The sequence below is a fragment of the Pelophylax lessonae genome, assembly GCF_965119305.1.
Source record: "Pelophylax lessonae genome assembly, chromosome: 13".
In the NCBI taxonomy this organism is placed as follows: domain Eukaryota; kingdom Metazoa; phylum Chordata; class Amphibia; order Anura; family Ranidae; genus Pelophylax; species Pelophylax lessonae.
The window spans coordinates 48,249,247-48,393,425 of record NC_138780.1 but is presented as its reverse complement, the minus strand read 5'-3'; the positions used below and the strand labels follow the sequence as shown (position 1 = coordinate 48,393,425).

General features: G+C 43.3%; 1 protein-coding gene and 1 pseudogene across 2 annotated transcripts; one reads left to right on the top strand and one right to left on the bottom strand.

Annotated features, from left to right (window-relative positions):
* Positions 1–37,159: 37,159 nt before the first annotated feature.
* Positions 37,160–95,054, top strand: LOC309569834 (annotated as a pseudogene). The gene is made up of 4 exons: positions 37,160–37,300; positions 81,118–81,195; positions 87,755–88,386; positions 95,035–95,054. The product of its transcript is annotated as an uncharacterized misc_RNA (transcript).
* A 21,581-nt stretch (positions 95,055–116,635) lies between these two features.
* Positions 116,636–135,334, bottom strand: LOC309569715 (cholinesterase-like; the record flags this gene model as incomplete). The annotated part of the gene is made up of 3 exons (XM_082275677.1): positions 116,636–116,753; positions 125,718–125,881; positions 133,818–135,334. 3 exons carry the CDS (start codon positions 135,332–135,334, stop codon positions 116,647–116,649), a joined length of 1,788 nt encoding a protein of 595 aa, XP_082131803.1. The 3' UTR covers positions 116,636–116,646.
* Positions 135,335–144,179: the final 8,845 nt, after the last annotated feature.

The following is a 144,179-nucleotide window of genomic DNA, read 5'->3' as shown; positions in this document are numbered from 1 at the left end:
CAATTAGATCACCCCTCCTTTAGGAGAAGCAAGATGGCGATTGAACATGGAGACAACACCCAAAATAAGACCTCTTGATGTCCTGGAAGAAAGACATAGACACATAGATACTCCAATCATCCAATCACCACCTTATACGTATTATATATGACTATTTCCTGTTTATGACTTTCCTCAGTCTTTATAGGAACGAAAGAGGAACTAATAAAATCAGAATGAACTATTTTGACGATTGTCAGAGTTTGGTCATTTCAGTGTGCGCACATTAATCTCACCAATTGGGAAGGCAGTAGATATATCTGAGGACTGTTCTGGTCCGAATCCAACACAGTATGTACCGTAGCTTCGGCTACATACAGTATACCGCGCTGAGCCAATCACGGTGAGCGATGTATTCTATTATTGAATGCAAACCCTGCTCAGATTGGCAGAGTCAGAGAGGCGGGCTGATGTTACTATGCCAATCCGAGCAGGCTTTGCATTCAATAATAGAATACATTACTCACCGTGATTGGCTCAGCGCAATATACTGTATGTAGTCGAAGCTATGGTATACTGGTACGGGATTCCAACACAGCTAGCACCTTGAGATTACATCTACCGGTAATACTTATACTTAGGGTACCTTGGAGATATTATACTCGGCATATAAGATGACCCCCCCATTTTTGGGGGATTTTGTTGAGGTTCAAAAGTCATCTTATATGCCGGAAAATACAGTATACACACACACACACATTGTTTATTTCATGGTCAAACATGGTGACCTAGCCCTATTATTTCTCTCTCATTCTGTCAGTATCACTTTATCCAATCGTGTCCTGTTGCCTTGGAATTTTCGCTACCAAATTTTGGGGCAATGGAGTGCCATTGGTGTGTAAATTAAAGTCTCCTCCAGGACCCTGGGGTACTGGAAGTTATATATGCACACCTAAATATGTATTTCACAACCAACTCTGTGGCAGAGTGACTTAATATAAAACATTGTTCAGAATTAAAAAAGAGAAGTTAGCTAAGATACATGGTTTCTTTCAAGTACTAACACATACACAAGAACAATATGAGAAAGTGGAGGCAAAACTTGCCTGTGACACGCTGAAAACCTTCTGTCTGTACAAAGCAAAAGACACACTGAAATGCTGTAAACTTAAATTTTTCAAATATGAAAGCAAATGCAGGTAAATCTTAGCTAATGAAAATATAATACAAATTTCAGTCCTTGTATATACCATCGAGTGGAGGGATATTGACACAATCAAAAGGAGATTTCCAATACATTTTCGGGCAGGTCTAACCAGTCATTTAGGTGCTGTCCTCTTTTTCTGTATCATATAAATTGGGACAGCGGTTCAGTAAGTGAGGTCATCCCCCAGAGACAGTTGGGGAGGAGAGAACCCCAGAGAGATCGATAAAGTTCCAGTGCAGTTGTGGGTTGCGAGACTTGTAGGGGATGGAGGCGGATGATGAGACCCATGGGAGTAGGAGAAGGTCGCTCACTATGGCCTGCATGTAGAGATCTTTAACTTGGGTTTTTCTTTTATATGGCCAATTACCCACAGTAAGCCTTCATAAAGGAAACTTTTGATTTTTCAAGTTCCTATAGACTTTAAAGGAGTTTGTGGCTCGGGTCTGAAGTTTTTACATATTCAAGAGTTCTGGTGCAAAACTGAACCGAGGGGTGTTCCGCCCATCTCCACTTATAGGGAGATTGCAGGCTTACCTCAACACAATGCTATCTAAGGATAGAACAGCAATATACGCTTGTTTGATAGTATCCTTCAGGATCTCTCTCGCTCCATTAATATTAAAAAACGAATGCTGTGCTTCTCCATTCCACCAGGGGTCAGCACAAGGAACAGTGCTGAAGCTGTATGTAGTCAGGCCGATCCTCTCTGTCTGCTGTCCCCAGGACAGTATCACCGCTCTATCACAGAAGTAGAACGTTTCCCACAGGAGGCAGCCTGGCTGTAACAATTGTTTTCTGTGTGTCCTTGCAGTGACAGTTGTTTTACAATGCAGTAATACGCCTGTCACTGCACTCTTCTCAAATCAATCGATATATCAAACCATACCTGGAAATTACTTATAAACAATCTCGATCACTTAGAGTTTCTTTTGTGAGCAGTCATCATTAGTGATGGACCGAATACCCCCTGGTTCGGTTCGCACCAGAACATCTCAAACAGGGGAAAAGTTCTAGCGAACATTCAAACCCTATTAAAGTCTATGGGACACGAGCATGAAAAACCAAAAGTCCTCATTTTAAAGGCGTATAAGCAAGTTATTGCCATAAAAAGTGTATGGTTCAGAAAAAATGGATGTTGGGCACTTCTAACCAAACAAGAGGAGGGGGAATCCACCGCAGTAGGGGTGACGCAGGGGATGTCTCCAGGTTCTGGGCGTGAACTGTCCAGGATGGCCGGGTACAAGGCAGCACTGGCGGGAAAAACTCAGAGAATTCCGCTGGCAGAAGTAAGAAGAGAAACAGGCGCCACTGTAATAAGCCAAAGGTTTTTATTGCACAAATTTACATAGTAACTTACACAGAAGTTAGCACCAGTCCATGTAGCAGCACCCCCAACCGCACGATCCGGCCACCCACCGGCCCGGAAGTGACGTCACAGGAAGCTGGTCAGAGGAGCTGGTTTCCCCGGAAGCCGCAATGGAACGCAGGCACCGGAAATGACGCAACGCGTTTCGGAGCATGCGCACTCGGCTCCTTCCTCAAGCGTCTAGGGGGTGCTGCTACATGGACTGGTTCTAACTTCTGTGTAAGTTACTATGTAAATTTGTGCAATAAAAACCTTTGGCTTATTACAGTGGCGCCTGTTTCTCTTCTTATAAAAAGTGTATGGGGACTTGGGTACTGCCCTGGGGGACATGTATCAATGCAAAAAAATATTTTTAAAACTACAGTTTTTAAAGGAGCAGTGATTTTAATGATACCTAAAGTGAAACAATAAAAATGTAAAATTGCTTTAAATATCATGCCTGGGGGATCCCCCTAATGTGCCTGTAAAGTGGTGCATCTGTACGAGGTATGTAGCCAGTAGCAGCAATACTGACATTTCTAAAGGAAAAAATGGCATAAAAAAATTGCAAAATTGTAATGTATTGTCGGCTCCCAGCAATACAGATAAAAAAAAAATGGCCCTCAGGTCAGTACCCGGACCCCCATACACATTTTTTGGGCAATAACTTGCATTTAAGCCTTTAAAATGAGGACTTTTGATTTTTAAAGTTTGAGTCCCATGGAGTTCGATTGTTTGAACAAACTTTTCCCTCATTCACGGTGTTCTGGTGCGAACCGAACCGGGGGTGTTCGGCTCATCACTAGTGATATGAAGAGAAGCCAGGACAGGAATGTGAAGGAGGAGGGGGGTGTTATAAAGGGGGACCGAGGACAGGCATGTGAAGGGGGGGAGGGGTCATATGAAGGGGGGGTATGTGCAAGGGGGGACTGAGAAAAGTGATCTATTTATGGGATTGTAATGTGAAGGATTAAGGAACTGGGGTTAGGTTTACATCATTGCAAGTTGCGTTGTTCATGTAGGCAACCTATTCATTCCAAGGAGCTGCCTTACATGCAGAAACACAGAAAAAATAAGTCCCTGACCCTATTTTAAATTGCGTCACGCTGAGCCACATGGTGCTGCAGCAACATGCAGTTTGGCACTCACAAAAACAGGATGTGTTTGCCGATGCACGGAGGTGCTATTAGTAATCAAACATGGTGTTCGGACCTCTGCCGGAATAACATTTTACTGACTGGACCTCAATACCCCTGATCTAGAACATTTTTCAATGTCCCAGAAAACAGGAGGAGGCACCAGAGAACTCCTAGAATGAGTCATCCAGCCCTGAACTCTTTAAACCCTGATCCAATTAAAAGAGTTTTAAAGTCAGAAGTTTTTTTTATCCTAATGCAATCTATGCATTAGGATAAAAAACCTTCTGTGTGTGTGTAGAATCCTCCCCAGCACTCCCTGATACTTACATGAACCTGATCTCTGTCTAACGATGTCCAGGACTCTCCCTCCTGATTGGCAGAGACACAGCAGCAGTACCATTGGCTCCTGTGGCTGTCAAACAAAGTCAGTCAGCCAATAGGAAGAGAGAGGGGGTGGGGCCGAACAGCAGCTTTGTGTCTGAATGGACAGACATAGCTGCAGCTCAGCTCGGGTGCCCCCATAGTAAGCTGCTTCCTGTGGGGTCACTCGACTGAAGGGAGGAGCCAGGATCTGCAAAGAAGGGCCCGAGAAGGTGAGGATCTGGGCTGCTCTGTGCAAATCCACTGCAACGGAACAGGTAAGTATAACATGGTTGTTATTTTTTTAAAAGAAAAAAACGAGACTTTACAATCACTTTAAGACTCACAGGTTTAAAGCACGAGTCACACCTAGTTTTAACATCAGTCTCTTATTTTAATAACTAATTTTATCTTAATGATTTTAACAAATATCAAATCATTCTACATTTTACAGTCAGTACATTACTTGCAAAGTAATGTTCTTTGGAAAAAAGAAAATATCTGCAAATTACTGTAGATGGAAAGAAAGTAGGAAAGGTAGATATGTTTCGCATTGGCTACCATGTCATCCTTACTATATTACATGACATAGAACACACTGAAAGTACATAAACTCAGCCAGAGAATTTTGATCCTAAACCAACTGCAAAACACAGGAAGCTTTTACAAGCCATTAAATCAAGATGGTATCTGCACACTTAATTTTCACTGCATCTGTTGAATTCATTGCACTGTTGATTTCCACCCCAGGAAACATATTCATCCTTACGGTGATTATTCTGGATGTAGCCAGTTCGAAAAGGATTCACATAAGTTACCAGCTTATTTGTGGCATCACGATATTCAACATTTCTCAGCAATTATTACGTTTCTGTGAGGACATCATTGCCTTAAAACAAAACAGCTTCTTTTCTGATACTATGGGTGGTAAACTACTTTTAGCTTTTGACAAAGTTGCGTATTTATGCATCTCCTACTTTTCCTCCTGGCTTTGTCTGCATTATTGTCTAAAAATTGTAAATTTAAACCAAAAATTCTACATTTTTCTGCAAAAAACATTTCCCAGAACCTATAAATGGATCCTTATTTCAACTGTTGTTGGTTCAATTATTTTCAGTTTCTTTTCTTTTTGGAGCAAGTCTAATGGCTCTAGATTCAATAACACTTTGTCTGAAAATAAGCCTATTATAGCCATTTATGGAATCTCTATTGTATTGTCCTTCATCATCATGTTTTTTTCAGCTTCGACAGTTATAATTTCTCTAGTTAAACATATGAACAATTTGACAAACAATTCTCACAGCTTAAGATCCCCAAGTGTAGAGGCCCATGTTAAAGCTACACAAACTATTATGTCTTGCCTGATAATTCATTTGATTTATTTTGGAGCTAGCCTTTCCCATTTAACTTTTACATTTCACTTCATTTATCAATATATGGCAAGTGCAACTTCAGCCATCTGTTTTATCCTCACCCCAATAATCCTTATAAAGGGGAACAGTAAGCTTGAAAAGACATTTTACAAACAGTTTATTGTGAAGCTAACCCAAAGGTAATTTTTCAGTTTTGGGTCAATACTGGTGGGTTGAAACATCTTCAAGCCTCTTACAGTTCGTGGCCAGTGCACTTTGCTTCGAGCTTCTCCCCTCCCACTGTCTTCATTGCAAAGCAGAGTTGGAAATTTAGAAGTAGAGCTCTTACTATTAGCTAACCATAGCCTTTGATAGATATGAATCACTCAGTGGGTTATTAAACTGCTGGCAACTACCCAAAACCTAAAGCTGGACTCACAGTAGACATAAAAGACAGCAGTTCTGTATTGCTAATACATCATGGAATTTATTTTTTGAATGGAATGAGTTTGTCCAGCCTCAGGCAACCTACTCAATGCAATTTAAAGGTGAATTATACTTACCTCCACTCCAACAATTAGATGTCCACGAGCCACCTGCTGACATTTTTGGTCGGTCTTATACCGGGTTCGTAGTGAAAACATTCTTCTGCATTCAAAATCCTGTATGTTCACAAATATTTATCTATTAGGTAAAGTTCCACTTTAAGAAACAAAGAGGATATCAGCTAAGTTGATCTGCTAACTCAGTTAAAGCAGGGAAAAGAGATTTGTCACATTGACATTTAAAAATCCTAATAACTAACTTACCTTATTTGCTCCTTTTTTAATCAGAAGCCTTTTGTATATTATGTGAAAAATAGCTGTTAATCTTGACATGTTTAAAGTGTATTTCCACTTTTGCAGCCAAATTGGGATAACATGTTTGTTAAAATTTCCCATTCACATTGCCTAATTTAAAAGAAATACAATATATTGAAAAATGACTGCTTGGAATTTGAAATACTTTTCAATTTTTTTAAGCTGGCTTTCTACTTTCCCCTGGGGGGTGGGGGGAGCTTACAGGCTGGGGGAACTGTACACAATGAAAGAGGGGGAGAGTAACAATAATTAGTGCTGGGATTAGAAGTTTGTGCAGGAGGGGGGTTGGGGGCTATTTGTGCTGTGAAGGGTAATGGGGCTGATGGGGGGGGGGGGGGGGTTGTGCTAGGAGAAGGAGTGGGGGGATATGTGCTAGGAGGGAGGTTTGTGCTAGGAGAGGGGATTGGAGGGGATTTGTGTGAGGAGGGAGGATTTGTGCTAGGAGAGGAGATTGGGGGGATTTGTGTGAGGAGGGAGGATTTGTGCTAGGAGAGGAGATTGGGGGGATTTGTGCTAGGAGGGGGGATTTGTGTTAGGAGAGGGAATTGGGGAATTTGTGCGAGGAGGGGGTATATTTAGCAAATAGAGAGGATTGGGGGGATTTGTGCGAGAAGAGGGTATTTGTGCTAGGAGAGGGTATTTGTGCTAGGATTGGGGATATGTACTAGGAGGGAGGATTTGTGCTAGGAGAGGAGATTGGAGGTGATTTGTGCGAGGAGGGAGGATTTGTGCTAGGAGAGGAGATTGGGGAATGTGTGCTAGGAGGGGGGATTTGTGCTAGGAGAAGGAATTGGGGAGATCTGTGCTAGGAGGGGGGATTTGTGCTAGTTGAGGGGATTGGGGGATTTGTCCGAGGAGGGGGGATTTATGCAAATAAAGGGGATTGGGGGGATTTGTGCGAGCAGGGGGATTTGTGCTTGGAGAGGGGATTGGGGGATTTGTGTGAGGAGGGGGGAATGGGAGGATTTGTGCCAGGAGGGGGGATTTGTGCTAGGAGAGGGGATTTAGGAGATTTGTGCAAAGAGGGGGAATTAGTGCTAAGGAGGGGAATTCATGCTAGGAGCAGGACCAGGACAACATGGTGTCCCCCCCCCCTTCCCCAGGGGGGACTATGTTTTACCGCACCAGGTCACAGCAACTCTAGTGATGCCACTGTGCGGTGAACCTTATTCAGTGTAACAAGTGCAACCAGCAATGTTCGTGAAACTTGATCTACATAGACACACCATAAATAAACACAAGGAAGATAAATACTGCAGACCTGTGGGAAGACATGTTTTGGTTCTTAAAGTATATTTCCATTTTTGCAATCAAATTGGGATAACACTTACTCTGCATTTGCTGCATGTTCCTATCCACGTAGCATAATTAAAAAAAAAAAAAAAAAAACAATGAAATCTTCTTACCTTTTTAAAAGCTCTTTTCTGAAACTCCAAGACTGAAAAATCCTATTTAGCGTTCCTTTCCCTTTAATGTTTATGTGGAGGATTGGACATGAATGTTTACCATAATTACCCCATCTGTACTGTATTGGAAGACCTCATTATTAGCTGTAAACTAGATTTTAACACTTTTCCTAAAAAAGAGTTTTAATATTTAAAGCTGGTCTTGCTTTTATCTGTGCTATCTGCCTGTGTTATCTTAAAGAGATTATTCAGCCCTCTCTGTTCTTATCTTGGACTACAAGTCCCTATACTGTGAATAGAAGCTATAAATCAAACAACCACTCGATCACCCCCCCCCCCCCCCCCCCCCCCCGTCAACATAGAAAGTGTTGATAAAGGAATCCCTTCCGCTGAGCCAACGTGTTCTCCCAGCAGGGAGGCTGTCCCCTCCAGGAGAACACAGTGATCGATCAACTTGGGAACATTCAGCCTACACATACATGGTTCGAATCTCGACCAAAATTCAAACCGTCTATGGCCAGCTTAAGCCTTGCTGCTTTGTATGAAGCCTGGAGAACGTGGTGAACTAAAAACACAAATGTAGTCACTCAAGATGCACTGGCACAGTACCAGTGTGGTCTTTGTACCATTATGTTTAGCAACCAACTATGCATCATGGCTCAGACTGGGAGAGGGAGAAATAGCACAAGGATCCATCCAGTTGTGTTCAAGTACTCTATGGAGAATGCAACGCCAACTTGGACTGCCCAATATGTTATTGGAAAAAAAAAAAGTTTAATATAAAATTATATGAAAAACGATCCACTGATGAAAAAGCCACTCCCATACCAACGTAGAAAAACACCATGTGAATCACCACCTACATAAGTCATCCTCCTCCAATAAATGTAAACAATAATAATCTGCCTCAGTAAATACTAAACAAATCAATATGCATATACTGTATACTTCAATAATCATTATAAGCATTAGTATGATGCTATACTGTCTATTTGCCTTTAGTTAATCGACCCCTCAGTCTCACCAAAGCTTCACCCCCACCCACCTTGGGCAGTGTCTCCTCTTTGGCCATGCTGTTAACCCTTTGTTCTACATCTGGGCTCTCTGCAGCGGTGGTGAACAGAATGGCTTCCTGCAGACCACTGGCAACCGCCAGGGCACTCTTAACTGTAACCTGCCCACAGATTACTCTTTTTTCTTTTTTTTTTTAAGAGCCAGTGGGCTGATGGAAAAAAAAAAAGATTTTTTCATCCACACAGTCGAGGTGGATAGAGCAATCCTCCTTACTAGGACATTGGGGTTGATGTACTAAAGACAAATAGACTGTCCACTTTGCAAGTGCAGTTGCACCCAATTAAAAAAAAAAAAAAAAATATATATATATATATATATATATATACAGCATTTTTGCTTGCACATGATTGGATGATGGAAACCAGCAGAGCTTTACCACATTCACTAAGTTCTGGGGATAATTAGTGCAACTGCACTTGCACAGTCTAGTTGCCTTTAGTAAATCAACCCCAATGTAGTCTGACAGCAGGGACTCTCTGCTGTCAGAATATGACAATCAGCAGCTGGGGAACATTGACTGTAGCCTCTGATCAAGAACAATTTTCCAACATTCCAGTCTGAAATAAATTGTTCATTAGATCAATTTCTATTGAACGGGAATGGCCACAGATGGATAGAAATTCGGCTGATCCCTGCTGAACTGATCTAATTTAGATCCATCTATGGCCAGCTTAAGTCTTCTGTTACTCATTTCACTGTCCAATCAAAGGCTGGGGACGGGAAACAGACTTACAAGCGCTAGTGACCTGCGGCAGAGAAAAACTAGGTTTCCCACTTTGTTGAATAGCATGGGGCAAAGTTGTGTAATTCTCAGAAGTGGATGGACAGAAATACTAATCCTTGACTGGTAAAACAGCTCACATACACATTCCAGATGTAAATACTACCTTTTCTGTGTTTTTACAATTAAGATGATTGCTATTGCACTAGAAAAGTGGATATTTGATACTAACATTGCTACAATCACAATTTTATAGTTAGACGTATAAGAGTGGTATAGTACAGCGCATGCACATAGTAACTAGATGTGTGAAATATATATGTATATAAAAAAAATATTTTATCATAAGCATACATTAGTTAAACAATATTTTTTGGTGTTTACTTTATTTAGTATTTAATCTGCTAAGAATTGTGTTCAGTGAATTGGTGGTCTTGTGGTGACGTATCTGTAACTAATTCATTCATAAGTTTAGGTAAATAAAAGTTTAATAATATTCTTTACAGCTGTTTCAGTGTTCATTTGATAATTAATCTTGACCTGGTGGCTACCTCAAGCATAGTGCTGGGTGAAGTTTTTGAATAAAACACAATATCGACAAACCTAATGCTATGAACTAAGTATGGTATGACTATAGTTGGGAGCATCCCACCTATGTAGGCCACTGCTGAAAGTCCAAACTAAAGAAACAGTTCCCCTGATGACTGGAACAGAGGACTCCCTCCTATGGAAATAAAATAAATATATGACATAATGTATGTGTGAGGACAATGAAAAAATAAATTGTTATGGCAGACAAATCCAGGGTAGACAAATATAGTAAATACCCAATAAATTAACATAAACTAATACATATGATACAGTATAGAAAATATAATATACAACGTAACTGATAAAATCTATACCTTCAATACAGGCATAAAACAATAAGCAGTATTTCTCAGAAACTTTAGCTTTAGTGGACACCCTCTTGTGGCCTTGGCCAAAGTCCAAAAAACACAAGGGTCTATTACTTTCTACAGCCCAGCAGGGCATGGTTGGCTCAACTTTGAATAATTAGATAATTAAAAGAGATATGGGGGGGGGTAAGTACAGCTGTAGTTTTTTTTTTTTTTTCTGACACACACATACCATATTTTCTGGCGTATAAGACGACTGGGCGTATAAGACGACCCCCCTAATTTTCAAGTTAAAACATAGGTTTTGGGCTATACTCGCCGTATAAGACTACCCCACTTCCGAAGCAAGGTACCAAAAACATCAGATTTCTCAGATCTCTCATATATCTCCAAGGTACTGTAAGAGAGTATTACATGTAATTTCTCAAAGCGCTGGCTGTCTGTGCCCTATTAATCTCCAATGTAAGTGCTGTAAATGTAATCTCTCTTAATATCTCCAAGGTACCCTAAGTATAAGTATTACCGGTAGATGTAATCTCAAGGCTCTGGCTGTGCGGGAATCCTGTACTGGTATACCGTGTGTACCGTAGCTTCGGCTACATACAGTATACCGCGCTGAGCCAATCACGGTGAGCGATGTATTCTATTAATGAATGCAAAGCCTGCTCGGATTGGCAGAGTCAGAGAGGCGGGCTGATGTTACTCTCCCAATCCGAGCAGGCTTTGCATTCAATAATAGAATACATCACTCACCGTGATTGGCTCAGCGCAATATACTGTATGTAGTCGAAGCTATGGTACATACGGTATACTGGTACGGGATTCCCACACAGCTAGCACCTTGAGATTACATCTACCGGTAATACTTATACTTAGGGTACCTTGGAGATATTATACTCGGCGTATAAGACGACCCCCCCCCCCCTAGATGCTAGAGGCATCATCCCGGTACCGTTGTTTGAAGCCGACGGTCGGCTTTCCGTTGGTAACGACCGATGCGGCTCGGGAGCCGCTCGATCGTTACCCGGGGGCGGGAGGGGACGTCCCCCCCCCTCCCGCCGCCTTCCGTGGCTTTGCTCGGGGCTCCCGTCCCACCGGGAGCCCCGAGCACCCAGCCGGCACGTCCGCCGGCTGGATGGAGTCCCGATGAATGCCGGAAACGGCATCGATCGGGTCTCCGATGACGTAACCCGGAGGCGGCGTCCATGACGTCACTTCCGGGTTACTGTGCTGCAAAAGGCGGCAGATTTGAAAAACGGCTGTATGCAAAAATGCCATTTTCGGCGTTTTGCATACAGGGAAGTGTAGTGGAGGGGTCTAGGGTCTTTTAGACCCTCGATCCCTCCATAAAGTATACCTGTCACTACATATTGGTGTCACGAGGGATGTTTACATTGCTTGTGACAGCAATAAAAGTGATCAGATTTTTTTTTTTAAAAAAACCTGTAATAAAGTTAAAAAAAAAGAAAAAATAAATAGGAAAAAAAAAAATGTAGCCGCCCCCGTCACCGTTAGCTCGCGCACAAAAAAAAATGTATACGCAAGTCGAGCCGCGAATGAAATCGCTGTTCAAACCACACATGTGAGGTATCGCCGTGATCGCCAGAGCGTGGGCAATGATTTAAAAAAAAGAGCTACACTCCAACTCTAAACTGGTAACCGTTAAATAAATTTAAAGCGTCGCAGATTGAGATCTCTATTGACCGTAGTTTGTCGCCATCCCACGGGGGGGCGCAATTTTAAACCGTAACATGTTGGGTATCTATTTACTTGGCGTGACATCATCTTTCACAATATACAAAAAAAATGGGCTAACTTTACTGTTTAGTATTTTTTAAATGCAGTGAAATGTGATTTTTCAATTTTTTTCCAAAAAAACGGCGTTTTAAAGACCGCTGCGCAAATACCGTGTGACAAAAAATATTTCAATGACCGACATTTTATTCTCCAGAGTCTTTGCTAAAAAAATATATATAATGTTTGGGGGTTTTAAGTAGTTTTCTAGCAAAAAATACAGATTTAAACTTGTGAACAAAAAGTGTCAAAAATAGGCTTAGTGGTAAAGTGGTTAACCTCAACTATTATGTAACTATGTAACCTGGTGGCACCACCCCCATGTGATGTCACCGATCCCCCCCCCTTTCCTGACCTGTGGGGTTGTATTCTCAGATAAGGGTCTGGTACGGTTTTTGGGGAGACCCCCACGTCATCTTTTTTTTTTTTACATTTTTTTATTGCCGGCAATGGTATTGAATTGCTGGCAATTTAAATGTCATTTTTTTTCTTTATAAATGTCAGTTTTGATGCAGCAGGTCCTATACACGGTGCAGATGTGACACTTTACAGGCAGATTAATAGGAGCCCCCAGGCACTATATTTAAAGGAATTTCTCATTTTTATTGTTTTACTTTAAGCATCATTAAAATCACTGCTCCTAAAAAAACGATCTTTAAAAAAAAAAAATGTTTGCATTAATACAAAAAAATGTTTACATTGATAAACATGAAAAATGTTTGTATTGTTACAGCACCCAGGTCTCTATACCCTATACCACCTACCAGTGTCACCTATCAGCGCTCACCAGTGCCACCTACCAGTGCCCCATCATGTGTCCCCTACCAGTGCCTATCATTGTCCATGAGTGCCACCTATTAGTGCCCTTTAGCGCCACCTACCAGTGCCATTCAGTGCCGCCCATCATTGCCCATAAGTGCCACCCATCAGTGCCACCTATCAGTGCTGCCTTATCAGTACCGCCTTATCAGTGCCCATCAGTGCCACCTTATTAGTGCCCATAGGTGTCGCCTATCAGTGCCCATCAGTGCAGCCTCTCAGTGCCCATCAGTTCAGCCTATCAGTGCCCAACAGTGCAGCCTACCAGTGCATATCAGGGCCCATCAGTGCCGCCTCATCAGCACACATCAATGAAGGAGAAAAATTACCTGTTTGCAAAATTGTATAACAAACTCTAAAAACAGTTTTTTGTTTTTTTCTAAATTTTCTGTTTTTTTTTGTTTCTCCAGCAGAAAATTAAAACCCCAGCAGTTATTATATACCACCAAAAGAAAGCTCTGTTTGTTTGAAAACAATTATAAAAATGTAATTTGGGTACGGTGTTGCATGACCGTGCAATTATCATTAAAAGTGTGAAAGCGCTGAAAGCTGAAAATTGGCCTGGGCAGGAAGGGGATTTAAGCTTGTGGCTCTGGTCTGAAGTTTTACTTATTTGAGTTTTCTGGTGCAAAACTGAACCGAGAGGTGTTCGGCCCATCTCTACTTATAGGGAGATTGCAGGCTTGCCACAACACAATGCTGTCTAAGGATAGAACAGCAATATACGCTTGTTTGATAGTATCCTTCAGGATCTCTCTCGCTCCATTAATATTAAAAAATTAATGCTGTGCATCTCCTTTCCACCAGGGGTCAGCACAAGGAATGTGTATGTAGTCAGGCCCATCCTCTCCGTCTGCTGTCCCCAGGACAGGATCTCCGCTCTATCACAAAAATAGAAAGTTTCCCACAGGAGGCAGCCTGGTTGTAACAATTGTTTTCTGTCTGTTCTTGCAGTGACAGTTGTTTTACAATGCAGTAATACGCCTGTCACTGCACTCTCCTCAGATCAAAAAATCAATCGATATATCAAACCATACCTGGAAATTATGTATAAACAATCTCGATCACTTAGAGCTCTTTAGTGACCAGTCATCATTAGTGATGGACCGAACACCCCCTGGTTCGGTTCGCACCAGAACATCTCGAACAGGGGACATGCATCAATGCAAAAAAATATTTTTAAAACTATCGTTTTTAAAGGAGCAGTGATTATAATGATACCTAAAGTGAAACAATAAAAATTAAAAATTGCTTTAAATATCATGCCTGGGGGGTCCCCTTAATGTGCCTGTAAAGTGATGCATCTGTACGACGTATGTAGCCTGTTGCAGCAATACTGACATTTCTAAAGGAAAAAACTTAATCAAAATTGCAGTTTTCAGACACTGGGAGGTTAACTTTCTCTGGACGTGTTTCTGAGGCATCGTTCAGCCAAAGGAAGAGGGGTAAAGAAGGCGGCTGGCTGACCGATGCCTTTAAACAATTATTTAGTCCTCAGCGCCCAGGGCTGTCAGGTTTAAGCAACCACCGGCAGCGTCTCCATATGGTGCAGGATTATCTAGGGGCAAGAGCAGACTTGGAAAACTTTCTGACTGAACATCCACTGGGTTACTGGGTCTTGAGGATGGATCACTGGATAGAACTTGCTCAATATGCAATTGAGCTACTGCCCTGTCCTGCTTCCAGCGTGCTTTCTGAATGGACATTCAGTGCTGCTGGAGGTTTTGTGACCGATAAAAAGTGCGTCTGTCCACAGACTCTGTTGACCAGCTGACAGTTATCAAAATGAATCAGCCCTGGATCAACAGCAGCTATCAAGCCCCTGATGCTGATGTAACTGATTGAATCTGCTCGGGGTCTGGCAACCCTTTAAGACTGCCTATGCTGCCTATCCTATTCCTGAATCTTGATTATGCTAGCTTCCAACAATGTTTTTGGTTTAGGGCACCACTAACAACCAATGCCCAATTTTTCTGCACCTGTATGACAAGTACATGCGATTTGAATTTTGTATCGATTTTTTAAGAGCAGAGCTCGTTCCTGCACCCAGAAAGAGTAACTGCGAGTAGTTGTGGTGTTCAGGCACCACCAACAACCAAGGCCCAATTTTTCTGCACCTGTATGACAAGTACATGCGATTTGAATTTTGTATCAATTTTTTTACAGCAGGGCTGTACCCTGCGTGTTTTTTTAAATAATTTTGGCATACCAGATCCAAATTCCTACCAGACCCGGAGGGACTGGGGGGGACCTTACACCATTATTTATTTTTTTTATTTGTATTGCCGGGAGCCGACAATACATTACAGCCGCGTGCAAGTTTATATTACATTTTTTCCTTTTGAAATGTCGGTATTGCTTCAGCAGGCTACATACATCGTACAAATGCACCACTTTACAGGCACATTAAGGGGACCCCCCAAGCACGATATTGAAAGGAATTTTTCATTTTTATTGTTTCACTTTAAGCATCATTAAAATCACTGCTCCTGTAAAAACGATCGTTCTAAAAAAAAATGTTTGCTTCGGTACTCTTGTGGAAATTATATTAATATTTGTGGACATTTTTAAGGAAGTTTTTTATTTACATTGCCAGTATGTCTCCCAGTGTCAGTTTACCGGTATGCACAGCGAATATGGCTTTAACTGGCTTTGAGGAAAGACTGTTAGTTTTGGAAACTTTCCATTAAATGGAGACTGCATACAACTCGCCTGATCTCCCGAAGGGCGGGTGCTCTGAATGGCTACTGCTGGAGAGAACGCTGGTCTGGATCTATGGCAGTGCGATGTGAACTCCACCGCGCAAATGTATATCAGCCAGCTGGTGCCCCGGTATTCACTGGTGGAAATATGTTTGTGATGTGGAATTATTATCGTTTTGATAATATCTGCCCTTTAGCTGGAATAATGGCTGGTAGCATTCTATTATGCTTGATCCACATGATTGAAATACTGCTGCTATTTTCCTTTGCAGATATCGTTCCATTTACTGGAAAAATAGCATAATCACTATCAAATATGGTTTTTATGGACTATATTATATAGGATTCACTCTGACAGGTTATGACAGGAGTGCATACTTATGAATTAGCGTGGCTGATACCATGAGAATCCACAATAGTGTTTGGCAGCCATTTTAGCAATAGTGCTTTGTTTCGCTTTTACTGGACAGTTGGAATCTCACGTACATGGTCGGGTTCATCCATATACATACACTCCCCTTTCCTATTGTACTTTTGAAAGTATACATGTCTGTGATTGGTTGTGTTGATGCCACCTCCCCTGTAAACCCCTTTTGTTCTCTGGCTATAAAATAAACAAGAGCGCTGCCTTGGGCAGGACTGCTTCTATGGACATCGACCGTGACACAGCTTATTGCCTGTTTTCTCTCTTTGTCGCCGAGCGTGCTTGGATTTATTTATACAAAAGAGCTGTACATTGTACTTTTTAGTAGAAGGGATTAAGGGCGCTTGGCTTCCAAAACAGTAAAGGGGAGCCAGGAAGTTCCAACCGAAGGTTTCTAACTTCACAGCCGAAAAAAACAGGGGAGTGAGTCGGCTCTGGTGCAACAAACACTTAATTTCAGTTTTTGAAAATTTGTTGCTTTAGACCAATACTTTCTTTTATTTGTCCGCTGTGGAAGTTAGAAACACAGCTTAGAAAACAACCTTTTCATTTGCAGCTTTCGCTCTTTTGTATAATAATTGGGTGTTTTGTATTAATATTTGTTCCTGGGGATAGGTCTAGTAATTGGGGAAGAAACCTGTATATCAGTCAGTCCTCCACAAGGTTCCCAGTTAATACAACCTAATATGGGGTGGTGATATATGTGTTAAACTTTTCCTTTTAGCATCTCTGTTGTAATATCTTTCGTTCGATAGGATAGCAATAGATTATCAGTTGTTTTTGGCGGCAGATACCGCATTTTAGTATACCAATCGGTTTGTGTATGTGCTGGAGTTGGTTTTTGGCGGCAACTCGTTTTTTAGTGAAACTGGTGGTTGTTTTAGATGCTGAAGTTTGAGTTGAGCATAGACATCCCAGTTTTGTACTGAGTTTCTGTTTTAAGTGGTAGATTGTGTTGCGCCTCTGAAAATCAGCGTTCTGTGAGGATAGTTATTGTCTATACTATATTTTGAATAAGGTTGATCCTAAATCCTGTTTTTTTTTCTGTTTTTAGTATCATCTTTTTTTTTTATTCCAAGAAACACGTGTTTGCTTGACTATTTTGTTTTTTTATATACTTCTATTGTGGCTGGTGGTTCTCAGTGCCACCATTCTGTGTCTCAGCTTTTACCCAAAGAAAATAGGCAGCAAGCCCATTGGTGGAGCACTTTATGAGAGCTGAGCTCAGGCTTTGCTCTCCCAAAAGAAATAGATTCCCTCAATTGGAACTGGTAATAGTCCTCAATTGTGCTCCTACAGAGGCTTATTCGTTATGGGACTTCACCTTAAAAATGGCTTTTCTAATAGCCATATCCTCAGAGGAAGAGTATCAGAACTTCAAGCACTGGGGGCTACTGAACCTTCTACCATGTTCTTCCCAGACAGGGCTGTGCTGAGGCCATTGGATTACTTTGTCCCAAAAGTGGCTTCAAAATTTCACCTCTCCAGCGAATGGATGCTTCCAGCCTTCCCAGGAGAACCAGAGGCTGACCTGCATGAACTGGACATTCCAAAAGTCCTCAAATCCTATCTGCAGGCTATGTCTGTATTCAGACACTCTGACTGACATTCCATCCTACTTACTGGAAAATTTAAAGGGAAAGAGGCTTTAGCAAGAACCATCTCGGCATGCATAGTAAAAACTTATAGCATATAGAGCGGCCGGAAGGGATCCTCTGGAGGTGGTTGGAGCTCACTCAACCAGGGCGATGTCTTCCTTCTGGGCAGCACGTACAACTCTGTAGATAGTATGCAGAGCAGCTAGCTGGTCATCACATCATACCTTCTTAAGATACTACAGGGTGGATCCAGCAGCTCTTACTACAGTAGAGTTTGGGAGGAAAACTATTCAAGCTTCTATGTCTATTTTCAAATAAAGTTTAAGTTTGCAGCATTAAACCCTCCCTCTCAAAAGCTCATTATTTATCAAATCATTTGTATGCTGCCATGTTGGCGTCAGGAAAATGGAAAAGTGTGTCAAATACTTACCGTAATTTTCATTTCCTGATGCCAATGCATGGCAGATTACGAACCCACCTTCTGATTTTTGTGCTTCATATGGAGAATGGGGGAGAATGGAGATATAGGGGCGGAGCTATAGGATATGTATGCTGCCATGCATTGGTGTCAGGAAAGGAAATTTATGGTATTTGATGCAATTTTCCATTTTCTTTCCTACTCTTTCCAAAACATAAAGAAAAAATGTTTTAGCTAGGCATACATCTTAAAAAAGCCAAATTAGATCTTTAAAAAAGAAAAAATTAGACCTCTTTTGACACCTGTTTTTAACTGTTGGCATATGTAGAACACCCCTCGTAGGAGCTCCAGAAGTTAGGATTCCCCACTGCTACACGGCCAGGCACACAGCATTTCCTTCATGCATCCAAACGCAGAAAACAGTCCTTTGTTTGTTTTTGATGTTTTATTAGATGTTGATAACTTGGATACGGAAGGTTATGTTATGGGATGCCCAATTTGGAAAAATATCCGGAACTATTTACAAGGGGACAACTTCACTATTTACACTGAAAAATCCTCTTCTTCCTTCCTCCTGCACAAACTTGGTTCACAGTCACAGGACCTACTGCTCACTCCAGGGGAACTAACAGTCTTTAATGTTAATTAGCCAATTACAGGATAGGAACATCCCATACCTTTGTGGATGCAGGTAGCATATAATGGAGTGATTAGCATCACCTTCTGCCTTCCTGTAGATCTTGAGCCCAGTTCTACCTCTGCAGAAGATACCAGCCCACCTGGCTGCTTGCTTCCCCAGTCTTCCTGACTGGCACACTTCCCCAGTCCTCCTGACTGGCACACTACCATGGAGAGTCCCCAGGGCAAGGATAAAGACTTAAGGCCCGTACACACGTACCGATCATCGGCATACAAACGTCGGTGGACGAAGGATCTGCCGATTGTACGCGTGTTAGTATGGTGCCTCCGACAGATGTCTGCGCACAATCCGCGGACAAAAGTCTTTCTTGCAAACATGAAAATATTTGTATGCCGACACCAGAACGGACGATTGTTCGCCTGTCAGTACACAATTCGGCCGACAGACCGCAGATTTGCAAGACTGGGCATGCTCAGAAAATAGAAAACACAGGGAAAGTTAACCATTACATGACATCACTTCTGCAGTCGGCGGACAAAATTCTTGTGCTGTCCTTGTGCTGTCTTTGCACTTTTCAGCAGACACCGACATCCCGGGGAGAAAAGAGGAACATTTGTAAGCCGACCATCGGTACGTGTGTACGGGGCTTTAAGCTTGCTGTCTTCAGAGAGCACTATGACAGCTAACAGTCTCTCCCCTGTTTTGTTTCTGCGCGTGCTGAGCTTTAATCTCTGCCGTTGCTTGCTCTCTCCCGCTGCCTCTCCTGAAGGTTCTCCAACTACCTCCTGTGGTGGGATCCTTCCAGGCCAGCTTTCCCGAGCCTTGAGCCTGAGGAAACCCCCTCTGGTACGGGGTCCCTTAAGGGCCAATGACAGCTTCTCCTCAACACTGCTTCTCCATCTTCCACCCAACTTCCCTGCTGGCATGGCAAATGTTTTTTTTTTTAGGTTTTCTCAGTCCCCTGCCAGCCCACTTCTGGGCATTGGCTCAGGTCCCATAAATAATATTATCAGCCCCCTCCTAGCCACCACCCACTAGATCTAGATTCGGGATCACAAAATGGCAGACCGCCGGTCCTGATGTTTAGGTGCCGGCTCTCCCCCTCAGCCGTCACCACCGCTGATGACCTCACAGGCAAGACAGTTCTGGGCAAGGAAGGAGCTGCCAAGTTTACTTTTCAAGTTAAGGAGCGGGTGATTGGTTGCTAGGCATTCTTAGCAACCAATCACAAGCTGATTAATAGGAAAAATTGTACAGCTCCTCTGCTAAATTCACAACTGTCCTGCCTCCTGACGTCAGCTCTAGACCTGCTGTGTCTCCCCCCTCAGCCCTGTGTAAGATAAGACAGGGGGCAGATCTATGCCACTGCTGTGCAGGATGGGGAGGAAAGGGGGTGCCGATGACAGGAGTCTGAAGGAGGAGGTGGGTGTTATAAAAGGGAGGTAAGGGGACAGGAATGCAAAGGAGTGGAAGGTGATATGAAGGGGGAACTGAGTACAGAATTGTGAAGGGGGGTGATATGGTATAAAAGAGGGCTGAGGACTGGAATGTAAAAGGAATACAGGGGTGATATGTAGGGATGAGCTTCAAGTTCGAGTCGAAGCTAAGTTTGACTCGAACATCGGGTGTCCGTTTGTTCGTAGAACAACGAACAAACAGGGCAGTAGGCGGGAAATTCGCCCACCATAATGCAATGCTTGTGATTGACCAAAGCATGCACCTTGACCTGCATGCTTTGGCCAATCATAGCACAATATCTGTAATTGGCCAAAGGCAGGGTGCCTTTAGCCAATCATGGCTCAGGGGCTAAGTCCACGCCCCACACTATATAAAGGCTGCTTAAACGGCAGCCGCCTGTAGTGTGTTAGGAGTGGAGATTAGGCAGGGTAGTTAGTGGAGTGTACAGTTTATATATTAATAATTAATTAGTTAATGATTAATCAGCCAGTGTAGTAGATATTTTTATTTATCAGCTATTTCAGGAGATAGTGGAGTATATATTTATATCAGTTTTTGCAGGATATATATATCAGATAGTTCAGTATTTATATTTATAAGTTTTTACAGGATATACAGTATATATATTAGATAGTTTAGTATATATACTTATCAGTTATTGTAGGCTATATATCCAGCAGTGCAGTATATATATCAGCCAAGTCCAGTGTATATATGCGCCAGAGCAGTATATATATATCAGCCATTGCAGTGTATATATCAGCCATTGCAGTGTATATATCAGCCATTGCAGTGTAGTATAGGGCTGATTCTTATGTTACACAGTGTACTGCAGTCAGTTTAGTGCTGTGCTGTGATTATAGTGGGGCCACTGAAGTGTATTGTATACAACACGTCTGTGTCACCCCACTGATCCCTTTTTTTTTCCATTGATATATAGATATTTTTTATCTTTTCAGCACCAATAATATTAAGGGCATAATTGCTGCTCCCCTTGTGCATCTCAGGCACTATTCCTTCAGCTCCAGACGTGGGTGTTTTTTTTGGTGATGAACCAGCACCAATAATATTAGGGCCATAATTGCTGTACCCCCTTGTGCATCTCAGGCGCTATTCCTTCTGCCTCAGCAGGGGTTTTCTATTTTTTTTGCTTTAATAATTTTTTTCTTGATTAATAAAAAAATATAATAAAACGGTTTATAGTGCACCAAGCACAAAGTATTGCACCCAAGCACCATATTCCCTTTCCACACTCTATACTAAAAAGTTATAAAAATCCCTCCCAAAAAAATAAAACACAATAATAAAACAGTTTATAGTACACCAAGCACAAAATTATTGCACCCAAGCATCATATTTCCATCCCACATTCTATAATAAACAGTTATAAAAACCCCCCCAAAATCCACATCATGTCCTAAAGGCCAACAAGGAGAGGCAGATGCCCACAGGCCACTAAAAGAGGGCAAGCAGCCTCTGTATGAGTTGGGGGACTCCGCGCCTCAGGCCTATTTGGATATAATATGTGGTTAAGACTGCTGCCTCCCTATAATATAGTCCGAAGACTATATGGTGTATGAAAAGAAAGAGGTAGGGGATGGCGCTGTCTGGTATTTCAAAAGAGGGTGTTACTAGTGCTGTGACTAGTCACATATAACAGGTATAAACCCAATATGTAAATATTCAATGAGGTAGCTTTGGTATCAAAGTGACAAGTGTATGTAATTCACCGTATAGGTGACAAATGCTGTATGCATAGGAAATGTATGTCGATGACAAGTGTGTGCCAAGTGAAATATTGCACAAACGTGGTATAATCAATAAATAATCACAAACAATTATAGGTGCAACCGTGCATAATGTGATATACCTATATAAAGTGACAAGTGCTAAAGTGAATACTGTCTATAATGATCCAGTAAAGGTATATGAAACTTAATAAAACATAATACATATAAATATATGTGCAATTGTGCTTAGAAAGTGACTCAAATAGTCCCCAATGATTAAAGTGACCTGTGCAAATTAATACGCGGTGATAAAAAACACGACACAATAGGTGGCGTATCTGGTAAATTGGGGGAAATAAATAATTTAAATAGTGATGGTAAAGTGACAGGTGCTAAAAACACCCAACATGTATATCCAATGTCCAAAAAATAGGTAAGTCTCTATCAAGCGAAACAGTGGTGGGTGATGGGTGCTCGTATTAAAAGAAGCGTTAACAGATTTCTTCGTGTGTCCCGTACACACTAATGGATAACCCCGTGGTGGGTGGTGAGGGGGAACCGTGACCCCTATGATAGGTAGCACACTCACCAGAGATACCCACCCCACACAGGGGTATAAGGTGGGTATATAAGATGGGTAGATCCTCCCTCCTACTCCAGGTCCTGGGGGGGACAGCTGGAAAGGTCCCTGGTGATCCAAGGGTTAAAGGATATCGGCTGTATACCGTATGGGTCTGGTGGGGTTTCAGGGGTATCCACTCCGGGGGTCCGCGGTGTATATACTGTAAGGGATCAAACAATAGAGAGGCACATAGTGTAAAACTGTAGGTACAGTGTTTTATTTGAATAGGCAGGGTAAAAGTTACTCACAAACATAGGTGATGTATAGGCAGGAAAGTCGAGCGTCCGGAGCGCTATGCGATCCAAGCCTCGATGTGGGAACCGGACACATACTGTGCCTCTCTATTGTTTGATCCCTTACTGTATATACACCGCAGACCCCCGGAGTGGATACCCCTGAAACCCCACCAGACCCATACGGTATACAGCCGATATCCTTTAACCCTTGGATCACCAGGGACCTTTCCAGCTGTCCCCCCCAGGACCTGGAGTAGGAGGGAGGATCTACCCATCTTATATACCCACCTTATACCCCTGTGTGGGGTGGGTATCTCTGGTGAATGCGCTACCTATCATAGGGGTCACGGTTCACCTCACCACCCACCACGAGGTTATCCATTAAGTGTGTACGGGACACACGAAGAAATCTGTTAAAGCTTCTTTTAATACGATCACCCATCACCCACCCCTGTTTCGCTTGATAGAGACTTACCTATTTTTTTGGACATTGGATATACACATTGGGTGTTTTTAGCACCTGTCACTTTACCATCACCATTTAAATTATTTATTTCCCCCAATTTACCAGATACGCCACCTATTGTGTTGTGTTTTTTATCACCGCGTATTAATTTGCACAGGTCACTTTAATCATTGGGGACTATTTGAGTCATTTTCTAAGCACGATTGCACATATATTTATATGTATTATGTCTTATTAAGTTTCATATACCTTTACTGGATCATTATAGACAGTATTCACTTTAGCACTTGTCACTTTATATAGGTATATCACATTATGCACGGTTGCACCTATAATTGTTTGTGATTATTTATTGATTATACCACGTTTATGCAATATTTCACTTGGCACACACTTGTCATCGACATCCATTTCCTATGCATACAGCATTTGTCACCTATACGATGAATTACATACACTTGTCACTTTGATATCAAAGCTAACTCATTGAATATTTACATATTGGGTTTATACCTGTTATATGTGACTAGTCACAGCACTAGTAACACCCTCTTTTGAAATACCAGACAGCGCCATCCCCTACCTCTTTCTTTTCAAGCAGCCTCTGTGTCCACATTGAAAAGTGGTGGTCATGGACATGGTGCATTCTCTGCAGATGGGGCATGTTTGTCCTTTTTTTCCGGTGCTGGCTGGGTTATTGAGCCACAACATGCAGAAGAGTTGGTGGAGTGGATAACTAAGCCGTCCTCATCCTCCTCGTCATCTGTCACACAGGCTCATACTAGATTGTGTGCAAGTATCTGTGAAGGAATCCTGACACTCCTTCTTGGTATCTCCGCCAAGAAGCTGCTTCCTAAGCTCTGGAACACGGGATCCGTGAATCTGGCTATAGTTACCCCAAGAACTCGACAGTACAAGTTTTGGAGTCAACCAGAATCAAACTGTTTATTCAAACACATGCACAAAGAGATATACACTCTGGGACAACACCTCCCCCTTAGCAGCCAATCCACATACACATATACATCCCATAATAAGTTTATCTTAAGGCAGACAAAAACAATAGAAGAATAATAGAATGCAGTTACTTAACAATAACAAACCCCACCCCACTAGCAAGGGTCTATAAGACACTTGTGCACTATTCTAGCAATCTGTTAAGTCAAACCGTTTATCTTTATATATTTCCTGAGGGATATTGTCCATAAATATTATTGTCCCAAGTGAAAGAGCCCCTAACTCTTTCAACACAAACCACACATATAGAACCCAGGATAACTGGGGTAACACCAAATGCTGAGTCCGGTGTGGTTGTACAGCGAGTCTGATTAGTGCAGATCCGACTGGGGTTCTTGGTCACCCTGTGACTTACACATAAGAGGGGCTGGGGAAGCTGGACAAGGAGTCTCCCAACTTCCCTAAAGCAATCTGGGTTCCACAAGCCCCCCAGCCAAAGTGACTCACTTCACAGTATCTGTGGCATTCAGTGCTATACCATCATCCCTCTCAGTGCAGGTTTTTGAGAAGACATGAGGTATAGTAGGTGTAGAGATCCCAGATGAGGAGCAAGGTGAAGTATGCTTTTCTTTATGATTTTGTTCTTTCAGGTGCTGTTGCCAACTGACTTAAATGCAGGTCGTCATATGTCTTGTCAAGCATGTGGTGCTCAAGTGGCTGGTGTTCTGGCCACACTTAATCCGCTTCAGACAGAGATTGCAAAAAGCAATGCTGTGGTCTACTGCACATGTGTTGAAAAAAGCACACACCAATAAACTTTTGGAAGTCAGTGGGGAGTTAGCAGTGCCCTGCGCTCTGTGGCGTGATGCAATAGGGTGGCTGCCCTTAAGGCGGCCCCTGGAGCACTTCCTGCTTCGTTGGATTTGTGCCACCTCCTCCTCCTCCTCCTCACTTTCCTCCTCTATTCTCTCAGGCACCCAAGTACAGTCAGCAACCTCATCATCCCCTCCCTCCTCACCACTAGAGCAAACTTGGCAGTATACTGCAGTTGTGGGAACATGACTGCTAGTTTCTTGTCCGTCATTGTCACCCCCTCTCTCTAGGCTCATGTTATTCTTTTCCTCAACCTGGGAACCAACATGGGAGCATTTAAATTACTGCGCATCCTCCAGCATCATGTAACCGACAATATGATCAAATAATTCAGGTGACTCCTCTGTGCATGATGGTGAGGCTACAAAATGGGTAGCTGTAGACAAGGAGCCTGTGGAACAGGCCATAAAAGTCTGTGGTCATTTCCAGCAGTCGTACAATGCCAGTGCTCAGCTATCTAACATTCAACAGGAATTCAACCTGCCAGTCTTCAAGGGATAGTAGTCATTCCCCAGAAACCCCAGGAATTGTGTGTGGCTGGGAAGAGGTTGCTCCTGACAATGTCATCCTTAGTGGCCCAGGGGACTCAGAATCTCATGCCTCCTCAAACTTACGCTGCATGGGCTCCCTGATTCTGCAAAGCCTGCAAAAGGACCAGAGGATTTGTGGTATCAAGGAGAGGGATTATTACTGGTTGGCAACCCTTCTTTATCCACGTTACAAGGGTAAAGTTGCATAGCTCATCCTGCCTTCACAGAGAGAGCAGAGGATGAAATATCTTGGGGATGCCTTGAAGAAAGATTTGTGTAACACCTTTCCAGACACTGGGAGGTTAACGTTCTCTGGACGTGTTTCTGAGGCATCGTTCAGCCAAAGGAGTAGGGTTGGAGAAGGTGGCCGGCTGACCGATGCCTTTAACCAATTCTTTAGTCCTCAGCACCCTGGGCTGTTAGGTTTAAGCAACCACCGGCAGTGTCTCCATCATATGGTGCAGGATTATTTAGGGGCAAGAGCAGAGTTGGAAACCTTTCCAACTGAGAATCCACTGGGTTACTGGGTCACGAGGATGGACCACTGGCCAGAACTTGCTCAATATGCAATGGAGCTACTGGCCTGTCCTACTTTCAGCGTGCTTTCTGAGCGGACATTCAGTGCTCGGGGAGGTTTTGTGATGGAGAAAAGAGTGTGTTTGTCAACAGACTCCGTTGACCAGCTGACTTTTATTAAAATGAATCAGTCCTGGATCAACAGCAGCTATCAAGCCCCTGATGCTGATGTAACTGATTGAATTTGCTAGGGGTCTAACATCCCTTGAAGACTGCATATGCTGCCTATCCTATTCCTCAATATTCATAATGCTAGCTTCCGACAATGTTTTTGGTTTAGGGCACCACCAACACCCAAGGCCTAATTTGACTGCACTTGTATGAAAGGTGCATGCAATTTCAATTTCATATCTAATTTTTAACAGCAGGGCCATTCCTGCACCCAGCAAGAGTAACTGCGAAGGGTTGCGTTGTTCAGGCACCACCAACAACCAAGGCTCAATTTTTCTGCACCTGTATGACAAGTACTGTAAATGCGATTTCAAATTCGTATGGAATTTTTAACAGCAGGACCCGTTCCTGCGCCCAGCAAGAGTAACTGCAAGGGGTTACGGTGTTCAGGCACCACCAACAACCAAGGCCCAATTTTTCTGCTCCTGTATGACAAATACATGCGATTTTGAAATTGTGTGGAATTTATTTTTTATAATTTTGGCGTAGCAGATCCAAATCCAAACCAGACCCGAAGGGACTGGGGGGGGGGGACCCTACACCATTTTGTTCTTTTTTTTTATCTTGCAGGGAGCCAACAATACATTACAGCCGTGAGCAAGTTTAAATGACATTTTTTCCTTTAGAAATGTTAGTATTGCTGTAGCAAGATCTATACATCGCATCACAAATGTGCCACTTTGCAGGCACATTAAGGGGACCCCCATGGCAAGATATTTAAAGGAATTTTTCATTTTTATTGTTTCACTTTAAGCATCAAATAAAATCACTGCTCCTTTAACCTTTTTAAGACCGGAAGGATTTGCCCCCTTCCTGACCAGGCCCTATTTTGTAATTCGGCACTGCATTAATTTAATGGACAATTGTGCGGTCGTGCAACACTGTACCCAAATAAAATTGATGTACTTTTTTCCCACAAATAGAGCTTTCTTTTTGTGGCATTTGATCACCTGTGCGATTTTTATTTTTTGCGCTATAAACAAAAAAGAGCAACAATTTTGAAAAAAAAAACCAAAACAATATTTTTCACATTCTGCTATATGACATTCTCCAAAAAAAAAAAATTAAAAATCAAAATTTTTTATTATTTTCAGCCAATTTGTTTTCTGCTACATATTTTTGGTAAAAAAAAAAAATAGCAATAAGCGTATTTTGATTGGTTTGCGCAAAAGTTATCACATCCACTAACTACAGGAAAGATTTATGCGATTTTTATTGTTTTTTTTACTAGTAATGGCAGCGATCTGCGATTTTTTGCACGACTGCGACATTGCGGCGAACAGATCGGACCCCTAAATGACATTTTTTACACTTTTGGGGGTACCAGTGACATTGCTACAGTAATTAGTGCTAAAAATATGCACTGTTACTGTAATAATGACACTGGCAGGGAAGGGGTTAACCCTGTGGGTGATCAATGGGTTAAATGTGAGCCTAGGGGAGTGATTCTAACTGTGGGGGGGGCATGGCTTGTGAAATGACCATAGAGACGTGATCATATATAGAAGGATCACATGATCTCTGTGATCATTTCAGGGAGAAGAACGGTCAGCTGTGTTTACAACAGCCGACCGTCCTTCTCTCTCAGCGGGGAGCCTGACCCGTTCATCGGCTTCCCCGCTGCCGAGTGGGGGCAGGAGCACCCTGGAGGCCCCCTAGCTTGCAGGTCTATGTCGGTTTGCGCCAGAGAGCTACCCTGCCGCAGTAAAAAAGCGGGGGGTGGTCGGGAAGTGGTTAAAAACAATTGTTTTAAAAAAAATGTTGGCATTGGTACATGTCCCCCAGGTCAGTACCCGGACCCCCATACACTTTTTTTGGGCAATAACTTGCATTTAAGCCTTTAAAATGAGGACTTTTGATTTTTGAAGTTTGAGTCCCATAGACTTCTCTAGAGTTCGATTGTTTGAACAAACCTTTCCCCCGTTCGCGGTGTTCTGGTGCGAACTGTACCGGGGGGTGTTCGGCTCATCACTAGTGATATGAAGAGAAGCCAGGGCAGGAATGTGAAGGAGGAGGGGGGGTGTGTTATAAAGGGGGACTGAGGACATGCATGTGAGGGGGGGGGGTCATATGAAGGGGGGATATGTGCAAGGGGGGACTGAGAAAAGTGATCTATATATGGGATTGTAATGTGAAGGATGAAGGAACTGGGGTTAGGTTTACATCATTGCAGGTTGCATTGTGCATGTAGGCAACCTATTCATTTCAATGAGTTGCCTTACATACAGTAACGCAGAAAAAAGAAGTCCCTGACTCTATTTTAAATTGCATCACGCTGTGCCACATGGTGCTGCAGCAACATGCAGTTTGGCACTCACAAAAACAGGATGTGTTTGCACGGAGGTGCTATTAGCAATCAAACATGATGTTTGGACCTCTGCCGGAATAACATTTTACTGACTGGACCTCAATACCCCTGATCTAGAACATTTTCCAATGTCCCAGAAAACAGGAGGAGGCACCAGAGAACTGCTACAATGAGTCATCCAGCCCTGAACTCTTTAAACCCTGATCAATTTAAAGGAGTTTTAAAGTCAGAAGGTTTTTTTAACTTAATGCATTCTATGCATTAGGATAAAAAGCCTTCTGTGTGTGTAGAATCCTCCCCGCACTCCCTGATACTCACCTGAACCTAATCTCTGTCCAGCAATGTCCACGAGTCCCTCGCTTGTCCAGGACTCTCCCTCCTGATTGGACGAGACACAGCAGCAGTGTCATTGGCTCCTGTGGCTGTCAAACAAAGTCAGTCAGCCAATAGGAAGAGAGAGGAGGCGGGGCCCAACAGCAACTTTGTGTCTGAATGGACAGACATAGCTGCAGCTCGGCTCGGGTGCCCCCATAGTAAGCTGCTTGTTGTGGGGGCACTCGACTGAAGGGAGGAGCCAGGATCTGCAAAGAAGGGCCCGAGAAGGTGAGGATCTGGGCTGCTCTGTGCAAATCCACTGCAATGGAGCAGGTAAGTATAACATGTTTGTTATTTTTTGAAAAAAAAAAACGAGACTTTACAATCATTTTAAGACCCACAGGTTTAAAGCACGAGTCACACCTAGTTTTAACATCAGTCTCTTATTTTAATAACTAATCTTATCTTAATGATTTTAAAAAAATATCAAATCAGTCTTCATTTTACAGTCAGTACATTTTTTGCAAAGTAATGTTCTTTGGAAAAAAGCAAATATCTGCAAATTACTGTAGATGGAAAAAAGATAGGAAAGGTAGATATGTTTTGCATTGGCTACCATGCCATCCTTACTATATTACATGACATAGAACACACTGAAAGTACATAAACTCAGCCAGAGAATTTTGATACTAAACCAACTGGAAAACACTGGAAGCTCTTACAAGCCATTAAATCAAGATGGTATCGACACAATTAATTTTCACTGCATCTGTTGAATTCATTGCACTGTTGATTTCCACCCCAGGAAACATATTCATCCTTACGGTGATTATTCTGGATGTAGCCAGTTCGAAAAAGACTCCCATAAGTTACCAATTTCCTGCAAAGAGCATTAAAAAAGGGGACTTTTAATTCTTCAAGTTCGGGGTCCTATAGACTTTAAAGGAGTTTGTGGCTCAGGTCTGAAGTTTTTACATATTCGAGAGTTCTGGTGCAAAACTGAACCGAGGGGTGTTCGGCCCATCTCAACTTATAGGGAGACTGCAGGCTTGTAAAACTAGAAAATTAAAACCCGCGCTTAGAAAGTGTATAAATCGTTAGTATAACACAAAAAACATTTTTCACTTTTTTCTCCAATTTTTTTCTCCTCTTTCCCCGTTCCTCTTTTCTCCCTTTTTTTTCTCGTTTTTGTCTGTCAAGTGTGACATGCCTGCCTTCTGGGGTCACCAACCTTAGCCAGGAGTACCCGTACGGATGCCCGAGGCATGTGGTTTGCTCACAGGTGAGGTGTACTCTTCTGGTGGTGTCACCCCTACGGGGGTTGACCAGCCTTGACGCCCTTGCCTTTGTGAGGCAGCTGCATGCTGCCCTGAGGGGGGCATTTCTTTGGGCAGAGCTAGGGCCTGATCTGATCCGATGCATCATTGTCCATGATGTGCAGGGGGCGGATATTGGCACTAGGGGGTAGGGCCGGTCGATGACGGGCATTTTCCCCTTCCCGTGTACCCCTCCTTGGATGCCTCTCTGTCATGGGTGTACGTGCTATTGCGGAGGACATTTCCGGGTCACATGGCTAGCATATTACGCATGCATGGCCCCCTGTATTACTGTCCGCATCCCTTAATGATTTATACACGTTGGCGGGGTGGGGAGGAGTATTAATAGACCCTCCTGGGGGAGGGCACATTGCAGGAGTCCTGGGGAGCTGGATGGTCCATACACTGCAGGCAGGTTTTATGTGAATTCTTCCTGAATGTTTTGGTCATCTTTTTCACTTTAAAATCAACTTCCAGAGTTCAAAACCTCAAACGTCTTGCTTAGAGAGCTGGAGAGCAAGTCCTTAGGTCTTAAGTGAGACTTTGAACTCTTCTTCACTCTTGAAATGCGTTCAAACAGATCTTGGAGCATTTTAGTGATTTGAGTGCTGTATTATAACTAAAATTACTGTTTTATCCAAAAATATTGTATCTAGTGCAGGCAATACCTATTCACATCCATTTCTACTATTCTTAAAAGCCCCCCCCCCCCACCCTCCACCCAGTAATGACCAATTATCGAACACAACATAATGCATAGAGTACAGGGGCCAAGAGAAAGTAACAAACAAAACAACATATGGAGTGCAGCAGTCAGGATGAGTGTCACGTTTATATCATTATACCAAAGTCCCCAGCATACATCAGAGTTCCCCCTTACATCAGTGTCCCCAGAATGCCACCACCTTACATCAGAGTTTTCAGAGTCCCTCCTTACATCAGAGTCCAGAAAATGCCCCCTTACATCAGAGTTCCACCTTACAGCATAGTGTCCCCTGATATCAGAATCCAGCAGAGTGCCCCCTTATATCAGAATACAGCAGAGTGGCCCCTTATTTTAAAATCCAACAGAGTGCCCCTTTACATCAAAATCCAGTGGAGTGCCCCTTTACATCAGAATCTGGCTGGAGTGCCCCTCTACATAGGAGCCTGGCATTCTGCCCCCTTACATCAGAGCTTGGCGGAGGACCCCCTTACATCAGAACCTAGGAGGTGTACCCTTACATCAGAGCCTGGTGGAGGGCACTGTTACATCAGAATCTGGTGGAGTGGCCCCTTACATCAGAATTTGGTGGAGTGCGCCCTTACATCAGAGCCTGGTGGAGAATGCCCTTATATTAGAACCTGGTAGAGTGTGCCCTTACATAAGAGCATGGTGGAGGGCACCGTTACATCAGAATCTGGTGGAGTGCGCCCTTACATCAGAGCCTGGTACAGAACGACCTTATATCAGAACCTGGTAGAGTGTGCCCTTACATCAGAGCCTGGTGGAGTGCGCCTTTACATCAGAGCCTGGTGGAGTGCGCCCTTATATCAGAACCTGGTAGTGTGCGCCCTTACATCAGAGCCTGGTGGAGTGCATCCTTACATCAGAGCCTGGTGGAGTGTGTCCTTACATCGGAGCCTGGTGGAGTGCGCCCTTACATCAGAGACTGGTGGAGCGTGCCCTATCATCAGAGCCTGGTGGAGTGCGCCCTTCCATCGTAGCCCGGTGGAGTGCGCCCTTACATCAAAGCCTGGCGGAGTTCCTCCTTACATCAGAGTTTGACGGAGTGCCTCCTTACACCAGAGAGTTCAGTTGTCGCTAAGTGCTAGATGGGGGAGGGAAGGGAGGGAGATGGGGAGAGTCCAATGGTAGTGCAGAGCTCACTCAACCCAGGCTGGTTTCTGCAGCTCAGACAGTGGCAATCAAACAGCCAGATGGATCTGCTGCCCACAGGGCTTCCCATTTCCCGCCTACACCCCTTTCTCAGGCACAGCACTGTCAGGTGATTGGAGTGTGGGTGGGGCAGACACAGAGGAGAGGAGAGCGAGGAGGTGAGGGAAAGCAATATCTCTCTTCTTTCCTGTCCGGTCTGTGCAGGTGGGGGGGGGAGGGGGAAGTGTGATAGCTGGGCTTCGGGTGAAATTGACATTCAGCTTCACAGGTGTAGCCAGCTCACCCCGACAGCTTCTTCTGACTGATGTTTTGGCAACCCTTCCCAGGCACAATATTCATTCTGGTAGGTGTTGCCACGGGGGGGGGGAGGGGGTCAGCTCATGGCCTAGATCTGGCCATGACCTGTCCCCACTGCTCCAAAGCGGGGACAGTTTGGAAGTATGTACAACTGATCCCAGAGGGAGAAAGCCAGCAGCGTTGCAGGGGGATCCACTGCCTTATCTGTCGCCCCTGGTGTTACCCTTTGGCGTGTGTCACCTGGGTGCGGTCCGTACCCCTTGCACCACCATAGTGATGCCACTACTGAGTGTGCTGATGTATTCACACTGTCTTCTTTTCTCCCAGCTGCTCCTTAGGCAAGATTCCTTCCTGCTGTCGGGAATCTCCAAAGCCAGTCTGAGCTCCAGTCTAAGGCAGAGCCCCACCCCCCCAAGATAAAAGGCTTCCCTCCAAGGCCACCGGAAGTCTCCTCAGTACTCTGTCTTCCATCCTACTCCTCTGTTGGCATGACCTATCCATATTTAGGGGTTGGCTCAGTCGCCCTGCCAGGCCCAATGCCTGGGGATTGGCCAAGCTCTCCTAAGTAAGCTTGATCAACCCTCCTGGCCTCCGTCCTCCGCCCTCTAGCTTCTAGAAGTTTCTCAAAACTCCCAGAACCAGGGGGAGGCACCAGAGACCTGCCTTTGTGAGTTAACCAGCCTTACCTGCAGTAAATCCTGACCCAGATTTCAGACTCACATTTACCATGAGTCATGAAATAAATTGACCTGTGCTAACCTACTAGCACACTAGAGGGTGCTACATGTGCTTACTGTGAAGTGCTTTCACCAAGGAATGTGCTGGATTTTATACCCTGCTTTTCCTGCTGACAGGGCAGAGCTCTGTAATGTTTACATGAATAGAGCTCTGTCCTGTCTTCCTCCTCGCCAATCAGCGGGTGCTGCCGGTCATCCATTGTCCGGCACCCACTGATCGGCTTGTGCTGTGACTCATCACGGTACAACCAGCGCACCCCAAAATACGGAAAGGTTTTCTTCACCGTAAGAGCTGTGAAAATGTGGAATAGACTCCCTCCAGAGGTGGTTCTGGCTAGCTCACTAGATTGCTTTAAAAAAGGCCTGGATTCTTTCCTGGGTGTACTTAATATAAGTGGCTACTAATATTTATAGGTAAAATTGATCCAGGGGATATACGATTGCCTCTCAGGGGATCAGGAAGGAATTTGTTTCCTCTGCTGTAGCAAATTGGATCATGTTTTGCTGGGGTTTTTTTCGCCTTCCTCTGGATCAACTGCAGGTATAGGATTGTGTATATGGGAATGTATGGTTGGGTTTTCATTGCTGTTTTTTTTTTTTTTTTACTGGTTGAGCTAGATGGACTTGTGTCTTTTTTCAACCTGACTAACTATGTAACTACCTGGAAGTTCTGGATCATGTACTAGGTACGTGATGCAGCACCGGAGAGCCACTTTGCCGCCACATAACAGCGTTATGGGGTCGGCAAGTGTTTAAAATGCACCAATGGAAACGTTACCCTAATAAAGAACTAAAAGTAAGGTGTCTGCATTTGTTCATAAACAAAATAGTCAAAAGCATAGGTAAAGTGCACAGGTGAGTGATATTTATATTATCTATAGGTGCCATATACAGGTAGCCTGATTACCAACAAACAAATAGACCCTTGCATAAACTTCACTATTAAAAGCATGTTGGCCCTAATTTTGGCCTATCTGGCAGTAAAAAGAGTGGTACATTCTCCATTCATTTGTCTATTTTGGTTTAGCTTAGGGTCCTTTCACACTGTCCGCTCTGTCGGCAGAGTCCGTTCTGTTCAGCGGGGGATCGATCTACTGATCCCCGCTGAGCAGGCGGGTGACAGCTCCTTCTCCGCTCTGTGTGGAGCTGTCCGGAGCTGTCAGGTCCCCATTGTCCTCTATGTGGGGAATTGGATGAGAACGGACTTCCTGTCCTTTCTCATCTGATCCCATCCGTTGACATCCTTTACCCCATAGGGATGCATGGAGCATCCAATCAGGTCCACCTGAAAAACTGACAGGCAGATCTGATCGGATTGTTCGTGTGAAAGGGACCTTAAAAGACAACAGCATCCAATGTTGTCAATCAGTTTTTAGGCAAAAAATTGTTTGCACTTCAGCCAACCTGTATTGAGTGGGCATGTCAAAATTTGCACCCTAAAGCTAACCATCCCACGAATAAGCTTGTGTCAAAGAGTAAAGCTCTTTATTCTTGTAGAAAAGTAATTTTTCTGCACTCTGCCCCGCACCTTTGTTTACCTAAGCAGTGGGGACATGGAATGTCATTCAGCATAAAAGAATTGATGGGATCTGGTGAATGTACATCGTGGGACCTTTTTTTTTTTTTTTAAATAATGGACTTGTAAAATAGAATGTTTAAGTGTGCATATTTGTAGGGTACATTCTTTTTTGTATTATGTACCCATCATTCAGTCACATGGTGGGGTCTTTAGGCCTCATTATTATTAAATGGGGCTTCCAGATTCTGATCCGCAGACCCCCACAACTACTAGACCAGGGTTGTGGGGAGGAGGGCCTTGTTCTGGTCACCATGAGGACAAGGTGCTTTGGCAAGACACCCCCCCCCCCCCACACATATTGAGGACATGTATTCAGGAATGGGGGGATTCCTCCCCCTCTTTTCTTTGCCACCTAGGCTGCATTATCGGATAAGGATCTGGTATGGCATTTAAGAGGGACCGTGCTGGTTTTTTTTGCTTTTTTTTTCATGGGTCAAGGGTCTTTCCAAGGGTCTTCTATGAATTTTTCTCCTCCGCTGTTTGTTTACATTAACCTGCCAGTCGACAATCCTTGGCTCACAGCACAACACCAGTGGTTGACGGCTACCAAACAACCAGGAGGAAGCTGTCATATTTAGCAGTGGTAATAATACCACATTTGTTTACCTGTTCGCACTAGATTCCCTATAGACGGCAGACATTGCTGAGGCCTCCCTCATATTACGTGCCCTGCTGGTCAAATTTTTTTAGCCTATTACCTCTCATGGTCCTTTGTTCTTAAAGTGATTGTAAAGTCTCGTTTTTTTCCCTATAAAAATAACAAACATGTTATACTTACCTGCTCTGTGCAGTTGGTTTTGCACAGAGCAGCCCGAATCCTCATGTTCTCGGGTCCCTCTTTGCTTCCCCTGGCCCCTGGAGAATTTTGGGCGGCTGAGACACTTGTGGACATTGCTCAACAGAGAGGGAACTCAGGTACGTATTAGAGGGGATGAGGGGGGCTGCTGCACACAGAAGGCTTTTATCTTAATGCATAGAATGCATTAGGAGAAAAAAACCTTTTGCCTTTACAACTTTAAGCTATTTTCCGCTTAGGATTAAATGTTAGGATTTGTTGTATTAACCCGTGAAAGGCATCAAGGAAACTATTACACAGATATTACAAACATTATGGCAAATTTTAATAAAAAATCCTTTCTGACACTTTGTGGAACTTCAGGGACACTAAGTTTATGTCACTGATGATTCAAATTTACTTTTTTTTTTTTAAATTATATTGAATGCTTTCTACTATCCTGTTGATTTTTTTAGGTACTACAAATATAAAACCTTACAATTAGTGTTATCTTTAAGTTTTGTCATCCCTCTCTGTACAAAAAAAGGATCTTTCTAAAACGCCTTTATCTCTCCATACTATGTAGGTAGCAGACAAACTATGCTACTCCACTCAAGGCACCTTACCCATTGCTCCCCCGGCCGATTGGTGCTGGCTTCAAGTGGTCTGTGACCCAGTCCACAATCAAGGCATTCCAACAAAGAACTAGGAGTGAAGTGTAGGCAGATGCAGTCTACTTTCTCCACTGCACGTGGAGTTCAACCCCAGCAGCATTGCAGAGGACCCTGGTTCATCTATGGTTTCCTGGGTCACAGGGGGCAGCTTGCCGATTGGATGCTGGCACCCCATGTGACTCTGGTGGCCATCTTGGATCAGGCAGAGTCTATTTAAGACCCTGGCTCTTGGGCTTGGCACGTATTTCACGTATGGCTAGAATAGGGACAGTGCCGCTTAATGCGACAGAAGATCCCATACTTGGGGCATATCCTGGAGGCTGGGGGGTCTCTCCAGACCCAGCCAAAGTCAGGCCGTACAGGATTGGCACCCCCAAAGACTTCACCGAGTTGCACTCTTTTCCTGAGGGTGACCTTACCACCCAAAAGAAAGGAAAGAACCATCACCATCCATCCAGTCCCAATAGCAAGAACCCCAACAACAGGTCTTTAAAGCTCTCAAACAGAAACTGACATTTACACCTATACTGGCCTATGCCTCCTGAATGTATACGGATGGGAGCTTACAGAACTTGGGAGCTGTTCTGGCTCAAGAGCAGGAAAGGCCCACTGAGAGGAATACCCATATCTATAGTTCCTTCAAACTGGAGTTGCTGGCCCTAGTGTGGGCCATCACTGAGAAGTGTGCGGAGTACCTCAATGGGGCAGAAATAGAGGTTTTCATGGGCAACAAAACCCTTGCCTACTTAGAAATAGCTTAACTGGGGGCTTTGGAGCAAAGGTGGGTCATACTACAATCTGTGGTACCCCAATTGCACATTCTTCAAATCTGTCAAGTGCTGCATGCTGCGAGTGGGCACTTTGGGGTCCATCGAACTGAGGCCTTGGTTCAGGAGGTAGTTATTTTGCCTGCAACTGGCAGAATGGGTTCAGAAGACTTGCCAGGAGTGTCAATCCTGCATGAAGCCCCTCCTGAAAGGACAACTCCCATAGCCATTACCACCTCGGAGGCCTTTGAACTGGTCACCATGGACTTCCTGACAATCTCAAGTTCCCCCCTCATGGTATTGCTATGCCCTGGTTTTTGTTGACTACTTCACCAAGTTCGCAGTAGTAGTCCCCACCTAGGACAAGATGGCCCCGACCTTGGATAAACCGTTTTGGGAACACGTGGTCCAACCATATGGCTGCCCCAAATGTATACTCTTGGTTCAAGGCCCGAACATTGAGCCACTAATTATGTCCAAGCTGTGTGGCTTCAGTGGTATCCGGAAGTCACATACCATCCCTCACCACCCACAGTGCAATGGAGCTTGTGAACGGTTCAAATGTACCCTGTGGGGCACGCTACAGACTCTTAAACAAGGTCACCGAGATAGATTGCACCAACATGGGGAGGCTGTGGTGTGAGCCTACAACATCACAGTGCATCGGGCCACAGTTTTCATGCCATTTTTTCTGATGTTCAGATGCTAAAGCTGGTAACTGGTAGATATCTTACTGGGTTCCCCAGAGAGTTTGATGCCCCAAACACCCAGCACCTGTCTATTTAAGACCCTAGCACCCAGGCTTGGTATGCAAGTGGCTAGTGTAAGGATAGGTCACCCATATGTCAGGGAAAGTGCCTAGCATCAAGGGGAGGTTCCAGAGAAGTAGGGAATGTGCAGGGATGCACCATCCTATCTTGAAGCCTCCCCATTTGAGTACACACTGGCCAGTCCCCATTCTGCTCCTCAAGAATGTTGCTATCGGCACACCTGAGACATGTTATGTATTCAACTACAAAATATTTGTGTTTCTCTGCACCTGGACTCTAAGTATTTTCTGCCGCTGCACCACACTGCACCTACCTACACGCTCTCGGTCATATAAGCCAGTATGAATGTTTACTGGTATTTTCTGGAACAAAGCCTGTTCCACCAGCTGCTCTGGCAGTAATGCATAGAATGCATTAAGGTAAAAAAAAATTGTATATCTTTAGAAGCAGGATAAAGTATGATCATCTGCTGGTACCCAAAATGAGAACAGGGATGCCTGGCAATTGTTAAGAAAAACAGACCTGGGCCATAGTTGAGCAAGGCAATTTGACATCAATCCTGCACAAGAGGGAGGTGCTGCTGGAGAAGTGCTGTTTTTAGACTTGGAGTCTGTGTGTAGGACTTAAAGGCTGCCATCACTATAGTGTTGCAATGTGCCTGAAGGTGAAACTAGAGCTGTAAGCCTATATGTAAGGAGATCCCGATCTGCTGCTGGACTTCTGTCTACTGCAGGGAGACGTAAGTACTGAGCAATGCATTGCTGTGACCTGTTCTAAGATGGCTCTTGACACTGCTGCTACTGTGAATTGTCCTAAGATGTTGGATGACTACTGCTGGAAGCCTGGGGAGAAAGCTGGGAAGGACTATGTGCTGCTACCGCTGTGCAGAGGTTTTCCTGAAGGAGAGGACTTGAGACTTTCTGATGCAGGGACAATGTGCTGTTTGGCTACCTAATTATGAACTCAAGGCAACCACAGGAGAAAAACTACAGAGAACCCTTTGCTGCTGGGACATGTGGTTACTGTGCCAAGGTTGGGGTAGAGTAAGGGTGTTGGTTAATTCCCCAAGGCCACTACAGTGTACTGTTGACTGTTCCTGATTTCATAAGAGACTGTGGCTGTTTCCTAATCCTTTGAGTTTGGAGATGCTGTGGGTTGGGGGGGGGGGGGGCTGAGGAAAAAGATGGGACCTTTTGATAGCCATTGCTAAACCATCAGGGCTCAAGGACTGTGATAGGAGGATACTGCCCACTTATTCTGTTTGTTTGCTGGGGATTCAGATTTACAAAAATACTCAGGAAGAAGGGGTCAGCCCTCCATCAGAGTATAGGCCCCAACACCAGCAGGAATGAGTTAACATTGCCCTGGCCAGTTTACTGCACAAAAACACACTTGGAAATATTATGGTCTATCTCTCCGCAAAGGCCCTAACTGCAAATTAAGCCTTTTCTGCAAAGATAGGCCATCTTATTGCCATTAGTGAGTTTTCATGCAGAAGCTGTTTGATTTTACTTTGTTTCCATAACCCTTTTTTTTCAGAGCTTTTATTGCTCTAAATAAAGCCCCTTTAAATGTTTCAAGAAGTGTCAGTGGTCACTCAGGTCTAGCTATAGGGTGTATCCTCACTGGAGAAGGGCAGGAGGTTCCAAACAATTTATTGGCTTTGCGCTACATATCTTTTACTTCTCTTCAGTCATTTGCATCTTTCTATAATTATATTGGAGTCTCATATTCCATGATATTATTTGAATAGTGTGCACAGCGGATGTTACAACTCAGTGACTACACAACTTCTAAACCTCTGTAAGCAAAATGCTGCCAAGATGGGATACTGTATTAGTGATCACAGACTTGTTTACTAGAGATGAGTCGAATGTAACTGGATTCGGTTTAAGGTGGGTTTGGGAAACTTTACTGAAATTTGAAATTTAGGTAAAGAATCTGAACCCTATTGAAGTCAATGGGACCCAAATGGTAAAAACAAGTATTTAACATTTTCTAGGCTAAAAGGCAATGTATACAATCTACTGGAGCAAAGCTAACATTTACAAAAACAAGATACTAAGTGCCGGTTCACACTAATACGACTTGTCAGGCGACTTGGTCAGCCTGACAACTCGTGCTCCGTTGCGGTCCATTTTGTAGTACAGGAATGGTTCGACTTAGAAAAAGTGTCCTGTACTACTTCGGGGCGACCTGGAGCGACTTGCATAGACATTCCTTTTATGAAGTCCGTGCAAGTCGCGCCGAAGTCACGGTGCACGCGACTTCACAGGTCGCCCCCGAAGTCGTGCCGCTTCAGTGTGAACCGGCACTTAAGGTGCCAATAAATTACAGCTTCTGGCTGCTTTGATCCATTTGTAAACAAAGCAGCTAGGGACTCCATTCATCTATACTAGACCCTCCTAGATGCTGGTATGATATACAGTGGATATTATAGGGGACCGCATAAAATCATGTGGTTCCCCCTAAAAGACAGATGTCAAATGAGACCCGATGCAAAAAAAAAAAAAAAAAGGCATGGGGTCCAGCTTACAACTATATTCTGGTATGAATTTTAATGGGAAGCACAATCCAAAAAAACAATAAAAAAGTGAAGTATAAAGTATATATGAGAACATTATCCATTATTCCATACAGTCTGGCTGACCAGGAGAGGCGAGGGTGAGTGTGCGCTCCCCAACGGACCATACCAGGCTATGTGCCCTCAACATGGAAACATGGCGGAACCTCCCTGGTAAAGCACCTTATTGACAAGGGCCTGTTCCCCAAAATTGTGGCTCAGTGGTTGTGGAGTATTTAGGCATGGCTTATCTAAATTTAGAAGCCCCTTTAAAAATTAGGCGGATAGAAACTGCCCCCCACATGAATAAGTATGTGTAAGGGGTACATTGTACTTCTACTCATTCACATAACAAAAGTGAAACACGTACATTAAGACACACATTTCAACAAGTTCTTAATTAAGAAAAAAAAAGTCTTATGATGTAAATCCACTGTCAATCAAGCCTTCTAATAATGCTGATCCTCTGAAATCATGAAGAAAACCACCTGCCAACCACCAAAAGAAAAAATCTCACCGGCGGACATCTCCCAGTCCCTGAGACAAAAGAAATTGGTGGTTTCGGGGAAGCACAATGTCTGAGTCAAACGTGTCCATCTACGCTTATTGTCTGTGCTTGGTGGCAGTCATTGTACAGTTTTAACCACTTGCCGACCAGTCACTTTGACTGTACTGCGGCAAAGTGGCTCGTTCCCGTCCAACGACGTAGACCTACGTCGCTGGACTCCTCCCCTTGTGGGCGGCGTGCGCGCCGCCGGCGGTTCGCTCCCGCTGTATTCAGTCACAGTGGGAGTCGGGCCAGGGGAGGAGGGTGATCACCGCCGCTCTTCCCCGATCGGCGGGGAATTGAGTCTGGAGACCCGCCCGCTTGTGTAAACGAAGTGACAGACAGGGTCAGATTGCAGGGTTCAGCATAGCTGAACATGCGATCTGTCCCTGTGTCACTCAGTCACCTCCCACCACACACGTTAGTAAGCACCAGGCATACATTAACCCCTCCCTCTCCAATAAAATTAACCCCTTCCCTGCCAGTGTCATTTTTACAGTAACAGTGCATATGTATAGCACTGATTACTGTAGTAATGTCACTGGTACCCCCAAAAGTGTCAAAAATGTCAGTCAAGGGTCCGATCTGTCCGCCGCAATGTTGCAGTCCCGCAAAAAAAATCGCAGATCGCCGCCATTACTCGTTAAAAAAAAAACACCAAAAATGACAGAAATCTTTCCCTTAGTTAGTAAACGCAATAACTTTTGCGCAAACCAATCAAAATACGCTTATTGTGATTTTTTTTTTTACCAAACATAGGTAGCAGAAAACAAATTGGCCAAAAATTTAAAAAAATTTAGATTTTTACATTTTTTGGGGGGGAATTTCATAAAAAAAATGTGAAAAATATTGTTATTTTTTCAAAATTTACGCTTTTTTTTGTTTATAGCGCAAAAAGTAAAAATCGCACAGGTGATAAAATACCACCAAAAGAAAGCTCTGTTTCTGAGAAAAAAAGGACGTAAATTTTGTTTGGGTACGGCGTTGCATGACCGCGCAATTGTCAGGTAAAGTCACACAGTGCCGAATCGCAAAAAGGGGCCTGGACGTAAGACAGCAAAATCCTCCGGTGGTAAAGTGGTTAATAAATATTGTTGGACCGGTATGTAGCCGAATTTGTTTTGCCTCTACTACTATGAATGCGCGCCAGGGCTAGCAACCAATCCACTTAGTCCTTTTGGATTTTACATTCTCCTGGAGTAGCGTAGTGCCTTCTCTTTTCCTTATCTCCCAGTCCCATCCACTAAATGTAAACAAAGTGTGGGGTTCTCCTGGGTGATTGCCTATATTTGGTCAGTGATGTCAATGCTATGCCTGACTTTTTGTTTAAATGGTCAGGGATTCCTGAACGGTGAATGTATTGAGTTGGGTGATGCCACTGATCATAGACACTTGCTACTTCCTTAACCACTTCTGAACCGGAAGGATTTGGCCCCTTAATGACCAGGCCATTTTTTGGGATTCAGCACTGTGTTATTTTAATGGACAATTGCGCGGTTGCGCAACGCTGTTCCTAAATAAAATTGATGTCCTTTTTTCCCACAAACAGAGCTTTCTTTTGGTGGTATTTGATCACCTGTGCGATTTTTACATTTTTTAGCGCTATAAACAAAAAAATGCAAAATTCCCCAAAAAAAAATAAAATAAATAAAAATAAAATAAATAAAAATAAAATGTTTTCATCCTTTTTAGGCCAATTTGGATTCTGCTACATATTTTTGGTAAAAAAAAATTAGCATTAAGCGTATTTTGATTGGTTTGTGGAAAAGTTATCGCATCTACAAACTAGGGGAAAAATGTATGTAATTTTTATATATAAATATATATTTTTTTACTAGTAATGGCAGCGATTTGCAATTTTTAGCGGGACTGCAACATTGCAGCGGACAGATTGGACCACTTACTGACATTTCTGACACTTTTGGGGGGACCAGTGACATTACTACAATAATCAGTGCTACAAATATGCACTGTTACTGTGATAATGACACTGGCAGGGAAGGGCTTAACTCAGGGGCGATCAAATGGTTAGGTGTGTGCCTAGGGAGTATTTTCTAACTGTGGGGGGATGGGCTTGTAATATCAACACAGAAACCTGTGTTCCTAAATAGCAGGCACGCAGGGGCTCTGTGTTGATAGGAGAGAGAACAACGGTCTGCTGTGTTTACAACAGCAGACCGCTGTTCTTTTCTTCACGGGGAGCGATTGCGGGAATCGCGGCCCCCATGCCTCGGCTTCCCCTCTAGCGAGTGGGCGTAGGCGCGGGCCCCCAGGATTGCTCCCGCAAACCACCGTACAGGTATGGCGGTTTGCGGGAACCTGCGACCTGTCGCCGTATAACTGCGGTGGATGGTCGGCAAGTGATTAAAGAGCCTTCGGGTCTAAATTATAAGTTGTGCAATGCCTTCACATAGCAGTCAAGATGGGGCTTATGTATACAATTTATATAAAATCCAGACTTATAAATATTGTCTGACCTTACACATTATTAAAACAGTGCAATAACAGAGCCCTGTAATTCCCTACATACCGTAAATATAATGTGTTATTAGAAGGATTATCCGAAAAGGATTGCAAAAAAGGAAATCTATGCAGCCACTAAATCTAAGGGCTGATTTTGTTTTTTAGGTTTGAATATGCTCTAACACACCAATATTGCAGATCCAGTTTTCAGTAACTAAATGATCTATTCTATCTAACTAGTTATCACTTTTAGGCCTCATGCACACGGGGCATTCGAAAAAACTAGCTGTAAAGCCACCACCAATGCCAGGAAAAAGCAGCTGTAAAAACGCGCTTTTAGTAGCTTTTTGCATTAGTGCTAAAGCACATTTAGCCGTGTTAGCTTTTAGCAGCGTCTCTCTGCCTCTATTCAAAATCAATGGTTCCCCATGAGAGCCGTTTTGATCCGACTTTCAGCTCATTGATTTGAATAGAAGTCGCATCCAAGTCGGATCATGCTAATCCGACTCGTGGTGCCACTTGTGCTCTGAGAATCTTGAAGGAGAACCCCCAAGTTCCATACCAGGCCCTTTGAGTCTGGTATGGATCTTGAAAGGAAACCCCATGCCAAAATGAAGAAAAAAAAATGTTTTGGGATCCTCGCAGACCATACCAGGCCTTTTGATCTGGTAAGGATTTTAAGGGGAACCCCCACACCAAAAAATAAAAAAAATGGCTTGGGGTCCCCTCCCCCCAAAATCTATACCAGACCCTTATTTAAGAATGCAGCTTGGCAGGTCAGGAAAGGGTAGGGGACGAGGGAGCGCCCCCTCCTGGACTATACCAGACCACACGCCCTCAATATGGGGGAATGGGTGCTTTGGGGCAGGGGGGTGAGAAGATCGGAGGAAGAAGACCTAAGGGAAAAGATCGGAGGAAGATTTTTATTAAAGGACTTCTCAAAACAGTCTCTTGTCTTTATTTACACTACACTGTCTTTTTTGGGGTGAATGGGTAGGGGTACAATGTACACCATACTCATTCACATATGAGGGGACGGGATCTTGGGCCCCCTTGTTAAAAGGGGATTCCAGATTTCGATAAGCCCCCTGCCCACAGACCCCCCCCCGCCCCAAAAACACCCACCCCCCCATGTGTTGAGGGTGTGTGGCCTGGTATGGTCCAGTGCGGTGGGGGGGGGGTGCACTCACTTGTCCCCTCCCTTTTCCTGACCTGCCAGGCTGCATGCTCAGATAAGGGTCTGGTATTGATACTGGGGGGGACCCCACACTGTTTTTTTTTTGTTTGTTTTTTTTGACGTGGGGTTTCCTCCTTAAAATCCCTACCTAACCCTTTAGTCTGATATGGTCTTGGGGGGGACCCCACACAGTTTTTTTATTTTGGCGTGGGGTTCCCCTTCAAGATCTTCAGAGCACAAGTCGTACCACAAGTCGGATCATCATAATTCCACTTGGATGCGATTTTCATTTAAATCAATGGGCTCTCATAGGGAATAAAAAAAATGTAAAAAAAAAAATGTAAAAAGAAAAATGCTTGAAGGGGCTTAATGCTGGATACAGCAGCCTTTAGCAATGTCAGACATTTTTACAGCTGTAACGCCGGTCCTCAGAATGCGCTGGCCCTGAGTTGTTTTGCAGTTTGAAAACACGTATGCCACTTACAGCTCCTAAAAGCCTGAGTGTGCATGAGGCCATAGAGTAACATAGAGAGGCGTTTTTAAGCTGCAAATAAAAACGTCTGACGCTGGTAAAAGCAGCTGTAAAAATGCCCTGTGTGCAAGAGGCCATGGGGTCCCCCCCTTCCGCCGCCGCCTTTACCGGGCTCTCCTGTGCGATCCAGGATACATCCAGTGGCAGATGTTGTTCCTCCCACTGTGTGACATCCGAAACCGAGAGGGATTTAGTCACTTCTGGTTTCTGTCTGTTGTTTACCGGCCATTGCCGGCTTTGGATCAAACCAATCCAAGTGTGATCTGAAGCTTTGAAGGGCAGAGGAGACATCTGAGGTCTAATAGACCCAAGATCACTCAGTAAGAGGACCTGTCACTGCTTATTGGTATCACAAGAGATGGTTACATTAGTAATAAAATAATGTTTGTAAAATAAAAAAATTGTAATAAAATAGAGAATAAAATGGATAAAAAAAACAAAAACATTTTAAAGTGCCCCCGTCTGCCCGTGCTCCCACACACGCCGATCCCGCACGCAGTGGTGGGATCCAGCCGGTTCGCACCGGTTCTAGAGAACCTGTTACTAAAAATTGACAAGTTCGCAGAACCGCTGACTCAGATTTGTAGTCAGACTTACTGTTCAGTGACCCGTTGCACCATCTGGAATGGATCATCCGCATCCGATCCGACTCCGCTGGCTCTGGCTGTGGCTGCTCTCTCTCTCTGCTGGGGGAGGCGGGCGGGAGCCCACACACAACAGTGGTTGCTAGAGCCACTTGGCGTCTAGCAACCAGTGACGTCACATCTTCCTCCTCCACAGAAGCAGTAGAGACGCCGGAGGCTGCTGGTTCGGTCTTTTTTAATCCAGCCCTCCTGCTGCATAGCATACAGTAGTAAACTAGCTGGCAGGGCTGTGACTCCAGGGATGTTATGGGGGAAGGACCTAAGACGATTTCTGCTACCCATTGGCTGAGGAGGCAGCAGGAAACGGGCTGCTCCACCTCCCACTGCCTCCCTAGCCAATGGGTACACAGGGTGCACTGTCCATCACTACAGAGCCTCGGGCTTCCTGTGTTGGTGGAATGGAATACCTCTGCAAAGAAACTGCTGCAGAGATCGAGGTGAGATAGATTATAAGTTTCCCTGAAGCTGTTGTGGAGTTCATAGTCTGTGCCCCCATCCTCCCCCATAGCCTGTGCCCCCCGTCCTCCCCATATTAATAAGTCACTGTAATGCCAACCTTATTGCTGTCCTTTTAGCAGGTGGTGAAAGTAATTTTTCACATGTGTAACATAGGTGTCAGCTTTTGTCACCATGTACAAAAAGGTCAGCAGTATGGGTAGCATTAGTGACTGTCATAAGTCCAGGTTCACTAAATTACCCAATGCTCTGAAAAGCAATCCATGTGGATTGCTTTCCAGGTCCCGTTGATGTGAACGGTTCGATCGGGTCTTCCTGTCTGTTTTCAGGCAGATCTGATCGGACCCTCCATTCTCTATAGAGCGGCAGATGTAAACAGAATTGTGTTCGTTTACACCCGCCTACCTCCTATCCGATCTGGCAGAAAATGGGCATCTGCTCCCCTCCATCTGACCAGATCGGGGGGAAGTTGGGTGTAAACGGACAGCATGAGTGGACACGGAACTGTCAGTCATGTGCTCCACTCAGCTCAGCAGGGAATCCGCGGAAAGATCCCCTGCTGAGAAAAACTGGATCGGGCCCGTGTGAAGATTGCAGCTAAAGTGTAAATAAGGCCTGTGTTCTATCAGAATGCCGCTACCCATCAGATTGTGCAACCAAAAAACATTTACTGCGCATGCACAATGCGTTCCACGGCCCTATGCCTTCCAAACACTTAATGATTTAACAAGTAGTGGTAATCTGAAAGAACACCCATGCGGACATCTTACCACACCCAGTTATGTCTTGAATTTCTGAGTATTTTTAGCAATAAAGTGAGGGTATATAAATAAATATAGTATATTCATATCTGTGATGCTGTTTTGATGTTATATTTTGACTTTTGCGATTTTTAGCGGGACTGCAACATTGCGGTGGACAGATCGGACCCCTAACTGACATTAGATATATAAAAAAATAAAAAAAATTATACCATGCTTGAAAGTTGGAACTGGTTACTAAAATTTTTGAATCCCACCACTGCCCGCACGCATATGTATATGGCAATTGCACCACACATATGAGGTATCGTTGCAAATGTCAGAGCGAGACTAATAATTCTAGACCTCCTGTGTAAGCCTAAACTGGTAACCTGTAAAGACTTTTAAAGTGTTAGTTTTTAGGTATCCTAGCTTAGCGCAGTTACATAGTTACATAGTAGATGAGGTTGAATAAAGACAATAGTCCATCCAGTTCAACCTGTGTAGGTGTGCGTAGCCGTAATCATCTCTCATACCCCTGAATGTTCGGATCCTTGAGATGTAAGTCTAAGAGTCTTTTGAAAGCCACCATATTTCCCGCAGAAACCACCTCTTGTGGTAGAGAATTCCACAATCTTGTAGCCCTAACAGTAAAGAACCCCCCATGTTGCCTGAGGTTAAAAACGCTTCTCCTCTAATCGCATTGTATGCCCTCGAGTCCTCATGCAATCCCTTCGACTGAATAGCTTTTTTTCTAAGCTGAGATCCCCATTGAGATATTTATAAATTGCTATCATGTCCCCCCTAAGGCTTCTCTTCTCCAGGGAGAATAAATCAAGCGATTGCAGACGCTCTTCATAATTAAGGTCCTCCAATCCCCTTATTAGTTTAGTTGCCCTTCTCTGGACTCTCTCCAGCTCCAACACATCCCTCCTGAGGACTGGCGACCAGAACTGGACAGAATACTCCAGATGAGGTCGGACCAGAGTTTTATAAAGTGGAAGGATTATAGTCTTATCTCTGGAATACATCCCTTTCTTTATGCATGCTAATATTCTGCTGGCTTTGGCAGCTGCCGCTTGACATTGCATGCTATTGCCTAATCTATCCTCAACCAAGACTCCCACGGCCCCTCCACGGGCAGACACAGTATTTTCTCTGCATAACATCATTTTTTATGTTTTACCATATTAATATTATATTGTGTTTTTTGTGCATTAAAATTCATTAAAGCTGCGCAAATACCATGTGACATAAAAATATGCAACCATTTTATTCTCTAGGGCCTCTGCTTAAAATAATATATAATGTTTTGGTGGTTCTAAAAAGTTTTCTAGCAAAAAAAATATGTTTTATACATGTAGGAGAGGAATGTCAGAATTGCCCTGGGCTGTAAGTGGTTAAAAACAGATTTATAATTCCTAACCATTAAGGCCTCATGCACACTGGGCGTTTTTCCAACTGCTGTTTTTGGTGTCAGACATTTTTTTTCTACAGCCAGTAAACTCCCCAGCATGGTATCCTATGTGTCCATGCACACATAGGCTGATATCAGCAGTTTTTGTCAGGGGCGTTCTCTGGCTGGGGAAAAAACCCCAGAACTAGTGGGTTTTAAGAGGTCTTTTTCAGCTGTAAAAATGCTCTAACTCTGATAAAAGCTTAAAAACGCTGAAAAACTACAAAAAAAAGCCAGAAAACGTGGCCATTCCACATTTATCAAAGTTTTTGAGACATAAGCTTTTGTGGGAATATAGCTGAAAAACGCCTTCTTACAGCTACAGCTTTCTACTGACATTTTGATAAGGTCCAGTTGCACATGTACTGGAATTCACACCCTGCACATATCACATCGATCCAGGATAACAACTATGCACAGTAAGCCAAGGGGTCCCAGAAATAATCCTTCAAGCCCTAATTGCATGCAAAGGGTAGCTGGTATAATTCATGGCCAGCCAGGTACCCAAGGAAGTGATAAAACCATCTTACAGAAAAGGTGCCTTGTAACCCCAAGAGGGGGGTCACCTTAGTGCTGGGTACATAGTCAGTGAAAAGCCCCCCCCCTCCCAGGCCCCTCCAAGAACCCAAGTCACGGTGATTTCCGGGACAATGACAAATCCTTGGCAAACCAGTAGGGGATCCTCTGTGACATTATAGATCATATATTTGCTTTTAACCAGGGCTTTTTTTCTCAGAAAACAGGTACAGGAATTCAACCACGAATGCCCAACCCCCCCCCCCCACACACACCTTCCAAACCGCACCAAATAGCGGGTGTGGTCAAATTTCATTAACAGTGGCAGGGTCTTAAAGGGGCATTGAATACAAGGAGTGTATTACGTATTGACAGAGATGTATAGTAACTAAGTAGAACTACTTCACTACTGTACTTAAGTACAGAAAAGCGGTATCTGGACTTTACTAGAGTAGAATTTTTTTCTCCTACTTCCACTTTTACTTCACTACATTTTTTCAATGATTTCAATACTTCTACTCCGATATTTTTTTTTGTGCTGCATAGTTACTAGTTACAATTATAAAAATTACCACTGCCAGAACAGTAGATGGCAGGTTTCATGAAGCTCAAAACATGTGTATTATCAGCGCATACGAAAATAAATGCTACTGTATGTATAAATAAAAGCTGCATTTGAAATAATAAAAAACAATATGATGTTCAAACTTTTGACTTCTTTCTTTAATAACTACATAACACAGTACTTGTACTTTTACTTTCAGTACTTGAGTAGCAATTTTTTTTCAAAACTACTGGTACTTTTACTTTCAGTACTTGAGTAGCAAAATTTAAAAAAAAATACTTGCAGTACTTAAGTACAAAAAATGTTGAATACTTTAGTACTTCTACTCAAGTCACTTTTTGATCGAGCACTTCCACTTCTACTCAAGTCACTTTTTGATCGAGCACTTGTACTTTTACTCAAGTATGGGTTTCGAGTACTTTATACAACTCTGCGTATTGAGTGCACAGTTTGAGGGTGGTTTTACACAGAGTGCAGAGTTCGGGAGTGCACTACGTACATAGTGCAGGGCTCAGGGGTGCACTCCATATAGAGTGCAGAGTTAAGGAGCACACACACAATACAGAGTTCAGCCTTCTTCCACAGCTGCCTATCTCTGCATTTCCATCCACATCTCATTTTCACCCCCTTCAGCTATGACCTCTGCATGCAACCCCCTCTCCACTGCCCCATCTTCTCCTCACCACTTTAAAAGCTCCACTATCTTCCACATGTCTTACTTTTGTTGCTGTATTAAGCTGAAGCACCACGTCGGCTCTAATACCTCCCCATACACTGTATTTGGCTCCGCCTCTCTCACACTCGGAGAGATCATCCAGTGAGGCATCTACACTGCATCCTGGGCACCTGCATCTCCCCTGTCCCCACCATGCATTCAGTGGGAGCCACTCAGAATATCAGATCTGGGGGAGCCATTGGGAGACAAGCTGTTACTTGTAAACACTGAAGCCGGACTTTTGTGTTTACAAGAGATAGTAGTGAGCAGGGAACAGATGGCCTGAGCCAGAGCCCTGAAAAAGAGCCCTGCTTTCAACCATATTTTGGCAAGTGACATCACCCAGGATCCCAGGCTGGTTTAACCACTTGCCTACTGGACACTTTTACCCCCTTCCTGCCCAGGCCAATTTTTAGCTTTCAGCGCTCTCACGCTTTGAATGACAATTGCGCGGTCATGCTACACTGTACCCATATGACATTTTTATCATTTTTTTCACACAAATAGAGCTTTCTTTTGGTGGTATTTAATAACCTCTGGGTTTTTTATTTCTTACCAAAAAAAAAAAAGAAAAAAGAGAAAATTTTGAAAAAAAAAAAGTTTTTCTTATTTTCTGTGAGTAAATTTTGAAAATAAATGCATTTTTCTCCTTCACTGATGTGCGCTGATGAGGCGGCACTGATGGGCACTGATAGGCTGCACTGATGGGCACTGATGAGGTGGCACTTATGGGCACTGATGAGGTGGCACTTGTGGGCACTGATGAGGAGGTACTAATATGCCGCACTGATGAGCACTGATAGGTGGCACTGATTGGCGGCACTGATGAGCACTGATAGGCGGCACTGATGAGCACTGATAGGTGGCACTACTGGGCACTGAGAGGTGGCACTGCTGGGCACTAAGAGGTGGCCCTGCTGGGCACTGAGAGGCAGCACTGACGGGCGGCACTGATGGGCACTGAGAGGCGGTACTGATGGGCACGAGAGGCGGCACTGATGGGTGGCACTGATGGACACTGACGGGTGGCACTGATGGGCGGCACTGATGAGCACTGATGGGCAGCACCATCAGTGCACACACTCAGTGCCCATAGTGCTGCTAGTCAGTGCCCATCAGTGCCTAGATGAGCAGGCACTAATGGGCACTGACTGGCAGCACTATGGGCACTGATTGTGGGCACTGATGGGGGGCACTGATGGCGGGCACTGTGGGCAGTTATGGCATTTTTTTTCCCCTCTTGTGTAATGAGGGCACTGGTGATCAGTGCCCTGATTACATTCCTCTGTGTCCCCTTACCGCTGATCGGTTCTCCTCTTCCTCACACTGCAATCTCTGTGTGAGGAAGGAGAGCTGGCGATGATAGATGATCTCATATGTTTACATATGAGATCATCTCTCATTGCATGGTCCGATCACGTGGTAAATGGCCGCTGTGATTGGCCATTCACCACGATCTGTGATTGGCTGTGTCCAAGGGACACGGCCGACACAGATTTTCCCCGATGTGCGCTCGCGGGAGCGAGCGGGGAGCCTGCTACCGGAAATTAGAGCCCGCGCTGTAGCTGTAGCCGTCTTATGGCTATAGCGCGGGCGGTAGGAGGTTAATTCCAAACAGAAGCCAGACTCGGATCTGTCATTTTTGGAGTAGTAGTGCTACCACTGTTAAATGACTGACTCCTGGTTGTCTTGTTACAAACAGCTCCCGGAGATTTGCACATGTGAACAAAATTTGACCAGTTTGTTCGATGTTTACCCAAACTGCAAGCAACTAGGTTTAGGTTAGACTCGTGTTCAATCTGAACCCGAAGCTCATCCCTAGTTTTAACATCAGTCTTCCATGGTACTTATTCTAATGATTTATGTACAAATTAATCTACACTGCCAGCACGTTATTTGCAACAGAAAGGAACATTCTTGGAATAAGGCAAATATCTGCAAATTAATGTAGATGGAAAAAAGTAGGAAAGGTAGATATATTTTGCATGTGCTTTGATATCAGTCTTACTATATTACATGACATTGAACAAACTGTCTTTGAAAGCCACCATACTTCCCGCAGAACCACCTCTTGGTAGCACACAAACACAGTGAGAAAATTTTTATCCTAAACTTATCTGGAAGCCTTTACAGACCATTCAAACAAGATGGTATCAAAATCTTTCATTTTTACTGCATCCGTTGATCTTCTCACTCTGTTGATTTCCACCCCAGGGAATATATTCATCCTCACGAAGATTATTCTGGATGTAGCCAAATCAAAAAAGTTTAATGTAAGTTACCAGCTTATTTGTGGCATCACGATATTCAACATTTTGGGGCAATTTCCACATATCTGTGAGGACATCCTTGTCTTATTGCAAAATCACTTCTTTTCTGTTGCTACTGCCAGTAAACTAATGTTAGCTTTTGACATGGCCAGTTATTTATGCATTTCCTACTTCTCCACTTGGCTCTGTATGCATTTCTGTCTGAAAATTGTGAATATAAACCATAAAGTCTACATTTTTTTACAGAAAGTATTCCCCAGAACCCTTAAATGGCTCTTTATTTCAACTGTTGTTGGTTCATTTACTTTGAGTTTTGTTTCTTTTTGGAGCACGTCAAAGGCCTCTATATTCCATAACACTTCAACTGAAGATAAGCCTACTGTAACCACGTATTACAAACATTTCTTTTTTCATGACTTTTCTGGCATCCCTATTTTGTTGTCACTCCTTATCTTGTCTTTTTCAGCATTGACCGTTGTAATTTCTCTCTTTAAACATATGAAACATGTGAAAAAAAATGCCCAAGGCTTAAGATCCCCAAGTGTAGAAGCCCATGTTAAAGCTACACAAACCATTATGTTTTTTCTGGCCATTAATCTGATTTATTTTGGAGCTAGCCTATATTATTTTTTTCTTAAATTTCGAGACATTTATCAATATGTTTCATGCACAAGTACAGCCCTCTATTTTGTGTTTACCCCAATAATCCTTATAAACGGGAACAGTAAACTTAAAAAGACGTTTTACAAACTGTTTAATGCAAAGTCAACCCAAACGTGATATTATAATTTCTGGTGGATTGAATCATCCTCAAGCGTCCTATAACTTTTGACTTGTGCACTTTGAGTTATGAGTCAGTTACTGGGAGATCTGAACCTCTGCCAGCTTACCCAACACCTAAAACTGAATTCCAGGCAAAGACAATAAAGCAGTTCCGTATTCAATAATACATCATGAAATATCTCTTTAAAAGTAGTGTACGTGCGCCTGAATTTGAAGTTGGATCAGTCTTTTGCAACCCACTCAAAACAAATTATGAAGAGGATATCGGCTAAGTTGATCTGTACACTTTTTCATGGCTGAGAACAGATGTTTTTTTCCCCAGGAACACTGTAACTTCAGTGATCACAGACTAAGAAGATATTTAAAATGTATATAAACCCTAACAATGAACTTCTCATAGTTTGTGCTTTCTAGGTCTGAATACAGCATTTAACCACTTGCCGCCCGCCCACCATCAAATGACGGCAGAGCGGTGCAGCTCTCTTTCTGTGAGCGGTGCAGCTCTCTTCGGGGGGCACGCAGTGCGACGATTGTGGCCGCGCCGTGTTGCTAGGACACAGCGCAACCCTGATTTTGGTAAAGGGCCAATGAAATGGCTCTTTACCCATGTGATCGGCTGTGTCACATGTAAATGAAGAAGTGCCGTTTATCGGCTCTCTTCACCTCACACTGTTAGAGTGTGTGGTGAGGAGAGCCGATCAGTAGCTCCTTCTCAAAGGGGAGCCTAGGACAGGTAATCAGGGCACTGATCATTCATGCCCTGATTACTGTAAAGTAAAATAAACTTGCCCATAAGTCCCGCTTACCAATTCCAATTGGTGCCCACCAGCAGTGCCCACAGTTCCCACCATCAGTGCCCATAGTGCTGCCAGCCAGTGCCCATCAGTTCCTGCTCATCTGTGCTGCCCATCAGTGTCCATCAGTGCCGCCCGTAAGTGCCCATCAGTGCCACCCGTCAGTGCTCATCAGTGCACATCAGTGCCACCCGTGAGTGCCCATTAGTGCCGCCCATCAGTGCTGCCTATCAGTGCCCATCAGTGACACCTCTCAGTGCCCATAAGTGCTGCCTTTCAGTGCCCATCAGTGCCACCTATCAGTGCTCATCAGTGCTGCCTATCAGTGCCACCTATCAGTGCCCAACAGTGCGGCATATTAGTACCTCCTCATCAGTGCCCATAAGTGCCACCTCATCAGTGCCCATAAGTGCCACCTCATCAGTGCCCATCAGTGCAGTCTATCAGTGCCCATCAGTGCCGCCTCATCAGCGCACATCAGTGAAGGAGAAAAATTACTTGTTTTCAAAATTTACTGTCTTTTTTTTTTTTTGTAAGAAATAAAAAACCCAGTGGTGATTAAATACCACCAAAACAAAGCTCTATTTGTGTGAAAAAATCATAAAAACATAAAAGCACAATACACTTTAGGGGGGGAACCTTTGGGGGAATCAAAAATGGAGAAAGATCTGGGAGTCTTGGTAGAGGATAGACTAGGCAATAGCATGCAATGTCAAGCAGCAGCTGCCAAAGCCAGCAGAATATAAGCATGCATAAAGAAAGGGATGCATTCCAGAGATAAGACTATAATCCTTCCACTTTATAAAACTCTGGTCTGACCGCATCTGGAGTATTCTGTCCAGTTCTGGTCGCCTGTCCTCAGGAGGGATGTGTTGGAGCTGGAGAGAATCCAGAGAAGGGCAACTAAACTAATTAGGAGAATGGAGGACCTTAATTATGAAGAGCGTCTGCAATCACTTGATTTATTCACCCTGGAGAAGAGATGCCTGAGAGGGGAAATGATAGCAATTTATAAATATCTCAATGGTGATCTCAGCATAGAAAAAAAGCTATTCAGTCGAAAGGATTGCATGAGGACTCGAGGCCATACAATGCGATTGGAGGAGAAGCGTTTTAACCTTAGGCAACGTGGGGGGTTCTTTACTGTTAGGGCTACAAGATTGTGGAATTCTCTACCACAAGAGGTGGTTTCTGCGGGAAGTATGGTGGCTTTCAAAAGACTCTTAGACGTACATCTCAAGGAGAAAAACATTCAGGGGTATGAGAGATGATGGAGTATGAGAGAGGCCACACACACCTACACAGGTTGAACTGGATGGCCTATGGTCTTTATTCAACCTCACCTACTATGTAACTATATGGGTACAGTGTAGCATTAACGTGCAATTGTCATTTTAAAGTGTGACAGTGCTGAAAGCTAAACATTGGCCTGGGCAGGAAGGGGGTGAAAGGGCCCTGTATTGAAGTGGTTAAAGGAATTCATTTAAATCATTTAAATAATCTCAAAAATACTATTAAGCCCCTTAGTCCATAAACTGTGAATGAGAAGATAATGTGAGTAGTTTAGTAGTTTAGCAAAGTACAATGGGCAGGGCTGACACCACTCTGTCCACAAAAATTCTATATGTTGTATGTAGGAAATTAAGAGCTGAGTGCATTTCTGGCAGATCAACAAATATTGGGTCTTTATATGGATAAAACATGGGCAAATGTGTATGTATTGCATAGATACGAATGCCACTATAAAACCTAAACTGTTAAAAAGACAAAAATGACAGAGAGATGAGCTCCTTAGTCTCCTGTTACTCCATTTACTGTCCAGTTACAATTTTGGGGAGGAGACCTATAAGGTTTGCTGAACTGAGAACAGAGAAAAATGAGGTCTCCTATACTGTTGGATAGCACTGTATTGTGAGGCAGAGTTTGTAAACTTCAGAAATGTGTGGACAGAAATACAAATCCTTGACTGGTAACAAAATTGCCACCATTTGTATTTTATATATGTATAGAAACTCAGTTTTGATATTTCATCATATTCATATTTTTAGTCTTATAAGAGTGATATAATACAGTTGCATGCATTTGCTCCCAACGGGCATCAATGAGCCTTGGTGACCCACGACCCTATTGCCGGTTCAACGGTTTTCCTTCCTTTGACCACTTCTGGTAGGTCCTGACTACTACTGACAAGGAACACCCCACAAGAGCTGTAGTTTTGAAGTTGCTCTGACCCAGTCGTCTAGCCATTACAATTTGGCCCTTTTCAAAGTCATTCAAATCCTTATGCTTGCCCATTTTATTACTTTCAAAATATCAACTTCAGGAACAACATGTTTACTTGCTGCCTAATATATCCCACCTATGTTCAAATGCCATTGTAATGAGATAAGCAATGTTATTCACTTTACTTGCCAGTGGTTATAATGTTTTGGTTGATCGGTGTATAGTAGATAGACATGTGTAAAAAAAAAAAAAAAAGCTTCACTCCCAATTTGTAAGTTTCCCACTTGGAAAAATTCAGCCAATCCAATGCACTTTACATTATGTTTTCAGTTTACTTTATTTAGCATTAAATCTGCTTATTTAGTTATTTAGTATTAAATCTGCTAAGAATTCTCTTTACTTACTTAGTGATCTTGTGGTGAGCATGTAACTTATTAAATTTAATCATCAGTTTATGTAATTAATAAAACCATAACATTATGCTTTACATCTGTTTCAGTCTTCACTTTATTTATTTTCTTGAGGTTTTGAGATATTATGACCCACATCAGTGGCGGCTGGTGCTCAAAATTTTTTTTTTTGGGGGGGGGGGGGGGGGCGCAAACAGAAAAATGTAATAGGCATTGTTTTGCGGCAAAAAACACTGTAAAAAATTGCGTGACTTTGAGGTCGCAAAAGTGTGAAAGGGGCCTTCAGTAATTAAGCTATAGTGTGCCCCCTTTCAATGCAGAGAGACCAGCGTGCCCCCTTTCAATGCAGAGAAACCTGCGTGCCCCCTTTCAATGCAGAGAGACCAGCGTGCCCCCTTTCAATGCAGAGAGACCAGCATGCCCCCTTTCAATGCACAGTGACCAGCGTGCCCCCTTTCAATGCACAGTGACCAGCGTGCCCCCTTTCAATGCAGTGACCAGTGTACATGCCCCCTTCAATGCAGTGACCAGCGTACATGCCCCCTTCAATGTAGTGACCAGCGTACATGCCCCCTTCAATGCAGAGATCAGCGTACATGCCCCCAATGCAGAGACCAGCATACATGCCCCCTTCAATGCAGTGACCAGCATACCATTCCCCCCAATGCAGAGATCAGCGTACATGCCCCCAATGCAGTGACCAGTGTACATACCCCCAATGCAGTGACCAGCATACATGACCCCAATGCAGTGACCAGCGTACATACCCCCAATGCAGTGACCAGCGTGCATGCCCCCAATGTAGTGACCAGCGTACATGCCCCCAATGCAGTGACCAACATACATGCCCCCAATGCAGTGACCAGCGTACATGCCCCCAATGCAGTGACCAGCGTACATGCCCCAATGTAGTGACCAGCGTACATGCCCCCAATGTAGTGACCGACATACATGCCCCCAATGCAGTGACCAGCGTACATGCCCCCAATGCAGTGACCAGCATACATGCCCCCAATGCAGTGACCAGTGTACATGCCCCCAATGCAGTGACCAGCATACATGCCCCCAATGCAGTGACCAGCGTACATGCCCCCAATGCAGTGACCAGCGTACATGCCCCCAATGTAGTGACCAGCGTACATGCCCCCAATGTAGTGACCAGCGTACATGCCCCCAATGTAGTGACCAGCATACATGCCCCCAATGTAGTGATCAGCATACATGCCCCCAATGTAGTGACCAGCATACATGCCCCCAATGTAGTGACCAGCATACATGCCCCCAATGTAGTGACCAGCGTACATGCCCCCAATGCAGTGACCAGTGTACATGCCCCCAATGCAGTGACCAGCATAAATGCCCCCAATGTATTGACCAGCATAAATGCCCCCAATGCAGTGACCAGCGTACATGCCCCCAATGTAGTGACCAGCATACATTCCCCCAATGTAGTGACCAGCATACATGCCCCCAATGTAGTGACCAGCCTACATGCCCCCAATGCAGAGATCAGCGTGCATGCCCCCAATGTAGTGACCAGCATACATTCCCCTAATGCAGAGATCAGCGTGCGTGCCCCCTTACTTACCTGGAGCAGCAGCGGCGGCGATCGGCTTCTCCTCAGTCCCTCGAACGGCGGCTTCTCCTCGGTCCCGGCGGCGCGTCTCCTCCAGTCCTTCTGCTCCCACCTCCTGCTCGGCCAATGGCATGGGGTTTGCTTGCGGCCAATCAGGAAGCGCGTATCGGACGCACTTCCTGATTGGCCAGGAGGAGGATCGGTGTGACAATAGCGAATTTTCATTCGCTATTGTCACACAATGGGTGGGCTCGGGACGCACTGCTCTGCGCCCCGGGTCCACCCTTTGCATCGCCCTATTAGAGACTCTGGCTCTAATCAGGTGATGCAAAAAAAAAAATCCCCATTGAACTCCATGCGTCCGGCGTCCCTGCATGCAGATTAATAGGTATAAAAGGAATAGTTGACGCTGTTCACAAACTAAAATCTGCCCACATCATGTTATTGCCAAAAATTAATAAAGATATGATTTCAAATACATATTTGTATGATGATTTAAAACAGTCTATTGATATAATTTTTTTATTTTTACTCTGTATTCCAAAGGCTGTTTTTTTATTTTGAACATGTTACCAGCAAGCAGAGGACTAGAAGCTCCTCCTGCTTATGTTTCCCTACAGACAGGCTAGGAAAGGTCAGGACAGCTGTATATCAATTAGGAGAATGGTACTTGGATGTTTTTTTTTTTGTTTGTTTTATTGAAGAAGTTACAATGTAAATTAAACTGTGTATTTAGTATTTAGGTATAGTGATGCAACAATGGAAGGATCACCAGACTAAATGATGAGTCCAAATTAATTTACTGGTTTACACAAAAAAAACCAAACACATTTTTTGTGGCCAGAAAAGATGCTTCAGTTAAAATAAGTACCTTGAATGGACTCACAATAGGGTTTTTCTATGTGAATCTGTTTAGGGAGGCTAAGTGCTTGACTGGGAAAGTTATTGGCCAGCAGCATTTGCCTAAATCAGGTACAACGATGGGCACAGTTTTTCAATAAGAAAAAAAAAAAACTGACAAACCTTAACGTAATATCAACTTATTCTATAAACATAGCATGCTATCACTATAGTTGGGAATGGGGATGATCTTCGAGTTCGAGTTAAACATAAGTTCGACTTGAACATTGGCTGTTCGCTCATTTGTCGAATGATGAGTAAATTGGCTTCTTCGCGGGAACTTCGAGTTCCTGCATTATCAAGGACTCTGACCTTAATAAATCATCTGCTGGCTGGGGGATTTGAACCCCACAGCCAACTCATTGCAAGCCTGCTAACCTACCATCTACACCACCGTTAAGCCTGCTAAAGCTACATGCACTCACCCTAACTTCTATCTCATCCACTGTGTGTAGAGTGAGATAGGAGTTAGTTAGTTAGGCAGGGAAAGTGTGCTCAGCCTAAGTGTGCTCAGCCTAAGTGTGCTCAGCCTAAGTGTGCTCAGCCTAAGTGTGCTCAGCCTAAGTGTGCTCAGCCTAAGTGTGCTCAGCCTAAGTGTGCTCAGCCTAAGTGTGCTTGACAGTGGTATAGCTGGAAGAACACCAGCCTTGCTAATTGTGGGGTTGTGGGATCGACTCCCTTGGCCAGTGGTTTATTTCACGTGGAATTCTATAGTTAATAAATACATTGCTGGCAGGGAGAGGGATTTTTGCTTTTTACAGTTTGTTGAGATCAGATAGTGCAGTGTATAACACAAAGTTAATTATATATATATATATATATATACTATATATATATATATATATATATATATATATATATATACTATATATATATATATATATATATATATATATATATATATATATATACTGTATATATAGGCACTTACGTTCATATCAGTTTATGTCAGTATTGCTGAAAAAAAGGAGTGCCCCCCCCCCCAGACCAGACCATACCAGGCCCCTTGGGTCTAGTATAGATTTTAAGGAGAACCCCGCGCCAAAATTGAAAAAGAAAATGGCGTGGTGTTCCCCCTAGAATCCATACCAGACCCTTATCCGAGCACACAGCCTGGCTGGCCAGGATGGGGGTGGGGGCGAGCGAGTGCCCCCCCTCCTGAACCATATCAGGCCACATGCCCTCAACATTGGGTGCTTTGGGGCAGGGGGGGTCTTCCCCCTCCACCCCAAAGCACCTTGCCCCCATGTTGATGGGGACAGGGGTCTTTTCCTGACAAACGTGGGCTGTGGTTGTGGGGGGTCTGAGGGGGAAAATGCTTATCAGAATCTGGAAGCCCCCTTTAACAAGGGGGCCCCCAGATCCCGGCCCCCCTATGTGAATGGATATTGGGTACATTGTACCCCTACCCATTTACCAAAAAAGTGTAAAAATAAATGAAGACAAAAGACAGTCTTGGAAAAGTCCTTTATTAAAAAATAAAAAAATAGTGTCCCCCGATGATCATGATGATCAGTCGCCCGTCCGCCCGAAAAATATAAAAAAAAAAAGAAGAAGAAGCTCCTGCTTCTCCGGACGCTTCCCGTGTTCTGTGCTGCTTTTATTGTGACAGCTCTTTTAGAGGGATCTGATGTCATAAGCCGCCCCACAATACACTGCTCAGGTGCAGTGAATAAATTACTGACGTTACACTTTTTTTGGGTCAATAACTTGCATTTAAGCCTTTAAAATTAGGACTTTTGATTTTTCATGTTCGTTTCCCATAGATTTTAATGGAGTTCGAATGTTCGCTAGAACATTTCCCTTGTTCGAGATGTTCTGTGCAAACCGAACAGGGGGGTGTTCGGCTCATCACTAGTTGGGAACATGACACCTATGCAGTCCTCTGATGGCTGTCGAAGCTGCAGGAACAGAAGACTCATTCCAATGGAAATAAAAACGTTATTTGACAGAGGTGTAAGAACAATTAATACAGAAATTGTTCTGCCAAACAAGCTCAGGATAGAGACAAACAGCATTATACATGCTCAGTTAATCAACCAAATTAGACAAATATGTATCATAAATGTTCAATGCTGGACATATAATATACAAAGTAATCTATAATAATTCAATAGAGACATTTTTAGCATTAGTGGAACCCTTTTGTGGCCTTGACCAAAGTCCAGAACAACATAAACGTTCATTGCTTTTTACTGTCCTTGACACACTGTAGAACAGGTTATGGTTGTCACAAGTTTGAAAAATTAGATAACATAAAGTCACATAGACGTTGATTCACTAAAACTGGAGAGCGCAAAATCTGGTGCAGTTGTGCATGGTAGCCACACAGCTTCTAACTTCATGCTTTGACCAAAAACCTGGAAGCTGATTGGCTACCATGCAAAGCTGCACCAAATTTTTCACTCTCCAGTTTTAGCAAATCAAACCCATAGAGGAAACGTTTTTTTAACGTACATCCTTAATACAAAGCCATATGGCCACTTGAGGCAACCACAAATACAGTTTCCCCATAAGAATGAATGGGCCCGTGGCGCACATGCACAGTATGAAGCTGCCATTTTTTGATAAAAGCCGGAGCAGCCTGGAGTGAGGTTGCACAGTGAATATTGTTTATTGGGGATGAAGGTAAGTATAAGACCACGTGGACAACACTCAGGTAGGGGGAGGGAATTCAGTCAGGCTCCGTTCACACCTGAGCGTATCGTTTTCAGGCGTTTTTTCGGGCGATTTTCAGGCGTGTTTTCAGGCCAACAAAAACGCCTGTAATCTGCCAAAAAAGGCAGCTTATATACTTTTTTGAGCTTTAGGAATTTTGCTTCAGGCAACAAAACACTCAGATGTGAACAGGGGCCATTGAAATGAATGGGATTTTGCTTGTTGGGTGTTTTGAGACTTCAGAGATGATCGTTTTACGAGCTGAAAAATGCGTAGGTTTGAACAGGCCAATAAGTAAAATTCAAACTACAGTAGTCCATTAAGCAGAATTAAGCAAAGTGAATATATATACATATATAAATACCCCACCAATATAAATATATGTGCCATACCTTAATGCCAGGTATGGGTGTCCAATCCATTCTACATATCTTAAATAGCAGGTATGTTTATTACCGAAGAAAATAACTAAAAATAAAAGACTGTTTGGACTTTCAAGCTTTTGATGTCACGCTCTTCTCCCTGATGTACAGTACACATTTAACTATACTCAGGGCTCCGCTCCGATTACCTCCAGGCCATTTGAGTTGTCTATCCTATGCTAAAATATTCCATTCAAGAGACCAAAATTTTACCACACGTCCAGAAACTAAGGTCCAGCATTCTCCACTTATTCCCCCCTTGCAACATGCAACACCTGAAAACAAAAAAGCATCAGCATGTTAAAGTGAACAAAATGAAACAGTCTCTTGATATTTAACCACTTTAACCACTTCAATACAGGGCACTTTCACCCCCTTCGTGACGCAGGGGGGTGGAACCGGCGCGAGATAAAAAAAATAAATAAAACAAATGACATGATACAGTGTAATCTGAACTCTGCCTCACTACTGACCCTGAACTCTGGTTCAATTACTACTTATCCCTGAACTCTGCCTCACTACTGACCCCTGAACTTTTGTTCACTTACTACTGACCTCTGAACCCTGCCTCATTACTGATCCCTGAACTCTGCCTCACTTACTACTAACCTCTGAACCCTGCCTCATTACTGATCCCTGAACTCTGCCTCACTTACTACTGATCCCTGCCTCACTTACTACTAACCTCTGAACTCTGCCTCACCCACTACTGGCCTCTGACTTCTGCATCACTTACTACTGACCCCTGAACTCTGGTTCACTTACTATTAATCCTTGAACTCTAGTTCACTTACTACTGACCCCTGAACTCCACCTCACTTACTACTGACCCCTGAACTCCACCTCAATTACTGCTGACCCCTGAACTTCACCTCACTTGCTACTGACCCCTCAACCCATCTCAATTACTACTTACTACTGACCCCTGAGCTCTGGTTCACTTACTACTAATCCTTGAACTCTGGTCCACTTACTACTGACCCCTGAACTCCACCTCACTTACTACTGACCCCTGAACTCCACCTCAATTACTAATGACCCCCGAACTTCACCTCACTTGCTACTGACCCCTCAATCCACCTCAATTACCACTTACTACTGACCCCTGAGCTCTGGTTCACTTACTACTAATCCTTGAACTCTGGTTCACTTACTACTGATCCCTGAACTCTGGTTCACCTACTACTGACCCCTGAACTCTGGTTCACTTACTACTAATCCTTGAACTCTGGTCCACTTACTACTGATCCCTGAACTCTGGTTCACCTACTACTGACCCCTGAACTCTGGTTCACTTACTACTGACCCCTGAATTCTGGTTCACTTACTACTGATCCCTGAACTCTGGTTCACCTACTACTGATCCCTGAACTCTGATTCACTTACTACTGACCCCTGAACTCCACCTCACTTACTGTTGACCCCTCAACCCGCCTCAATTACTACTGACACCTGAACTTCACCTCACTTGCTAGTGACCCCTCAACCCACCTCAATTACTACTGACCCCTGAACTTCGCCTCACTTGCTACTGACCTCTGAACTCCACATCACCTACTACTAACCTCTGAGTCACTTACTAAAGAGTTCAGGGGTCAATAGTGACACAGAGTGCAGTAGTAAGTAACCCTCTGTCTCTCATTTCTGCACTGCTTACCTGTGTTCTCCTTCTCCCTGGACTTTTCACAGTACTCATGATATTGCAGCTCTGGCTCTTCCCTCCCTTCTCCTATTCACTGGTCCTGTAGGTAGAGCGAAATTACAGCTGCTCATAGCCCCGATTAATGGACATGGTAATAGGATAAGGGTGGGGGTATGGAGAACTGAGGTTGCAGTATTCTGAGTAATGTGAAAAGCCCAGGGAGAAGAAAGAAGCCAATCTATTTTCTGTGTCACCCATACAGATGCACTTTTCACAGGCAGCTACGGGGGAAATGTTGTTTGTTTATGTCAGGGAGGGGGTACTATAGAACGCCATGGAAAGCAGGGGGCTATGACTGACTATGATTGGCTTATTATGCTGTGTCAGCTTTAGCACCCACCACCTTCCTGGTATTAATCCAATCACAATAATAAGCAGCCCGCCTGTTAATTTTGATTATTATGGCTTACAGCTAGTAAAAACCCAAAATTCAGTATCTAAGAAAATTTGAATATTACATAAGATCAATAAAACAAAGGATTTTTAATACAGAAATGTTGGCTTACTGAAAAGTATGTCCATGCACAGTATAGTATGCACTCAATACTTGGTTGGGACTCCTTTTGCATGAACTCCATCATTTACTCCATCAATGCGGCATGGCATAGAGGCGATCAGCCTGTGGCTTTAATGAGGGTTAATGGAAGCCCAGGTTACTTTGATAGCAGCTTTTAGCCAGTAGTGAGTGAGATAGCATTCAGATGTCAGTAGTAAGTGAGGCAGAGTTCAGAGGTCAGTAGTAAGAGAACCAAAGGTCTGGTGTCTCTAATCTTCCTTTTGACAATACCCCACAGATTATCTGTGGGGTTTAGGTCAGGCGAGTTTGCTGGCCAATCAAGCACAGTGATACTATGATCATTAAGCCAGGGATTGGTACTTTTGGCAGTGTGGGCAGGTGCCAAGTCCTGCTGGAAAATGAATTTAGCATCTTTATGAAGCTGGTCAGCAGAGGGAAGCATGAAGTACTCTAGAATTTCCTGATGGAGGGCTGCGCTGACTTTGGACTTGATAAAACACAGTGGGCCAACACCATCAGATGACATGGCTTCCTAAATCATCACTGACTGTGGAAAATGTATTTCTTTGGAAATCAAGCTCTCAGAGTTTGAAGGAAGAGTAGAGAGGCACAGGATCCAAGTTGCACGAGGTCCAGTGTGAAGTATCCACAGTCCGTAATGATTTGGGGAGCCATGTCTTCTGCTGGTGTTGGTCCACTGTGTTTTATCAAGTCCAAAGTCAGCGCAGCCCTCTACCAGGAAATTCTAGAGCAATGCATGCTTCCCTCTGCTGACCAGCTTTACGGAGATGAAGATTTCATTCTCCAGCAGGACTTGGCACCTGCCCACACTGCCAAAAGTACCAATACCTGGTTTAATGATCATGGTTTCACTGTGCTTGATTGGCTAGCAAACTCGTCTGACCTAATCCTCATAGAGAATCTGTGGGGTATTGTCAAGAGGAAGATGAGAGACACCAGACCCAACAATGCAGATGAGCTTAAAGCCGCTATCAAAGCAACTTGGGCTTCCATAACACCTCAGCAGTACCACAGGCTGATTGCCTCCATGCCACGCCGCATTGATGCAGTAATTCTTCATGCAAAAGAAGCCCCAACCAAGTATTGAGTGCATACTATACTGTACATGGACATACTTTTGAGTAAGCCAACATATCTGTATTAAAATTCCTTTGGTTTTATTGGTTTAATTTTCTGAGATACTGAATTTTGGGTTTTCACAAGCTGTAAGCCATAATCATCAAAATTAAAACAAAGAAATGCTTGAAATATATCACTCTGTATGTAACACATCTATAAAAAATATATGAGTTTCACTTTTTGAATTGAATTAGAGCCCATTCAGACAGGGGCGACACGACTTGCTGGGGCGACCTCGGCGCGACATGCACAGACTTCATATAATTGAAGTCAATGCAAGTCGCCTCCAGGTCGCCCCAAAGTAGTACAGAACCCTTTTTCTAAGTCTGAGAGACTTCTGTCGCTCCTATTAGAACGGGTCCTGTGCCTATAAACTTTTTGATTATATTCTAATTTTATGAGATGCAACCAGTATATAATTGCTATGCAAACAATCTATATGCCAAGTTCCACTACCATAATTCTCCTACACCAATTACCACCACTGTAGACAGAATCAAATTCCATGTAGCAAAGAATAAAAACACAATCTGAGACTAGTAAAGTTGTCCTAACGTGTAAAACAATGTAATTTCAGGTTATCATGGTATCAGACATTAAGTTTACACTGTATTTTCTATTCCAAAAAGATGTCAAAATAAAGTACTGCAATACAAAACCCTGAATGTCAGAAAGTGGGGCACCCTTTCTTCATATACGACCTAGGCATATAAAAGCCCAAGAACCTGCACCCAGTGCAACCTCAAAAAAGATGGAAAAAAAAGACAGAAAGAAGAAAATGAGAAAAGGCGAGGAAGGAGAAGGAAAGAAAAAAGCATATTCTCTAGGCCCAGCCAACCCACCCCTATTACACCACAAGTCACATGCGAGAATGAAGATATCTAATCCAGGGGTTCCAGACTTTTTTGAAAATAGTTTGTTTATCGCGTAGAATACTTGCCAATTTTTCGTAAAGCATAATCCAAGACATTTAGGGTTTGGTCAGTGCAAGGTTGACAGTTGGAGATTTCCACACTTGCACCATTGTGATTTTAGCATCCAAGAAAATGAAAAAGGCGAGTGTTCTAAGATGTCTGGGGATTTCGTCCAAGAGGTCACTTTGCATGTATTTTAACCTTCCACTGTGTGGGATAAACAAAATATTAGAATCAGAATTTCCATATAGTTTCCATATAGTCATGAGTCACCACTTGCTTTACAGCTGTGACAGAACCCATATCACTTAGTTTGTAACCCTCAGATTAAATATCTATACTTTAGTACATGTTTGCTGTTAAAGCAGTATTAAAGTATAAGTTTGGCTTTAATTTGTTAGTTAAACCAAAAAAGGATACAGCGCTAGTACAACCATATTAACATAAATTAAAAAGTATTATAAAAATCAACTCAAAGTCCATAAACAAACGTGATAAATTCCACACCATGTGACGTAATCTTCTATACTCTCGTGAATAGTCTTCCAATGAGACAACAAATGCCACTATACGTGCAACATACACTGTATATAGAATGAAAAATAAAAAATACATTTTCTAAAAAGTTTGAAACCCTTGCGGGTTTTTCCCAAACAATAATCAATGTATTCTGACAGCAGGGAAGGCTCCCCAGCATAATACAATGACACAGCAGGAAGAATTGGAGAATCCAAGTGTATAAATTGGGGAATTGAGTCAAGAAAAAAATGAATAATGTATGGCCAGCTTTAAAGTGGTTGTAAAGGCAGAAGGTTTATTATCTTAATGCATTTTATACATTAAGACAAAAACCTTCTGTGTGCAGCAGCCCTCCTAATATTTACCTGAGCCCATCTCAATCCAGAGATGTTGCAGGAGTGTCTTGGCTGACTGGGGCTCTCTCTCTTCATTGATTGAGATGGGAGTGCAGCGCCATTGGCTCCTGCTGCTGTAAATCAAAGTCAGTGAGCCAACGAGGAGAGAGAGGGGGTGGGGTTGAACCGCAGCTCTGTGTCTGAAGCGACAGAGGGAGCTGTGGCTTGGCTCGGGTGCCCCCATAGCAATCTGCTTGCTGTGGGGGCACTCAGCAGAAGGGAGGGGCCAGGAAAAGTAGGATTCGGGCTGCTCAGTGAAAAAACATAACACAGAGCAGATAAGTATAACATGTTTGTTATTTTTAAAGAAAAACAGGACTGAGATTTTAGTTTCACTTTAATACTCCTTATTTATGAGGGGGCTGGGGACTTGTTTGCTGTTGATACACTGTCTGTATTGTGCTGGAAGATTTTATTTGCATTAAAACTAGATGAGAAGGACTGTCTGTCTTAACAAAGGGTTAGAGATTTCCATTTCTGGCTGGTTCATTGTATTTTATTAAACTTTTAAAGAACTGTTCCTCATTTTTTTTCAATTACTTTTGTGTATGCTGCTTGAATGGGTGCAAACATATAGTGGGTGTTTCTTATGAAGTGCCCTCCTGGCCCCTGGCATCAGGGAGGGATGACATTCTACCACAGGGTGTTTGTTCTTCCGCATGATGTGTTTGGACAGTTGTAGAAAAGATGGGTGCCAGTCACTTTTAGAATGAACAAAAGTGAGTTTATTGCTCACAACAGAAAAATGTGGAAGAGAGGGTTGGGACAAAGAACAACCTAGAATAATGTGCACACAGATCAGCAGACTCCAAAAACAAAACAGCCAGTTAGACAGTAATACAGAACAAGGGCCTTAGGAATGAACCCAATGTTCTGTACCTATGTAGCAACAGCTGTCTCCTACAGCAACCAAGACTCATAACACTGTGCAGGGTTTCCTTAGATGAGTTCCCCTTAATGCTTTTCCAGCTTCTTCACAGTCCCTGGCTCATGAACCTCTGGACATGTACCTCTGGTACTTTATTTCAGAACTCCATCCTTCTCTGCAGGCCCCCAGGCAACAAGAGGCTCTTGCTCTCTGACAGATCCTCTGTAATGTCCCCAGGCAGCAGACCGACTCTCTCTGGCAGAGCCTCGAGCACATGGCTAGGCCTCAGCCAATGCAGCAGTTCCTCACACACCCACACCAGACCAAGGTCTAGGTGGGAGGACCTCGATTGACTCACTTCCTCCAAATATATACTCTTTTCCAGCATGCTCAGTGGCCAGGAATCTCCTGCTGATTGACTAAAGAGATATACATATTCATCACTCAGTCTCACTGCAGCTGGTCATTCTAATGCCAAAGGCAACAGTGCCACCTATTGACAGAAGGAAGTAACCACAGTAAACCTCTTCCTGCCCGCACTAAAGCCAAAAGACTACTACCGCACAAGCCTAAATTGCCGGGAGGGCATCCATGTACGTCCTCCCGTGTATAAGCTGCCTGTGCACCAAGCTCAGTGTCACCCATCAGTGCCACCTAGCAGTGCCACCTATTAGTACCCTTCAGTGCCACCTAATAGTGCTGTACTTGTGAGGGTAGATAAAAAGACCGCCCGATATCCAGAGATTCAGGTGAATAGGTATACATTTTATTAAAAGTAGCATAGGGAAAAGTCATATATATATATATGTTAAAAAGAGGTAGCGGGAGTAGGGGAGGCTGTGGCGGTGGGTTGGCAGAGAGGGTTCAAGGGGATGTGCTGCGTAGGATTCCTGGTTCTTTTACTGAAGTGGTATGAGGTGGATGGGAAAGGGATGTATAGGAGACTGGGGCAAGGTATCAGAGAGAGGGTTGGGTAGATGCGGCTGGTTGGGACCTTGGCAAGAGTGTGTGGGGGAGCTGTAAGGGATGGGCTGAGAAGACTGGCAGTAGGTGGTTGGAACAACGATCGGTCCACAAGCCAGATGGCTGGGTGAATAAATGCTGGTGTGGGAGGAAGGAGAAGCGCCTGAGGTCTGTGAGGCAGAGACATGGTGACAGCTGGTGACTAAGGGGATGGAGCAGGATGGCTGGAGTGAACTGGGAGGGAAGCCTAAAATGACAGCTGTCAGCAAAGAGAACGGGAGGGCTGGGGAGGGAGATGGGCGGAGAAGAGGATGAGTGGTGACAGCGGGCGGATGGAGCGGAGTCCCTGGAGGAGGAGGGGAGGAGGCAAGGTTTGGAGGTGACAGCTGGTGGAGAAGGATCTGCCGGCCCAGGCAGCGATGGTAAATGTCCAGGCTGGGGCCAGGGATCGATTGATGGGGGAGGGGGAGTGATGGGGTAGGGTGGGTGAGGCTAGGGAGAAGTCGCGAGGACGGGTATACTGACCTGGAAGGTGGTTGCAGCATGGAAAAGGCAGTTGGCGCCACTAGGATTAAAATAAGACAGGTGGGCGTGGTTTCGTGGGCATGGAGTTGTTGGTTGGGGTATTGGGTATATGTGAATCCCTGTTTTGATCCTTGAAAAAAATATAGATAAATAAATAATGTGAAATGGACAAAGAAAATAAATTAAACAAATGGATAGAAAAAATATATATACTGTATATATATATATATATATATATATATATATATATATATATATAGAGAGAGAGAGAGAGAGAGAGAGAGAGAGAGAGAGAGAGAGAGAGAGAGAGAGAGAGAGAGAGAGAGAGAGAGAGAGAGAGAGAGAGAGAGAGAGAGAGAGAGAGAGAGAGAGAGAGAGAGAGAGAGAGAGAGAGAGAGAGAGAGAGAGAGAGAAATAATAATAATATATAAAAAAATAAATAAGAGATAAAAAATGATAATAGTAAATGAAAACGGAATGTGTGCGTATGGAGAGAGGCGGAGTTCGGTCTCCATGTGCCCATGGTGACATGTGTCTCTACACATACAAAGACATGCACACAAGACTCGCGAGATTCTGTACACATGCACAAGCGCGCTCATGCATGGGTGTCCACATGCACATGCTCTTAAGAGGGAGGAACAAAACAAAACAGAACATAAAAAAAGAATAGATGGAAGGGGTGTTTATGTACCCGCTCATGGTACCCATGCACATGTGTGTACATGCCCGCTCATGCCTGTGTCACTCTGTCAGAGGTGAGAGTGGGAGAGCTATGGGAAGAAGGAAAGGGAAAGGTGGGTGGGTGGGGGACAAAGAAAGGTTCTTCATACTTGTAGCGGCCCCTTTGGCATCGAGTAAATAATGAGAGGAGAGCTTCTGATGGGTGCAGTACTTATTCTTTTGCATCAAAGGTGTGCAGGAGGGTTGAGCACCACCAACGTTATTCTCTTTAACACCTTGAGCACCGTAAACCATAAGCACCGTGAGCACCGTGAGCACCGTGAAAACTGTAAAATGACATACAATACATTTGTTTACAGTGATCACCAAAAAGGGGGTTACAAGGTGGATTTTAGTTGTCTGCACACATATCTAAATTACATTAACCACTTAAGCCCCAGGGGATTTGGCTGCTCAAAGACTAGGGCCTATTTTGCGATTCGGCACTTTGTGATTTTAACGGATAATTGCGCGGTCGTGCAACGCTGTACCCAAATGAAATTGACGTCCTTTTTTTCTCACAAACAGAGCTTTCTTTTGGTGGTATTTGATCACCTGTGCGATTTTTACTTTTTGCGCTATAAACAAAAAAAGAGCGACAATTTTGAAAAAATAACAATATTTTTCACATATTTTTATATGAAATTCCCCCCCCCCCCCCAAAAAAAAATGTAAAAATCTAATTTTTTTAACATTTTAGGCTAATTTGTTTTCTGCTACATATTTTTGGTGAAAAAAATCGCAATAAGCGTATTTTGATTGGTTTGCGCAAAAGATATTGCGTTTACTAACTACGGGAAAGATTTATGTAATTTTTATTGTTTTTTTTATCTAGTTAATGGCGGCGATCTGCAATTTTTTTTGCGGGACTGCGACATTGCGGTGGACAGATCGGACCCTTGACTGACATTTTTGACACTTTTGGGGGTACCAGAGACATTTAGCAGGGGGGGGGGGAGTACCGCGCTTCAAAGGTGCTTCTGTGTTAAATTAATACTGAGTTAATCTAAATGAAATAAAATAAATAAATAAATCGTGTAAATCTAATATATAAAGTGCCTGAGTGCTTCAATAATTCATATGGTGTATGTCATAACTCTAGTACATATATAAATCATTCATGTGTACATCAAAGAAATTGATAAATAAATAAATAATTTTGCTCTTAAATTCACAATAAATTCTCAATAATAAGTGGTATATAAATAAATAATTGTGCTCCTAAATCCACAATAAAATCTCAATAATAGGTGGTATAAATATAAATATATTAAAGTGCCAAAGTGTCCTTTAAAATTAGTAAACTGTGATCAAACAAATCTTCCTCTCAAAATTGCATGCAGGTGCTCTTCAGTGCAGTGACCACTAGGTGTCCTAAGCGCTCACCTCCATTCCTTTTATAATACACCTTATAATATGTGTCTCAAAGATGTGTTCCTTACTCCTCTGTGCCGCTTGAAACAGCTGCTGAATACCGAGTTTCCTCCTTATTTAGGGATCGGTTTGCCAGGAGTTGTATGGGGGACCTTTAGATAGATCGTGCATGAAATAATGCAGGTGACTTCCCCGACTCCACCTCAATCCAGTTGATCTCCTTGAAAAATGGATGCTCTCTGAAATCTTTTAGGAACTTTCATCAGCACAGCGGGTATTTGTGAAGAAGCTTCTGCTCTCCTAGACAAACGTTGTCTAATTTCCCAGGCTGAGAGAGACATTACTACAGTAATCAGTGCTATAAATATGCACTGTTACTGTAAAAATGAAACTGGCAGGGAAGGGGTTAACTTTATTGGCAAACAGTGGGTTAAATATATCCCTAGGGGCGTGATTCTAACTGTGGGGGGCGTGGCTTGTGATGTAACCACAGAGACATACGATCCTACATAGCAGCCACCGGTCACTCTCGCGGGGATGCTAGTGAACGAGTGGGGGGTGGGAGCGCTCCTCCGGCGGGGCGCGCTCGCTCCCAAAGGCTCGTGGGTGAGCGACGTAGTCCTACGTCGCTTTGCCCAGTAGGGACTGACTGCCGCAGTAAATAGTCGTGTGGCAGTCGGCAAGTGGTTAAACATCTAAGAAAACATGATTACATGTTCAAGGATTTGGATTACAATCCTTAATATACAAACATTTGGATTATCTACAGCACATTTTAAACTAACAGCATGGACACAATTTATGCCTAAGAACATATATACTTTTATAGATAATGCACTTTTACTGCGTACCTCGCTCCACATTCCAAGGGGTGCAACTTTAAACTTTACAAAACCTCCATAGCAATCGCCTTCCCACGAGGTGCTGCTGACTTGCTTTGCATCAGAATGCTAAGTCACAGAGAGCCTTTGCCTCTAAAACTAGAGGAAGGAGGAGTGGTCTGATGATCAAAACATTCCCACAGGGAAAAGAGAGGAAGGCAGAAAGGTTCCACCTGTGGCAGTCAGTGCTGAACAAAGGTTTAAAGTAATAAGCGGACAGTTACAATACTGTACGGTCATAGGATATTGAGCTGGTATAACCAAAAGGATTCTCTTTGACACAGTCTGGTGAATTGGATGGGCTTGACGGATTCTGGGATTTGTTCGATGATTGTGGCAATAATCACGTCAGGGTTGCGAACATGAAGCATAGAGAAATGGCGAGAGACACTGTGTTCTGGGACTGCTTTCTTGATGTTGGATTTGTGCTTGTTAAATCTTTGGCGGGACGTCTGGATGGTCCTTCTGACATATTGCAGGTTGCATGGGCAAGTTAGTAAATAGATGGTGAACTGAGAGGAGCAGTCTAGGTGGGGGGTGATTGGCCAAGTTTTCAGTCTTGTTGACTGGAAGGTTTTGTTCCCAATGGTAAGTATGGAGCAGGAAAAGCATCTGAAGCTTTTGCATCTGTAACATCCTGCAGGCTGCATCTTCTGAGGACCTGGGGTCCTGTTGAATTGGGGGTAATCTGCTTGGGGCTAGGTGGTTTTTGATAGCCTTGGCTCTCTGGCAAATAAGTCTGGGTTGGGGGGCAAAGTGAAATGGAGTGGGTCTGACTGTAAAATGTGCCAATGTTTGGAAAGGTTACCCCTGATTAGGGTGTGGTCTGCATTGTTATTTGTGATAAAATTGCCTAGTGTGGGGAGATTTTTAGGATCTGTAGTAGAAGACGGTTTAAGGCAGTCTTCATGTGGAATGTTAAGAGCTATCTTGAATGCTCCATTGATTAGTTGATCTGGGTATGCTTTGGCTTTGAACCTTGATCTGAATGTATGTTTGGGTGAGAAAGTCCTTATTGGTTGTACCATTTCTTTTGAGTCTTTTGAATTGCCCAAAAGGTATGTTCTTGATTATGATGACAACTTTCTTGCCCAAACACAGACTTTCAGATCAAGGTTCAGAACCACAGGATACCCGTCCAGCTTGTGGACCACCCGTTGTTCCAACCACCTACTGCCAGTCTGTTCAGCCCCTCCCTTACGGTTCCCCCACACACTCTTGCCCAGGTCCCAACCAGCCGCATCTACCCATCCTTCTCTTTAATACCTTGCCCCCAGTCTCCTATACACCCCTTTCCTGCCACAACCCACTTCCCCTACCCAAAAACATTTTTTTTTGTTTTTTTGTTTTTGTTTTTAGTACTGATCTTCATATTGACTACCCTCCCACAGATTCTAGGGTCACTGATACAACATTTTGGGTACATCCCTAGCAGTGTTGGGGTAGTTACTCAAAAAATTTAACTAGTTACTAGTTAGTAGTTACTTCTGTAAATTGTAATGAGATTACTTTACTAGTTACTGCATTTGAAAAGTAACTTCACTACTTATTACTTTACTTTCCTCTTTCTTAATTGACCGTGTAGAAGAAGATACATGACACTCTTTCTGCATAGAGTTTATTGTATAAACACAGGCTTTGGGAAACATGAGAACAAAAGCTGAAAAAACTGAATAAAACATAAAGTGCAACAAAAAGTCATAAACTTCATCCCTCTCTATTCTTCGAAATAACGATTGTATCGCACGGCTTGGGTAACACAGGAAAGCGCGTTCCTATAGCCTAGTAAAGTAGTGTAGTTACCTCCTATAGCCTAGTAAAGTAGTGTAGTTACCAATATTAGTATTGTAACTAGTTACATTACTTAGTTACCAAAAAAAGTAATGTAGTTACTGTAATCAGTTACTTTGTAACTAGTTACCCCCAACACTGATCCCTACCCATCACATCACACAGCAATAGGTCAGTGACCCTTTCTATGTTATAAGATATCTTGTTCAATTATCATTTTCAATCATCTTTTTCAAATATTCTCTTTCAAGTATCTTTCGACTTGTATTTGGGACCACGTCCCACCTCCCCCCTCCCTTTTCTAAAGGAAGCTCCTAGTATGTATTTCAATATTCTGCCTCTCTTTCCCTCTAGGTCTGATTATCAGTTATCTTCAGTTTTCAGTCTTTAGAATGCACAGCTTTTAAATATATAGACTTTTTTTTCAATCCATATTTTATTAAAGTTCAAAGATTCAAAGATTACAAGTAAGAATGTACAATAATATGGTGGACACAGCCACTTTAAACATATAATATCTTAACAGTCAACTTAAATGTCTTAAAGGTATACAATCTTTTTGCAAAAGCATTTTATCCGGTACTTCTAAAATTACATTCAGTTCATTTTCTATCTATTTCTCCGCTATTATATTGTTATACTATCCTCGTTTATTTGAGGTGGAAGCGAGATACAACTAAATACAAATTCCAACCAATTATATATAGTTCATCCAAAAACCCTCTGTAATCTTACAAAGGTAGGCTGGGAAATCCCCCTCTTTATTATCATATTTAAATCCCTTCCCTATCCATAGGGAGAGATAGAGAGAGAGAAGAGAGAAAAAAAAAAAATAAGGGGGGAGGGGACGGGGTCACAGCCCCCCCCCCCCCCACCTCCCTCCCCTATCACCTTGTGTTCTTTAATATCGTGTTGATCATATTTCACTTTCCACCACCTATATTAGAGGACTAAATCCATATATACATTTCTCGTGTGTGAACATATCTCGTGAAACCCCCCCCCCCTCCCCCACCTCCCACCCCCCCACACCGGTATGTGTATTCCATGTAACTTCTTATAACACAAAACCAAAATTATTCACCAATCCCACATATATATAAATGTAAACTTCATCATTCCATTAAAACAACCATACCCTGTGAAGAGAAAAAAAAAAGGGAGAGAGGGGGTGGGGGAGGGAGGGAGGGGTCTAAACCCCTACACCTCTCCCCTCTATCACCTTAAATTCATTTATTTAGTGTTAATTATCTTTCACTTTCCATCACAAAAAAAAAAAAAAAAAATTCCCTCTTTTTTTCTTTTCCTTTCTTTTTAATTCCATATATACATATCTCGTGTATTAACATTTTTCGTGTATAAATAAACACCCCTTACATTCCGTGCAACTTCTTATGACATAAAGCCCAAATTATTAATCCTCCGTCATATATATAGTCTTCAACCTTTCACCATTCCCTTAAAATTACAACACTCTGTGAGAGAAACCCCCCCTCCCCCCACACCCTCTATCCCCTCTTCCCCTTTCCCTTTCCTTCCCCCCCCCCCCTCTCTCCACTTCCCTCCTTCCCATTCCCATAGAGCAGCCAATAAATTATTTCTGCTCTTCCATCTAATGTTCTATACCAAATGGATCTCTCTCTTTCCCATATTTCTATTCTGTTTTTAGTAAACCGGTAAGTGCTTTTGCTTTTACACTGTTGACCATATTTCAGTGTTACATTGTGTCAAGTATTTAAAGTTTTAAAGTTTTATAGTCTTAATTTTCCAATGTAGCTAAGAGTAAGATAAAGAATAATAAAAAACCAAAAGAAATCCAAAGTAAACAAACAAAGAAGGAAGGAAAAAAAAAAGGGGGGGGGAGGAATTCTCTAAGTTTATATTTCTTATATCATATCATATGTGAAGCACCGGGTCGGGTCTTACGTATATAAGCTGGGCAAACCTATCTGAACATTGGAAGGTATGCCATGGCCTCCATATTGATTGTAGTTTATTTATTTTGTCTGAGGCTATGGCTATAGTCTCTTCCATATTATAGATATCTCTAACTGCAAACACCCATTCTCTAATTGATGGGGATGTGGTGGATTTCCAATGTTTCGGTATTAATAGTTTTGCCGCATTCAGAAGATGGCATACTATTGATTTTTTATACTTATGGTCTGCGACGTCCGTAATATGTAGCAAACAGCATTCGGGGGTTAATGGGATAGCTGTACCCGCAAATTTCCTCAATCAACTCTATTATGTAGGTCCAATACTCATCAATTTTTGTACACTGCCACCATATATGGTATAATGTTCCTGCTGATTGACCACATCTCCAGCAGGTTTCAGATGTATTTGGGAACCACTTATTAATTTTCGCCGGAGTCATATACCATTGGGTGAGAAGTTTGTATGCATTTTCTTGAAATCTAGTGCTCCTTGAACATTTATGTGTCATAATGCATGCTGTAGTCCATTTTTTATCTGAAATTGAAACTTGCAGCACTTTTTCCCAATTTTCTTTAAACATGTTTGGTTTAATTTTTGCACTAGAAAGTAACAATGTATAAGCATATGATGTCGCTTTTTTGAATGGCGTTTGATCCAGACATATCTGCTCAAAGGCCAAAATTTGTCTCCCACAGGCCTTCTTCCTCAGGGGTTCATTTAAAAAATGATGCAATTGTAAATATGACCAAAAAGGCATAGGTAAAGCGTTTTGTGTGTGTTTAAGTTGGTCTTTTCCTATAAGAACACCTTCCTTAAAGAAATGTGCAGCGACTTTAAATTTGCTATTCTCTAGTGCATTAAGCCAAACATCCGAATAACCTGGCACAAACTCTGGGTTATTTATCAACGGCTTAAGGGGTCCCGGTAAACTCGAAATACCATGGAGATTAGTAACTCCATGGAACGTCGCTAATGTCTGTTTTGTTAAAGGGTGGGCCTTCACTGTGGCCGGGCATTTTTGCCATGCTATCCAAGGCAAATATCGTAGTGGGCACTCTATAATGTCTGATTCCAACTTTACCCATGCCTTTTTTGATTCATGACAATGCCAATCAATAATTAGTGTAAGATGAGTTGCCTGATAATATAGTCGAAAGTCCGGTACTCCCATTCCTCCCCTTTCCTTACGTCTAGCGATCAAATTGTGCCTTATCCGAGGTTGTCTATGTGCCCAGATAAATTGGGTCTGGATACTTCCCAGTTTAGCAAAAAAGCTATTAGGAATCTTAATTGGCAAGGTATGGAACAAATAAAGCAGCCTTGGAAGAGCTACCATTTTAATAATGGCTGCTCTTCCAAACCATGAGAAAAACTTAGTGTGCCATTGTTTCAGATCTAACTCAATTTGTTTAAGTAATGGGATGAAATTTTTAGAGTACAGAGTATCCAGACTCAGAGTTATCCAAAAACCCAAATACTTCAGGGCCCCTGTAACCCATCTGAGAGAGCTTTTTTCTTTTATTCGTAACAATTTGCTTTCCGGAACATTTAAGTTAAGTACCTCCGATTTCGAAAAATGTATACGGAAATTTGATACGTAGCTATATTTTTCAAACGCTTTCATCAGATTCGGAATTGTAATCAAAGGTTGTGTTACATAAAATAATAAATCGTCTGCGTATTCCGCTACTTTGTACGTGTTCTCCTTGACTCTCATCCCTTGTATTGATTCATCCGCCCTTACTTGTCTCAAAAAAGGTTCTATCGTCAAAATAAATAATAATGGTGACAACGGGCATCCTTGTCGCGTCCCATTTCTTATATTAATTGGTTCCGACAAGAGATGGTTTATTTTGATCCTCGCCGTTGGACATTGATAGAGCGATGCTATCCATCCCAGCATTTTAGGGGGGAAATTCACATGTCTGCAAGTTGCCATTAAACAATCCCACGCTACTCTGTCGAAGGCCTTCTCTGTGTCTGTTGACACAAGAAGACCCTCGACATTTCGCTGTTGGGTATAATGTATTAAGTTCAGGGTCTTAATTACATTATCTTTAGTCTCTCCTCCCACTACAAAACCCACCTGATCTTCCATTATTATTGTCGACAAATTTGGTTTGATTCTATTAGCCAATACTTTGGAAAACAGCTTTAAATCTGTATTTAAAAGAGAAATGGGTCTATAGTTAGCACATTCATATGTTGATTTCCCTATTTTAGGTATGACTGAGATATGCACATGTAGGAATGCAGGTGAGGTTTGCAGTGGGTCTGTAAGGGAATTCAGGGCCGGTACTAATTGAGGTAAAAGAAGATCCGCATACTGTTTATAGTATATGGAGCTAAATTCATCAGGTCCCGGACTCTTATTTGGCTTAATTTCTTTTAGTGCAAGGCGCACTTCGGTCTCAGTAATGGGTTGGTCCAAGAGCTACCTCTTCTGTGAATTTTGGAAGCCCGCTACTTGCCAAATAAGCTGCAATATTAGCCGCTCTGTCTCCAGAAAAGTCCGGAGTTCTATGTTGTGGAGCAATATTATACAGGGATGAATAGAACGTGTGAAATGGGCTGCAATTTTTTCAGCTGCTAGTTCTGTTTTAACTGATGCATTCCTAATGCCCATTATAATGTTAGAATTCTGGGTTGTTCTGAGCGCTCTTGCAAGGTATATACCACTCTTATCTCCATGTTCATAGTAGACCCCTTTGCGTAGAAAAAATAACCGCTTAGCTTTCGCCTCAATTTTTTGTTGGGGTTCTTTACGTTTCTGTAACAACTCAGTTGCGACACTTATTGATAAAGATTTCTTATGTACTTTTTCTAAATTGGAGATTGAATGCATGAGAGTTTGAATCTTTTTTTCTCTTTCTTTTTTCCGTTGTGAGTCTAACTTAATAAGTTCTCCCCGTATGACACTCTTATGTGCCTCCCATCTGACCATTGAAATGGTCTCTTCTAGCGTATTCATCCTAAAATAGGATTGTATATGTTGTATTATCTGAGTGTTAATGATTGGGTCTGCAATTAAATCTGCATTCAATCTCCAATTAAAAACTCTAGAAGTATTATTTGTTTTTAGGGTCACAGATATTGGTGCATGGTCTGAAAAGACCTGTGTCACAATCCTTGCTTGTGATATATTATTTATATCACGTTGTGAGATGAATAAATAGTCGATACGTGCGTATCTATCATGTATTGCTGAGTAATGGGTGAAATCTCTACCTTCCGGGTGTAAAGTTCTCCAAGAGTCTACCAAAGTTAATGATTGAATTAATTCTTTGATACGGGCAAGGATCTTATAGCGCACACATGAATTTTTATTTGAAGTATCTTGTAATGGATGAAGAGGAATATTCATATCTCCACCCATTATCACACGTCCCTTAGCAAATCCTAAGAGCATATTTATCATTTTTTGGCAGAACCCCAGTTGTGACCTGTTCGGGAAATATACACTCGCGAGGGTCGTGGGTATTCCCGCATATACTCCTCTCACGAATGCATATCTCCCATTCAGGTCTAACAAGGACGTGTCGACCTGGAAGCCCGCCGTCTTGCTAATCAATATAGATAACCCCTTTGTTTTATCCATTGGGTTGGCTGCGTGGAAGGCCGTAGGGAAATATGCTGACGTCAATTTCGGGACATCAGTTTGTTTAAAATGTGTCTCTTGTAGGAATACAAAGTGTGGTTTGGCTTTTTTCAACTCCCTGAGTACAAAATGTCTTTTCTCTGGTATATTTAGACCTTGCACGTTATGAGATATTACCGTGGCATATTTGCCCACCGAATTATAAGTCATGGTAATTGCCTTGTATGTGCCACTTATGTCGGACCTCGGTGCCTCCCTATGCCCTCCCACCCCTCAGTAAGTGGGATAGGGAAATAGGAAGGAAAATAAAAACAAACAAAGTGAAAAAAAAAAAAGAAAGGAAAACGAAAAAAAACCCCCACCGGAATAAACCAGTGTTAGGCAAAGTTTAATAGTAAGCAACACTCTGCCTTAAAGAAAAAGAATTTGGGTTCCAAATTCACAGACTAAACTAATTGTCTGTGATTAAGCTTAAAAACGGGGGTGTTACATGGCTCTTATTTTAGGGCCATGTAATACCCCGTGTGGGGGTTAGTGGGAGTCTCACATGGGTAAGGGAACACTCAGTTTAGTGCTATTTTATATCTAGGTTAAGAAAACCAAAAATAAGTAATATAAATCCATAAAGAAAAAAAAAAACGATTTAAATACTAGATATTAGCACTGTATCACAATTTAAATTTATATATAATTATTATAGCACCTGGGGAACGGCCCCTTCAAAAATGCTTATTAGGAGGACAACGAGATAGGGGAAAAGTGGGCACAAACCCAAAAAAAAAAAAAGGGGGGGGAGGCCCCACATAAATCGCTTATTTTATTTGGGAGGTACTGCTCGCCCTATTTGTACAGGGGAAGGAGAGGTGGGTTTCCCACTCTCCTTCTCGTCTCCTTCCATGCTTGGCTAATTCACATTATTATTTATTTTTTTTCCCTTTTCCTTCTCTTTTTCTTCTTCTTTTCTTTTCTTCCCCTTCTTCTCTTTTCTTTTATTCCCAATCTCGACTATAGTTATTTATCCTCCAGATGGACTGACTTATTTCCCTTTCTCCTTTATTTTCTGTTTTACTGTTCTTGCTGCAGATTGTTTTAACTTTTACTTTCCAGGTCTACTACTTCTACTCTTCTTATTCAAAGGTCTTTTTTCAGGTGATTGAACAGGTGAGCGCCTTAGACCCTCAGATAACATGGGTAGCTTATACTCCTGATACCATTCCGGAAGTTCCACTACTGGTATCTGTAAACCTTCACAAAAAACTCTTAGCTCGTTGGGCGATCTAAGAGTATGCATTCTACCCTGTAGAGTCACCGTTAAGGCAAAAGGAAACAGCCATTGATATTTAAATTCTCTTTCCCGCAGCACTGTTAGGAGGGGGCATAAGGCTCTTCTATTTCTCAAAGTGATCTGAGAAAGATCCTGGAATATCTGAACCTGTGCGTCTTTAAATTTAATTTCTTCTTTTTGTCTTACTTTAGACATAACCTCCTCTTTTAATTGAAAGTTTTGAAAACAACATATAATATCTCTAGGGGGTCCGCTGTCTATGCCCTTGGCCCGCAGTGTTCTGTGTGCACGTACAAGATCAATCGTTGCATCCTCATGCCTCTCCAGCAATGAATTAAACATCTTTTGTAATGTTTGGGGTATTTGGTCTTGTGCTATATCCTCCGGAATGCCTCTAATTCTCAAGTCACAATGTCTCCCTCTATTATCCAAGTCCTCCAGACTTTTATTAATCTCAATTAAATGTGCCGCATGTGAAACAGCTATGTGTTCCAATCTCCCAATTGATCTGTCTCTCTGAGCACCCGCCTGCTCCGCTATCAAGAACTGTTCAGACAGTTTGAGGAAATCTGATTTTAAATCAGTAATGGCCGCTGAAAGTGTTGACTTAATGTCCGCTGCAATGTTATTCATCGCGGTCAGTGTTGGGGGGGGGGTCCTCCACGAACCCTTTGCTTACCCCTTCCTCCGGTGAAAGTTGGGAGTTCTCACTTCTTTCCTCCTCTCCGTCTGTCAGCGCCATCTTGTCTGTCCTCATGCCGCTCTTGGTGGCTGTTTGTGTTTTAAATAACTCCGAAATATTTAGTTTAGCCATAGCCGAGGATGTGCGATGTTGCCTGCTGCTCTGTGCGGGGTGATGTGTGTAGCGGGACACCCTGCCCATCATCCGCCGTCTCTGGAGCCAAGCCTCTGAAGCCAAGCCTCGCGCCTATGCTGTGGAGCCGTTCACTTCCCGCAGCTCCTCAGTGTGCCGCCTTCCGCATCGTGCGTCAAGCCACGCCCCATATATAGACTTTTTAAACATTTTTAAATTATTCTAAATATGCCTGCTCTCTAAATATAAATTTATCTTTTTTGACATATATTTTCACATATGGACATCATACTACAGTCAGTTCCATTAATATTGGGACATTGAAACAATTCTAATCTTTTTGGCTCTATACAACACCACAATGGATTTGAAATGAAACAAACAAGATGTGCTTTAACTGCAGACTTTCAGCTTTAATTTGAGGGTATTTACATCCAAATCAGGTGAACGGTGTAGGAATTACAACAGTTTGTATATGTGCCTCCCACTTTTTAAGAGACTTTTTAAAGCTGAAAGTCTGCAGTTAAAGCACATTTTATTTGTTTCGTTTCAAATCCATTGTGGAGGTGTATAGAGCCAAAAAGATTACAATTGTGTCGATGTCCCAATATTTATGGACCTGACTGTATATACATATTTGTTCTTGTGTTTCTTTATTTTAATATTTGATAGCCCTGATGCGTTGGTTATATAATGCTATGCTACTTTCAATAAAATATTCACCTCAATTTCTGGATACTGGGAGCTCCTTTTATCAACCTTTATAAGTACATGTGAAAATGACCTTGAGGCCATACCCAGAGGTAGCAGCCCCAGTCCCTCAAAAGGGCTCACCGCCATCTTTCAGCCAAGGTGGGCCGGACTCTTTGGGAAGCAAACTCCCCCAACAAGCCCCCACCATTAAACACCTACAGACCCTCAACAGAGAGAGTCAGTACAGCGTGGTCTCCCACCCAGAAGAGATACCTATCAGTGCTGCCAATCAGTGCCTTATCATCAGTGATGCCTATCAGTGTCACCTACCAGTGCCTATCAGTGCCCATAAATGCCACCTATCAGTGCCACCTATTAGTGCAACCTATTAGTGCCCTTCAGTGCCACCTATCAGTTCCCATCGGTGCCACCCATCAATGTCCATCAGTGCCACCTATGAGTGCCACCTATTAGTGCCATCTATTAGTGCCCTTCAGTGCCACCTATCATTGTCCTTTCAGTGCCACCTGTCAGTGCCACATATCAATGACACCTATCAGTGCCAACCAGTGCCGCCTTATCAGTACCCATCAGTGCAGCCTCATCAGGGCACCTCAATGAAGGAGAAAAATTACCTTTTGCAAAATTTTAAAACAAACTATGAAAACTGTTTGTTTTTTCAACATTTTCAGTCTTTTTTTTTGTTTGTTTAGCAAAAAATAAAACCCCAGTAGTGAATAAATACCACCAAAAGAAAGCTCTATTTGTGTGAAAAAAATGACAAATATTTCATTTGGGTACAGTGTTGCATGACCGCACAATTGTCATTCAAAGTGTGACTTCGCTGAAAGCTGAGAATTGGCCTGGGCAGGAAGGGGGTTTAAGTGCCCAGTAGCCAAGTGGTTAAACCAGGCATAGGAGAAAACATAAATGATCATAAAGACTTTAAATCAGCCAGGTTAGTTACCACCTAACAAAGCTAAATTTAACAGTAGCTCCTGTTCAAGACATGGGTACTACACTCATATTGGACTGCAAATGTGTGACTACACCATAGGAGCTTTGCTTCCACTTTTGGTCCTTTAGGTTTTTAGGGGGAGGGGTAGGTATCTATTTCTGCCAGATACCCCCTCCCACTTTTGCTGGAATTGCCTAGGCCGGGGGGGGGCTCAACCTTTTGAAGAGAGAGGGCCCCTTTGGTGATTTGCTAACCGTTCGCAGGCCACAACGAACGATGAGGTTTTACTGCCCCCCCAAACCACAAGCCCTTATTATGCTGAGCCCCCTATAAGGCTGCATTCACAATGATGTGTTGCAATTTACCTGTACCATGGTTGCAGCACAGTGCAACTGCAGCTTTTCTGCAGGTTAGCTGCACTGAGCCATAGACCTCGATTACATCTTGCGGGTGAGGTACACTTTCTGAAAGCACACTAAAATTTCTGCATTCAGGAGTTTTGGTGTGCTTTCAGAAAGTGCACCAAACCCGCAAGATGTAATCGAGGTCTATGGCTCAGTGCAGCTAACCTGCAAACCCGCAGGATATAATATAAGTCTATGGTTCAGTGTAGCTAACCCACAGGAAAGCCACAGGTGCACTGCGCTGCCCCTGCAGATTGGTGTGAAAGCAGCTTAATAACCCTTTTTCATAAGTGCAAATATGCCCATTGCAAAAAAACAGTGTTTGTGATGTATAATACACTGATCTTTTTCTCTTCCAGCTTCTGCTGGCATTGCTCTACAGGCTGCTAGAAAGGTCCCAAGCAAAGTGCACTTGGTATCACTCTGCTTTGGACAGGAGCTGGCGCTACAGAGGAAGCATCGGCTCATGCAGCTGCTGTTCCCTCTGTGGCCGCCTGCTTTCTCCGCTGCCAGCTCCATGCACTCTGATGCTCTGGGATGGCAGTTCAGAAACCTGTTGACCACGATCTGGGCTTGCCAACCTGCATCCCAGAGCATGACCATGCGAAAGAAATGACTATCAAATATGGAGACCATCCATAAATAAAAATGGGGATTTAGTTCCACCATATGGCCATATCGTGCTCAAGCCCACACACACCTGTACTCTATTGGTGTCCTCTATCAAGTAGATATAGGAGGAGTCCCCTGCAGTTCATTAGCACACCTTCCCAGCAAGGAGCATTGTCTCCAAGGGTAAGAGAGGCTGGATTCACCCCTTTTTTATGGATAGTGTAGGACCCACCGATAATGGGGTACTTTGACGTAGTGGTGGGCTTGAGCACGATATGGCCATATGGTGGAACTAAATCCCCATTTTTATTTATGGATGGTCTCCATATTTGATAGTCATTTCTTTCGCATGGTTGCGCTATTCTTTTTTAATATACATGTTGCTTGGTCCATAGCTGCACCGGCTTTAGATATACATGTTCAGGGTCTGCTCCCCCAATTTTTTGCTTGTTTATTATGTATTCGGTCTGACCAGACTTATGAGGTTGAGCATCCCATCCCCCACACACACCTGTACTCTATTGGTGTCCTCTATCAAGTAGATATAGGAGGAGTCCCCTGCAGTGCATTAGCACACCTTCCCAGCAAGGAGCATTGTCTCCAAGGGTAAGAGAGGCTGGATTCACCCCTTTTTTATGGATAGTGTAGGACCCACCGATAATGGGGTACTTTGACGTAGTGGTGGGCTTGAGCACGATATGGCCATATGGTGGAACTAAATCCCCATTTTTATTTATGGATGGTCTCCATATTTGATAGTCATTTCTTTCGCATGGTTGCGCTATTCTTTTTTAATATACATGTTGCTTGGTCCATAGCTGCACCGGCTTTAGATATACATGTTCAGGGTCTGCTCCCCCAATTTTTTGCTTGTTTATCCCAGAGCATGGGCATGTGCTTCCTTGGTTTAAGGTCGCGAGACACATCAGAAGACTCCCTGGGCTTCGCGTTGAGCAACTCTAGCCTAGGCGATCCCAGCTGAAGTTCTACCCCCCACCACCCTCAACTTCCTAGAACACGTCACACATCTCAGGAGGCTGTGGGACCATTTATAGAGCGCAGTGTGACTTGCTTGCACAGTGGGGAGACAGTTGTAAAGCTACAAGGAGTCACAGCCAACTTCCCTCAGTAAACATTGTAGCACTGGGGACTGGAAGACCCGCGAAGAACCAACCTGGGTGAGGTCAGTGCTGGATCCCTGGACAGGTGAAGGCCCGTACACACGTACGGATCGTCGGCCGACAGAACGGCCGACAAATGTTCGCGGCTGGCGTGTTTGTTGTTTGTCTATTGAAAAGTGCTCAAAACTTGGCCAGGACATTTGTCTGCCGACAGAAAATGACGTCACTACGTTCCACGCACGTTCGCCGCTACAAAAGAGGAAGTGAGTGTTTGGCCGTGACCCTTCTGGGCATCTCGTGCTGATTTCGGTAGCATTTGTTTGGTTGACGACATTTCGCTATTTTCCGAGACATCGTTCGAGAATTTATTATGGCGACCGTGAATTCGACCGTTGCTGTCGTTAGTGTTGGAGTTTTGGCTCTGAGACGACGTACGAGCAATAGGAAGAAGAAGCGGACCTCCTGGACGAAAAATTGGTTGCTTAACCGTGATCAATTTTCTCATATGTCCTTGCTGAGGGAGCTCCAGGAAAATAATCCTGATGACTTCAGGAATTATTTGAGGATGACGGATCCCATCTTTTACCGTCTTCTTGCCCTGGTGTCCCCCTATATTCTGAAGCAGGATACTTGTATGCGGCTTGCAATTACTCCTGAGCAAAGGTTAATTGCGACTTTGAGGTATCTTGCAACAGGGAGAAGCCTGCAGGATCTGAAGTTCACCACAGGCATCTCCCCCCAAGCACTTGGAGTCATCATCCCTGAGACCTGCTCTGCCATCATCAAGGTCTTACAGAAGGACTATATCAAGGTATGTTTAATTTTTTACATTACATTACATGTATTAGTCGTTTCACCCGAATTATTAGGTTTTTGGATGTACAGCAATTGACACAGGCCATTATTTGTAAACTACCCTCTGTCCGCATGCACATAGTAGTAAAGATGTAGATTATCTTAACCATTTGTAAAATTACCCACTAACCACCCCACTATTCTCTCCTATGTGTCCCTAAACGCATTGCCTGTTAACAGTATTTTGAATCTGTGTCATTTTATTACTTTCCCTCAAACAATTATTCCTTGGCCAATGTTTTATTACCTAGTTTACGATTTATCTAAAATACATCAGTCCATCCATTCCCACCTATGATTGTGTATGTTTATGTAATGATGTTAAAACCTTCACTGACCACAAGCCCTTATTGATGTATAAATGCCCAATTTTACTTACCCATCCCCCCACCCACATGCTAAATCTCAAAGTCAGCATATACCAAAGCTCAAGCTCAGAGGTCTTCAAACTATGGCCCTCCAGTTGTTCAGGAACTACAATTTCCATCATGCCTAGTCATGTCTGTGAATGTCATAGAACTACAAGGCCTCATGGGATGTGTAGTTCTGCAACAGCTGGAGGGCCTTAGTTTGTAAATTTCAGCTCTAGCTGGTGAGTATAATGGGCCATACACACTATAAGATTGTCAGAACAATTTATCCTTCCGATTTACCAAAACCAAATAATATGAGGTCAAACAAACACTTTCAAATCCTATGCAATCTGGCAGGCACTTGCACTACATAGAAAAGGTAAATCTGCACGAAAAATTCTTAAGAGAATCTTATAGTGTGTATGGCCCTTTACAATATAAGAACAATAGGAGGTTGAAAATAAATGTATGTAGATGTTACATCCCCAAATCAAAACGTTTGCCTTCCTGTTGTTTATATTTTTAACAAGTTGCATAAGCATTTAACAGACAACTGTGTGTGTAATTTATAATGTGATGTGCTCAAGCACTAATTTTTTTTTTTTTTTGTTTTTTTTCCCCACAGTTCCCTTCAAACGCAGAGCAATGGCTGGAGATTGCTGCTCAATTTCTGGAGAAGTGGAATTTTCCCAATTGTGGGGGTGCTATTGATGGGAAGCACGTCCGCATTGTCCCCCCTCCGAATTCCGGCACATTTTATTATAATTATAAAGGTTTTTTTTAGTATAGTCATGCTAGCCATAGTTAATGCAAACTATGAGTTTATTTATTTGGATATTGGCAAAAATGGCCGCAATTCGGATGGGGGAGTTATTGAGCAGACGGAGTTCGCTCGTCGTCTTCATAACGGCACTCTGAACCTGCCATCCAGGGTGCAAACTGTTGAGGGTATGAGCTTTGTTTTTATCGCAGATGATGCTTTTGCGCTTGGGGAGCATCTCATGAAGCCCTACCCTCAGAGGAACCTCACCCCCGACCAAAGGATTTACAACTACCGGTTGTCCAGAGCTCGCAGAGTTGTGGAGAATGCCTTCGGGATAATGGCCAACCGGTTCCGGATATTCCTGACGTCCATACACCTGGCACTGTACAAAGTGGATAATGTGGTCTTGTGTTGCTGCATTTTGCACAACTTCCTACGCAGGAATGTACACAATTATGTATTGCAGCAACTGGATACTGACCCTGCTATGCCAGGTACAAGTGGAGAGGCCCAACCTCCTGACCAAGTGGAGTCCATGACGTCAATGCAAGTTGGACGGTCAGGATTGGCATCACACAGGGCCCGTCAGATCCGCCAGGAATATCTGGACTATTTCTTGGGGAGAGGAGCTGTGTCCTGGCAGCAATCACTGTCACACAACCAATAAACTTCATAAATAATTTCCTAACCAGATAAATGTCATAGATCTATGATTTTTGAACACATTAAACAAAAATTGCTATGATTCTGTATTGTGGCTTCTAATCATTTGGGCACATATGGCAAACATAATTTTTGGGGTAAATCATGTGTTATATATGTGTGACTTTGGAAGGGTTAATACATTCATCAGTGTGTTTCTTTACTGTAGTCTCTCACCAGCTGATCCAAAGTGATGATGGCCATGTGTTATTTTTGAGCCAGTGGTGTAAATACAAAGGTCTTCTGCACCCCACAAAATTTCCACAAACCCTGTCACATTGAGAACTAGGTCACACCCAAGGTTCATCTAATGTCACCTTACATTGGTGGTCATTGTCCAGAAGCTGCCCATACTATATATTTCATATAATACATTAGGGTATTAACAATGTACCTACACCTGTTATGTTGTGTTAATTTATGACATCCTTCTCACTGCCCACCAATGTTAGGATATGTCAGTGTTATGTGAAACCAGATCATTGTTCATCTCAAAGTGTTATATATAGGTAATGGAAAGTAAACTAGAGCAACGAACAAGCAATACACTATAGATTACACTGATCTCCCTACACTGATTGCTACTGGCAATATCAATGCCATATTGAATCCTAGGACTGCTAGTACCTTGAGTGTTGAGTCACACTTATGCGATGCGGGAAGTCTGCGACTTTGCATCCTTCCTGCATCGCATAAGGGTGACCCGCCACTAACTTTTTCCACAGGATTGTATTACACAAGTGTGAAGCACTGTGCCATCCAATCCTGATACATCAGAAATAAAGGGTCATGTGCGACTTGTGTGCGTGTTCAGTGCGAATGTAGCCATACAAAGTGTATGTCTCAATTCGCACTGCACTCGCACAAAAGTCGCACATGATGCATTTATTCAGCTGCATCAGGATAGGATCGCACAGTCGTTCCCACTTGTATGATCTGATCCTGTATGAAATGTCAGATCGCACTGTGATATGCGTTTAAACTGTTGGGATCTTTAACATTTCATTGACACCTCCAGCAACTCGCATATGGCAGTGTCCAAAATGCTTTCATTAACATGTAAATATGGGAATAGGACAGCCATCATACATTTAATGCTTCTTTACACAGCTTTAGACCCGGTCCCCCCAACGAAAGTCAAATAAAGAATGGAACACACATTGTTGAATGTAAAAATTTTTTGGTAAGAAACATTCACAGGGTTAGGGTTAGGGTTAGGGTGTTTTCAAGTGTTTTTCCCAAACGTGGGTACACTCTTAACAACTGAGTGTCATCAAGATATCATAAAATATTACAAAACATTTGTAATAAAAGGAACCAATAAAAACATTAAAAACGTAGTAAAAAATTTTTAAAATTTGGCAATCATGTCCACAAAATCGCGCATTTTGTATTGCAATGCCGTTGCTGTTTCCTTGATTTGCTCGAGGTCTGAGCAACATTGGAGAGCCTCACGTGTTAATTTTGCTAAAGTGCAAGTAGGTAAATCATGATCTGTAAAAAAATATACAACTGAGTCAATGTGAATCACCTACATGAGGTCATAATAGAGAAACATTTGGTGTCCAGGTTATATTAAATTACTCTCGAGTTAATACCTACCCTGTTCTTATGCTCTTTTGCCCTAGGCTCTTCTTCTTCCTCCTGTCCTCCTCTGATCCTGTTGCTGATGATTCTGCCGGTCTCCTGAGCTTACTATATATTCATTAGGGGTGTGAACGCATGATGACGTCATTGTGAGGGCATGGTCGTAATGTATATATATTAAGCTGCAGAGACCAGAGACGGGCAGAATGCACGGCAACAGCATCAGAGGAGGACAGGAGGAAGAAGAAGAGCCTAGGGCAAAAGAGCAGACAACATAAGAGCAGAAGATTGGACAGCAGAAGAGTGGAGAGGAGAAGATTCAAAGAGCAGAGTGGAGAAGACCGGATGAAGATATTTAAGAACATTTCATAAACGTCTCTTGTCGTTATTCACATACACTTCCATTTATGTGGTTAATGTGTAGGGGTACTATGTACCCCATACCCATTCACATAGTGATTGGGGTCTGGGATCTGGGGGCCACCCTTTGTTAAAGGTTGCTTCCAAAGTCCTAGGAACCCCCTGGCCGCATGACCCCCCAAAACCACCAGACAGGGTTGTGGGGATGAGGCCCTTGTCCTCCTCTACATGGGAGCAAGGTGCTTTTGGGTGTGCGGTGCAGAGCCCTCCTGGCCCAAAGCAACAAAACCCCCCCATGTTGAGGGCATGTGTCCTGCTGTGGTCCAAGGGGTGTTTGGTCCGCTTGCTCGTTCTCTTTCCTGGCCTGACAAGCTGCATGCTTGGATAAGGGTCTGGTATGGGTTTTGGGGGTAACCCACGCTGTCTTTTTGTTGTGGGCCTACCCTCAAACTCACTACCACACACAAAAGGCCTGGTTGTGAACTTGGGGGGGACACCCACGGTGGGTTATTCAATTTTTCTGTGTAGTTCCCCCTCAAACATCTTCACAGCGCAAGTGGCCCCGCAAGTCAGAGCATCCTGATCCAACTTACGGTGCGACTTCCATTCAAATAAAGAGGCTCCCATAGGGAACTAGTGTTGACAATTGGAGGCTAAAAATAACACTGATAAAAATCATTATGAAAAAACCTACGTGGGCACACAATTGGCTCTCTGACACTTGGTCCTGGATCCTCCACATTTTCGGATGTGGCTTCCACGCTGCTTGGCAAGTTGCCAGGAGATGTTGGTTCTGACCTGGCTGGGGATGCCACATCCTCGCATGACGCAACATCTGCAATGTAAATTTGTAAGGGAATACAAGAATATAAGGTTAAACAATCATTGCAAATACACATATTTCTATGATCCCACTACCCAAAAATCTGTGCCTACCAACCTTCTTGTTGCTCTGGTGTCTGGTCACTTGTTGGCTCCACCAGAATAACCTCAGGAATAATGTCTTCATCTACATAATACAAAAAAGTTGCCATATCATAAAAGTCACAAGAGGTACATTTGTTAGGACATGGTGCCCTGCTTGATAGCTCTTTTAATAACAAATATGAAGACATGTACATGGTTATGTACGAACAATATGGTACATTAATGTTTGACTGTGCATAGGAAGCAATTACCTTTAGTAGAATCTGTGCCACCATCTGGGCCCATGTCCTCATCTTCTTCGGCAACTGCCGATGGAGCTGCCAAACCTCTCCTCCTCCTTTCCCATAGTTTTGCACGGAGTTTTCTTTTTTCTCCTATTTAAAGGTTTGAATAATAATCTGTGATTAATAGGAATGTTTGCAGAGAAGATTCGTGCAGGAAAGAACGTTCGTTGCAACACAATACATATATTTTTAACTATGGCTTCCTGACTTTTAATGTCATATACTAAAAAATCAACAATAGATCGATCTAATCACGACATGACAACTAAAATGAGTAATCTAACTTTTTACATAGACATTATAATCTAGACATGTTAATACAACATACACAAAATTATAAAAAAACATATTGCATGTTTAAAAAAAAAAAAAAAAATTACTTTTTTTCAGAATCCGATGGATGTGGGCAAGCTGATCCTGCTCACGGTGTTTCAGGTCGGACCATCGTTTCCTAATCTGATCTTTCGATCGCTCCACACCAAATTTTTTTTGCAAACAGGCCACCACCTTATCCATGATGCCATCTTTCCTGGCATTGGGCCGGTCGTAATTTGCCAACTTTCCATCGTAATCCATTTTTTCTAAAATGGAGACCATCTCCACCATTTCTGCCTTGGTCATGGGTGTAGCCCTTGATTTTCTGGTTGGCCCAATCACTTCTGCCCACACTTATTGAGCTCTCAGATCGTTGAGACATGGTTCTTAATTAAAAAACGATTATTCCACTGCCTCAGGTGTGTGAGTGTCGCATGTAGGCCTGATCTTCGGCACGTACACACCCCTGCACAAGCCCGCCACTGGAGGAGGAGTTGACGCATGCGCTGTATTTAAAGGACGCCAGATCTTTCGATTCGCTAGCGGACATATCGATGGTTGGAGCACGATCGAACGGCGATTCACGACTTTTCCCCACAAACAAAGGTACGACTATTTGATTAGAAAGTGTGTATTTTGGGCCCTATACAGCTTTTATTAGGAATATCTTTATTATGTCCCAAAATACATGCTATTTTAATATGTTTTGTGTTGTGTTGTGTCTTGCAGGCATATAATGTCCTGCAAAATGGTGGACAATTTCACCAGCCATGAGTTCCTCATCGGCTTCATTGATGAGTTCAGGCAACTGCCCTGTTTGTGGAAAGTAAAGTCGGCTGAATACAAAAACAAGCACCTAAAAAAACAGGCCATTGAACATTTAGTGGCCTTCTACAAGCCCGCCTGTCCTGCAGCAAATGCCGAGTATATCCGCAAAAAAATTAACAGCATTCGCAGTGCCTACAGACGGGAGGTTAAAAAAATTGAGGAGGCCACAAGGTCAGGAGCAGCTGCCAAAAATATACCTGTACCACGGCCGTGGTATTTTGATAACCTCAGGTTCCTGGCAGACACATTGGAATCGAGGCCATCTATTTCCACGCTGCCTTCGACTTCGGCAGAGGGCTCAGTGTCTGTATATCCAAGCCAGGATGAAGATATCCTAGAGGGCAATTTGACTCAGGTATGGCATTTCACAATATATTGTCTGATAAAAATGTAATCATGTAACAAAATTATAAGCTAAACCATAATTGACCCTTTATGTAAACTGGCATAGCAAGGGGTTGGCATGACAGGCAACCACCAGGGGCGCAGGCCAAGGGGGGTGGGTCGCAAAAACATTGGCATTGTTTTACTGATTTTTTTAACAGCCTCCACACCCCAGAACCCCCAGTTTGCAGGCGGATTCATGCAGGTGTAAAACATTGAGAGCTGCTTCATGCAGGTGTAAAACATTGAGAGCAGCTGAGCCAAAAGACCAGGAGACTGAGAGTGCCTCTCACTGCATCCCCAGCACACCTCCGGTCTTACAAACACTGCTATAGCCTCAGCACACCTCCGGTCTTACAAACACTGCTGCATCCCCAGCACACCTCCAGTCCTAACAAACATTGCTGGAGCCTCAGCATTCCTCTGGCTCAACCTTTTTTAAAACTAAACTAACAAACTAACAGCTCCTGCAAATGATACATCCATCCTTGCTTCCATGTCTCTGGTCTCTCACTCTGGGTCAGCAAGGCAGGTGGCTTCCTTATTCCTGTTTTCCTGCAACGCTTCACCCTCAATGCCCTACATCAAGCCCTCTGCAAGTTCAGGCCCCTCTCTCTCTGCAACCCCCCTCCTCTCTCTCTCACACCCCTCTTTCTCTCCCTATCTCTATCTCTCACCCCTCTCTTTCTTGTTTTTCACACCTGAGACAATGATTGCCCACTAGAGAGCTCTACACTGGGCAAACAAGGGACAAATGAGAACATTTAATGCCCTTTTAGATTTTTTTTTGGGGGGTGGGGGGTTACATTTTTACATTGATCTTGGGGGGGGGGGGGGTTGTTGCCGAATACAGCTCCTCAACAAGGGCACTGGAGACCCTAGATACGCCACTGCATGTAAAGTCTACTATTTGTTCACAATAATATAACAAACATGACTTTTTATATACACTATAACATTCTAATCAATTGTTCATTTCATCAACAGGGAAGTGTCACTGAGGAGGAGCCAGGTTGCAGCCAGGAGCCTGGGGAGCCTGCGGAACTCTTTCCAGCACCACCTCCTCCTGCCAAACGGAGGCAAAAGAGGAAGCACGTCGATGACATCACCGACGAATTCATACATGAGGCCACCATAGCCCTACGTAGGAAACCGGAGGCAAATGAGTCCTTCGGGAATATGACGGGCAAAATTTTAGGGCAGGTGGAACTCAGGCAGTGTCAATATGCCCGAAAAATAATTCTCGATGTGCTGCAAAAGGCGGAAAACGGCGTCCTTACTGAGCACAGCCACGCGTGCGAGGAGCACCCATGCCCTCCACCTCCACAACACCCACCACCTCGCCAAATGCCACATGGCCAGTGGCAATATGGCCAGCAGGATCCAAACCTGCCCTCATGGCAGCCTGATTACAGTTATCAGCAGTTATAATTTTTGTAACCCCCTATTATTTATTTTACCCCTGTTTGTCATTTTCTAATTTAATTTAGTCCAAATGGACCTTTTTTATGTTTATTTTTTAAATACGGAGAGTATTAATGTATAAATGGCCTATCTGAATTTGTTAACATGTTTAATATTGTGCATAACCTGAAAAATATGTTTTATACATTAATTCATACAAGAATAAAGGGTCATATCAATAGTTAGATCTTTGGTGTGAAAATACAAAAATAATGGTGAAGAGTTAAAATTATTTAATTCTAAAATTTGATAGAACAGATAGAATAGACAAACATTATCTTATCATAACAGAACATATGCCTTTTAATTAGATAAGTATGGCATTATGAGCAGCATCTTCCTTCTTCTCACATTTATCAAGATGAGCATGTGCTCCGCATTTCACATATTTTTTGGACTGCCGCGAGCCGAAAGTTCTTTCTGGATAAAATGTTGAGTTTACTAGAGAAAATTCTTTCGGGACCTCATTTGGTTTGATCATGCGTGTTGGGATTTTTTTTTTTTTTTCCATAATAAATTTTTATTGAAATTTAAATAGAAAACATACAAAATATACACAGTGCATGAGAACAGTCACATGGAGTGTGTACAAAACGGTGAAACAATAAACACATATTAGCATAACGTAGCAATAACGACTAGTATGTGCAGCAATATGTTCACAGTGGGTATATGTAAAGCATTAATATATAAAACATGGCCGTGTGATTATCATAACCTGTGTGACGGAGGTCCCATATCTTGTGCATCCTGTCTAACTGAGGGCAGGCAAGGAAAAGGGGTCATGTGCCACAGCGGCCTTTCATATTGGGTATCGTTAGCCAGGTCACATGCAAGGAGGGGGTAGTATTCGGCCAAAAACCAGGCAGGGACCCACTGGGGATGGAGTGGGGAGTCGTTATAACTGGATAAAGGGAACAAACAACAGATGGGGCAGGAAAGGTGGGAAGGGAAGGAAGGGGAGGGGACTAGAAAGGGGAAGGAAGGGGACTAGGAGGAGATAGAGAAGTGGGAATAGTTGGAGAGGAAGCAAGAAAAATAGGGAATAAGGGAGACTGGGGTTGGAAATGATAGGAAGGTGGGAGAGCCAGACGGTACATGATCAGTAAGGATTCAGCGATCAGCATTACAATGGGCGCAGAGATCAGAATAGAACGCGGAAGTGGCCTCCAACTTCGGTATATTACTCGAGTTCAAGTTGGTGATCCTCCGGTCCCCATAATCGTTTTGTATGTAGAGGTGTGTTTGAATCGGATCCAGTCTATCCATCGGGCTGAGAAATTGTGGACCTGGTCATTAGAAATACTGATCAATTCCTCCATTTCCTCTATTCCATTGAGTCTAAGAAACCACTCTCTAGACGATGGAATGGAGGTCGATTTCCAGTGACAAGGTAGGCACAGCTTGGCGGCATTTAGCATATGACGGGCAAGAATCGGCTTGCGAGCATTTTGCGTATCTGGAGCGTGGTTGAGGAGAAAGTGATCAGGAGTCAGGAGAAGATCGCAGGACGTGACCTCACGCATCAGTCTGTGGACCATCTCCCAGAAGGGCCGAATGTTGGCACAATTCCACCAGATATGAAGCATGGTGCCGGGTTCTCTCTGGCATCTCCAGCAAGTGTCAGGGACTCCTGGGTGGAATTTATGAATTCTGTCTGGTGTCCTGTACCAGCGGGTCAGAATTTTATACCCATTCTCTTGGGTTGTAACGTTGACAGAGGCCCGATGGACAGAGCGACAAATGGATTCCCAATCCTTCTCAGAGAGTGAGATTTGGAGGTCGCGGGACCAAGCTTGTGCGAAGGGGGCCAGGGACACCTGAGGGGCGTCTAGTAAATGTTCGTAAAGTTCAGAGATCAAGTGGCGTTGGGGTTTGGCTCGGTTACTGATAGTTTCCAGGGGAGTCGGGGGTCTTGACCACTCCCTAGGGGTGGCTGATGTGGAGAGAAAATGACGTATTTGGAAGTAAGACCAGAGCGGGAGAGTGTAGGGGGCCACGGAACAGTTGATCTCCTCCCAGGACAGGAGATTCCCATCTTTAAAGAAATGGTGGGCAAAAATCTCTTGATGGGGCCAGCCATGTCGCAGGAAGTTCATTGAGTTGCCAGGAGGAAAGGTAGGATTCATCCTCAAGGAAGTCAAGGGGCCTATTCGCGGGTCAATCTGAAGCTTCTTCCTCCACTTGTCATGGGCCAGAAGTGGTGGGCCAATTAAAGGATGGCGTTTAAGGGTCTGAGAGACTGATGAGAGGGGCATCCAGGCCAAAAGATGAAGTGGGATCTCCGAGAAGGCGTTTTCAAGAGTAACAACCAATTTACAAGAGGAGTGGAGATTCCAGTCAAGAAGTCTGGTCAGGATGCAAGCCTTGTGATAGCTTTGTAGCTCGGGGATGCCCAAACCCCCTTTGTGTTTCGGGGCCGTCAGCCGAGAAAATTTGATCCTGGGAGGTTTCCCATCCCACAGAAATTGAGTACTGCTAGTCCGGAGCGTCGAGAAAAACGATGTCGGAAGATGAATGGGAGCTGCCTGGAAAAGGTATAGGAGTCTAGGGAGGATGGACATCTTGAGCAGAGCGGCTCTGCCAAACCACGAGATGCGTAAATTCTTCCACGTCCGCAAATCGCGGCAGATAGACGAGAGTAAAGGTTTGTAGTTCGTATCAAAGAGAGATTCAAGACAATGAGGTATATGAATGCCCAAGTAGGGAATGGAGACGGGCGCCCAGAGAAAAGGAAAGTTGGCCTTGCATCTCTCTACATCTGCAGCAGGGAGAGTTACGTTCAAGGCCATGGACTTAGAGTAGTTTATCTTTAGGTTTGAAAGGGAGCGGAAGAGTGTTAAGTCTTTCAGTAGATTGGGTATGGAAATATGCGGCTGGGTGAGGAAAAGCAACATATCATCCGCGAAGGCGGCCACTTTGTGGGTAGTGTCACCCACTGGGATTCCGCGGACATTTGGGTTTGAGCGGAGCATATTTAAAAAGGGTTCCAGGGATAGCACAAAGAGGATGGGGGACAGGGGACATCCCTGACGCGTACCATTGGAAAGGTGGAAGGCGTCCGACAGGTGGCCATTGACCCGCACTCGGGCTATCTGATTAGTGTATAATGCGTGTACGCTCATTATCATTCTCTCTTGTAATCCTATAGATGCCAGCATGGATAGAAGATAGTCCCAGGCCACTCTGTCGAACGCCTTCTCTGCGTCCAGGGAGAGAAAAAATCCGGGGGAGTTGCGGGAAGTAAGCCAGTGGTGGATATTCAATGCCCTAGTAGTGTTGTCCCGCGCCTCTCTTCCTGGGACGAATCCCACTTGGTCCAAAGAGACCAGGGAAGGAAGGAGCGGGACAAGACGGTTTGCTAAAATTTTTGCATAAAGCTTGGCGTCCACATTTAAAAGAGAAATGGGACGATAACTAGAAACAAGCGTATCGTCCTTTCCTTCCTTCGGGATTACTGTGATATATGCCTCTAGCAGCGACGTGGAATGGTGTGGGGATTCCGCTAAACTTCCGAAGGCTCTAACAAAGTGAGGCTTAAGTATTTCTGCAAAAGCTCGATAGTAAAGGAGGGGGAGCCCGTCTGGTCCAGGTGCCTTACCCGGTTTCATCTCACGGAGAGCTCTAGAGAGCTCCTCCGTGGTGATGGGGGATTCAAGAGCCTCGGCATCTTGAGCAGAAAGGGGAGACATGCCATGGGAAGAGAAAAAATTCTCAAGTTGGGTGTTCCTTGAGGCAATCTGAGAAGGGTTGTCTGGGGTGGAGGAGAGATTGTATAGGCCCTTATAGAATTCCTCGAATTGGCGGGCGATATCCACATTAGAGGAGTGGAGGGAGCCAGAGGAATCCCTGATTGTGTGGATTGAGGAAAGGCCAGTCTTGACACGGGTAGCCCAGGCCAAGAGGCGACCGCTCTTGTTTCCGCGTTCATTAAACACTTTTCGGCTTAATACCAGCCTCCGATGTGCCTGTAGACCTAGTAGGTCCTTTAGGCGTGTACGGATCTCAAGGAGCTCTGGCGCGGCAGATTGAGCGAGGGAGCATTTGTAAAGCGTCTCAAGGATGGTCAGCCGGGAGTAGAGATCCTGCAGTTCGCGTTGGTGTGCTTTTTTTAGAGATGCAGCTATAGCTAGAAACTCGCCTCTAATCACACACTTGTGGGCCTCCCATTGGACCAGGGGTCCGGTGTCAGGAGTATCATTGAGTTCAAAGTATTCCTTAAGTTTGGAGGTCAAACTGGAAAGAACTACTCCATCTTTGAGAAGAGAGGGGTTCAATCTCCACGTCTTAGTCCTCGTGATGCGTTCAGGGAATCTAAGAGTCATAGTTACAGGACTGTGGTCCGAAAGGACCCTCGGCTCAATGGAGGCATCAGAGAGAAATTGCAGGTCTGGCTGAGAGAGGAAAATGTAATCAATCCTCGAGAACTTCGAGTGGGGGGCTGAGAAGAAGGTGTAATCCCTATCATTAGGGAAAAGTGTTCTCCAGGAGTCATGGAGATGTAAAGACCGGAGCTGAAGGCGGATTTGACGTAGTGCTCGGAATGGCAACACAGAGGCATTAGTCGAGGAGTCTAGAAGGGGATTAAGAGGAACGTTAAAATCACCTCCAAGTATTAGAAGTCCCGCAGTAAAGTCTGCGAGTTCTTGGCATACTGTTCGAAAAAAAGGAACTTGTTTATTGTTTGGTGCGTAAATATTGGCCAGGGTTACTGGGCGGGTGTTGAGGCGGCCCTTAACAAAAAGGAACCTGCCCTCAGGATCCGCTTTAACGTCTAAAGGCTGGAAGTCAACTTGTTTGGATAGCAGAATAGAGACTCCACGTGACTTGGAGCCTTCAGACGTGGCGTGGAACGTGGTGGGGAAGTGTTTATTAAAGAAGGAAAGTGGATCACCCGTTCTGAAATGAGTCTCCTGCACAAGTAGAATTTGGGCCCGCAATCTTAGGGCTTCAGCCAGAAATTGTGAGCGCTTTTCGGGAATGTTTAGTCCCTGAGCATTGGACGAGATAATCTTGATAGTGCGCTGCGTGTTGATTACTTCCGGATCAGGCATGATGGCGTCCACTCAAGGAGGGAACTGGTTAAGGGGTTAGAAGAGGGGAAATGGAAAAAGGGGAGAATAAGATAGAAGGGGAAGGGGGATAGAGGGGAAAGGGAAAGGGTGGAGAGGGGGAGAGATGAGGGAGCAAATTAAGTAGAGGAACAAGAGATAAAAGGGTAGAGAAGAGGAAAAAAAAAAGGGGAGAAAGGGAAAGGCAGGCAGGAAGAGGAGGAATGGGAAAGGGGGGTAGGGGAAAAACACAAGGATGGGGGGATTGGGTAGAAGTCCCCTAGTCGACCTCAATCAGCAAGTTAGATTAAACCGCCGCTAGAGGAGGAGTAGGGGGGAAAGACACAAAGTGTCACTGGTCAACAACAGTTGAAAACTGTCGTTGAGGTGAGGAACTGTAGTCCGGGAACGGTCCCAAATCAGGCACAAGGCGGCTCTGCACTGGGGATCAGCAGAGCAAGTATGATAAGTGATAGTAGATGCCTCATACTAAATGGCTAAGAGGGTCATTAAACGTATGAAAATAGTGGTATGATGAAGGGAGCAATAAACAGTAACAGTAACATCAAAATCAATCAGGATGAACAGTTGCAAGTATTGCAATTATAACCAAGTTAAGTGTGGTACGACCTAATATAGGAAATTAGGCAACAGTGGCCGGGACGATGAAGCTATGAAATTGTACCATAAAACGGTAAACAGTAAGGTCAATATCGTGGCCTGTCTGCATACTAAATAAGCAAGTACTAAATGAACACAAGGCATTACCAGCCCAATTCCAGTCCCCCCGTCTCCTCTCGGTCAGCACAGGGGAAAATGGTAACCCGAGGGGGGAGGCAAGGACAGTCTTGGGGTGGCAGTCTGGGGGAAGTATACCCATGCGTATCTATGTGTGGCTAGGCAGGGGTAAACAAGGAGGGAGGGGTGTGGGCTTAGGAGGCTTTATCAATCAGGCAAGAAGGACAGGAATGTTTAGGGGGGGGGGGGAATGATCCTGGAGAGGGAGGAGGGGGTGGACGGGAATAGAGTTTGGGGGAGAGGTACGGTGGTCATGTGTAGGTATAAGAGCAGGATGGGGAAGGACATGAGGGAGGTAACGGCGGGGAGTCCCGTATCTACTGTCATTCCTTATCCCACATGTGACAAAGGTTTATTACATAACTTCACATCACAATTCCCCTGTGTCACGTAAAAATGCTCTTGCCAGGGTATAAATCTAACGGGATTGGTCATCTCAGCTCATCACATCTTCCCCTCACAGTACAATCGTGTAGCAGTCATCCCTCCATATACTTTGAGCAAGATCAAACATTAAATCGGCAGTTAGGTGAGACATTAAACTGCTAAAAGATTAGTACAGAGAAAGAAAAAGAAAAAAAAAAAAAAAAAACCTTTCATTGCAAGTGGTGGACGACGTTCGATATCCGGGGGATATGATTGGAGATCACCGTAGGTTGCGGGATAGGATTGTTCAGTCCAATAGATCCGGATCTGTAGAAGGGCATACACTGTCGAGAAAACCTACGGAAAATCAGGGGGAGAAGGAGAGTAAAAAGAGAGGGGGGAAAATGAGAGGGTCCAGGGATGGCGACAGTTCCATATATGGGACATGGAGGGGGCTGGAGAAACATGGAGAGGGGAGATGGATATGAAGACCAGAGCTTAGGAGACAGTCAGTTCCATCAGGTGCCAGCTGCCGGCTGAGGTTAAGCTCCAAAGCGGAAGGGCCAATGGTGATTGCAAGTTTTAGTCAGAGAAATCCGCAATGGAGGGGACCAGGGTAAGGGGGCAAACAGGAACCATCCAGGCAGGAACAGGAGGGGGGAAGAGGGCAGGAGTACCTTTACCAAAGCAGCATACAGGCATCAGCGATCTTGCGGGGGGAGTCAGAGGTTCAGTTTCTCCCGATGACGGGCTGGAGAGCGGAGAGGGCTCGATCGACGGTCTTCCCTTGAGCGCATGGGTGTTGCATCGTGCTGAGAATGGCGACGTTTGCGTTGTCGGCTCCTCTGTGCTTTAGGGGTGGCAGAAGCAGTAACCGATATCCAGGGGTCCGGGGCATAGAACTCGCCATACCAGTCTGGTAAGTCCATCACTGGAATTTCGAAAGTATCACAAAAAGCAGGTATGTCATCTGGAACTTTTAAGGATGCGGATCTGCCTCGGAAGGTGGCAAAGAGGCAGAATGGGAAGCGCCATCTGTAGGTGATACCTCTTGTACGAAGTGCTTCCAGCAAGGGTCGCAGGGCCCTGCGGTTTTGGAGAGTAATGGGCGAGAGGTCTTGAAAAAACTTTAGTTCCGACCCCTCATGCAATACTCGATCACGGCTCCTTGCTTTTCGGAGGATGGCTTCCTTAAGGGGGTAGCTCACCAAGCAGCAGATAACGTCCCGAGGAGGATCGGAGTCACCCGCCCACGGGCGAAGGGCTCGATGCGCCCTTTCAAAATCTATCGGGGTGTCGGCCGGCCTCTCAAGAAGATCATTGAAGATTGTGGTCAATGTGGTGGTCAGATCGGGGGGTTCCACAGATTCGGGGAGGCCCCTTAGCCGGATATTATGCCGCCTACCCCGGTTATCTAGATCCTCCAGGTGGCGGTTGATTTCGATGAGATGGGATGAGTACAAGTCCGAGCCCCTCTGGAGTTGCTTAATGGCAGCCGCGTGGGTGGTTGAGACCTTCTCTGTGGCATCTAGTCTGGTAGTCACAGAGCGAAGTTCCGCCGCAAGTTCTGAGATGGCGGATCCCAGGGTCGATTTGATATCGGCTGCAACATTTTGGAGATCCGTTAGGCTTGGGAGGGGGACCGCTGCAGTCGGCTGGGCTTGAGACCCGATGGAAGTGGAGGAGAGCGCCTTGGGAGAGCTAGGCGCGGGAGCTGGGGAGGCCGCACGCCCGCCAGTCTTCTGGGTCCGGAAGATGGCAGGGATGTTTCCCGTGAGTTGGGTTTCTTGATCAGGCATCGCCCGGTTGGCTGAGGCACTGCGACCCAATCTCAACATAATAGGAAGGCTGTAGGCACCCGTAAAAGCGAGTTATAGATCCCCAGTGCACGGAGCCGAGCTAACAAGCGGCCATTCGAGTCCGGTGCCAAGCCACGCCCCGCGTGTTGGGATTTGTAGCTGTGTGTCGGCCGAATTCTGTACTGACTGGCGAACAATCGGCCGTTCTGGTGTCGGCATACAAAAATTTTAATGCTTGCATGACAGATTCTTGTCGGCAGAGTGTGCGCTGACGGCTGTCGGAGGCATCATACTAACAAGCGTACAATCGGCAGATCGTTCGTCGGCCGACGCTTGTCTGCCGACGATTGGTACGTGTGTACGGGCCTTAAGTGTCCCTTTATTCAAAGTCAACAGCTACAGTATTTATATTTGTTATAAAAAAAAAAAAAAAAAAAAAGCAACAACCGGGGATGGTCTTTACATTTTGTTAAATGCTTTACAAGTATTTCTGAAGCTAGTCAGACTAGTGTTAACAGGCCAAGGTTACACAATGTCAATGTTTTAGGGTTATGTGCACCAACTTTATTTTGGCTTTATCTCTAACCTTGCATTTGTTATTCATCATGTAAATATGGGTATATCTAAATTACATAGTTCACTTGAAAATACTATTTATCATTCTTCATAACAAGCTATTTTGGATGTTAGGTCTTTTGAATATAATTTTATTTTCACTTTAATCATTTGCATCTTTCCATAATCTGCTATATTGCTACATCGTACATAAAAATTATTTGAATAATGTGAACAGCAGATGTCCCAGCAATCTAACACAGATCAGTAGCTATTTAAAGTATATTCAAAGGTAAAACCTTTTTTTTTTTTTTTTTTTTTCATTTTACACAGAGTGGAGAGGAATTACAACATCAGTTTATTATTGCCACCTCTGCCCTCATTAGGGAGATTCACCCTCTTATTTGTTCTATTATAGTTATCAATTACAGTGAAATTAAAAGAAAATCCCAAATATTGGCTTTTCCCCTAAAAAGTAATAGAGGGGAAATCGTCCAATGGGGACATTAGTTCTGATAACCTGGGGGGCCACAAGGGATTCCCTTAATATGCAGGGATTTACTTTCATTTCATGTTTTGGCCAATGTACAGAAGGTGAAGGTAAATCCTCCCAAAGGGACACAGATGCCAAAAAAACTGACAGGGGTTATAACCCTCCCTTACATACAAAATGTAAAAACTAAAACTTTTGCCTATAGTTCTACTTTAACCTCAACGGGGAGCGTGGCCTGAAGAGCAATGGAGTAAGTCGCACTGACCGAGAGCTCCGCCGGCATCATCCTGACTAATTGATCCTGCTCCATCGTTGTGTCCAGAACTTACCTGCTTTTAGCCCCTGTCTGCCCCCTGATTGTGTGGCGGTATGTCTCCCCCCCCCCCGCAGAAGTCCGAAGCCGCTGCAAAGTTGGACAAGTTCCGACACAAGGACAAGGAGCCCCCGCTGGAAAATGGCGCGGCCCGTCCTCCTCGCAGGCTGCTACCGCGGCTGACCTGGTGCAGGTGCTGGATGCCATTTCCACATGTCAGGCGACCCTGACGGCGCGCATTGAGGAGGTGAAGATAGATGTGTCCCTCATCCGTCAGGACTTCCAGAAGCTCCGAGACCGGGTGTGTGAGACTGAGCGCCGCTTGGGCCATGTGGAGGACGCGGTCCCCCCTCTGCAGGCCGCCTCCGATCAGGCAGAACGCCATATTGCCCAGCTACTCTCTAAACAGGACGATCTGGAGAATCGCATGCGCCGCAATAACTTGCGCTTCGTGGGCTTGCCTGAGGGCGCTGAGGGGGCCTCTCCTGCTACTTTAACCTCAACACCTTTTGAAAGGAAGATTATGTCTGTTTTAGATGTTGTATCACAGACTTTACAGGGATTTCTTTAAAACCAATTCCCACAAATGGATGTACCCATTGTCCTTAGGGTGGTTCTACAAGCCCGGGTGCAGCTTCAGCTATAACTTTTGCATCATTTTTTTTTTAGCTCTGTAATGTAAAAGTGATACAAGCAGCTATATAGCTCCCTGATCACTTTTACAGAGGGCGAAAGGGGTCCCTCCTCTTCATGCTGCCTACTATTTCCCTTCCACTAAGGAGCCCAGGACCAACGCGGGTGGTTGGGCTGGCTCACCATAGAGAAGAAGGAGGAACATCCATTCCCCATTTGTCTCTGGTGTCTAAAACTGATAGTGAAGAGGATTTTGCCTCCCCTGTTTTCTGTCTGTTGTTTAATGGCCATTACTAGCTATAAAAACAGCCAATCAAACTGATCTTGGCTGCTTTGGAGGGCAGAGGAGAGATCTAGGTTCTAATAGACCCCAGATTTCTCCATTAAAGCGGTAGTATAATCATTTTGTTGACTTTTACCACAGGTAAGCCTATAATAAGACTAACCTGTAGGTACAATTAATATCTCCTAAACCTGCATGGTATTTGCATCCGGTGGACCTTCAGAGTTCCTTGCCGGGAAGTTGCCGGAAAGTTAATCCCCCGCGCACATGCGCGGGAGTGACGTCATCGCGGCTCCGGCCACTCACAGCGCCGGAGCCACCGAACCCGGAAGAGAAGCCGAGGGATCATGTCCGCTCCCACAGCAGTGTCTGGGGGTCTGTGTCGGGGCTTCGTTTTAAAGTAAGTATTTCATAATGAGCTAGTATGTGATGCATACTAGCTCATTATGCCTTTGTTTTGCAGGGCTTGTTTTTTTTTTTTTTTTTGAGTATACAACCGCTTTAAGAGTACCTGTCACTGCCCATGCAGGATGTTGGTCATCCCTTGTGATGGCAATAAAAATGAAAGAGACAGTTAAAAAAAAAAATGTAAATAAAATAAGTAATAATAACAAAAAAAAAAATTAAATCACCCCTCTCCTCTCCCCATGCTCAAATGTGAATGCATATATAGGTCCCACACAGAGATGTATAGTAACTAAGTAGAACTACTTCAATACTGTACTTAAGTATTGAAAGGCGGTATCTGTACTTTCCTAGAGTAGAATTTTTTTTTCCTACTTCTACTTTTACTTCACTACATTTTTTCGATGATTTCAATACTTCTACTCTAATATTTTTTTTTTTTTGTGCTGCATAGTTACTCGTTACAATTATAAAAATTACCACTGCCAGAACAGTAGATGGCAGGTTTCATGAAGTTCAAAAAAATGTTTATTATGTCATGTGTACTTTTGACTTTTGACTTCTTTTGACTTCTTTCTTTAATAACTTTAACTTTAATAACTTTAACTTCAATAAACTTTTGACTTCTTTCTTTAATAACTACATAACACAGTACTGGTACTTTTACTTTCAGTACTTGAGTAGCAACATTTTTAAAAAAACTACTTGCAATACTTAAGTACAAAAAAGGTTGAATACTTTAGTACTTCTACTCAAGTCACTTTTTGATCGAGCACTTGTACTTTTACTCAAGTATGGGTTTTGAGTACTTTATACAACTCTGGTCCCACATGCATTTGTGAATTGGGTCACACCACATGTGAAGTATGTGAGCATCAGAGTTTGAGTGAAAATTCTAGCACCAGGCTTCCTGTTAAACTCTAAGCTGGTAACCTACAAAGGCTTTTAAAGCATTGTCTATAGATAATTTAATGTACCATAGTTTGTCGCCATTCCACAGGTGTGTACAATTTTAAAGTGCAACATATTTTATATCTATTTACTTGGTGTAACATTGTCTTTTATATTGAACCAAAAAACTGAGTATTATGTTGTGTTTGCATTCACTAAATTCATTAAAGTTTATTTTTTCCTAAAAATTTGCATTTGATAACCTGCTGGTCAAATATTGCGTGACATAAAATAATTGCAACAGCCACCATTTAATTTTGCAGGACCTTTGCTTTCACAAAATATATCATGTTTAGGGGTTCTAGTAAATTTTCTAATACAAAAAAATGCTGATTTTGACATGAATTTGAGAAATGTCAGAATTGGCTTGGCAGTCTGTGGGTAATTACTGTGCTTCTATGTTATAGTTTTATCTTTGTTATTAGTGTGCTGAATGTGGTGAGAATAATGGATCTAATGTAGCCAGTCAGGAATCAGTTTATTTAATCACCTTCAGACTATTTGAATTGTATATTTCACAAAACATACTGGTGATTATCTACTGCATAATGTAAAAATGGTTAGTTGGTTCTGCAAAAAAACATAATATCCAATAGTTTCTGGTTCTAAATCTGGGTTAATGTATACTTTTGCGTCAAGTTTGTTGATAGATATCAAATATCCACTTCCCTCATATCTCCATAGAAAATGTTCCAGAGAATGGGTTCTTGCTTTATATAGTTACATAGTTTATAAAGTTGAAAAAAAGAAACGGTCCATCCGGCTCAAATGTGTGTTTGATTTTTATTCTCTAACAATTCCCATAGCCCCATATATTCAGCTTCCTGAGGAAAACATCCAAAAGTTTTTAGAAGTTGTCAGCATTCTCAGCTGCTATCACTTCCTGGGGAGGGAGTTCCACATTTTTACTGCTCTAACAATAAAGAACCCTTTCCACAATCTAAGGGGAAACCTCTTTTCTTCTTACCTCAAATTGTGGCTGCGTGTCCTCTTAAGGGACCTTATGTCAGGTACACACGGGCCGAAAATCATCCGAAAACAAGGAACCAGGCGACTTTTGACCCGTGTGTACAGCTCTCTGTCCAACAGAAGCCAGTCTCATGACTGGCTTCTGTTGGACAGGCATGCTGGAAACCTAGCATCTGATCGAAATCCAATTAGGGTTGACAGCCAATGGCTACCAGTGCTGATCAGTGTGTCCTGGTGGGGGAAGGGGGGGTCAATCCCTCTGTCAGAACACAATAGCACAGCTGAACAAAAAAAAAAAACAATAGATCGCTGTACTAACACAAGTGATGTTAGTACAGAGATTTATAGTTTTTGTTTTTGTTCAGCATGCTGTGTTGAATGAAAAAAAATAACCTATAATTTGTACCAGGCTTTAGAGTAAACAGTTTTTTACAGCTACTGGAGTCCCCTTTGATAGATTTGAATATTGTAATAATTTCCCCTTTTTAAGCATCTCTTCTCCAGAGTGAATAACTGTAATCTATGTAATCAGCCCTCATAGCTGAGGTCCTCCATACCCCGTATTCATTTTGTGTGATCGGGGAGCCCGGTACGGATGCAACCGACGGCATCCTGTTCCTCAGTGCTGTATTTTGGCCTAGGCCAACAAGGCCCAGGCCTAGGGTGGCACTATGCAGGGGGGCAGCAGAAAAGCCGCCCCCCCTCCACTCCACTCCACCTGAGACTCTATTGGCCACTGGTTGCTCTCTCACCCTACCTCTCTCTCTCTCTCTCTCTCACTCACCGCTTTAACCCACCCCCCCTTTCTCTCTCCCCTCTCTCTCTCTCATCCCTCACTCTCTCGCTCTCTCTCTCACCCACCCCCCCCTCTCTCTCATCCCCTTTACTCCTCATCTCTCTCTCCCCCTTCTCTCTCATCCCCCTCTCTTTCTCTCGCATCCCCCCTCTCTCTCTCTCACCCCCCTCTCTCTCTCATCCTCTCTCTCTCAACCCCCCCCTCTCTCTGGTCTCCCCCCTCTCTCCCCCTCCCTCACCCACCCCCTCTCTCTTTCTCTCTCTCCCACCCCCTCTCACAATCCCCCCTCTCGTGAGATCTCAGGGGTTCATGCTGGGACTTGTAGTCCTTCAATTTTGGAGGGAGTCCCATTCGTTAAAAAAGGAGTGGGGCAAATTTACATAGGAGGGAGCGCCCAATTTTAGTTTTGCCTAGGGCAGCACAAAACCAAAATACACCACTGCGGTTCCTGACATTGTTCCTCTTATGGTGTGACGTTAAAAACCGGAAGCGACAAGAACTTTGCCACTCCTGTTTTGGTCTCATAAGACAAGCCTTTAACGACTTGAAAAGGCATCTGATCAAACCGATCTTGGTTTTATCAGATGCTTTGGAGGGCAGAGAAGAGAATTGGGGTCTAATAGACCCCATATGCCTCAGTAAAATGTATCTGCCACTGCCCATGCTATTACAAGAGATGTCCTCCATCCCTTGTGATAGCAATAAAGTTGATTAAAAAAAAGTAAAAGAGAGTGCAAAAATAAACATAATTGTAAATAAAATGAGTATTCAATCTTTTTTTTTTTTTTTTGTAAAGCACCTCTGTTTCCTTGTGCTTGCGCACAAAGACAAATGCATACATAGGTCATGCATGCATATGTAAAGGCTTATAAAGCGTCGTCTATGGAAATTTTTTAAGTACTGTAGTTTGGAGTCGTTCCACAAGCCTGCGCAATTTTAAAGCGTGACATGTTAGGTATCTATTCTTTTATATTTTATGAAATAATTGGCTATTATATTGTGTTTTTGTGCATTAAAATTCTCTAAAGTGTATTTTTTCCCCAAAAAATTGCATTTGTAAAGCCTCTAGACAAATGCCATGTGACATAAAAAAATTGCAATACCCACTATTTTATTCTCTAGGGCCTCTGCTTAAAAAAAAAAAAATGATAATGTTTGGGGGTTCTAAGTAATTTTCCAGCAAAAAAGCAGCTTTTTACACTTATGTGAGAAGTGTCAGAATAGGCCTAGGGGTCAAGTCGTTAAGTTTCTCTAGTCTCTTTTTTTTATCTTGTTTTCAGTTAGGCACAGAGGTACTTTCGGTGAAACGTCATTACTGTTATGACTATCAAACCTCTCCTTTATTATCTGTAAAAACTGAAGAGAAAAACTGATATACCACATCTTCCTTTTCCCCCGTCATGTGTGACTAACTTTCCATGTACATCTGTTAAGGGGCCTACCTGTTCTTCTTTATGACTGATCTGTTTGAATTTTTTTTTTTGGGGGGGGGCGGGGCTATTTTAGTTTCCCCGATTTGCTCCCTTGCATTTCTTGTTGCAATCCTTGTAAATCTGGAACACCCAGGGTGTCCCTCCTACTTTGTATTTTTCAAACACCTGGGGCACTATTCCAGTGGTGTATTTAGGTTTTGTGCTGCCCTAGGCCTGAATAAATTTGTGCACCCCCTCATTTAAATATGACCCACCCCTTTCTGTAAAGACCACACCCCTTCCTGTTTATGACCCACCCTGTCATCTGTAAACCACAGACCATAACCACAGTCTATCAGTGCCCATCAGCATAGCTTCATCAGTTCCCACAAGTTCAGCCTCATCAGTGCCGCCTCTTTACTGCCCATCAGTTCAGCATATCAGAGTGGCCTCATCAGTGGTCACCAGTGCAGCCCCATCAGTGCCCATTAGTATCTCTTTTAAGATATTTGGACTTGTGTTTGCTGCCACTGATTTGTAATTATAGGATTATTTCACTTATTTGTATAATAAATAGGAAGCCCATAGTCATTTTACAAATAATGAAATTTTTTTTTTGCTGCCCCCCCCCCCCCCCCCCGCAAAGTGCCACCCTAGGCCTGGGCCTTGTTGGCCTAGGCCAGAATACAGCACTGCACTATTCTCCCCCCAATACCAAATGTGGTGATGTTTACTCCCACTGATGCAAGTATAATTTCCACTCCCGCTGACCACAGTCTGGTCCCCTAAAAGCTGAAGGACTATAAACTGGCTCTTTGTTTAGAATGTTTGGAGACTACTGCACTAGAACTTAGCCACATAGGTATAAATTTTGTTCTTTTATGCTTGTTACCAAATGGGATTCAATGACTAATTCACTTAATTGGTCTCTAAAACACTCCCGCTTGTCTTGTCTGCTCTTTGTCGCAAATATTTGGTCCCATTGAGTGTCATGTAAGGATCGTAGCTTTTTGAAGTTGGAATTATTTTTTGAGCCTGCTGTCTGCATTCTTTATTTTAGGACATAATATAATGCAAGACCATCCTGTGCTTAATTCCAGAGATACAATTTTACCATAATTTGCAGGTATTATCAATGCAGGCCCATCATGTTTGTGCTCTATATTTGCTTTCTTTAGCTATCACTGTTTCTCTCTCTGTAGGTACATGAAAACACTAATGGATCCAGACAATCCAATAAGTCCATCTGCAAGCAACAACCATGGTCTCCATGGAGTCAAGGGGCTTTCATAAGCACTCATTAACCGGTTGCCGACCGCCGCACGACTATATACTGCGGCGGTCAACCCCGGCCAGGCAGAGTGACGTACTGGTACGTCACTTGCCTGTCACTTCCTTGTGAGCTAATAGCGGGTGAGCGCGCGCCCGCGGAGGCGCGAGCGCGCCCGCGGAGGCGCGCGCCCACCGCGGATCGTTCACAGGGAAGTTAGTGCGTGTGACCGGCGGACCCGATGTCCACCGGTCCCTCGCCGATCGTCGGTACAGAGGGAGAAAGTCAGGCGGCTGATGTAAACAAGCCACCTGTCATTCTCCCCTGTGTAGAAACAGTGATCAGACGGTTCTATTATGTAGGACCGTTGATCACTGTTCCTACACTAGTAGCCACAGCCAATCACAGTAGAAAGCACGCCCCTAGGGACACACTTAACCCCTCCCTCCCCAATAAAGTTAACCCCTTCCCTGCCAGTGTCATTTTGCAGTAACAGTGCATATGTATAGCACTGATTACTGCAGTAATGTCACTGGTAACCCCAAAAGTGTCAAAAATGTCAGTCAAGGGTCTGATCTGTCTGACGCAATGTCGCAGTACCGCAAAAAAAATCGCAGATCGCTGCCATTACGCGTTTAAAAAAAAATACCAAAAATTACAGAAATCTTTCCCTTAGTTAGTAAATGCAATAACTTTTGCGCAAACCAATCAAAGTATGCTTTTTGCTATTTTTTTTACCAAACATATGTAGCAGAAAACAAATTGGCCAAAAATGTTAAAAAATTTTGATTTTTTCATTTTTTTGGGGGGGAATTTCATATAAAAAAAATGTGAAAAATATTGTTATTTTTGCAAAATTTACGCTCTTTTTTGTTTATAGCGCAAAAAGGAAAAATCGCACAGGTGAGCAAATACCGTCAAAAGAAAGCTCTGTTTGTGGGAAAAAAAGGACGTCAAATTCGTTTAGGTACAGCGTTGCACGACCACGCAATTGTCCGTTAAAGTCACGCAGTAAAAAATCGCAAAAAAAACCCTGGTCAGGAAGGGGGTAAAATCTTCCGGGGCTTAAGTGGTTAAGAGAACCCAAATATGCTCACCTTTTCTGCCCAGCTGCTCCATACATAGAATCTGTACTACAGCTTCTATGAATGGAACAGAATCTAAGAATGAAGGAATGGGTAGATGATTGATAGTTTCCTTAGGACAGGAAGTGTTGACAGGTTCACCATTTTTAAAAGTCAAGAAAACCCAAACGAAAGAAATAAAGCAGCCTCCCCTTGGAAAGGTGGAAAGCTGCAACATATTCAGTTGTTGTTTTTGGGTACACTTTAAATATAGCATTCTCTGCTTTTATAATCTACTGACATAAAATGGGTTTAAAGTAAAAACTTTCTCAGAACTTTCTGAAGCATTTTTAGTCTACAAACACATAATTTCTGTATGCACAAACTGGCACGTAGAGATGTCTTCCACTGCACATTTTTTTTTTATAAATTTTATTGGGTTTGCAATATTAAAAACACAAGAAGGCATTGGGTAAAAGGGCCCGAACCGCCTTCTGCACATTTTTAATCCATTATTTAAGATGGCAAAAGATATAGTCTTGATTTTATCAATGCATTCTTTATTACAGATACCAGAGATAATCATATTGCACAAAAATACGTGACAGATTTAGAACATTCCTTAGGTAATCAGCTTTACAGGAATGGGACAGTATATAGGAAAATGCAAAGAAAACCCTTGTATATACAGAAAAATAGAAATTGTGTCCCATGTACAGGAACATGTATAAGTTCATAATTACTGAACGTGTACTCTTAGTATTTACTCTTTACTAGCAGTAATTGTCAGACCTAACATAGCATTCTTCTTCTTTGAATTATATTCATTTACTCATATCTTCAGAAACCCAGAGGCAAACATTAATAAATACTCCCATACATTTCTGGGTTTCTTGGTTAGGAAATTACTTAATTAACGTACTATGTCAACCAGGGCTGGCTTAAGACATTGTGCTGCCTGGGTCCGAGAATGAAATGCTGCCCCCCCCCCCAAAAAAAAATAAAAAATTCACGCCCTCCAAGAAGCCCCCACATTCTATAGGACTATGAAAGCAGTCAGAATGTGTACGGAGTGACAGCAGGAGCAGGACAGAGCAGTAGACACTGGGCAGATGAGCGCACCAGGCTTTCTACTGTCTATAGTGCCACAGTGCCCTGAAGGGCTGCGGGCATGGTACAGGAGAATGCAGTGCTGCGGGCATGGTACAGAAGAATGCAGGGCTGTAGGCATGGTACAAAAGAATGCAGGGCTGCGGGCATGGTACAAAAGAATGCAGGGCTGCGGGCATGGTCCAGCAGAATGCAAGGCTGCGGGCATGGTACAGCAGAATGCGGGGCTGTGGGCATGGTACAGGAGAATGCGGGGCTGCGGGCATGGTACAGGAGAATGCGGGGCTGCGGGCATGGTAAAGAAGAATGCAGGGCTGCAGGCATGGTAGAGGAGAATGCGGGGCTGCGGGCATGGTAGAGGAGAATGCGGGGCTGCAGGCATGGTGCAGGAGAACACGGGGCTGCGGGCATGGTGCAGGAGATGCAGTGCTGTGGGCATGGTACAGGAGAATGCGGGGCTGCGGGCATGGTACAGGAGAATGCAGGGCTGCGGGCATGGTACAGGAGAATGTGGGGCTGCGGGCATGGTACAGGAGAATGCAGGGCTGCAGGCATGGTAGAGGAGAATGCGGGGCTGCGGGCAAGGTAGAGGAGAATGTGGGTCTGCGGGCATGGTAGAGGAGAATGCGGGGCTGCGGGCATGGTACAGGAGATGCAGTGCTGTGGGCATGTACCATGCCCGCAGCACTGCATCTTCTGTAGTATGCCTGCAGCCCGCATAATGGCAGGTAGTGTGGCGCCTTAGGATTTAAAAATGGCGCCGGCCGGTGCCAACATGTCCGCGGCTGGCCTGACATGCACACTGCGATTTTAAGCAATAGCCATTTTAAGCAATAGCTGAAGAAGAGAAGAGGCGGCAGGGGGCCGCCCCTCTCTAAGTGCCGCCTGGGTCCCATGGTCCTATGGTAGGGCCGGCCCTGACTCTTACTACAAATACAAATCTCATGCTGTAAACTATACATGCTCTGTTCCAGGTTGAATCCATGGAGGGAAAAAGCCAGTCTAGATACTGACAAGCAGTAGATTCATAGGTGCCCTGTAAAAGCCTGTCATTGATGATGTCTAATTTCAACCCTCTTAGACTGTTTACTTTCCTCATACACCATGTGGTCTAGATTACTAGGGAAAGTATTTGGAAACAGTATTTAAACATGGATAACTTCCCCAGGACTTTAGCAAATGTAATCCCTGTTAAAGATTTATGACACATTACTCACTCACCAGCAAAGTCTTGCCTTCTGGTAAGTCGAAGCTAGTTCTTGTGCTGCTGCCTGGTGCCTCCTGCCTGGAAACGTAGCTGCTCCGCTCTCTTGCTCTGGCTCCGCCTCCGCCCCACAAGCCCACCCACCCACACTGCTCCAACCAACCGGCATTGCCGCTCGCCTCGGCCAGTCAGCAGCATAGGGAGGAGGTGACACTCTGACGCTGTCATACTGTCTAACACTCTGGAGCCGAGTACAGAGACGGCGGCCAGCAGTGTAATTTGAATACTCCTAAGAGTCACAGCCGCGGCCGCAACACTTACGTTAGTGGCAATTCATTTTTTTCTTCTTCTACACTGGCTCTGGCATAGTGCGGATGTGCGGTCACATGGCAGGCGCGATGCGGCCGCGGCCGCCCCCTGCTCATCTGCTGCCTGGGTCCAATGGACCCACTGGGACCCAATGTAGGGCCGGCCCTGATGTCAACTATACAAAGAAAATACTCATCATACGTAGAAACTAACTGCACTACCCAAAAAAGCACACACATTTATTCAACAACACTTGATTTGTCAGTTAAAATGAGAAATATAAGAATATGATTATGGGCAGAGTTTACTTTTCCCAGTTCATTCATTTTGTTATCCAGCATATATAACATACAGGTCCTTTAAAATGGTCTTTTAAAAAGATATGACACCACTTAATACAATATGTATATTATAATGAGCACAAATCTATTTAATGAAGTATTTTCTGTTTCAGGAAATCTTTATTTAACAAGTTTTATTTAATCTGAGTACAGTAAACATAGACTTCAATATACAAGAGTACACATTCTTGACATATGGTACAATAAGAAAGTAAAAAAACAGGTACATCAGATTGCAGCACATGACTATTCTGGATGTAACCCCAGGTACAACATAAATGATGAGCATTCCTTTTAGAAGGTGCTCTGTGCACTCTAGATATCCTCAAGGAATCTTAAGGCATTCAAAATAGAGTTGTATTGGGGGAGGTCTCTACCCCAGCAATATCCCTCAGGCCTTAAAGAAGAATTCCAAGTATTGATATGTTATACATAGTTAAATTGGTCTAGCCAATGTAATTATGCATATACCATACCTACCCAATCCCCCTGGAAGCTGGAAATCACTGAAGTAGAAAATGCAAACCTTTCCCTGGTTGGACAAGGTAGAAAACGTGACATTGACAATCAGCCTGTCTAACTCACCCAATCAGAGAACATTTTCTATTCATTCAGGAACATGAAAGCATTCTCTGAATGGCGCCTGTGGTAACCAGTTGACCCCGTGTGCTCAGAATGCAGCAGGGCAGCCACTCGGGATGGGACTCAGAAGTCAGGAAATCATTGGAGTAACAGTCTACTTCAGTGATTTCCAGATTTTAGCAGATTGGCCAGGTAGGGTATATGCATAGTTATATTGCTCCAAGCTGTACAAGGCATATTTACGTAGATTTTATCTTAGATTTAAAATATCCATACCTTGAACAACCCTTCACGACCACGCTATAGCTAAATTACGGCTATAGCTAAATTCAGGCTATAGCGTGGTCGCACATTGCCGGGAGGGCATCATATGACGTCCTCCCATGCTCATGCATCTGGTGCACCCCCTGTGGCATTTTGGCAGTGATCTGTGATTGCTGCTTCTTTCGAACACTGCTGATCACAGATTGGGGTAAAGAGGCAATCACAGAGGCTCTCTACCATGTGACCAGCTGTGTCCAATCACAGCTGATCACAGTGTAAACAGGATTTGCTGATAAGCAGCAATCCACACAGGGGACATCTACACTGATAATCAGAGCAGCCCCAACAGTGCCCACCAGGGCTGCCTGTCAGTGCCCACCAGGGCTGCCTTTCTGTGCCCATCACCAGTCATGCCTGTCAGTGCCGCATAACAGTAATGCCTATTAGTACTTCCTATAATTGCTGCCTATCAGTGCCACCTCTCAGTGCCACTTATCAGTGCCCATCACTGCCGCATATCAGTGCAGCCTCATCACTGTCTTCACATCAGTGCCCATCAGTGCCCATCAGTGCAGCATATCAGTGCCTATCAGCCTTATCAGCGCACATCAGAGAAGGAGAAAAATTACTTATTTACAAAATTTTATTACAGAAACTAAGAAAAACTTTATTTTTTCAAAATGTTCGGTCTTTTTTCGTTTGTTTGGCAAAAAATAAAAAAAGTTCTATCTGTCTATGATAAAAATTTTGCTTGGGTAAAGTGTTGCATGACTGCGCAGTTGTCATTCAAAGTGTGAAAGCTGAAAATTGGCCTGGGCAGGAAAGGGGTGAAAGTGCCTTGGTAGGCAAATGGTTAACCATGGCAAGGAGTATGTTTACTACGAAAGTATAAAGGGAAGGAAGGAATGAAAGGGGTCAGGAATCATTAAAAATTGTCAATCCAAGGTTGACTGGCATGACTCTTCTCCTGTAATCTTCTTCTTATAGCAAGTGTCTTCTGATTTTATTGGCTCACTCCACAAATTTCCATCAAAGGTTTTCCCTGTAGTGAAAAAAAATCATAAACAATGCAAGATAAATATTGGAAATCATGTGTGTATTTTTATTATTCAGCTTACAAAAAAAAACTACAACTTTAGTAATTAAATATTATACAATTGTTTGGAGATACTGTATGTCTCAATCAGGAGCAAATTTATTAAAGAATGTAGTAAATGCATTATTTTACCCTAACACAATTCATACTGGATTCTCAATGTATGGAGTTTACAGTCCCCCTTCCATTTAGGTGCAAACCATCTTTAGCATATAGGTTGTACCCCAATAAAAATTGACTTTTACTATTTAGTCCTGTGACACCACAACAACAAATGAGGGTCATCAAGAATGAAGGACATAGAGTGCAATACCAACACCAAAGTCGTCCTTTCTCCACTCTCATTTGGCTGTATCTATCCCACTGGGGAAAATTCCAATCACTTCCCGTCTCCTCTAATGATGTTACCAGGATAAGAAATAAGATAACAATTAAAACTTGGCAAAGGTTTTAATTCTTACCCACTCTATCCCCTACCCGGTCCAATCTTGGTTGAAGAGCAATGCAAGGATTAACTGGTCTGTACCTCCTTGCTTAACTGGGATTAAAATGCGCTATCGGAATTCGGTAAAAGGCGTGAAGCTTAATAAGTGTATGTAAAGGCAAAACTTCGAGCTTTGGCTTGAGTGGAGAAGGTTTACACACTTTGAAACTTACCTATTCCCCTTTGTGTCCCCATCAGGTAGGTTTGCCCTTCTTTTTGTACTGGTAAACATTGTCACCAAGTAGTAAGGAGAGAGATAGTCCAACATTTTACAGTTTTTACCAGAACAAGATGTGAGTGAGATAAAAAATCTTCCATTGGGGGGCATGCATTTCAGTGGCAACTGTCCAAGAGGAGAATTCTGCTCACTTTTGGATATTTTTTCTAACTTTCTGTTGCACCTCTGGGACCAGATGCGAAGAGAACTGATCTCAATGGTATGCATAAAGCAAATTCTAGCATTTTAAGGGTTTTGGCCAGACATGGGAGTAAGTCACACATGTGCAAGTCACAAGCAAATCTCAAGTCGTAACCTTCAAGTCTCAAGCAAGTCCCAAGTTACTGTGGCGAAAAGCAAGCAAGTCAAGTCGAGTCCCTGCTAGAAGTCAAGCAAGTCAAGTCAAGTCATTTATTTTGGTCAAGTCACAAATCAAGTCAAAATACTGATTTACCCCAATTTTCACCTTTAAATCAGTTAAAAGTCAGTGGTCAGAAAAGGTTTTCTTTTATTTTCAACATTAACAAAACTGCTTAGTGCTTTTTTCTTGGCATATTAAAGAAACACTTTGAATGACTAAAACAGCTCAAAATCCTTCGTCCGGTCATGTTTCAACACCACAGTCACTAAAACATGTTAAGAATTTCCATTGCTAAACAGCCAGTGTCCTAAAACTTTTAAGTGACTGCGGGGTCAGAAACAAAACCGGCACATTAATTTTGCTTTAACCACTTGCCGAGCGCTCACTGATCTGGTACTGCGGCAAAGTGGCTCGTTATCGTCAGGCGACGTAGAGCTACGTTACCAGACTCTCCGCCGGACACTCGCTCCTGCTGTATTCAGACACAGCGGGAGTTGGTCCAGGGGAGGAGAGGCGGTGATTACCGCCGCTCTTCCCCAATCGTCGGGGGTCGAGTGAGGAAATCCGCCCACTTGTTTAAGCAAACTCCTATGTGACAGAAAGTGACAAATTACAGGATTCAGCTTAGCTGTACCTGCGATCTGTGTCTGTGTCATACAACCCCCTCCCCCCACACACGTCAGTAAGCATGAGGAATACATTTAACCCCTTGATCACCAATAAATTTAACCCCTTCCCTGATAGTGTCATTATTACAGTAACACTGCATATTTATAGCACTGATTACTGTAGTAATGTCACTGGTACCCCCAAAAGTGTCAAAAATGTCAGTTAAGGGTCCGACCTGTCTGCCACAATGTCGCAGTCCCGCAAAAAAAACGCAGATCGCCGCCATTGCTAGTAAAAAAAAAATAAACAATAAAAATGACATAAATCTTTCCCGTAGTTAGTAAACGCGATAACTTTTGCGCAAACCAATCAAATTACGCTTATTGTGATTATTTTACCAAAAATATGTAGCAGAAAACAAATTGGCCTAAAATGTTAAAAATTTTGATTTTTAAAATTTTTTTTTTGGGAATGTTATATATCAGAATGTAAAAAATATTGTTTTTTTTTTTCAAAATTGTTGCTCTATTCTTCAAAAATGTAAAATCGCACAGGTGATCAAATACCACCAAAAGAAATCTCTATCTGTGGGGAAAAGAAGGACATAAATTTAATTTGGGTACAGCGTCGCACGACCGCGCAATTGTCCATTAAAGTAACGCAGTGCCGAATCGCAAAATATAGCCTGGTCAGGAATGGGGTAAAATCTTCCGGTCTTAAAGCGGTTAAAAATACGCTTATTGAGAATTTGTTTTGTCAAAGACATGTAGCTAAATACATTTTGGCCTAAATATATATTTGACAAAAATTGAATATACTGGATATTTTTTAACTGTCAAAGTAGAAAATATCAATTTTTTCGCACAATTTTCGCTCTTTTTTTATTAATATTGCAAAAAATGAAAAGTGCAGAGGTGATCAAATACCACCAAAAGAAAGCTCTATTTGTGGGAAAAAAAGGACGTAAATTTCGTTTGGGTAGAGGGTTGCATGACCGCGAAATTGTCAGTTAAATTCGCGCAGTGCCAAGTTGCAAAAAGTGGCCTGGACGTTAAGCAGGAAAATCCTCCGGTGGTAAAGTGGTTAACACATCTTGAGAAAATGCAAATATTTAATAACTTAAAGTAAAGTCATTTCGAGTCATATGTCTCAAGTCAAAGTCAAGTCTCAAGTCATGAATACCAAGTCAAAGTCAAATCGAGTCTTTTATTAATTTTAGTCAAGCAAGTCTCAAGTCCTCAAACTGGTGACTTAAAGTGGAGTTCCACCCAAAAGTGGAACTTCCGCTTTAGGGAGTCCTGACCCCCTGACATGCCACATTTGGCATGTCATTTTTTTGGGGGGGGAGCGGGTACCTAGTTTTGACAGGTACCCGCTCCCACTTCCGCTCGGAGCGCCGCGGCGCCCTGAGCGGAAGTTCTCCTCTCCCCCTCCCTCCCTGAAATCTTCTGGGACATGTCAAAGGTCCCAGAAGATTGCCGGCCAATCACGGCGCGCAGCGCAACTCGCGCATGCGCAGTGGGTACCCGGCTTTGAAGCCGCAAACTGTCACAGCCGGGTGCCCACAGCAGTGATGCCGGCGCCGAGGGAGAGGATCGAGGCTTCGGGCGGCCGCATCGCTGGACCGTTGGACAGGTGAGTGAATGGCTGGAACTCCGCTTTAAGTCTGACTTAAGTCAAGTCATGTGACTCGAGTCCCCCACCTCTGGTTTTACATTTTTAAATTTATGTTTTGGGATGGGGCTTTTCTGCATATAAAACATCTGGAGAAGTAAGTTCCTCAGAACCAGTTAGTAAAAATGACTTTTTGAACATACAGGAACCTGTCCCTTTGGTGTAAGCAGCAGTGTAGCTCATATGTAGAAGCTTTAATAAAGCCTTCAAGTAAATGCCAAAATTTGGCATTTACATTTGAGAAAATCAGTTGTGATGAAAACGTGTCAGAACTTTGCCTTATGCAGCCAGGATTATGCCACAGTTTGCCTGTCCTGTATTCACTGCTTTTTGATCCCGGATGTTTGTAAGTGTATTCTTTTACATTCGTTAAATGTGTTTAAAGCGGAATCACACTATGTTTGTTCTGTCTAGGATTGTCATTTCTATGTGATCTGGAAAGAGGAGACTCATCTCACTTTGTAAGAAAAGGGAAGTTTGTATATGGCGCTGCCTGTTTAAAGCAGTGGGTAATGGCTTCCACTCAAAGGTTCGTGCATTAAACCAAAAATACCAAAGTTATGTGCGTTGCGACAAAATAACGCAGTGATAAGTGTTTAGTGTAGAGGGTGAATTGGCATGCAATGAAGTGACTTCTTATATAAATCAAATCAATGAGTAAAAGTGCACAACATAAAAGTGACAATTTATTGCCTGTAATAGTGCTGGTGAGAAGTGTACAGACAATACCAGCTAAGGTGAATCGATGGTACTAAAAATTCTCATTGATGATGGATAAAATTAATAAAATATTAAGAATAAAAACACCTTCAAAAATGTGGATATTAGTGAAATGGGTGATATTAAAAAAGGAAGAAGGTGTGATGGGTGGGGTGTCCACAAAGGTGAAACCAGTAGGTGACACTCTCTCACCCGATTCATTTTTCTCCTAGGCTAGGGATGTGTAGTAACCAGCCACAGGGAGAAAAAGGTTGATTCAATCCGGAGTTCCTTCGGTCGCTAGGAGTCACCTCCCTCTGGTGTTCCAATCTGTGGTGCGCAAGCAGAGAGAACAAAGGAACCCCAATGGCGTAGTATACAATAGAAGTAGCATAGGCAAGTGTAGATGACTTACTATTCGGACCGATCACATCAGCTGTTTTCGCTGACGCCGGGACGCTGTTGCTTCCGCGTTCCGCGGCTCCGAACCACTCTGACCGGAAGTGACGAGTGGCGTACGTGGCTCCGCCCTACGCGTTTCGTCATCAGACGTTGACTGGAGCGGCCTCACTTTGACCCCTTGACTGCAAACCTGAATATCAGGTGTTACAGCTTGAAGAATCGCAGGATACACATGAGCCTTTTTGACCCTTTTATCATAAGATAAGTGGGGTCCATTTGTTCCGGTGAGCGCTTAACCATTACCTCTCCTGTTGGTGTTGGGATCAGATGTCCTTCTTGGATTGCTTTCTTCACCTTGGATTATTTGTGTTTTCTCACTTGGGACTTTTCGCCTTATATTCACTTTATTTTCCTGTCATATATGCTTTCAATTAGTATATTTTATAGCGCTGCACAGTATTTTTTATATATATTGCTGTACTAATGTCAGACGGTTAGTACAGCGGCCCTGACCTGAGCTGTCAGTTGTTAGTGTGTACCAGGCTTTAGAGAGAAGATGGTTGGTTGCAAGTGCCAACAAGAGAACCCAAGGGCCTAAGTCATCATCAATGTCTGCGGATCCCTGGCAGTGATATTTAGAAGCCGATCCAAAAATAAACTTTTCACAACACCTTAAACTCAAACATGTGGTGGCTCTCACTATTAAGCAATTGAATGTCACCAGTATTCAAAGATCTTCTCTCTCCCCCAATGATCACTAATTGTTTAGTGTGAATTCACAGCTGGTTGCCTTATCTTTCTAGTTCAGTGGTTCTTAACCTTGTTGGAGGTACTGAACCCCACCAGTTTCATATGCGCATTCATCGAACCCTTCTTAATTGGAAAAATAAAATACGATTTTTCAAATTCAAAACACAGCTGGTTTTATGAGTGTTTCACCAATGGTGTGTGGTTTGCCCTGCTTTGCGATCAGGTAAGCAACTTCGTACGATGCTATGAGGATTGGTTTGTTGATGGGTAGAAAGCCGAGAACAGGCAGACTAGCCTTTTCATCGAATCTGGCTCTCCTCAGCTTGAATTCAGCGAGCGTTGTGTTCTTGTATTTTCCATCTCCATGCAGCTTAACCTCCCTGGCGGTATGATTATGTCTGGAATTACATACCAAAAGCGGTACAATTCTTTTCATGGAAATTTGGCGTTATGTATTATAGGCCTACAATTCTTAGTAATTACTGACTTAAACCTGACCAAAACAAGACTCTAGTAGACATCCCAGATGTGATAAATTTGAAACACAAACGCATGAATTATAATCAAATCAATAATATTATTTTATTATTTAATATATAATATATATAATAAAATTATATTATTGATTAGATTATAATTCATGCATTATATATTATATACAGATATGTGTGTGTGTATATATATATATATATATATATATATACACACACATATATATATATAATATATAACGCATGAATTATAATTGAATCAATAATATAATTTTATATATATATATATATATGTGTGTGTGTGTGTGTGTGTGCATATTATATATATATATATATATATATATATATATATATATATGCATGCATATATATATATATATATATATATATATATATATGCATATATATATATATATATATATATATATATATATATATATATATATATATGCATATATATATATATAATATAATATAAAGTGTGTTTTGTGTAACGTTTTTTTTTTTTTTTTTGAATTTCCCTCCCTAGTTCCGCTCCCATGCAGCATTGCTGCTGCAGGGAACGGAACTAGGAAGTGATCGTACCGACGGAGGGACGGAGGAGCGGCGGGACTCTCGGCTGGCGGTCGCAGCAATGAGAGATCATCGCTGGATCGCCAGGATAAGGTAAGAGAAGCTCCGCTGCGCTCTCTGCAATCCACCCCGAGCGTGACTCGGGGTTACCGTTCCTGCAATGAAAAATCAACCCCGAGTCACGCTCGGGATTACCGCTAAGGCGGTTAAGGAAGTGTTCTCTTACTTTTGCGGGTGCTAGACTAGAACTGCTCAACTTGGCATTGCAAATCATGCAGTTAGGACGCTGACTCCCATCACGTTCCGTTATACATGTGAATCCATATTGTACATATTGGTCCGACCACTTTCTTTTTTTGCTCGACATAGCTAGTATGAAGGGATTAAAATATTAAGAAAGAAATCACACGACGTACCATCCCGACAGTTACAATTCGACTACTGGGCGCGCCAAATTCCCTGCAGCACAGATAGGCCAAGTGATGTTGCGTGATCACCTGCAGCCAATGAGCGGGGCCTATCATCACGAATCATATGAGTCGGGTGTGTGTCTTGACCTCCGCAGAACCCGCAAGACTGACTCACTGTTTGATCAAACCCAGGTTAATAACCACTGTTCTAGTTCTATTGTTTAGTGTGTTCCTGTTAAGTCTCTAGAACTGTGTCCAGTGGCTCAATTGAATTTTACTAGAATTAGTATATATGTATAACTATTCATTGTTCTTTTGTATCAGTCCTACCAGTTTAAAATGTTTTTCTTCCTATTTGGCCCAGACCTATTTTGCAGTAGCCCTGACAATCCTATAGAACCTATAGGGGAAAAAAACAAAAAACAAAACCAACATGTCCTCCTTAATGCGTATCTATGGTCAAAATGTAAAATCATATATTAATTTCAATACTGTATTTCTGTTATTTCTAGCCTACTACTTTTAATCTATATGAGGTCTGCAAACTTACTTTATTAAGATCCCCACACATTTACATCCTTGGATTCTGCAAAAAGCATTTACTATGCCCTGCGAGCAGACACTGCTGTTTTACAGAAATCACAGAGCCTGCTTCTGAACTATGTGCTGCGAGGAGGGGTTTCAGTAGGTGGAGTCAATACAGGAATCATTGATTGTAGTCAAAGTACTATGGGATATGTAGTCATAAGAAATTGAAAATAAAAAGCCGAGGAGAAGCTGAAAAGCATGCAGGGAATCCAGGAAGTTGTGGAAAGAGATGGCCAGCCGACAGGCATCACTCACAACATGAAAGGAGATTTTTCAAGTAAGTTTATATTGGATTGTCAAAAAGAACTAGTGTTTGTATTGCTATTACAATGCTGATATTCTAAAATGAAATTTTATGCTGTGACCATGGATTTCCTTTAACCTCTTCATGCCCACGCTAGAGCAGAAAGACGGCCATAGCCCGGGCCTAAACTGCCGGGAAGGTGTGTCCATGTACGTCCTCTCATGCATGAGCTGCCTGCGCGCTCCCTGCAGGGTGCGCACGGCTCGCTTTTTGATCAGCGAGTCAATGAGACTCGTCTGATCACAGATCGGAGTAAGGGGCCGGTCCTAGTCCCTTACCACATGATCAGCGTCAGCCAATGACAGCTGATCACGTGATGTAAACAGAGCCGGTAATCAGGTTTTTTTCCCTAACGCTGAAAGCGCGAGGAGAAAAAAAAAGGCGATCACTGGCTGCTGTCAGAGGGACATTGGTCCAGAAGAGGGAGAGCCATTGCTGCATCATCTGTGCCCACCAGTGCCACCTACCAGTGCCCAGCAGTTTCATCTACCAGTGCAAGTCAGTGTCACCTACCAGTGCCCACCAGTGCCACATATCAGTGCCCACTAATGCCACCTATCAATGACCACCGATGCCACCTATTAGTGCCTATCAGTGCTGTCAATCAGTGCCTAATCATCAGTGCTGCCTATAAGTGTCACCTACTAGTGCCTATCAGTGCCCAGCAGTGCCACCTATCAGTGCCACCTATTAGTGCCACCTATTAGTGCCCTTCAGTGGCACTCATCAGTTCCCTTCAGTGCCCACCAGTGCCGCCTTATCTGTGACTATCAGTGTCGCCTTATCAGTGCCTATCAGAGCTGCCTTATCAGTGCCTATCAGTGCAGCCTATCGGTGCCCATCAGAGCAGCCTATCAGTGCCCATCAGTGCCGCCTCATCAGCGCACATCAGTGAAGGAGAAAAACTACCTGTTTGCAAAATTTTATAACAAAACTATGAAAACAGTTTTTTGTTTTTTCAAAATTTTCAGCGTTTGTTCAACAAAAAATAAAAACCCCAGAAGTGATTAAATACCACCAAAAGAAAGCTCTATTTGTGTGAAAAAAATGATAAAAATGTCATTTTTGGGTACAGCGTTGCATGACTGCGCAATTGTCAATTAAAGTGCGAAAACACTGAAAGCTGAAAATTGGACTGGTGAGGAAGGGTGTAAAAGTGCCCAGTAGGCAAGTGGTTAAATAGAATCCAGAAATAGAACTATGAAACCGGCATGACAAGCATAGACAGCAGTGTTATACATTGGAACCACTGCGACTTTCTCTACCAACTGTCTTTTACTGACCTTCCCATTTAATATGAAAATGAATTTGGCAATGTTATAATTTGAAAAATATATAAATATATTACCTAGTTGTTTGGCAAGTTTAGGAAGGATAGCATTCATAAACCGACAACGTTTAGAATAAAGATTATTTTTAACTTCCCAGGAACCAGTCTTTAGGACTACATATGTTTCATCTTCATTGGTGTAAAGAGGCCAGGTGAAGTTGTCTTCAGTATAATGAGGCGTCCTGCAAATTAAAAATAAAAGTGATGATTCTGTGGACAGGGGTGTATATAGTTACAATATGTTTTGTGTTTAAGATATAACAGGAGAAAGAGTGTATACAGTATATGCAGCAAAGAATTAAACTCTCACCATTCTACTAGTCCTACTGTAGTTGCTGCTTGTCCCTTATCTCTGTTTGGGCCAGGGATTCTTTATGGCATTAGCCAGTTCTACAATAACTTGAGGGAATCGAAGGGTTGAATAATAAAAATATTACATTCCAATTTAAACATCTTGAAATTTAGAATGTATGTATAGACAATTATTTCTGATAGAGTAGGAACTGTGAAAAAAACCCAGATTATATTTCGCTTTCTAAATACTATTGTAGAAAAATTGCCTTCTCTTTCTGTCCCACATGTGCAACAGGAAGTTGAAATGGAAATATCACAAAGTGAGGGCAATTACTGTCTTAAACAGCTCTCCCCAAAGATTCTTTAAAGGTAGAGTTAGGGTCTGCAAATATCAGGGTGCCTTGCCGGGGCCTGCAGCTTACGCATGTATTTGCAAATGTGTGCAAATAAACCCCTGTTTTTAACGCATACTGTTAGACAGGTTAATTCGGTTGGTCGCAGGCTGGTTGGTAAGTAGTGACTCAAAATCCCCCTGGCTTTTTTGACCCGATCTTCCCGATAATTCCCTCTCAAGTCTAAAATTTTGGACTTCTTTCACCTGCTTTCGCAGTGATAGTCACCAGTACAAATAGAGTATAAAAAATTGTGAACAATCCACACAATCACTGTGCGTGAAGATAATACCACTGTCTACTACTGTGCATAGTGATAGAAAAATATATAAATTCTAGGGGAAGACCCACTGCAGCATTCCCTTTTTTGTCCTCACCTGATTGGGACTGGATGGATAGCTCGGCACCCCTTACTGAATTTGCCCCAGCGAGGTTTAACCTCCCTGGGTGGAAGTCCTTGCCTGTACAGTCTCTAATTGAGCTAGTTGGAAGGAGCGCCCAATCTGATGGTCTCAGTGCCTGTTTGCCTGGCACTATGCAAGCCTTAAACAGGCTTATTATATTGCAGCGGTCTCCAAATCCCTCCATCTTTCATCACTCGGTTATCTTACTTGCTGCTGAGCTTTGTAGTCCTGCTAGATCTCCATTGCCCTTTCCAAGATGGTGACTGTGCGTTCTGCCACCTCTGCGCATTCGCGACTGGAAGTGAAAACATGAGAACCCATTCTGTCAGTTTTTAAGATGAGGTCGGGTTCACTAGTGAGCATGCATGGGTGGTGATGCCATTTCCACCGCAGCGGCAGCAGATTCAAAGGCTGTTTTTTCCCATATACAGAATCTGGCCAGCATTCCTATGAGTAGATGCATGATAGGATTACATCCATTATTCCTGCTTACTATCTTCTCCTTCCCTCTACACTTGCTGCTTTCCAGTGTGTAAGTCTGGGGACTGCCTGTTTTTTTGCTGCTGATTCTGGGTGTATGCTTTCCCTCTTCCTCTGGGTAATGCCATATATCTTTCAGGTGGAAGATTTCTATACCACTGCTCATGGAGGCCATTGTACAATCAGACCATCCTCTGCCTGCAAGGTAAGGGGTTTTGGTAAGTAGTGAAGATTATGAGAAAAAGAGAGCCTTGCCTCTAACGCTGTCTTACTTGGACAGCCCTATCAGATCATCAAGATCCTCAAATTCCAGGCACAAAGAATGTTCAACCCATGCTTCACCATCTGGACACAGACACTCAAGGAGGAGTCAGTCCAAGCCCTTCTCCCGCCATCATCATTCAAATCATAGAAAATCTCCTTCGCCTCATCACCATCCCTCATCCAGAAGTAATCGCACCTGTCCTGCAGTAAATGCCTGTTGGGTTTGCGGGGCCCGCTACTCCCAGACAAATTGGTTTGCCGTTCGTGCTTTGAAGAAAAAAATTTAACAACTAAAGAGAAAGCAACAGATACTAGAGAAGTAACAGATCTCATCAGAGACTCATTGCGGGTGTCAATCCTGAAGATGGCAGTCCCTGATGTGGACAGGGCAGTTCAGAATATGTCTTCTGCTGTTCCTCGCCTACCGCTAAGGTCAGATAATTCATCAGATAGTAAAGTTGCAAATTCAGTCAAAGAAGCAATTGGTTGGGAGGAGGCGAAGGAAACACTATACAAAGTCAGGAAATACTTCCCAAATCTTAAAAAGGAAACAAAATCTTTCCCATTTATAGATGAATGAGAAGACCTCAAAAAAGATGAGTGGCAAAAATAAGATGAGAAAACTAGCCTTAATAACAGTCTAGCAAAATTATATCTGTTAAAGGAACCTAATGTAAATCAGTTAATCTCTGCACCAGTTGTTGACGCATGGCCAGGAATGTAACCTTGCCCATTGACACAGTAACCTTCAGGGAAGTACATGACCGCAAGATTGTTCTCGATCTTAAAAGAGCATACTCGGCAGCAGGAGGTGCTTGCAGACCAGGTATTGCTTTAGCTGTGTTGGGGTAAGCGATTTCCAGCTTGACCTCCAATATCAAAAAATCGCTGCTAAAGGGGGCAGACCAGGAAAAGATCATAACAGCTCTTTAAGAAATCAAACTGGCAGGAGAAAATATGGCAGAGGCGTCAGTGAACATAATTAGATCCTCAGCCAGAATAATGCTGGCCTCTGTAATATCCAGAAGAGCCTTGTGGCTGAAACCCCGGGTAGTGGATGCAGCCTCCAAATTCAATTGGTGCAAGATACCCTATGATGGAACTAATCCCTTTGGATCTAAACCAGATTAGGCCATCTCAAAAGTTACAGGTGGAAAGTCAGGTCTAATTCCCTCTGGCAGGAGACTAAAACCACAGAAATGCCCATTTAACAGATGCAACCTTCTGGAGAAAAACAGGGAAGCAAAGACTTATAGACCCAGGAAGGAATTCAAAATAATTTTTTTTCCGAGATTACGAAAACCAAAATTTTCCTTTGCAGGGGACCAGCAGAAGTCCTTTCCAAGGTAAGCCCGCCTGACCTGTGGTAGTGGGAGCCAGACTCAAACTATCTGGTGGCTTTGAAGAAACCTTTGGTCACGGCAAGCAGGTGAAACATGTTGGCCATTGATTTCACTTCATGGAGTCCGAGACAGCCCCTGTAATGTACTTGCTATGTACAGTACTGTCTAATACACTGAGCCTGTGATGGCATTGCTTCACTGCTCAAATGGTGATCCATACTATTACAGTTGGATGTGATTGATCAAGTACTTACAGCACCTGCGGCTAATCAGCAGCACCCACATCTTTGTATATTTGAAATGAGGACATGCGGATGTGCCTTATTATACTGCAGATATAGCGGTGTCTGTAATGTGGCACCCCAAAAAGTCCAGATTAGGTACTGTTTGATCTGCCTGTGTGTTTGACATCCTAGACCAAATACAAGTTGGAATCGTTGCTTGAACCGCAGCACACACCTCTCTAGTTGGGCCATTTACATTGCTAGACTTACTGTTTGGGAAGTGTGTGTTTGGATTGTCACAACATTGTTGCAATCAGTCATTCTGATACTAAGTTTACAGCTGACTGTTCCCATTCAATGTGCCAAGGAATTTAACTGATTTTTATTTGTGCTTTGTGAGGAAAGAGCATTTTCTCAGTTTACATGGTTCTACCAAGTGCAATGTGTATCTCAAGCCTTATTTATACTTTTCCTGGCTCCTTATCTAGTAGTTCAAACATCCCTGCTCCTTTATTATCAACTATTTCAGATTAGATTTTGAGGTTGCTCAATGTCTGCAGGTTTTATGAGCTGCTGGATGCCGTCACCTCGTGCTTTTTTACCTAACAGCACTTACATCACATTTGCTACATTTGTCCATTCCCTTACATGCTCTTTGGGTGGTTACTGTCAGTGGTGATTAAGCATAAGTGACCTGTGTACTGACAAAGTTCGGACTTCTTGGGGTCTCGCCCCCAATTTTGTTCTTCAAACTATTTGTATAGGGAAGGCAGACCTTCGTCATCAACCAGACTTCCATCATCATTTCGAAAAAAGAAAGCTGTTAATCAAGTATGTGCTGGAGCTGCTTCAGAAGAATGCGATAATAGAGGTGCCGTTTGCTCAAAGGGGGAAGGAGTTTTACTCTCCAATATTCCTGGTGAAGAAAAGAACTGGAGATCTTCACCCAGTCCTAGCTTTAAAGAATCTCAACAGAAGAATTTAGGTTGAATCCATTAAAATGGAAAGCCTTCAATCAATTCTACTAGCAATAAACTTAGTAGATTGGATGCTGTCCATAGATTTACTGGACGCCTATCTTTACTTCCCCATACACCCTGCCTTTCAAAGTTTTCTTTGTTTTGCGGTAAATCACCAACATTTTCAGTTTCAGAGTCTGCCATTTGGAATCTCTACTGCCCCAGACGCTTCACAAAAATTCTATTGCAAGTAATAGCATTACTGAGAGAGAAAGTTTTGAGAGTTCACCATTATCTGCAGAACATCTTTCTAGCTGACAACCAGAAATCTCTTGTCAGTCAAGGGAAAATACTGATTCTCACATTCCAATTGTTCGGTTGGATAGTAAACTGGAAGAAGAACAATCTTCAACCTACTCAGAAGATAGTCTTTCTGGGAGCAGAATTGAACACCCGATCAAACATAATAGAGCTTCCTCAAGAAAAAATAAGCCCTTTAATTCACAGAATGAAGAAGATGTTAGCAGCAATTTCTGTCAAAACTGTAAGACAGGCCAAAGTCTGTCTGAGCATATTGGGATCCATGACTGCCACTTTCCCAATGATCCAGTGGGCCCAGTGGCACACGAGAATAGTTCAAAATTAATTTCTAGTGCGAACGTCATCCACAAGATCGTAAAACACTCTGAGTGGTGGTGGACTTGTGTTCACAACCTCAAAAAGTATCAGCGTACTGTCCCTCTACAGCCAGAAATAGTCAAATCGGAAGCCAGCCATCAAGGATGGGAAGCCCAATATCAGGACCATGCAGACCAGGGATGTTGGCAATTCCAGTTGCAAGGTATAGTCTCAAACATCCTGGAGCTCATGGCAGTAGGAATTGTTTTTATCAAACAATGAATGGTCCTTGAGTCACCAGGCCTTTTCTCTCCTAACCCAGAACTGGGGTGTTTCCGATATCAATCTGGCAGCAACCCCTGCGAATGCCAAATGTCTGAGATACCTAGCAAGAGTTACTTATCCTACAGCCGAGGGGATAGACCGCTTACACCATACTTGAAATTTTCAGCTAGGGTATATTTTTCCCCCAACACCTCTGATCGCGAGATTTCTATCCATACTCTGAAGATCAAAGTCCACAGTGATAGCAGTAGTTTCCTTTTGGCCAAAAAGACCATGGTTCACCACCCTTCTACAGTAGAGTACAGAGGACCCACATTGCTTCTTCCAGTATTGTATCGGGTCTGCTCTCACAGGTTCAGTTCCTGCACCCTGCGCTGGAGAAACCTCACACCTAATGGCATGGAAATTGAAAGGAATAGACTCCTAGAGCAAGGAAGTTCTCGAGAGGTGGTAGCTTCTTTGCTACAAGCCAGAAAAAATATTGTTAATAGCACCTATGGGAAAGTGTGGAAAAAATGTACTTCAATTGCTTCACAGCAATCTTGGGATCCAGTTTTTCCTGGAGTATTGCACATTTTTGAATTCCTTCAGTCAGGTCTGAAAAAAGGCCTAAGTTCTAGTACCCTAAAAGTACAGGTCTCTGACAAGGGTAAAATGGGGTCTAAACTCCCTCATTGTACAGTTCCTGAGAGCATGCTTAGAGATCAAACCCCATAGCCAACATTTCCAGAATGGGATCTGTATATAGTCATGGAGGCACTGTCACATTCCCCTTTTCACCCTATTGATTCAATATCCTTATGGGACCTAACATTGAAAGTAACTTTCCTCATCGCCATAACTTCAGCGAAAAGAGTATCTGAAATGCAAGCATTTTTGATAAAGGAACCCTACCTGATTTTTTACCCAGATAGAGTGGTTCTGAAACCCTCAGATCACTTTATGCCTAAAGTGGCCTCCTCATTCCACTTCCACTTCAAGATAATACTACCAGCATTGCTTTAAGACTAAGGAGAACCACATCCTTTGGACATCAAGTGTAGTATTAGGTCGTATATTTTGGCTACTAGCTCTTTTAGAAAAACAGACAATCTTCTGATTATCTCTCATGGTCTTAGGAATGGACAGGCGACATTGCCACACATGATAGCTTCATGGCTTGTTAAAACCATCAAGAAGGCATATTCAATACAACAACTCTCGATACCTGAGTGCTTAAAGGGTCACTTTCCCTGGGCAGCATATTGCAGAGTGTCTCCGGTGACGATATAGTATGTAAGGCAGCAACTTGGTCTTCCAGAAACACGTTTATGGCAGTTTATAAAGTAGACTCTGCTCAGTTGACAACTGTGTAGTTTGAGAAAACAGTTATTCAAGCTAATTATCCGCTTTCTTGTTAATAAATTATACTTCCTAGCACCCATCCGACTGGCGATGTATTTTCCAGTGTTTGCTGCCATGATGCGCTAGGAAAACGGAAAATTGTATACTCACCTTTCCATAATTTTCCTTTCCTGGCTTCCTTTTTTTCATGGCAGCATACAGATTCCCACCCATTGAGGTGATAGATACAGAGAATGCGGTGGGTCTCCCCCTATAATTTATAGCTAACCAGTCCTATCAGGGTGTGGGGCCGAAGTCACAACCTTGTGTATGCTGCCATTAAGATGCGCCAGGAAGTTATGGAAAGGTGAGTATGCAATTTTCGGGTATATAATCTGAAATGTTGCTTGCTATAGCACAACCCTGAATTCACATCACATAAATAAACTCTTAATCATAACAATAGTGCAGCGCAATATTTAAATTACAACAAATGTCCATAAACAAGTCCTTTTTACTGTGATCCAATGACCAATGCGTAGAAACTTTGTATCCTCTTACTGAATTTCCACGAAAGCATGCAAACCCCTGTGTAAAAAATGGCTGCTCACCTCCTCATATGACCTCTCTAATAAACTGAGGTCAAATAGTGCTTTTAGATAATCTCCTGTTGAAGAACCTTCAATGGCACATGGAACATAAACAACTTCCCATAGGTATCACTTGACCCTCTCCTCTGAACCCATAAGCGGCATATGTAAAGCATAAAACAAAGAAAAAATAGTGCTCTCTGAATATTTGCAAATGTAATGAAAAGCTGACAAATAAACACTCACATAAAAACAACACAAACGGTGCATGGAGAACCATAAGTTTGGAAACTTCTCCACCCTGTCAGGGCTAATAAGGTACACGTGGCTGTCTATTCCTAGATAAAAGTAATATCCTCTTTCTGAGTGACACCAAAAACATGCCAACACCCCATGCAACAGTGGCAACTCACCTCCTGATAAGACCTCACTGTTACTAGACTGAAGTCTAGTAGCGCTTTGGATTTGCTGAAATTGGGAACCTCCAGTAGCCCGTAGTAGAAAAACAGCTTTCCTCACATGCTACATGGATCTCTCCTCTTGACCCATACGTGGCATATATAAAGCATAAAACAGAGAACAAATAGTGCTCTCTGTATATTTCTTACTTTTAGTAAAATAAAACACTTACATGAAATAAAATACAAATAGCACATAAAAACCATCAGTATGGACTGCTCCATCAGGAATGGTATAGTGGCTCTCTGTTCCTATATGCCTAAATGCCGGCTCCAAATGTAGGACTCCTACAGTTTTTGCACAGGGTTTTGCATGCTTGTGTGGAAGTTCAGGAAGAGGACACTATTTTTATTACACATTGGCCATTGGAACACAGTAAAAAGGATTTTCCTACATGCCTTTCTTGTACAGAATCAAATTATCCTGTGCCTTTTAATCTTTACACTGTTATTATATTGTTTAGTTAAAAATCAAATAGCATACCCATATCTTGCAAAGTTGGCCCACACTTTCATAACTCGCTTGCTAAGATTTTGTTCAGCTTCAGTGAAATTTCTTTCTTGGATTAGTGCTTTCCCAAACATAAATGGCAATATGGCTCCATGGAGAACTCCCATCCATTCTGGCCAGACCTCTTGGGAAGACCGATGATCAAACTCATAGAAGTATATGTTGATTTTGTGCTTTAATATTTCCTGTGAAAAATGCTTCATTGGGCAAATCATGTAATAATCTCGTAGAATAAGCTCCATGGCCTCTCTGTTCTTCTCTTTACTGTCTTTATTTTCCCAGTCTTTATATTCAAATAAAATTAATTCTGTTCCCAGATCTCCAGCTGTTGGAAAAAACCTTGTAATTCCATTGACCAAATCTTCTGTAGTTATAAGGCTGTCATGTTCCTTGCTAAAGCCAGGAGCACCCCATATTACAAAAGGATTTCCATCATCCTTAGTCCCACCTATTAAAACCTCTGTTTTCTTTAAACCCTCTTTTATAGCATTGGATGGCATATCACTAATAAAGGCATAGTCAACAATGGGTATTATTCGAGTAAGGGCAAAGGGATGTATGGTTTCAACATAGAACTGTTTTTCAACTATCTTCGTAGCATCCATCTTTTGTAAACAATCTATCATTGCATTTTCATCATTAACAGGACATCCTAGGAGCTCTGCCAGTTTCAAAGTTAATCTCTTTGCCCTTTTATGAGTATTTATTGCCCATGCTGCACTAACAGAGCCACTTTGTAAAATGACCCGTTTGATGTAGTTTTGGCTTTCAGGAGAAAGTAAATGAAAGCCTACACATGCAGCTCCAGAACTGTGTCCAAAGAGAGTAACACTGTTGGGATCTCCACCGAAAGCAGCAATGTTCTCATGGACCCATTTAAGAGCTAACTGTTGATCAAACATGCCTGCATTTCCTGGAATATCCTTGTTTCCTGGTAATGCCAAAAATCCAAGGGCCCCAACTCTGTAGTTCATTGACACTACAATTATGTCCTCAGAAAAAGCCAGGATGCTTGGGTCATATATTTCCAAGGAAGATGTTCCAGCAAGAAAAGCCCCACCATAGATGAAGACCATGACATGAGCTGACTTTGGCTTGGACGATGGAACCCAGACATTTAGATGAAGGCAGTCTTCGCTCATTTCATTGTTTACTTGCCACATATTAGTACCTGGAAAATTAGCAGAAGCCTCATCCCTCCTTTGGTAACATGATTTTCCATATTTAGTAGCATTATAAATGCCTTGCCAAGGGTTTCGTGGTTCTGGCTTTTTAAACCTTTGTGTTTCAGTTGGAGCTTCACCATAAGGTATGCCCAGATAAGCTATAACTGATCCAGAGAGAGTAGGTAGATGGAATCCTCTAACTTTTCCTTCTTTTATTTCTACTACTGTGTCTTCTCCATTGTTTGCATTTAAAAGTGAGGGAAATATCACAAGAATGTAAATAAGTAAATAGACAGGTGATTTTCTCTTTCCGATTGCTGACATACTTATTTCTATAATTAAAATAAAATTATAATTAAGAAAAGCAAAGTCATAATTGCATATTATCAATAAATGCTAGTAATAACCAAATGTTTGCATTTCAAAATACTGTATATCAAAAGCATATTCACAAATATAATATATTGCAGTGCTTCTACAAATATGCAGTTAATTTAACCTCGTTGCATGTTTGATTACTTCAAAAGGTCTAAAAAGATTAAAATCTTTGGGACAGAATATGTGACATCATATCAGAACTGGAGTTCTCACAAAGAGCAGCAGCTTGCTGTACCTTGGGAAATGGTAACCAGGAGATCAGCAGAGAAAATGCTGGTGGGGAGTTCTAATCTGCCTTCTGCTGTGCATGTTCCACACATGGTGCTTAGCTGCACATACACCCCTGATTCGGTTGACAGCAGAACTTCCGAACATGGAAAAAGTTCAGACCCAGAACCCTATTAAAGTCTATAGGACCTAAACTCTAAAAATTAATAAGTCCACATTTTGAAGGCTTATATGCAAGGTATTGGCCATAAAAAGGGTTTAGGGACCCCGGGTACTGCCCTAGGGGACATGTATCAATGCATAAAATTTTTTAAAAATCATTGTTTTTAAAGAAGCAGGGATTTTCATGATGCTTAAAGTGAAACAATAGAAATGAAAAATTCCTTTATATAGTGACTGGGGTGTCCCCTTAGTCTGCCTGTAAAGTGGCCCATCTGTACTGTGTATAGAACATGCTGCAGCAAAACTGACATATATATATATATAAAGAAAAAAATAATGACATTAAGCCCCCGTTCACATTGAGTGCAGCTTTGAAATTGTGCAATTTCACCTGAAATTATTAAGTCTCTATTGACTTTCACGGCTCCTTTCTTATTGTCTCAGACTGGGTGCCAGAGGGGAAAATGTACTGAGGAAAAGGATCATGGGATGTGTAGTTCCATCACCTTTATGTGGAACTGCCCTTTGTGTGGTAAGAAACTGCAGCTCTCAGGATACCCTGAAACTGAGGAAGAGGAGAGAGAGAACTTTTGTTAAGCTGCCCAGTAAAACCAGAGGCACTTGGCACCAGACTAAAAATTGAGATGGAGGTGGGGACAGAGTGTCGAGCCTGTGGCATCTGGGCACTCAGATGATTCAGGGGTACCAAGCAGAATCGCCATCCTGCCTTCGGCTACCTCAGAGACAAAGAGTGGAGTCGCCTGACCAGCTTCAGGTATCTCAGATGTACAGAGCAGAGTCGCTGTTAAAACTTCTAACTTGAAGTTATATACATCAAGGACATACCACTGATGTGCCAGAGTTGGTGAGAGGGTTGCGAACCCACCCTTTTTTTTGTTTATCAGATACCAACATATTAATTTGCCCCAATTTGTTCCTACCCTCTCATCAAGACTCCATCAAGTCAAACAGACCACTGGCGAAAGCTTGCACTGACTTTGTTACTTCACTAGCTGAATCTTCATTTTATTACATGGATAATCTCCTTTTTAATTTCCTCCTACTCATTCTCACTCTTTCAGTGAATTTACCAATCTACTGAAACTGCATCATTGAGCTGCAAAACCCCCAAATAGTTAAATCTGTTTAACGGCCTACCGGCTTTGACTAGGAGAGAACCAGTGAACTCTATCAGACGTGGACCACCGTATGGGCCCCAACAAAGCCAGCATATTATAAACATTGCCCCTCGTTCAGATAGTTTTTGTTGTTTGCTCCATTCGAGGACATTACTAAACTTCTGGTACTCTTCATAACAGAAAATCTATTATCAGTTTTTTTTTTTAAGACCTGCAGTCAGACTTGAACTTGGTGACCACATAGCAAAAAGGGGTGTTGTTTTATGGTCTTACTGTCACCACTTGTCTCTTGGTGTCTTTGTTACAGTTTAATCTTACTCAATAATTGGTATCAGAGTCCTGGCCTGGTGATTTGTTGTCGCTCCTGTCATCATTAGCTTAGTGAATCTCTTTATAGAGTTAGCAGGTTGATCTTGTTCATTCCTTCTTGATTCTATTATTCCGAGTGAGCTGACTTTTGAGAATATAATAAAAGATTCACTCAAATTGGTGAAGTAAATTCCCAGTTGGGTGGGGAGGGAGTGGGTGTCAGAGTGATTGTGGCAGTAACTTAAGGTAATTTGGCCTCAAATCATACTCAGGGGGTGTATTCATTCTGACGCTCCTATGGGGGTGCGATACATAATCTAGAAATAGAGAGGTAATAAAGTCTGAAAATCTGGATCTTGGTAGAGTGCATTTAAAGGTGGAGTATATTCTACTGGATGACAAGCTGCTTCAAGCAGGGCCAGCAGACTATTAGCATACATTAAAAAAGGGTATTTACTCAAGAGAAAAAAATTGAATTCTACCATTTTACAAAACTGTGGTTTGACCACATTTTGAGTATGCTGCCCTGTTCTAATCACCAGTTCTCAGGAAAGTGATGAGATCAGTACAGTTCTCTGAACTAATGAGAGCTTCCAGGTAAAGGTCAAAAAGGAAAAGGACCCATCTTGTGAAAAATCAGAAGCCTCACCTGTCATGGAATCTGAAGAAACAATTGAAGCATTACAAGAGACAAACATTAATGGAAATATAGCCGTTAAAAAAAGCAGTGGTCTACATAATCAACTTAAAGCAGAGTTCCACCCAAAAGTGGAAGCTCCGCTTATCTGACTCCTCTCCCCTCCTGGTGCCACATTTGGCCCCTTTAAGGGAGGAGCGGGTACCTGTTTTTGCAATTATTTGGAAGTTCGGCCCCCTTCTCCCTCCTCTCCTGCCAGCCATTCACCAAGTGCAGCGCGCTTCACGCATGTACAGTGAGGAACCGGCTCTGGAGCCGCAAGGCTTCACTGCCGGTTTCCCTTAGGGACAATGGTGACAGCAGCAACCGAGAGACGATGAAAACATCGGATAGGGTGCCGACATCGCTGGATTCCAGGACAGGTAAGTGTCCTAATATTAGAAGTCAGCAGCTACAGTATGTGTAGCTGCTGACTTTTAATTTTTTGCTCAGGGGTGGAACTCCGCTTTAACGCTGAGTAAAAACACACTTTCCTTCATTTAGGGCTCATTCATATGAGCAGAAGCCCTTGCCTCCACTCTGAAAAGTAATTTGTGGTGGATCACGTTTCATTGGGCATTTGATGAGGAGGGAATATATTGTCTCCTCGCTGCCTGTTTTAACCCTGAATATGCTGGCTCAGCACACTGCAACTGCATGCTTTTTGCATGTTTGCCACACCTCACCATTCACTTGAATGGGTCCCGTTTGCTGGTGATACCATCAGCTGAATGCGGCATGCTGCTCAATATTTGCCGCAGCCACAAAGCATCAAAAATTGCCAAACATTGCACTATGAAAAAACATTAAAGTGGTTGTAAACTGGCTTCAGCTAATACACAGAGATGACACAAATCCTCCTACATAAGTTGTACCAGTTTATCTGTATTCTTCTCTACAGCTGATCAAAGTCCAGAAATAATAAAGCTTGTCTGGGCGTTCAGAAAAAAGGAGGAGGAGAGCTGAAGTTACACTTTGCAGAGCTCAGTGAGGAGCACTCTGAGAGCTGATTGAAGGGATATGACACACCCCCTTCACACAGCAAACTGAAACAGAGCTGAGGCTCTCAATCCATTGGAGGTCCCTCTCCTGTCAAAATTTTTTCATGTTAGGAAACCTTGTCAGAATCTGTATATGTTGATAGCAGAGGAACCAAGCAGCAGACAGAAATTACACGTTGTGCTCTTAATTGAGACAAGTGCACACTATAAAGGGATATGCTTTGTTGTGCTTTGTTCATATTTCATGTCTGAGGTTTACAACCACTTTAATGAAGGACCCTTGAACCTCCTTTAGGGAAAGGGAGCCTTGACTGCTGGAAGCATGTCATCAATGTGGGTGTAAACCTAAAAGGGATATTAAGTAGTTCCCTTGGGATTGGCTACAAAGACCCTGAGGAGCCTGAACTCTAGGAAAAGGCTACGATGGGGCACGTCCAACTGCTCTGAGGAGGTTCAGCTGCCCACCCTCCCTCCCGTTGTGATGTTTTGTCACAGCTTTATTGGCAGTTTTGACTTTGCCAGCAATTGATGTTGCTTTATAGTCTATGTCCTCAAATTCTTGGGTCAATCTAATGTCTGTCTGGCACTGGTGGTAAGGACAAGCCTCTTAGGCTATGCAAGTTTATTGTTTTATGGGTGCTCATAGCATAATTGTGACTGGCATTGTTGCTTGGTACATTTGGAAAGTTGTTACTTTTGCAAAGTTCAATAAAGCTGTGGTCTTGCCCTATTTCCAACCTCATTAGCTTCCGTGTCTTTTTGGGAGGCAAGGTATTGGTTTATTAGTTGTTCATATCTAGCACTGCCACCTTGGGAGCTGCTGAGAATGGATTCCCCTGGGTTACCCATAGCAACAGTCTGTTAAACTTATCACTTTAAGTCCTTGGCTCAGTCAATGAACAGTCCAGGGGATTTGTTTTTTTGTATTTTATTTGGAACTGGGATGGGAGAAGGGATGAGTGTGATACTCCAACTTAGGAACTATGCACAAATTCTGAGGACATCTAACTGTAGTGTGTGCAGCAAGGCCACTGATTCACCTTGCCACTGAAGTGAAGATGTTGAAATTGAACTCTGCTTTAGGTTAATCTTCAGGGTCTAACTTGGCACCTCCTTTCTTACTTTCTGTGTGTGCTAGCTCCTGTCCACTGACTGTCACAGGAGTGGTCCCCTTCCTGGGCAGACCCCTGGCAAGCTTCCTGGTACTCACAGATACTGTTTTTCCTCAGGTTGCTCCACCGTCAGTATCCTCTGGATCTCTCGGCTCAGCACCACACTTCTGGTCCACCAGGCCATCTGCCTGTGACCACTTTCCACACTGACAGGAGGAGTGACAGCCGTCACCCTCCTCCTGGGACCTGGCTTCCTGCCCAAAGACACTCTGTCACATGTGCCCTTGGCTTTTATGACCAATCCCAGGATGCACCACTGTTGTGCCCTCCCACTGGGACAGACACAAAAGCCTGGGTGTCACTGGCTGGGTTTCCTCCACTGTCTAACAGGCCCCCCTATTGGACACAATGGGGACACTCCCTCAGAACAGGTGAATCACACATGGACACATGCAGCAGGCCTAACTATCGATCAGGCTCTCCTGATAAGCAGGCAGAGCAAAAACTATGCTTTTCCTAGCACCTATCTAGGAGGGTGCTACACATAAATGAGCCAATGCTTCTCAACAGTCATGCTGATTTCATTTCACCTAGGCAGCATTTTGAATGGTACCCTGGTGCACCACCATAACATACAGTAAATGTGCATAGTGTGTTGTATTGAAGAAAAGGTGTGAAAAAAATAAAAGGCATAAATGCATCCTATCATTATTTTTTTTGAGAAGTTTGAAGCTGAAAACAGTCCAAAAAGGCATGCACTTCAAATGATAAAGCCTTAGATGCGTAATAAAAACTTAAACATAGCTTAAATTGAACCCTTCTTTTTGTTCTGGGTCATTTATGTCTGCCCTTTAACTGGGGACACCTGTTCTAGGTACAACTGTTCAGGTAGACAATTCTACTCACTTTGGGAGATTTTCTGTAACGTCCTGTAACGTTACCTTACATTTTTTAATAAATTACTGGAAATAAAAAAGGTGTATCTCTACGCTGTAGTGGGGCGGCAAGCTGACACGGGTAAGTAATATACCAAACTTATAAATAATCTTAAGAAAAAGTGTGTAGCGCCAAATGAACAACAATGAAATATGAATACTGTGTTATAAATTGACAACACATTAAAATAAAGTCCAAAAAAGTGCTAAAGTGAAAAAAATGTATATTTATATAAGTCCAATCTTGAATGAAAATCAACAATGAAAAAAACAATATATTGAAAAATATAGCTTTAAATGCTCTGTCCCGTGATAGGATCAGCAATATAAACGTATTGGTGAAAGCACAAAGTTCAGTGCACAGATGTGCGCAACCAGGGCGTTTTTTTCAGGGGGAATGCGGGGGAACGCAGTTCCGGCACCTCCAGAACTGAATGTATGTAATAGCAGGTGCTGGAGTGTGCTGGATGGTCTATTGATGCTGGCTGCGGAGGGATCTATTATTGCTGGAGGGGATCTATTTTTGTGTAGGAAGGGGGGTCTATTGTTGCTTGGGAGTTCTGCTGCTTGTTAGGGGTCCATTGTTGCTGGGATGGGTCTTATGTTGCTGGGAGTTAGTTGTTGCTGGGAGGGTGGTACTGTTGAGGAAGGGGTCTATTGATGCTGGCTACTGAGGAATCTTTTGTTGCTGGAAGAGATCTATTCTTGCTGGGGGAGGATCTTATGCTGAAGGGGGTCAATTGTTACTGGAAGGGATGTACTGTTGAGGGAGGAGTCTTTGTTGCTGGCTGCTGGAGGGTCTATTGATGCTGGCTGTTGGGAGTCTATTGTTGCTGGGGTGTCCATTGTTGCTAGATCTATTTTACTGTCTTTCTGGTTATCATTAACAAATTCCATACAAAATACTTAGCACCACAAAATAATACTTGGGTCTGTATTCTCTAAAAGGGGCGTTATTGGGAGGTGGGTAAGGGGTGGAAGCAAGGAACGGTGCTTGGAGGTGGGTAAGGGGCAGCGTCAAAGGGTGACTTGAAAGAGAGGAGTTCCTGAACCTATTCTCTGAGAAAAAAAGCCCTGTGCACAACAAATTGGTGGCGACTTGAAAAAAGTGATCCAGTACAGTGCTCCAGAATCATCCACCACACCAATGTGAAAGGGACACTCACCAGAAAAGTTTGCTGCCTTTACGGCAGCAAAGACACACTCAGTGTAGATCCACCATCTGTTGAGGGGAAGGCTGTTCAGCAACTTGCACCATCCAGATGTAGCTGTGGTAAATAAAGCTCACCGGGAGCCAGATGAAGTCTCCATAGTGTAGTGTTTACTGGATGTGTATGTTAAAAGCCAAAATAAAATGAATCATAAAACCATATGACAATGGGTGCCTCTATGGACCCAGTATCGGACAGTGGCCTGACGTCAGCACTAGTGTCGCATTCATATTTCATTGTTGTTCATTCAAATAAAGTACTGCTTGGATCATGAAAATAGGGGGTATAAGGGGATAGCTTGTCCTGAAAATGTAGCTGTTAGGGCAAATAAAGTATCATGGATGGTACTCAACGGTGTTGTTGCAATTGCACTAATATGTCTACTATCATGCTAAAAACAATTTAGAACATTACCCTACATGTAAACTTTGAATACCATATGAATACAAATATAGTGTTTACTAAGGGGTAGTGCACCCCCTAGGCAGCCGCAGGTGAAATGAAAATCCCCACCCTGCATAGTCAGGCACACCAAATTTTCACAGTCTCTATCACGTACCTGAAGGTGAGCCTGAATGGTGAGGAAGGCCTCTCTTACGCCTCTGACTCGGGGCCCCTGATAGTGCAGACAGGAGGCGCCGGAGTGTAGAGTAGCACGAGTGCCTGATGTAACTGGAAGCAGGCTGATGTCCACAGACAAGGATAGCCGGGTAGGTCCAGAGGATAAGCAGGCATGCAGGCAACTAGTGCTGGTGGCAGGAGCATAGTGAGACAAGCCAGGTCAGAAGCCAAATGGTCATACAGGAGCCAGAAGGAGCAGACTGGAGCGGAGGTCAAGGGACAAGACGGGGTCTGTGCAGGCGGAGAGCAGAGGACAGTCAGGACAAGCCGGGTCTGGTACTGGTAAGCAGGATACAGGTTAGCAGGTTCAGGTCAACAAGGCTGAAGACAAAGCAGCACTGGAGCTGAGCAAAGGCAGGGTTTAAATAGCCCATTTGGAACCAGCATCTGTCATGTTGCGCATTCATGCGTTCGCGCATTCGCATTCGCCAAGTCCCGGCGGGATTTAACAGAAGCACAACTTTGAACAGCAAGCCTCTTCTTACATTGCCCCCTCCCAATGGGCAGCCTCCGGATGCCCAAACGGGCTAGTTTCTCAGGGTGATTACGTTTGAATGCTTGGATTAGGCCTTTTGCATTAATATTGGTTACTGGCTCCCAGGAATTATCTTCAGGTCCATAACCTTTCCATTTAATGAGGTATTGGATTAGGTTGCCTCTTTTCCTGCAATCAATAATGGCTTCTACTTCGAATTCCTCTTCTCCATCGATTAGTACAGGTTCAGGAGGCCCATTGATCCGTCCAGGGAAAGGGTCTGGTAATGTAGACAGGGTGGATTTTAAAAGACTCAGGTAACAGTAATTCATAGGTCACATCGTTAATCTTGCTTTTAACTGGAAAGGGGCCTATGTACTTGGGCCCAAGTTTTCTTGACGGGCAGGTTAGCTTTAGGTTGGTTGTGGCCAGCCATACCTTGTCACCAGGTTCCAAGATCAGTTCTCCTCTTCTTTTCCTGTCATAGAACCTTTTGTTACTCTCCTGAGCTTTGGCCATAGTTTCCTGCAGTAATCTGTTGCTGGATGTAAAAAAATTAACTGTGTCCTGGACAGCAGGAACAGGGCCCTCGGGAACTGTGGTGACCAGGAAGGAAGGGTGGTAACCATAATTGGCAAAGAACGGGGTCTGCTTAATAGCAGAATGTTCAGAATTATTGTAAGCAAACTCGGCCAGTGGTAACAGCATTACCCAATCATCCTGTGAATAAGAGGAAAAACAGCGTAAATACTGCTCCAAGGTCTGATTAGTCCTTTCTGTCTGGCCATTGGTCTGTGGGTGGTAAGCTGGAGAAAAGGACAGTTGAATTCTCAATTTCTCACAAAGGGCTTTCCAAAACTTGGAGGTAAATTGAACCCCACGATCAGACAATATGTTGGCAGGAACTCCATGCAGTCTTACA